The 144,179-nt window shown below is 39.9% G+C and overlaps 2 protein-coding genes and 1 long non-coding RNA gene across 3 annotated transcripts; 1 reads left to right on the top strand and 2 right to left on the bottom strand.

Annotated features, from left to right (window-relative positions):
• The first annotated feature begins 36,945 nt into the window (after positions 1–36,945).
• Positions 36,946–47,694, top strand: PDK4 (pyruvate dehydrogenase kinase 4). Its single transcript, XM_028119444.2, has 11 exons — positions 36,946–37,057; positions 37,986–38,127; positions 39,422–39,493; positions 40,409–40,593; positions 40,815–40,901; positions 41,354–41,431; positions 43,130–43,206; positions 44,993–45,091; positions 45,288–45,398; positions 45,703–45,816; positions 47,232–47,694. Exons 1-11 carry the CDS (start codon positions 36,946–36,948, stop codon positions 47,373–47,375), a joined length of 1,221 nt encoding a protein of 406 aa, XP_027975245.1. The 3' UTR covers positions 47,376–47,694.
• A 35,342-nt stretch (positions 47,695–83,036) lies between these two features.
• LOC148162506 (uncharacterized) lies at positions 83,037–87,372 on the bottom strand. The gene is made up of 2 exons (XR_015766714.1): positions 86,022–87,372; positions 83,037–83,331 (listed from the first exon to the last, which is right to left on the bottom strand). It is a non-coding gene; the product is annotated as an uncharacterized LOC148162506 (long non-coding RNA).
• Positions 87,373–88,346: 974 nt separating this feature from the next.
• ASB4 (ankyrin repeat and SOCS box containing 4) lies at positions 88,347–142,501 on the bottom strand. Its single transcript, XM_028117369.2, has 5 exons — positions 142,315–142,501; positions 132,910–133,209; positions 96,864–97,354; positions 90,065–90,178; positions 88,347–88,606 (listed from the first exon to the last, which is right to left on the bottom strand). The coding sequence occupies exons 1-5, from the start codon at positions 142,499–142,501 to the stop codon at positions 88,418–88,420; spliced, it is 1,281 nt and encodes a 426-aa protein (XP_027973170.1). The 3' UTR covers positions 88,347–88,417.
• Positions 142,502–144,179: the final 1,678 nt, after the last annotated feature.

Genomic DNA, 144,179 nt, shown 5'->3' with positions numbered 1-144,179 from the left:
AGAGAGGGGCTCACTATCAACAGGGAGAGACAACAGGAGTAAGAAGTGTAAGACCTGGAGGATGGAAGAAGGGGGTAAAGCACCTTGGGAATAAACAGTACTGAGCATAACACCTGCATTTCAGTAATTTGGTCTTCTGTTGGCACACACACACACACACACACTCACACTCTCCTAAAGCCTTTATTTCTCTTTCTTGGTTAAATGCACTGGCTAGAATCTCCAGTACAATGTTGACTAGTGGTAATGAGAGAAGACATCTTTGTCTGATTTTAGGGAGAAAGCCTTCAGTCTTATATAATATTAGCTGTGAGCTTTCTCTTGGTGTCCTTTTTCAGGTTGGGAAACTGCACTTCTATTCCTAATTTTTTACGTGTCTTTATCGTGAAAGGGTATTGGATTTTGTCAAATGGTTTTGTTGCATCTATTCAGATGATCATGTGAGATCATGTCCTTCATTTTATTAACATGACATATTACATTAATTGATTTTCAGTTGTAAAAACCAAACTTGCATTAATCTCACTTCATTAATGTGTATAATTCTTTTCACATGTTGTTGAATTTGATTTGCTAGTATTTTGTTGAGGACCTGCATCCACATTTATAGAAGATATTAGTCCACAGTTTTCCTTTCTTTTGACATCTTTGGGTTTGGTATCAACATAAAAATGGTCTCATAGAATGTTCCCTCCTTGTGGCACCTGGGTGGCTCAGTTGGTTAAGCCTCTGCCTTCAGCTCAGGGTTCTGGGATCAAGCCCTGCATTGAGCCCTGCATCAGGCTCCCTGCTCAGCAGGGAATCTGATTCTCCCTCTGACCCTCCCCTGCATGCTCTCTCATGCTCTCTCTCTCAAATAAGTATATAAAATCTTAAAAAAAAATTTTAAAGAATTGTTTCCTCCTCTTGTATTATTTGGAAAAGTTTATGAAGAATTGGTATTCATTCTTTAAATGTTTGGTGGCATTCACCAGTAAAACTGTCTAGGCCTGGACTTTGTGCATATTTTTTTATTACTAATTAAATTTATTTCTTGTTATAGGTCTATTTAGATTTTATATTTCTTATTGAGTAAGTTTTGGTAGTTTGTGCTTTCGTAAGAACTTCTTCATTTAATCCAAGTTACCTAATTTATTGTCATACAATTGTTCATGTTATTTCTTTTTAATTCTTTTTTATTTCTGTAAGGTTGATAGCCATGTCCCCACTTTCCTTCCTAATTTTAATAAGTCAAGTCCTCTTTTCTTCCTTGGTCAGTCTAGCCTAAGTTTTGCCAACTGTGTTGATTTTTCAAAGAAGCAGTTTTTATTTCATTGATTTTTCTCTATTTTTTTCCTATTCTTCATTTCATTAACTTCTGCTATAATCTTTGTTACAGCACCAAAATGAGAAGGAAAGCATAAGCTATCTTCTTCAAAATCCAATCTTATGAATGAAAATAAGCAGAGTCCTGAACTCATACTATAGGAAGCTAATTATTGCTTTAAACTATCCTTTGACTCTCAGGTTCAATCACCCACTGCAGAAGTTGGTTTATGTGTACAGATCTTCCTTAACTGTCTGTGGGATTACATCTCAATAAACCCATCATAAATTGAAAATATCGTAAGTTGAAACTGCATTTAATGTACCAAAACCACTGAACATCATAACTTAGCCTCATCTACCTTAACTCTGCTCAGAACACTTACATTAGTATACAGTTGGGCAAAATCATCTAACACAACGCCTATTAAAATAAAGTGTCAAATATCATGTAATTTATTGAATATTGTACTGAAAGTGAAAATCAGAATGGTTGCATAGGTACAGAATGTTCGTAAGTATATTGGTTGTTTAAATTGTATTGTATGGCTGACTGGGAGCTGCGGCTTACTGCTGCTACCTAGTATTACGAGACTATCCTATCACTAACATTATCCCAGGAAAATATCTAAATTCAAAATTTGAAATACAGTTTCTACTGAATATATATCGTTTTCATACCATCAGAAAGTAGAAAACTCGTAAGTCAAACCATTGTAAGTCAGGGACCATCTGGTATAGGAATCTAGAATCCAAAGTCTAGGAGGAAGATTAAAAAATGTCAGCCCCCCTCTCCAGCACTTCTCATCAAAATCCCACATAATGAAATCAAGTAGTCTTCTGCAGAGGCAGCTTCTACCCTTTCTCTCCCCCTAAAGTAAATTTGTAAATGCTTCACTACTCAGGCAAAGGTGAATCCCATATAACCAAAAGACTAAAGCAATTGTTCACAAACTTTTCACCATCAATGTGACTTTTCAAAATGTATTTCATCTGCACCCCCGTGTCAGTGGAGTCTTTAAAAGATTTTGTCTACCAAAAAATTACATATGTATTAAGCAATAAACAATTTGTTCTGCCCATATTACTACTATTTTTTTCAACCTTCATGGAGATTGCAAATGATTTATTAGCAGCAAAGTTTACAGTAGTATTATGAAATCACAGGCTATTAATAAACAAGAATAACTAAGAACCCAGTCCTTTAGAACACAGAACTTTTGGTTGCTCGATATTGGCCATCATTGTGGCAGGATTCGACCCATTTAAGTCAAACACTAAAACCACATAACTTTTGCTCTGAGAGTTGCATTTGGCTCAGTACTCTTGTCCTGGTTATTTCTTTGACGTCATCAATGGCCAAATTAAGCTGGCATTATAAGAACTTGGTCTTAGTAATCTGGTAAGCATACAATTTAGAACATTTGATCAGCTCCATGGTTCCCAAACGGTGTGCCAAGGCACCCCAGAATACTGCACCAAATTCACAAGAGCACTGGAAAGACATTTTAAATTTTCTAGGAAAACATAACAATTTCTCTTAGATACCACATAAACTATAAAATTATGTGGATATATATTTAATAAACAGAACTGTTAGAAATTTCTTTTGGCCTAGGAATACTATGAAAAAATTACCAAATCACTGTGATCTGGAGAAGATAATACAACCTCCGTATTATCTATTTTAGTTTTCCCCCATAGCCTTATTAAGGATAACTGCATGGTTTATTAGCCTTTTTGAAATGGAAATATTAAAAAGAGCTCCAAGAACCTTTCTGGCTTCATGAGCGCCAAGTTGGTAACTGATAGACTAAGATGTCTCTAAAATCACATCAACAGAACAAAAGTGTATATAATTGATAAGTGCATTCTTTATCATGATACCATTATAGCAATACAATGCTTCCTGCTCTTGATCAAGAACTTTCCCCCCCAAAATTTTCTAAATGTAGAGAATGAGCAAAGAGGACATATCTAGAGAGACACTTCATTCATTTAACAAAAATTGACTAAGCATATACTTAGGTGACATGTAAGTGATATCTGAATGAAGAGGGAGAGAATCACATAGGTAATTAGAGAAAGGGTTCCAGGCAGAGGGTTGCGGCAGGTGCAAAGGTGAGAGCATGTTTGGTATTCCAGATATGAGTTTGCATTGCAGGTTTGAGTCTTTTTGTTTGTTTGTTTTTGGCACACAGTAAAATGCTTTTATTTTTTTTTTAATTTTTATTGTTATGTTAATCACCATACAAAACAGCATTAGTTTTTGTTGTAGTGTTCCATGATTCATTGTTTGTGCATAACACCCAGTGCTCCACGCAGAACGTGCCCTCTTTAATACCCATCACCAGGCTAATGCATCCTCCCACCCCTCTCCCCTCTAGAACCCTCAGTTTGTTTCTCAGAGTCCATCGTCTCTCATGGTTTGTCTCCCCCTCCGATTTCCCCCCTTTCATTCTTCCCCTCCTGCTATCTTTTTCTTCTTTTTTTTTCTTAACATATTTTTAATTATTTGTTTCAGAGGTACAGATCTGTGATTCAATAGCCTTGCACAATTCACAGTGCTCACCATAGCCCATACTCTCCCCAATGTCTATAACCCAGCCACCCCATCCCTCCCATTCCCCCACTCCAGCAACCCTCAGTTTGTTTCCTGAGATTAAGAATTCCTCATATCGGTGAGGTCATATGTTACATGTCTTTCTCTGACTGACTTATTTCGCTCAGCATAACACCCTCCAGTTCCAACCACGTCATTGCAAATGGCAAGATCTCATTCCTTTGATGGCTGCAAAATATTCCATTGTATATATATACCACATCTTCTTTATCCATTCATCTGTTGATGGACATCTTGGCTCTTTCCATAGTTTGGCTGTTGTGGACATTGATGCTATAAACCTCGGAGTGCACATACCCCTTCGGATCCCTACATTTGTCTCTTTGGAGTAAATGCCCAGGAGCGCAATTGCTGGGTCATATGGTAGCTCTATTTTCAACTTTTTGAGGACCCTCCATACTGTTTTCCAGAGTGGTTGCACCAGCTCGCATTACCCCCCCAACAGTGTAGGAGGGTTCTCCTTTCTCCGCATGCTGGCCAACATCTATTATTTCCTGACTTGTTGATTTTAGCCATTCTATCTGGTGTGAGGTGGTATCTCATTGAGGTTTTGATTGGGATTTCCCTGATGCTGAGTGATGTTGAGCACTTCTTCATGTGTCTGTTGGCCATTTGGAAGTCTTCTTTGGAAAAATGTCTGTTCATGTCTTCTGCCCATTTCTTGATTGGATTATTTGTTCTTTGGGTGTTCAGTTTGATAAGTTCTTTATAGATTTTGGATACTAGCCCCTTATCTGATATGTCATTTGCAAATACCTTCTCCCATTCTGTCGGTTGTCTTTTGGTTTTGTGGACTGTTTCTTTTGCTGTGCAAAAACTTTTTATCTTGATGAAGTCCCAATAGTTCATTTTTGCCCTTGCTTCCCTTGCCTTTGGCGATGTTTCTAGGAAGAAGTTGCTGCAGCTGAGGTCGAAGAGGTTGCTGCCTGTGTTCTCCTTTAGGATTTTGATGGACTCCTGTCTCACATTTAGGTCTTTCGACCATTTGGAGTCTATTTTTGTGTGTGGTGTAAGGAAATGGCCCAGTTTCATTCTTCTGCATGTGGCTGTCCAATTTTCCCAACACAATTTGTTGAAGAGACTGTCTTTTTTCCATTGGACATTCTTTCCTGCTTTGTCAAAGATGAGTTGACCATAGAGTTGAGGGTCCATTTCTGGGCTCTCAATTCTGTCCCACTGATCTATGTGTCTGTTTTTGTGCCAGTACCATACTGTCTTGATGATGACAGCTTTGTAATAGAGGTTGAAGTCCGGGATTGTGATGCCACCAGCGTTGCTTTTCTTTTTCAACATTCCTCTGGCTATTTGGGGTCTTTTCTGGTTCCATACAAATTTTAGGATTATTTGTTCCATTTTTTTGAAAAAAGTGGATGGTATTTTGATGGGGATTGCATTGAATGTGTAGATTGCTCTAGGTAGCATTGACATCTTCACAATGTTTGTTCTTCCAGTCCATGAGCATGGAACGTTTTTCCATTTCTTTGTGTCTTCCTCAATTTCTTTCATGAGTATTTTATAGTTTTCTGAGTACAGATCCTTTGCCTCTTTGGTTAGATTTGTTCCTAGGTATCTTATGGTTTTGGGAGTAATTGTAAATGGGATTGATGCCTTAATTTCTCTTTCTTCTGTCTTGCTGTTGGTGTATAGGAATGCCACTGATTTCTGTGCATTGATTTTATATCCTGCCACTTTACTGAATTCCTGTATGAGTTCTAGCAGTTTTGGGGTGGAGTCTTTTGGGTTTTCCACATAATGTATCATATCATCTGCAGACAGGGAGAGTTGGACTTCTTCTTTGCCTATGTGGATGCCTTTAATTTCTTTTTGTTGTCTGATTGCTGTGGCTAGGACTTCTAATACTATGTTGAATAGCAGTGGTGAGAGTGGACATCCCTGCTGCGTTCCTGACCTTAGGGGGAAAGCTCTCAGTTTTTCCCCATTGAGAATGATATTCGCTGTAGGTTTTTCATAGATGGCTTTTATGATATTGAGGTATGTACCCTCTATCCCTATACTCTGAAGAGTTTTGATCAAGAAAGATGCTGTACTTTGTCAAATGCTTTTTCTGCGTCTCTTGAGAGGATCATATGATTCTTGTTCTTTCTTTTGTTAATGTGTTGTATCATGTTGATTGATTTGCAGATGTTGAACCAACCTTGCAGCCTAGGGATAAATCCCACTTTGTTTTGGTGAATAATCCTTTAATGTACTGTTGGATCCTATTGGCTAGTATTTTGGTGAGAATTTTTGCATCCATGTTCATCAAGGATATTGGTCTGTAATTCTCCTTTTTGATGGGGTCTTTGGTTTGGGAATCAAGGTAATGCTGACCTCATAAAATGAGATTGGAAGTTTTCCTTCCATTTCTATTTTTTGGAATAATTTCAGAAGAATAGGTATTAATTCTTCTTTAAATGTTTGGTAGAATTCCCCTGGGAAGCCATCTGGCCCTGGGCTTTTGTTTGTTGGGAGATTTTTGATGACTGCTTCCATTTCCTTAGTGGTTATAGGTCTGTTCAGGTTTTCTATTTCTTCCTGGTTCAGTTTTGGTAGTTGATACATCTCTAGGAATTCATCTATTTCTTCCAGATTATCTAATTTGCTTGCATATAGTTCTCATAATATGTTCTTAGAATTGTTTGTATTTCTTTGGTGTTGGTTGTGATCTCTCCTCTTTCACTCATGATTTTGTTGATGTGGGTCATTTCTCTTTTCTTTTGGACAAGTCTGGCCAGAGGTTTATCAATCTTGTTAATTCTTTCAAAGAAGCAGCTCCTAGTTTCGTTGATCTGTTCTACTGTTCTTTTGGTTTCTAGTTGATTGATTTCTGCTCTGAGCTTTATTATTTCTCTTCTCCTGCTGGGTTTAGGCTTTATTTGCTGTTTTTTCTCTAGCTCCTTTAGGTGTAGGGTTAGGTTGTGTATTTGAGACCTTTCTTGTTTCCTGAGAAAGGTTTGTATTGCTATATACTTTCCTCTTAGGACTGCCTTTGCTGCATCCCAAAGATTTTGAACAGTTGTGTTTTCATTTTCATTGGTTTCCATGAACTTTTTAAATTCTTCTTTAATTTCCTGGTTGACCCATTCATTCTTTAGTAGGATGCTCTTTAGCCTCCATGTATTTGAGTTCTTTCCAACTTTCCTCTTGTGATTGAGTTTTTGTTTCAAAGCACTGTGGTCTGAAAATATGCAGGGAATAATCCCAAACTTTTGGTACTGGTTGAGACCTGATTTGTGACCTAGGATGTGATCTATTCTGGAGAATGTTCTATGGGCACTAGAGAAGAATGTGTATTCTGTACTTTGGGATGGAATGTTCTGAATATGTCTGTGAAGTCCATTTGGTCCAGTGTGTCATTTAAAGTCTTTATTTCCTTGTTGCTCTTTTGCTTAGATAATCTGTCCATTTCAGTCAGGGGGGGTGTTAAAGTCCCCCACTATTAACCTTATTGTTGTCAATGTGTTTCTTTGCTTTTGTCATTAATTGCCTTATATAATTGGCTGCTCCCATGTTAGGGGCATAGATATTTACAATTGTTAGGTCTTCTTGTTGGATAGACCCTTTAAGTAGGATAGAGTGTCCTTCCTCATCTCTTATTACAGTCTTTGGTTTACAATCTAATTTTTCTGATAGAAGGATTGCCACCCCAGCTTTCTTTTGGTGTCCATTAGCATGGTAAATGGTTTTCCACCCCCTCACTTTCAATGTGGGGGTGTCTTTGGGTCTAAAATGAGTCTCTTGCAGACAGCATATAGATGGGTCTTGTTTTTTAATCCAATCTGATAGCCTGTGCCTTTTGATTAGGGCATTTAGCCCATTTACACTCAGGGTAACTATTGAAAGATATGAATGTAGTGCCATTTTATTGCCTGTAAGGTGACTATTACTCTATATTGTCTGTGTTCCTTTCTGGTCTATGCTGCTTTTAGGCTCTCTCTTTGCTTAGAAGACCCCTTTCAATATTTCTTGTAGGGCTGGTTTTGTGTTTGCAAATTCCTTTAGTTTTTGTTTGTCCTGGAAGTTTTTTATCTCTCCTATTTTCAATGACAGCCTAGCTGGATATAGTATTCTTGGCTGCATACTTTTCTCATTTAGTGCTCTGAATATCATGCCACTTCTTTCTGGCCTGCCAGGTCTCTGTGGATAGGTCTGTTGCCAATCTAATGTTTCTACCATTTTAGGTTACATATCTCTTCTCCTGAGCTGCTTTCAGGATTTTCTCTTTGTCTCTGAGCCTCGTATGTTTTACTATTAGATGTCGGGGTGTTGACCTATTTTTTTGATTTTGAGAGGGGTTCTCTGTGCCTCCTGGATTTTGATGCCTGTTTCTTTCCCCAAATTAGGGAAGTTCTCTGCTATAATTTGCTCCAATATACCTTCTGCCCCTCTCTCTCTTTTTCTTCTTCTGGGATCCCAATTATCCTAATGTTGTTTCATCTTATGGTATCGCTTATCTCTCGAATTCTGCCTTCGTGTTCCAGTAGTTGCTTATCTCTCTTTTTCTCAGCTTCTTTACTTTCCATCATTTGGTCTTCTATATCACTGATTCTCTCTTCTGCCTCATTTATCCTAGCAGTTAGCTCCCCCATTTTTTATTGTACCTCATTAATAGCCTTTTTGATTTTGACTTGGTTAGATTTTAGTTCTTTTACTTCTCCAGAAAGGGTTTCTCTAATAACTTCCATGCTTTTTTCAAGCCCAGCTAGTGTCTTTAAAATCATGATTCTGAACTCTAGGTCTAACATCGTACTAATGTCCGTATTGAGTAGGTCCCTGGCAGACAGTACTACCTCTTGTTCTTTTTGTTGAGGTTATTTTTTCCATCTTGTCATTTTGTCAAGAGGAGAATAGATGAATGAGAGAACAAAATGCTAACAAGGTAACAACGTCCCCAGAAACTATACTCTAAACAAATCAGAAAAGACCTGAAACCAGGGGAAAAGAAAGGGAAAGAAAGAATAAAGAAAAAAGAAAAAGAAAGAAAGAAAAAGATAAAAACAAACAAAAACAGGATAAAACAAACAAACAAGAAACAGAACAAAAAAAAACCAGAATATGATCAAATATGATCAGGCTGGGGCATAGATCAGTGCCACACACTAGATTTGGGGTATATTTTGCTCTGTTAGAAGAAAGTGTCTCCCAAAATTTTAAAGAAAGAAAAACTTATATATGTACAAAAATAAGTGTTGATACGATGAAGGGATGGAATATGACTGTAAAAATGAAAATTATAAAAAATTTTATAAAAGGAATTGATAAGATAAAAGTTGTTTGAAAAAAGAAAGAAGAGGATTTTTAAAAAAAGAAGAAAAAAAGGGAGAGAATGTGATCAGGCAGGAGACTAGAACAAAGCCATACACTAGAGATTTAGGGTATATTTTGATCTGTTAGAAGAAACTGTATCTCAAAATTTTTTTAAAATATTTTATTTATTTATTCATGAGAGTCAGAGAGAGAGGCAGAGGCAGAGGCAGAGGGAGAAGCAGGCTCCCCACCTAGCAGGGAGCCCGATGCGGGACTCGATCCCAGGACCCTGGGATCATGACCTGAGCCGAAGGCAGACGCTTAACCATCTGAGCCACCCAGGCGCCCCTGTATCTCAAAATTTTAAAGAGAGAACAACTTATATATATATATGCCAAAAATAAGGGTAACTACTATGAAGGGATAGAATATGACTCTAAAAATGAAAAATAAAAATGTTTTTTAAAAAAGGGATAAGATGTTGGTTGAGAAAGGGAAAAAGAAAAATTAAAAAAAAAAGACAGTTAAAAAAATTAACTTTGAAAGACTAAAGAATCATGGTAAAAAAGCCATGGATTCTATGTGCAGTATTCCCCTAGACCTGGAGTTCTGCCGTTCTCATTGATCAGTAAACTTGGTCTTGGCTGGCTGTTCTTCCTGATCTTCTGGGGGAGGGGTCTGTTGCCGTGGTTCCCAGATGTCTTTGCCGGAGGCAGAATTGCCTTGCCTTTGCCAGGTCCAGGCTAAGTAATCTGCTCAGGTTTGCTCTTGGGAGCTTTTGTTCCCTGCAAGCTCTCGGTACAGCTTTGGAGGAGGAGAGTGTGAAAATGGCAGCCTCCCAGTCTCTGCCTGGAGGAGCCGAGAACTCAGGGCCTGCTCCTCAGTGCGCCCCCAGAGAAAAGCAGTTAATCACTTCCATCTCCCCAGTCTCCAGCCGCACTCCGTGCTCACCCGGCCTGTGACCGAGCGTTTCTATCTCTGGCACCGGACCTCGTTTGAAGTCTCCAAACCCAGCAGATCCCTGCGGTGCGCTCCTGCACCGCTCCTCCCCGGGGAGGAAGGGGAGTCTCTCCGGATCTGCCGCTATTTGGGTCCCCGCTGGAGGAGCAGTGGCCTGACTATGCCGCGGATCACAGTTTATGGCAACCCCGAGCTGAGAGCCCACGCCTTGGCTCCGTCTCTGCAGCCGGCTTCCCCGCTCCGATACCTGGGAGCTCTGCTGCACTCAGGCACCCCCCGGTCTTTCTGTGACCCCGAGGGTCCTGAGACCACACTGTCCCGCGAGGGTTCCACCCCCCGCTTAGCCACTGGAGCAACGTCCCTCAGCGGAGCCGACTTCTAAAAGTTCCGATTTTGTGCTCCGCGGCTCTAGCACTTGCCAGAAGCGGCCGACGGAGGCCCCCTCCCCCGCCGTCTATCCTCCCGAATATTGCCCCGGATTCACTTCTCTGTACGTCCTACCTTCCAGAAAGTGGTCGCTTCTCTGTTCAGAGAGCTGTTGCTACTCTCTTCTTCAGTCTCCTGTTGAGTTCGTAGGTGTTGAGAATGGTTTGATCCCTATCCAGCTGAATTCCTGAGACCAGACGAAATCCAGGTCTCCTACTCCTCCGCCATCTTGCTCCCCCCAGGTTTGAGTCTTTAGAATTTGACTCTCAGACACTGGTTAGCTTACAATACTAACTTTGTGAACCTATAAAGCCAAGAGCCAAGTAAGTTCAGACATGCCTTAGTGACTTGAGCAAGAGGCAAACACCCTATTAGGCCTAGCAAAATGAGCTTCCCCTTCCTTCCTTCCTCCCTCCCTCCCTCCCTCCCTCCTTCCTTCCTTCCTTCCTTCCTTCCTTCCTTCCTTCCTTCCTTCCTTCCTATCTCCACCAAATGTTATTGAAAGTCCACTATTTTTGGTACTTATTGTACAGCAGTAAATAAAACACACACGGCCCCAGGCTGCTTGAAATTTACAGACTAGCAAACTAGGTTTTTTGTCAACAAAAAATCTGGAGTGTGATAAGTATCAAACATTTGTTCAGTGAACCTGGCCCAAATTAAAAGATAAATGTTTGATCAATGAATCAATGTTTGAATGAATGAACAAATGAGGAGATGGATTGACTGACCTTTAAGATTTTATAACTCTGAGATTCTTACCATAGCAGGATAATTAGAATTTTTTTTTCTGATTCCCATTTTCTATTCCTATATTGGTGTGAGTGAAAAATGTTGAGAAAGAATTAAGCTAAATCTGCCAGTCATAAAACTTCATAAGAAAATCAATTAAGTAGCTCAAAATCATTTCTGTACTTTCAGAAAAAAAAGAAGCAGCTGCCTGATGATATTTTTAATTGAATTCAGAAGCTATTACCTACAAGAACCTTTAATTTATTCTTACCCAGTCAATCGAAAACAATTTAAGCAAAGCAGAATCTGTTTTCTTCTAAGTTGCAACTGAGCTGAGAGCTGTCATGCCAAATTTCACCCAGTGTGAATTTCAGCAGCTGAATGATAAACACCAGTAAAAGAAGGCCTTTTCTAGAAAGCCAGCAGGCCTGCTTTAGCCAAGTTTATGCTACTAGGCAACAACCTAAGAAAACCAATATTCTGTTGCTAATTACCCATCTAAAAGGCTAGACAGGAAATTACAGAAAGAAGCAATCTTCTTAATAATTCCCCCATTACCCAATCCTGAATCATCTCTTACCCATGAAAGGATGAACATAGAAGTTTCAGAGAATCCCAATTCTCGTTAAAGTAAGGAAAGAGATTGCTTCCCTAAAGAAATGGGCTTAACAATTCTGTGTATAGGTATAGTAACATATAGTAATTTACAAATGTAGTGGATGAAAGTGACAGGGTAAGTTTCTGGGGACTGAAAGGGTAGGAGCCAGAAACCCCAAATTGATGTCAATTCTGTCAGCCACATTGCAACCTGGCCTCTACTGGTTCATCCATTCACTCATCATATGTGAACAAGACAGATAAGCTTACAGTGTAGTATAAAGGTTAGATAAGAAACAAACAAATAAACAAGATCATAAAGATAATTGTGCCTTGAAGAAAATTTCCAAGGTGATATGATAGAGAGTAACTTGAGAAGCCTCATTTAATAGGCTGGTTAAAACCCTTCAGAGTATTCTTCTGGCCTAAGGTTTCATATATGTTGTAAACGTTCTCTGTGTTCTTTTTAAACTGGGCCTAACCATGCTCCTATAACATTAGCTAATGACACTTACTCTCTTTTCCAGCCAAGTCATGATGAGTCTGTGGAAAGGAAGAGAAAGGAAGGGAATGGGGGAAATTTTTAACACAATGGTCGAAATAAGCCAACATAAGAATACCATAAGAAAATTCACTTCTTCCTTTATGACCTTGGCAAAGGCAAATTCCTTAGGAAGGCTAAAAAAGCAAGAATATTGAAGAAATAGTTGAAAAATTGGATTTCAAAAAAATTCAAAGCTTTTGCTCTTAGAAAAACATCTTTTAAGAAAGGAAAAGGTAGACTGCAGGCTGGGAGAAAATATCCAATATATATCCAAAATATTATTTGTGTGCACACCTAATATGTGTATATATACATATATGTGTGTATATACATACAAGTATTATATATACATTTAGGACATACGTGTGTATCATATTTCATGTATATCTAAAAAGGACACATATGGGGCATATAAAGAATTCTTAGATATCAATAAGAAGACAAAAAATCCAATTTTTAAATGAACAAAAGGTTTGAATAGGAACTTCACAAAGCAGGATATGCAAATGGTTAATAGTACATGAAAACATGGTCAACACCATTAGTCATCAGAGAAATACATATTAAAACCACAATGAAATACTCCTTTACACCTGCTAGAATGGCTAAGATGAAAGAGTAACCATGCCAAGAGTTGGTGAGGATGGGAAAAAACTGGAACACTCTTACACTGCTGGTGTTGCAAACTTGTATACAATGTTCATAAAAGCTTTATTCATAATAGCTACAGACAGAAACCTACTGCCCATCACAAGTGATTGGATAAACTAGTTGTGTTATATCCATAAAGTGGAATACTATTTAGCAATAAAATGAACCACTAATACATTCAACAACAACATGAATGAATGAATCTCAGAAACATGCTGAACAAAATATGCCAGGTACAAAAGTACATGATGTATGAAAACATTTATATGAGATTCTAGAAAAAAGGAAATATAATCTGCAGTGATAAAAAGCAGATCAGTGGTTATCTGGAGCTGGGGTTCAGAATGGATTGACATTTAGAGGGCATGAGGAAAATTTTGGAGTGATGGAAATGTTCTACAATATGGTGGTGACTATGATGGTGGTTAGAGAGATGTATGTATACATTTGTCAAAACTCAAAATATATACATATAAGAATCACATTTTATTATATGTAAATAATAATGTTGATCGTACACAATAAAGTTGATTTTTGAAAACTAGCTTCTTTCAAAAAGTGGTTTTAATGTTTGTTCATAATACTGGTATAAGTATCAATTCACAAAATTTGAGATTGGAAAGTCAGGCAGACATAGAGCCAATATAACAATCATAGCCCCAGATTATTCGCTGACCTGGTTTTACTAAATTTGCCATGCCAATCTTGAAAGAAATTCTGTGAAGAAAAAGTCTCTGGTCCAGTAGATTGTAGAGAGACTGACTGCTCTATCTGTAGATTCACATTATACCTTACCATAAATTTGGTTCTGAAAGTCCTATAAAGAGTATCCAGTAGAGGGGTGCCTGGGTGGCTCAGTTGTTAAGCGTCTGCCTTCAGCTCAGGTCATGATCTCAGGGTCCTGGGATCGAGCCCTGCATCAGGCTACCTGCTCATTGGAAGGCCTGCTTCTCCCTCTTCCACTCCCTACTGGTGTCCCCTCTCTCACTGTGTTTCTCTGTCAAATAAATAAAATCTTCAAAAAAAAAAAAAAATATCCAGTGGAACACAGTTTGGGAAACACTAAATTAGTTGGTCAATGTCAATCTGGAGGGAAGTGTCTTAGAGTTTTTAATCATCTATATATGTTTTAAATCTCAAAAAAGATGATTTAGTATGTAGCATTTTCCACATGTATTTGAGCATGGTACTCATCTTGTAAAATTGTGTTCCATATTGTTTTCTTACAAAAATAGTTTTTTAGGGTTCTTCCAAAGAGCTTGGTTCTTGACTCTATCCTTATAAACAACTTGGCCAAATGGCAAAAACTAGATTGTCAAATTTTTGGATGACACAAACCATTTTTTTTAATGATAGTCATTATTATAGAATTTGAATCTACTAAGATCTTGGACAGGCAAGATTGATGGGATTTTAAAAAACTATTGGGTTTGAATGTTAATGTTAATATGAGTGTATATGTTTTCTGGGGGACAGAGGAGAGCAGGCTTTGGAGTTTTAGTTGACGATAAACTCAACCAAAAGTATAATGTTGCAGCATCAAAAACCAATTCAAGCCTAGTCTACACAATTAAAAGGACAGTGTCAAGAACAATAAAAAGAGAACCATTATAGATTAAGTACCATTGTAGATCTAAAAGATGGAGAAAGATCTTGAGAATGATGCCAAATGAATACTGCCCAAAATCTGGGGAAAAGCATACACAGGCATAATGGTATTTGCCTCCAAATATGTGGGGAAATGTCATGGACTGTCACTCAAGCATCTTGACTGCCAGCTTCTAGACCTCTTTAAATCTCTAATTGTACCTAACCAGGACTGTTTTAACCAGAATAGAAATTTGTTCACAAAATCCACAGAACGTGGGAAGACCAGGTTCCTCCCAGGATGGAAAGAACTCTGGGACAGGGTGGTCAGAAGCCCACAGGGGTCAAGACAGGAGAAATCTTGTCCCTATACCCCTGCCTCTACCATTAACGATGAACCACCAGCACCCATCCCAATCTTGCTTTTGCAGCACTCACTCAGGACTCAACACCTGTTAAATGGCAAAAAAGCTGGACCAAAATCATGTGCCTGGCCCGGGCTGGATTTATTTTGAGTTCTTCCAAAACCAGAACTAGCAGTAATGAGATGGTTCTTGACCTGGGATCCTGTAAAGATGTCCTTGCTTGAAGAAGGAAGTTATACTAAATGAACTCTTATCAAAGAGTCTTTCTCAATGTGGGAAAGGCAACAATTACTCAGATTCATTCGGTGAGAACTTTAAAATCAATAATGGAATCAAATTTTTAAAAAAATTAAATTAAATTAATAATGGGCAAACAAGAATATTTTAAGAGGGGAATGTACCTTAGAAGATATCTACAACAACAATTAATCTTTATCAGTGTGGAAACTGGGACCTCCAGTAATCAAATGAGTTTTTTTCATAGACTCTCAGTGAATGAGTATTGTAAGGGCCAAGGGCAGGTTGCCCCAAGATGGGCCACTTTGGCATGAAGATTATTCTTAGTTAAAAGCAATCAAAACCCAGCAGACTCAGGAAAAACTCTTTACCTTTCCACAATTGCCTAAAAGAATTTCAGTAGAGGAACTGCTCCAGGAAGAGAGCTATCACCATAGGGAACTACATTATAACATGAACTAGGTATGGTAGACAGGGAAGAACCTAGCAAGGCCTGTTTGACCAAAGTCATCTATGTCCCATTGTTTCTGTGTGGCCCAGCACACCTTTGTTTACCAAACATTTACTTTTTTGTCTTCCTGTGAATTTCATTCCTTCCCTTTTGAAATCCCAGACCCCCACCCACAACCTTCTCCTCCCCAGCCCCATTCTCCTTAGTTCAGAGTAACATATATACCTTGTTTTTGCCTGATTGTCTTTGGAATTTTTATGTCTACGTGGATTCCCTGTTTGTACAAAATTAAATTTGATTTTCTCCTGTTAATCTGACTCATGTCAATTTGATTCTTAGTCCAGCTAGAAGGACCTTAAAGAGCAGAGGATATTCTTCCTCCCTGACAGTATCAAAAGAAATGCAGAACCCAAGATCTCCATGCCTTCAACCCATCCTTCTCTATTATAAAATACTGCTTCCTTTTTCAACTGAACAATTTCACTTACTGATATAAATATACTGAGATCCCCATATCTACATATTGTTGTCAACAGAATTAATGTGAACACAGGAATGAATGACCGTGTGGGGAAGGGGGAGAAAGTTAAGAGGACAGGTAGGGGCAAGATAAAATATCCACTTAAACTTAATGTGTTTTGTTTTTTTCTGATATGACCTCTAATTTACCAGCATGTCCTTGGTTTTGATGCTAACTTTTCTGGTAATTAAGGTTTGAGTGCTTAAGGAAAAACAATGCCTTTGACTAGGAAAGACCTTAGGAAAATATCGCTGTGAAGGCAAATTATTTTTCATCTGCTTAGTAAACTTTTTGACTGATGAAAAATCAATACTTGACCAATTCTTCTTTCAGGTGTTGTATGTCTGATAGCTCTCCTATGTCATCTGGAAACAACAGGTTAAATACTACTTTGATGAGAAAAATCACCTATGGCCGATCAGGTACTGCCTTGAATGGATTTGTGGCTGGTAAGTGACCGATAAGATGTTTGTTTGAAACATTTTGGAAGGATAAAGCCATTATTCGTTGCCACTTTTTCCAAGGTCCATGAAGAAATTAGCTTTAATTATTTCTTTAGTTGCCAGAACACAGCATATTCTCCTTTCTTGAGAAAGGGCAAACACTATTAGACACTTCTTTTGCCCAATTCTTTCATAAATCAAAATATAGAAATTCATGGATTAAACCATTAGACAGCATTCCCTGAAGGACAGAGTACATTATATTAATTCTTTCTCCTTATTGTAGAGGCAGAAAAAGAAATAAGGATTTCCTTAAGTGTTGTGTCAAAATATCGGGATAAAACATAGAAACTTCAGTCATTCAGATTCTTCATATATATATCTAATAATTCTCTGGCCTCCCACTTCCTTTCAAATTGACGTAGGGTGTAGATTTTCTAACTGCTCCCATCCTGAAACAATGTGTCCTTTAGCAGCCAAGGATGCAGCATAACCCAGAAGCACTCATTTAAAAGAAAATAAAAAAAGAAGAAAAAAGAAGAAAGGACATTAATGGACAGGGAAAAAGAGGCTACGCAAAAATTGAAGCCCCTCATCACTATTATAATTCTCTCTACACGATTGCTGGGTTAACTTTCTTTCTTTCTTTCTTTCTTTCTTTCTTTCTTTTTTTTAAGATTTTATTTATTTATTTGAGATAGAGAGCTCAAGCAAGCACGAGAGGAGGGAGGGGCAGAGGAGGAGGGAGAGGGACAAGCAGACTCTGCCCTGAGTGTGGAGCCCCATGTGGGGCTCAATCTCGTAACCCTGAGATCATGACATGAGCCAAAACCAAGAGTTGGACGCTTAACCAACAGAGCCACCCAGGTGCCCCTGGGTTCATTTTCTAATAGCAACTCCATAGTCCTCTCTTCTGGCTGCTCAGCATCTCCAGTGGAGACACCTCTTCAGCTCAGACTCTGAATCCTACCATTTGGCTGATTCTAGACATTGTCAGTGACAGCCTGTTTACTACCCCATAATACCGCAGGTCAGAAAGGCTATCACAGCTGTTTCTTAGCGAACTCAGTTTTCTTAGAGCAGAGCTCATGCTGGGCAAGTTTCCATCCAGACTCCTAAGCAACCAACTTCTTTCTCATTCGAATTTCACCATTAATTCACCTTGGAGTATTGGTCGTGACATCTCTCTTTACATCCCTGATGTTTCCAGAGGAAATGCTCATACTGAACTAACTCTGCGAACCATCTGGGAGGAAGCATTTGCATAACCCTTTCCAAAATAACAGCATGGCAGCCTTCCCAACTCACAGCCACAACATCCTGTGGAATCAGCAAAACTGTTGAAAAAGCCAACAGCCAATTTGAATTAGAACAATTCCATGAGGGCTCAGGGCAACAAGGCTTTTATTCCTAGAATCAAGAATAGTAGTATTCTTATATCATGATCCAAGACAGATCTGAAACAAGTTTGACACCACCCACCCCCAAATCTCACTTAATGCAGTATGCTTTTTTCCCCTCTATTCTATTGCATTTTCATGCTAGTTGTGACCCAGTAAGCTGATTTCATGATCCACTAATTGGTCATGACCTATAATCCAAAAAGCATTGCTGTAGAATGTGGAGAACCTCTCTTTTATCTGGGGTCATTTCAAATGGTCATGTTTTAAGGATTTTAAAGCAGTGCTGTACATTAGAGCTACCTGAGACACTAGAAAAATTAAGATGGCTCGGTCCCCTGGCTAGAGAGTCCGATTCAATTGGTAGCAAGCAAGCAGCAGGCATTGTGAAAGCTCTCTAAGTAATCCTAACATGTGGCCAGGATTGGGAACCATTGCTCTAGTGTAGGGCAACTAATAAGAAAACCTACAAGATCCTTTACTGCAATACACTTGTCCAAAGAATCTTACCTGGAGAAGTTATTCTGCATAATACAAATTTGTCACTACATAGGTTGTTTATCAGTTTGCTGCATTCGGTACAGGATGATCTTTAAAGCACTTTACAATCTCTGTTTTTCCACTTGAGCAGCAGAATCCCTAAAGTCCAGGAGGCCTGAGCACTTGGCCTCTTGCCTTGGACACAAGGTCAAGGCAGGCCCGAGTTATTATACATCCGCCTCTGGTCTGTGTGACCTTTCCCCTAGTAAGCTTGATTCCCATGAATAGAAACTAGATGCCTGAGAGCTGACACATGGAAAGTGCCTACGGTTCCACAGCAGTGACCCTTCACCTACTAAACTTCCCCTTGTTGACTCTACCGCCAGCCGCCAGCCCGAAGAGCCCGGGCTGTGGGTGTGGGACTGACCTTTTACTCACTTAGCCAGCGAGAGGCCCAGCATCTGCTAGCTTCTGCAGGATGGGCTGTATTTCTTCCTTCCAGCACAATGTTGATGAAAATGTGGGGAAGAATCACTTGATTTTTATTTCTAAACAGGAAGTGGGACTATGACTTAGGGCTGTAGCATACAAAAACAACCTTTCTTTCCAATATACAGTGCATTCTGAGGTGCCTATTTGTTGCCAGATGCAGTGGGGGCGCCCTACTGCGAAAGGGCTGAAAGAAAGAACACAGAAGGGGAGCCCCACACCTTTGTTCTCTGGACTCAGCTCCGACTAGTGAAACACAGCCAGGCCCCTTTCTTCAGTCAGGAACATAAATGTGTCCCCCAAACTCAGCATTGTCGATGTTCGCATTTAGTTTTCAAAAGACTGAAAGCAGAAAGGAATGTGTGTCTGTGATTACTGTGAAAGCTAAAGATTGTGTAGTTTTCTTTCTGGCAAAGTCTAACAGTTGCTCTACATATGAAGGACACCAGAAAAAAAAAAAAAATCAACATCCTTAAAGAAACAAGCTGTTGAGTTTCCAGCATTTTTTGTGGGTTTTTTTTTTTATTTCAATTCAATTAGCCAACATATAGTACATCATTAGTTTCAGATGTAGAGTTCAATAATTCATCAGTTTTGTATAACACCCAGTGCTCATGACATCACATGCCCTCCTTAATGCGCATCACCCAGATACCCCACCCCCCCCACCCACCACCCTTCTGCAACCCTCAGTTTGTTTCCCATAGTCTCTCATGGTTTGTCTCCCTCTCTGATTTCTTCCCATTCTGTTTTCCCTCCTTTCCCATACCATCCTCTGCCTGTTTCTTATATTCCACATAGGAGTGAAACCATATGATAATTGTCTTTCTCTGATTGACTTATTTCGCTCCGCATAATACCCTCCAGTTCTTTTTGGTTTGTTTTTGAACTCAGTTTTATACAGTTGCCTGGTTTGGGCCAGGAGGAACAGGCATTCTTGGTTATGAAGAGTCAGAAAGGCTAATGTAAAAAATCTTAAATTTCCCAAGCCACAGAAGAGGGTGGCAAAGATTCTCATTTAAACTGAGGTTTAGAAAACTCACGTTTCCTACTAGCTATGTGTCCTAGGTGACTTAATGACTCTCCTGCCTCGGTTTTTCCTCTGCAAGAGAAAGTGCTAGGTTAATGAAGGATTTTCATGCTTGCAGTTGTCAGTTTCACCCGGGTAGGTTTTCTAAGTGGAAAGGGGATGGTGGGGGCAGGGGTCCTGTTGCAGGCCAAAACGTGGAGACTGCTTGGACCTCAAGCCCTGGAATAACAAGGGGTTACATCTTCCAAATCCGATGCACTGATTCACTGATTTCTAGAGCGCTATGTTGAGAAGAATCCTGGGCTAAGCCAGACCTAACAGGAAAGGATGTTATGATCTATTGTTGGTGGTGTCAGCCACAGTTGGAGATGAAAGAACTTGCACAACATGTACTTACTTAAACTAGTATTTTCAAACAAAGGAAATTTTAGTGTGACATCCAGTTATCTATCCTTTTACTGTTAAGCATTGTTAAAAAGAAAGCCACAAGCCCAAAATGGTATCAGTTGGACTAAATTCCCAAACTGAGGCTTCATATCTGACCTAATTGAAGTTTCAACCTTCCCAGAAATGCACTCTTAACCAGCCAGTCAGGGATTTTACCTTCAGTTCCTATGAGTCTGCCACTTGTGCCCTCTTCATCCCCACCCACCTTTCGCAAAGTTGAGGAGGTGATCTGCGTGATAAGGCCCTTTGCCTTTCCCTCTAAGGGAAAGTGGCCTCCCCTGGCTTTGCTAGTAACTTTCTTGTCCCACCCTTTTTCTATAAAAACCTTCATCAGATGAATGGATAAAGAAGATGTGGTCCATATATACAATGGAATATTACTCAGCCATCTGAAAGGATGAATACCCAACTTTCGCATCAACATGGATGGGACTGGAGGAGATTATGCTAAGTGAAATAAGTCAAGCAGAGAAAGTCAATTATCATATGGTTTCACTTATTTGTGGAACCTAAGGAATAGCAAGGAGGACATTAGGAGAAGGAAGGGGAAAATGAAGGGGAGGGAAATCGGAGGGAGAGACGAACCATTAGAGACTATGGACTCCGAGAAACAAACTGAGGGTTCTAGAGGGGAGGGGGGAGGGGGGATGGGTTGGCCCGGTGATGGGTATTAAGGAGGGCACGTACTGCATGGGCACTGGGTATTATACGAAAACAATGAATCGTGGAACACTACATCAAAAACAAATGGTGTATTATATGGTGACTAACATAACATAATGAAAAAATTATAAAATAAAAGTTCCATTTTGTATGACTCTTCAGAGCTTCCCTCTACTCGCTAGATGGGATGCTGCCCAGTTCATGAATGGTTTAATAAAGCTAAATAGGTCTTCAAAATTTACTCAGCTAAATTTTGGGTTTTTTTTTTTTTTTTAGCAGTATATAGACATACAATGCATTGCATATACTAATAGGCCAGTACCCAAGAATTGATTGAATTAATGCAAAAAGGAATGTGTGTATAACTGACTAAATTTTCTCATTTTCAAGTGGATACTCAGTGGGATGTTGACATGGTTTTGATCATCCACCGCCCTGCACTGGGTTAAGCAAAGAAATCACAAAACGAAACGACCTCTAAAATTTTTCTTCCAGGTGAACTGTGCCTGATTTGGGTTCCTTTTATTATCTGGAACACCAGGAAAGCTTGTCTAAGGCAGCCAGTCAGTTCTACAGAAACCAGGGCTGGACTTAAGTTTTAACTTTTAGTGTTTTGGTTTTCCAAATAAGAGATTCCTGTTTGGACACCGTGTGGGGTGAGGGGCTAGGAGGGGGTGAGGGTTAGAAGGAGAAGAAATGTCTTATTTGGTGATAATCTCAGGAAATTTAGGCAAAGATCAGCAATCAGAGAAAATGAAGAAGCCACACACATGGAAGTAAAGTTTCAGCTGACAGTAGTTCAATGTCAGTCCACAGAAGGCAATAGGCCGGGACGATAAGGGAGAGAAAGAGCTGATTATGGGCTCCTCAGGCCTGGAATCTCCTGGCTTCTTGATATACCCAAGGGGGTTAGAATAGAAGGCAGGAGAGCACTGATTCAATTCCCTGTCCTGATTCGGCCTTCCAATTCTGTCAAAAGTCTATTCTGAATGGATATATGCCAAATTCGTTTGCCTATTCTCTTGCCTTATCTATTGGCATTTCAACTTTTGGGAAATAATCTTAATTTTTCCTATAATTTTTCCTATAATTAGAGAAGTAACACAAATTTCATTGCTTAACACTTGGAAAAGCACAAGAAAAGCAGGCAGTTGGTTCCGTGGTATGAAGAGGGGAGCCACGATTCCATGGGCAGGTATCAGAGGATAAATGGCAGTGGGAAGGAGCCAGCCATGGGGATCCTACAATGCCAGTGAGTGATAGCCTCCCATGCTGGGGACCAGGCATAGCCTCGCAGACCGGTAGCAATAGGGAAAGGACTATAGGGCAGCCCCCAGATGGAAACCCGGAGCAGCGGGGCCGCTCGTGCGAACTGGGGGTGGCTGGCAGTTTTAGAAGCACAAAGGGCAGAGACACACCCCGACCTGGAGGCGAGGACTGGGAGCGCTGCAGAGGGGCGCACAACCCAGGACGCTGCAGTTTATAGCAGCACAGACAGAAACGGAGATAGTGTGGCCTGGAGAGCTCACTGAATAACAGACTGCGATCTCTCTGCTCTGAGGCAGAGGGTTGGAAATGGCCTCTTCTGCTCTGACTCTCGGAAGAGAGGCAGAAAGCTGCCAGGGAAAGCCGCCAGAGAACAAAAGTCCCCCAAAACCGGTTTTCAGCCCATCCCCTGCCACAGGGAGCGGGGCAACTCTGCCCAAACAGGGTTGCCTGAGTAGCAGCGCGGCAGGCCCCTCCCCCAGAAGGCAGGCTCGGAAAACAAAAGGCCATCAACCCTAAGGTCCCTATAAAACAGGTGCATCTTGCTTGGCTTGTGGTCAGTAATTTGGACTCTATACATTCCCTCAACCACCCCTCAACAGAATGACTAGGAGGAGGAACCCCCAAAATAGGAAAGACTGAGACTATGACTTATGCCACAGATTTACAAATGGATTCAGATATAACCAAGATGTTGGAGATGGAATTCAGGGTAGCAATTGTGAAGACAATAGCTAGAATGGAGAAATCAATTAGTGGCAACATAGAGTCTCTAAGGGCAGAAATGAAAGCTGAATTGGCAGCACTTAAAAATGCTATCAATGAGATCCAATCTAATCTAGATAATCTAACAGCTAGGATAAATGAGGCAGAAGAATGAATTAGTGACCTAGAACACTAATTAATAGACAAAAAGGGAAAAGAGGAGGCCAAAGAGAAACAACTCAGAATCCATGAAAATAGAATCAGAGAAATAGTGACACCATGAAATGTTCCAATGTCAGAATTATTGGAATTCCTGAGGGAGCGGAGAGAGAGAGAGAGGACTAGAAGATATATTTGAGCAAATCATAGCTGAGAACTTCCCTAATCTGGGGAATGAAACAAACATTCTTGTCCTAGAGGCAGAGAGGACCCCTCCCAAAATCAAGGAAAACAGGCCAACACCCCGGCATGTAATAGTAAAACTCGCAAATCTTAGAACCAAGGAAACCATCTTAAGGGCAGTTAGGGGGAAGAGATTCCTTATGTACAGAGGGAGGAACATCAGAATAAGGTCAGATCTATCCACAGAGACCTGGCAAGTCAGAAAGGGCTGGCAAGACATATTCAGGGTATTAAATGAGAAGAATATGCAGCCAAGAATACTTTATCCAGCAAGGCTGTCATTTAGAATGGATGGAGAGATGCAGAGCTTCCAAGACCAGCTGAAACTGAAAGAATATGTGACCACTAGGCCAGCCCTGAAAGAAATATTAAGGGTGGGTTCTATAAAAGGAGAAATACCCCAAGAGTGATATAGAAAAGAAATTTACAGGGACAATCTATAAAAATGAGGTCTTCACAGGCAACATGATGACAATAAATTCATATCTTTCAATAATCACTCTCAACTTGAACGGCCTAAATGCTCCCATAAAACGGCACAGGGTTGCAGATTGGATAAAAAGACAGGACCCATCCATATGCTGTCTACAAGAGACTCATTTTGAACCTAAAGATACATCCAGACTGAAAGTGAGGGGATGGAGATGCATCTTCCATACCAACGGACCTCAAAAGAAAGCCGGAGTAGCAATTCTTATATCAGACAACTTAGATTTTAAACTGAAGACTGTAGTTAGAGACACAGAGGACACTTTATCATTCTTAAAGGGTCTATCCAACAAGAAGATCTAACAATTGTAAATATCTACACCCCCAACATGGGAACAGCCATCTACATAAGCCAACTGTTAACCAAAATAGAGAGTCATATTGATAACAATATGTTAATTGTAGGAGACCTCAATACTTCATTCTCAGCAATAGATCATCTAAGCAGAAAATCAACAAAGAAACAAGAGCTTTGAATGACACACTGGACCAGATGGACCTCATAGATATATACAGAACATTCCACCCTAAAACAACAGAATACTCAGTCTTCTCGAGCGCACATGGAACTTTCTCCAGAACCATATACTGGGTCACAGGGCTCAACTGATACGAAAAGATTGAGATTATTCCCTGCATATTCTCAGACCATAATGCTTTAAAACTGGAACTCAATCACAAGAAAAAATTTGGCAGAAATTCAAACACTTGGAAGCTAAAGACCACTCTACTCAAGAATGTTTGGGTCAACCAGGAAATCAAAGAAGAACTTAAACAATTCATGGAAACCAATGAGAACAAAAACACATCGGTCCAAAACCTATGGGATACTACTAAGGCAGTCCTAAGGGAGAAATACATAGTCATCCAAGCCTCACTCAAAAAAAATAGAAAAATCCTGAATTCACCAACTAACTCTACACCTTAAAGAACTAGAGAAAAAGCAACAAACAGTGCCTAAGCCACGCATTAGAAGAGAAATAATTAAGATTAGAGCAGAGATCAATGAGTTAGAAACCCAGAAACACAGTAGATCAAATCAATGAAACTAGAAGCTGGTTCTTTGAAAGAATTAATAAGATTGATAAACCACTGGCCCGACTTGTCCAAAAGAAAAGAGAAAGGACCCAAATTAATAAAATTATGAATGAAAGGGGAGAGATCATGACTAACATCAAGGAAATAGAAACAATTATTAGAAATTATTATCAACAACTATATGCCAATAAACTGAGCAATCTGGATGAAATGGATGCCTTCCTGGAAACCTATAAACTCCCAAGACTGAAACAGGAAGAAATTGACAACCTGAATAGGCCAATAACCAGTAACGAGATTGAAGCAGTGATCAAAAACCTCCCAAAAAACAAGAGTCCAGGGCCTGATGGATTCCCTGGGGAATTCTACCAAACGTTCAAAGAAGAAATAATACCTATTCTCCTGAAGCTGTTTCAAAAATAGAAAGAGAAGGAAAGCTTCCAGACTCATTCTATGAGGCCAACATTACCTTAATCCCCAAACCAGGCAAAGACCCCATCACAAAGGAGAATTTCAGACCGATATCCCTGATGAATATGGATTCCAAAATCCTCAACAAAATCCTAGCTAATAGGATCCAACAATACAAAAGGATCATCCACCACGACCAAGGGGGATTTATCCCCGGGATGCAAGGGTGGTTTAACATTCGCAAATCAATCAATGTGATAGAACACATTAATAAGAGGAGAGAGAAGAACCATATGGTCCTCTCAATTGATGCAGAAAAAGCATTTGACAAAATACAGCATCCTTTCCTGATTAAAACTCTTCAGAGTATAGGGATAGAAGGAATATTCCTCAAGTTCATAAAATCCATCTATGAAAAACCCATAGTGAATATCATCCTCAATGGGGAAAAGAGCCTTTCCCTTAAGATCAGGAGCACGCAAAGGATGCCCACTCTCACCACTATTGTTCAATATAGTACTAGAAGTCCTAGCAACAGCAATCAGACAACAAAAAGAAATAAAATGTATTCAAATTGGCAAAGAAGAAGTCAAACTCTCTCTTTTCGCAGATGACATGATATTTTATGTGGAAAACCCAAAAGACTCCACCCCCAAATTACTAGAACTCATACAGCAATTCAGTAATGTGGCAGGATACAAAATCAATGCACAGAAATCTGTTGCTTTCTTATACACTAACAATGCAACTGTAGAAAGAGAAATTAGAGAAATGATTCCATTTACAATAGCACCAAAAACCATAAGATAGACCTCGGAATAAACCTAATCAAAGAGGTAAAGAATCTATAGTCTAGGAACTACAGAACACTCATGAAAGAAATTGAAGAAGACACAAAAAGATGGAAAAACATTCCATGCTCATGGATCAGAAGAATAAACATTGTTAAAATGTCTATGCTGCCCAGAGAAATCTATACCTTCAATGCCATCCCGATCAAAATTCCAATGACATTTTTTAAAGTGCTGGAACAAACAATCCTAAAATTTGTATGGAATCAGAAAAGACCCCGAATTGCCAAAGAAATGTTGAAAAAGAAAAACAAAGCTGGGAGCATCACGTTGCCCGATTTCAAGCTACATTACAAAGCAGTGATCACCAAGAAACATGGTACTGGCACAAAAACAGACATATAGACCAATGGAACAGAATAGAGAGCCCAGATATGAACCCTCGACTCTATGATCAAATAATCTTCAACAAAGCAGGAAAAATATGCAATGGAAAAAAGACAGTCTTTTCAATAAATGACGCTGGGAGAATTGGACAGCTATATACAGAACAATGAAACTCAACCATTCTCTAACACCATACGCAAAGATAAACTCAAAATGGATGAAAGACCTCAATGTGAGACAGGAATCCATCAAAATCCTAGAGGAAAACATAGGCAGTAACCTCTTTGACAACAGCCACAGCAACTTCTTTCAAGATACATCTCCAAAGGCTAGTGAAACAAAAGCAAAAATAAACTTCTGGGACTTCACCAAGATAAAAAGCTTCTGCACAGCAAAAGAAACAGTCAACAAAACAAAGAGGCAACCCACAGAATGGGAGAAGATATTTACAAATGACAGTACAGATAAAGGGCTGGCATCCAAGACCTATAAAGAACTTCTCAAACTTAACACCCCAAAAATGAATAATCAAGTCAAAAAATGGGCAGAAGACATGAACAGACACTTCTCCAAAGAAGACATACAAATGGCTAACAGACACATAAAAAAATGTTCATCATCATTAGCCATCAGGGAAATTCAAATCAAAACCACATTGAGATACCACCTTACACCAGTTAGAATGGCAAAAATCAACAAGGCAAGAAACAACAAATGTTGGAGAGGTTGTGGAGAAAGGGGAAACCTTTTACACTGTTGGTGGGAATGAATAAACATTGTTAAAATGTCTATGCTACCCAGAGAGATCTATACCTTCAATGCCATCCCGATCAAAATTCCAATGACATTTTACAAAGTGCTGGAACAAACAATCCTAAAATTTGTATGGAATCAGAAAATACCCTGAATCGCCAAGGAAATGTTGAAAAAGAAAAACAAAGCTGGGGGCATCACGTTGCCCGATTTCAAGCTATATTACAAAGCAGTGATCACCAAGAAGCATGGTACTGGCACAAAAAACAGACATATAGAGACCAACGGAACAGAATAGAGAGCCCAGATATGAAGGAGATATGTGGAGAAAGGGGAAACCTTTTACACTGTTGGTGGGAATGCAAGTTGGTACAGCCACTTTGGAAAACAGTGTGGAGGTGCCTCAAAAAATTAAAAATAGAACTACCCTGTGACCCAGCAATTGCACTACTGGGTATTTAACCCAAAGACACAGATATAGTGAAAAGAAGGGCCATATGCACTCCAACGTTCACAGCAGCAATGTCCACAATAGCCAAACTGTGGAAGGAGCCGAGATGCCCTTCAACAGATGAATGGATAAAGAAGATGTGGTCCATATATACAATGGAATATTACTCAGCCATCAGAAGGGATGGATACCCAACTTTTGCATCAACATGGATGGGACTGGAGGAGATTATGCTAAGTGAAATAAGTCAAGCAGAGAAAGTCAATTATCAGATAATTTCATTTATTTGTAGAATATAAGGAACAGCATGGAGGACACTAGGAGAAGGAAGGGAAAAATGAAGGGGGGGAAATCGGAGGGAGAGATGACATGAGAGACTATGGACTCTGAGAAGAAAACTGAGGGTTTTAGAGGGGAGGGCCGTGGGGGGATGGGTTAGCCCGGTGATGGGTATTAAGGAGGGCATGCACTGCATGGAGCACTGGGTGTTATGTGAAAACAATGAATCGTGGATTACTACATCAAAAACTAATGATGTATTGTATGGTGACTAAGATAATAGGAAAAAAAAAAAAGAAGCAGAATGAAATGCTGCTCATGTACCCAAGAGCTGACAGGGCCAAAGAGAGAGAAGCAGACTTGAATAGGTCTTTTAGATGGGAATGAAGGATAAAAGAGCTGCAATTTGCATTAATCAACAATCTAGGAGCAGATTCAATGAGAAACACCTCAATGGATGCTAGCATAGCTAGATGACACCAAGCACTAGATGTCCACCTGCCTCGATACTTTGGGACTATATGAGCTACTGGGAACATAGACGCAACCTTGTTGGAAAGAATGGTAAAATCTCACATTAACCAAAAGGCCTCAGAATAGACATTGACCTGACTTATAGGAAAGCGAAAGAAAAGGAAAATGTCAACACTTGCATATTTGGCATTTATGGACTGAAATTCGTACACACTCTATATATTTAGAATGATTTAACTAGGGTTGGTTCACTCAGTGGGTGAAACAGAGAGAGCATTAAGAGTTTTCCTAAGAATATAATCATAGTGTTGGACCATGTAACCCACACTGGGAAAGAAGAAAAGAAAATGCATACAAAGTATGAAGAAAGGCAAAATGGGAGTCTCTGTGAGTTTGGCAGTTGAGTCAAATACTGTAGGAGCATGGGAGGTGGCATATAGGGAGGGACATATTTGTTTTCAATATTTTGGATGTCATGGTATCATTTGTGAAGCCGAATTCTAGGGTGTGGTCATGGGAATGGATAGATATCAGTGAATTGTAGATAGATATTGATAACTTGAGAGATTGATGAACTGAGGTATGAAAGTATTGGAGGATCATTCACAGTGATGTTGAAATCAACAAGAATGATGATAGGAATCATACCATGGTACATTCCTTGGCTACTAAGGAAGTAGCCAAGTAGTCCATATAAGGCAGTGATAAAAAGGTAGTTGGTGGTGTTGTCTGATGCCTTGTCTTCAAAGGCCCTGTGCTTTTAAAGGAGAATGGTGGAGTAGTAATATTTTGAATGCAGAGAAGTAATAAATAAGGTGTGGGAAGAGGGTGACACCCATCTTGTTTTCAGGCCATGAAGTATTTTGAGTTGAGAAGAAAAGCCATCTACACTTAAGAAGTCTTATGAGACATGGTGTCCTCAAGTTGTGATGAGAATATAAAAGGAATACTCAGAGAAGAAATTGGGGAGGTGGGAAGTTTGAGAACAAACGCCAAGTTCCAGAAGGCAAAACAGAAATGTGTGGAAGAATGGCCAAGAGAGTGAGAGGCCACGTCAGATCGGGGGAATACACAAATCAATCTGGAGAAGAAACTAGTCAAAGATGTATGGGGTGACAGGAGGGAACGTCAGGTCATACCTGAGTTAAATCAGCACTTGAGGCATGAGAGGACTGGCCCAGGTAGACTCTGAGGTCCAACAGTATAACACAGAGCCCAGAGAGCCATTTAGCTGAACTATGTGGAACCAGATGGCCCCTGTTCACTGCTGTACCTCGATGTGTCATAACAGCCTGGGAGGGAGGGATCCCACCAGGAGCAGGCTTAGGGAAGACCTGAGTGCATATTATCTCAGGGAAAACAGCCACAGGGAAAATAACATGTCTGTTCCTTGGTTAAGAGAGAGTAAGAGAAGCAGCAGAAGAACAAGAAGAGGATGACCGACCACGAGAATGAAAGAAGTAATGCAGCCGGGGACCCCGGGGGGTAAAGAAAACATGGCCAAGAAAAGGTCAATTAAACGATGGAAAACAACCTTTCCTAAAGCAGTGTATTTTATACATTGTTCATTGGTCAAGAACTCTTACTGGCTTTACTGTATAAAGCACTGAGTCATGCACCATGGAAAATGTAATATGGAGGTATAAAGAAGGAAGAGAGAGTTCCTTTTTACACACATTCAATAATACCATGATTGAGTGTTGGGTATGGTTTCCTCCCAGTCTCTTTACACGCATACACCCATATTCACGTAATATAGTTTTTCTTTATTTTTTTCTTTTTTTAAAAGATTTTATTTATTCATTTGAGACCCGAGAGATACAGAGAGAGAGCATGAGCAGGGGGAGAGGCAGAAGCAGGCTCCCTGCTGAGCCAAGAGCCTGAGGCGAGGCTCGATCCCAGGACACTGGGATCATGACCTGAGCTGAAGACAGAGGCTTAACCATCTGAGCCATCCAGGTGCCCCTCTTGATTTTTTTTCTTAAAGAGAAATTGGACCTTACTATATACATGTTGGCCTGTGGCATGTTTTACAATTAACAAAATATAGAGGACAATTTTCTAACACAAATGATGTCCGTCTAGGTCCTCTGGTGAGCAGAGGCTGAGAGAGGAATGCAAGAGGGTCTGGGATTTTGTTTTGGGGTTTTGTTTTGTTTTTTGGATTGGGGGAGAAACAAAAGCATACGTTCACCAAATCTGTGGCTGCATAATATGTACCTGGAGTCATATTAATCTGCTCTAGCAAAAACACTACGTGGAGCAATGCAGGGCCACCACTCCATTGGTTTTTAATAGTCTACAGTCATTCTCAAGGAATTACCCAGTTTCCACAGATGAATTCAGTGGAGATATGATGGAACCGATACTCTTGAAATACTTATAAGGACGGAACTAATCTCCATCATTCCTAGCAGGATACCATATTGGTTGGTATTTGCTACCTTAGTTGGAGGCATTTTCAGAGGTTTATACTTGGCCTTCCCCACTATGACAGCTCTGTAACTCCATAGGCCACGGACGTAATGTGGGATTTTTCCAAATGCCAACTGCCAAGTTTGTAAGTCCCAGTTATATATACATTCAAGGACCAGGGGAATGACCTCCATCTCTGTCCAGGGCAGGACTCCTCTACTGGAAAATGTTTGCTTTGGAGCTCTCAGCTGGATTGGCTGGGGGATGGTCTGTAAAAGGTCTGAGGAGAGGAAAGAAGCAATATTGGGTAGGGAAAGCATGGAGACTGTGTGGTATATGTAACATCTGTGGAAGGAAAGGGGGCGTAGGAAGCAGAATTGGCCAGGGACAGACTCACACCACAGTGCAAATGTAACAAAGCCGTAGCCAACCAGAAGAGGTCCTGGGAGCGAAGAATTCCCATTAACAGAGGCCCACATGGAGGAGAAATGGCCAGCCCTAGGTTCCTGTCCATCATTGAGGCTGGATGGGAAGAGCATGGCCTCAGTTCAAACCCTGCATGGATCGCAAAGATACTGCCGCTGGCCACTGTAAGCCAACTGCCCCCTTGCCACTAACAGCAGGTATCTTCGTGCATGGATATGTCATTTATTTTTATCTGTTCCCTCATGAGTACAAACGTTCTCACATTCTTTTTGTTCTTGCAGGTAATACTGCAATGAATCATCTCATACATGTATCTCTGCACTCTCTGTTGGTAAAACTCTAGGATACGTTTCTAGAAGTGGAATGACTAAAACATGTGGTAACTATCCTTACAATTTTTATAAATTCTGCCAATTGCCTTCCAAAAAAATGTGCCAATTATACACTCCCACAAATAGTATAGGAGAACGCTTATTTCCCCAGGATTTGCCAACACGAGGAGATGTTATTAGCTTTTTTTGTTATTTGCCATCTGACAGAACTTTGATATGTAGCATTGTCTTACTACTTTTTATTTTCCTACTCACTCATTAGTTTGAGCATATTTCCATATGTTCGTTACACATTTGTTTTTCTTCTTTAGTTAATTTTTCATTTCCTTTGCTCACCTTCCCTTATTGGTTTTCAACACAAATACCAGAGACAATTAAGAAATTTCTGGGTGGGAGCGGGAGAAAGAATGCTCAGCCTGAAGCAAAAATCTTATCTCCCACAAAAAGTCAAGATGTGTTAGCTTCAGGATTGACCTATTTTTTTTCCTGGTAACATTGAAGCTATAGGTGCCAAAAAAGAAAAATGAACTATTTTGTTTTGGTGTTGCTTTATTGAGGGGAAGAATTGTAGCCTTTATAAGTGTAAGGAGGCAAAGAATGAAACCAAGGGCTTCTTCAGAAGGAAGTATTGTGCACAGAAGAAAAAGTGAGCTAGAGCTGTAGGCTGGAAGGAGAGGGGAGCCTTGTGGAAAGAAACGGGCGTGAGTCTCACCCACCTATCTTCACGTCTTGGCAATGGCCGAACAGCCTTGAATTCTCACCTTCCCCTCCCCAGGAACCACCGCCGTGACTTCTTCCCCAGTGATTTCTCATTTAACTGTGTTCCCAAACAAACGCATCATTTGTGTTCCCCCCTTCAGTCAGCCTACCCTTTCCTCCTGACCCTTTGACTTCCCTGCTTCTACTAATGAAATCACCCCCTCCCAGTAATACAGGCTTAGAACATCACAGAACTTTTTATTTTCATTGTTCTCAGATTTGACAAGAGCTGGAAAGCCTACCAGTAAAGTGGTTCTATTCATTCTCTCTACCATTACCCTAACACTTTCTTTTTTGTGTGCCTTCGAACTTCTTTTCAATCTTTATAACTCAGATGACATGTCACTACCTCCAAGGAAGTCTTCCCTGACCCCCCGCCACACATACACCTTATAGATATCACATTATTTTTTCTTTAGATTATTTACATGTTTGTCTCCTGTCCTTGAAGACAGCGACTATGCTTTTTTCATCTTGATGGCCTCAGCACCAATCATAGTGTCTGGTACATAATGGGTGTTCAATGAATTTTTATTGCATTGAATTGTTTAACTGCTAACAAATTTGAGCTCCAACAGTTCCATGTTGCCTACCTCAGGAACCTCAAAGTCCTTGTATCAGCATTTAAGGTTTTTATGATATAACCCTAAGCTCCCATGTCCTTCTTCCTTGGGGTACTCCAGACGGCAGCCAGACCAATCTAGTCATTACTTCTCCACTATATCTCTAGTTCCCACATCCATGCTTTTGCTCACTCAGGCTTAGACATCCTTCCTCACTGTCTACCAATAATTTGCCCAAATCTTGCTCATGTTTTTCAAGTCATCCCCACAGCCAGTTAGGAGAGGACACATTTCCTGATTCCCAACATAGCCCTTCCTCCAAATACCCCTGAGCACCATTACTATCACCATCAACATGACACATTGATCGAACAAATCTCTTTTATAAACTGTTTTTAAATGCATTTAATTGTAATTTTTTTTTGCTCTGAGGATTAAATGAAAGTCCCATGAATAAAAAAAAAAACTTTTTAATTAGTCATTGTTTTCCACCACCCACTATTAGTCTGAGATATTTGAAAGAAGATGTTTCACTCCAACCAAAGCATTTAGTCCAGCTCCTGGCACCTAGTAGCCTCTAAAAATACCAATTATAAGAAATATCACAGACCAAATGGTGATTTAGGCCTTGCTTTCCCCAATCTCTTCACCAATATGCTGTCACCAATATTCCCTTCTCACTCCCCAAAAGAAGGCTGCTCAATTGCCTATAATTATCACTTTCTCAGAGAGACCTTTCTTGCCTACCAAATCTAAGGTAGCTCCAGGCCATTATCTATAATTCCCAAGAGAGAATACATCATGACTATTTTTTTCCCTGCTGAAACAGTCATTTCTTAACTAATCATTTGTCTCTTACATACTTTATAAATAATTTCTTCAAGTCTACTGTTAATTTTTTAATTTTTTAACTTTAAATATTCTACATATATACATACATATTCTATTATACACACACATACATATTCAGCAATACACACACATTCTCTCTCTTGCTTCCATCATGGCTTTTGAAGTTCTTGATATATATATATATATATATATATATATTTATTTATATTTATATTTTAATGCTCCCTCCCAATATGTCCCTAGAGGTGAAAAAATTGAAAAGGCAACTTTTTCAGGGTCTTGAAGGATTTTTGTCAAATTAGACATCTCCAGCCCTCTGGCGAAAGTGTCACTTGCATCCTTAAAGCTCTATCAGTGGTCTTATGTTATCAGATTCTGCTAAGCAAGCTGGATAGAATTAACTTGATGCTACGTAAGCATACTCTTGAAAAGTTCAGGTATCAGGTGCCTCAAGCAGGGGTGCTGTGTTCAGGACTGTGTACAAGGGGGAAACTTTGATACTTCCCCCTGCTCATCAGCACCAAATCATTTGATAGTCCTCTCATGGTTTACCTTTACTTGAATGAATGCACAAATTTCTCCATAACCATTGCCCCCAAATAATAATTCTCTTTGCTTTACTTCTGTAGAGACTGGATAACCTCCAAGATCAGTGGTCAGCCGGAGAATACAAGTGCCACTATCTTTCCAGGTCACTCTCTAATCATGGTGATACATAGTGACTTAGCCAGCTGTGTAAACAATTTTACCTGGCTATTCCAGCCCAGTTATCATAAATGTCACCAATTATAACAGTTTCCATCATAGAGAAATGACATAGAAGAATGCAATGCACTGTGAGGGTAATCCGGTAAATATTCTTGGATGGGATGGCATGGAGACAAGTTTGGTGACCTCAGTACACACTTAGCACTGAGCCATCTCTGTGAACATCATATGACTTCCCCTGATCTTTAGTCATCTGGCAACACGTAGGGGAGTAGTGCTGGGTAAGCCAGGAGAGCACTGGTGGGGCTTTCCAAAATTAGACCTGCCTGTAATACATCATTTTCCACGGCCTTTCCTCTGCAAATTAAAGAGTGTAATTCTTTATAATATGCATTTTTGCCTATTCCAGATCCCACAGACATGGAAAGAAAAGCAAATGCATTCTTTTACTTCTGTTCTTAAGATATAATCCACGGGGGAGATAGTGTGGTGTATTTTTACCTTAAATTTTTCTTGCTTCATCGGAGACAAGTTTATTTCATTGTTTGGCTTCTTGTACACATTTTTGTTTTGCTCTTCTTTTTTCTTTTCTTTTTTTTTCTTGCTTCATCAAGCTATGTAAATATGTAATAAAGGAATTGGAGTACAAAAATACAAATCCTAGGGGTACCTGGGTGGCTCAGTCAGTTGGTCATCTGACTCTTGATTTCAGCTCAGGTCATGATCTGGGGGTGGTGGGATCAAGGCCCATGTCCAGCTTTGTCCTGCCTGGAGCATGCCTAAGACTCTCTCTCTCTCTCCCTCTCCCTCCCTCTCTCTCTCCCTCTGCCCCTCACCCCCACTCGCGCACACAGTCTCCTTCTCTCTCTAAAAATAAAAATAAAAATATATATGTATATATATAATATATATATCATAGTGGTATCAAAACCTATCTCCAAGTGTAGATGCAATTTAGAGCTTCCCCCATGTTTGCACAATTGTTTAAGCTTAAGTAGTGATAAAGCAGGGTAGGAATCACGAGGATACACGGGACTTGGTCCCAACCCTAATCCTTTTCAGGGAAGGGGATTCAGAGAGATCAATACAATAATATAAATAGCTACGATATAATGTCCTAAGTGACAAAGGCCATGTTAGAAGAAGGATGGAGGAGAGGCCATCAGGAAAGACCTCTTGCAGCACATAGTTTGTGCTAGACATTTAAGAGTAGACAAAGATTTGAATTAAGGACATTCTATACAGGAGGTCAGAATGAATAAATTCTGATGGTAGAAGGCGGCGAGTTAAACTGACAAATTGATCCCTTTATAACTTTGTTTTTAATTAACAGGGTTAAACCTAATGAAGAGAATGTATTACTGGGAAAAAACAAATTGATGGCCTTTTATGGCCACAGGAAAAAGTAAATGTATTTTGGGAAGTTACTCAAGCCTAAGTCTTGCCAAAAGGAACTTTCAGCTCCTGAATTGTACTGTTCGCTCCTGGAGAAAAGACTAGAAGCACTCTTTAGGCTATTTATTTCTCTCACTGTCCAATGGCAGAGAAGCTCATACTTTTGAATGCAGCTGATTGGCTACTGTAAAAGCCCGCTCTGAGCAAGAACCAATGACATCTCGGAGCTCAGATTCTCGGAAATAGTTTCTGGTCAGGAATGCGTGACATTGAGACTGTCTCTCACTTGTAAACAAGGACGAGTCTGGGCGGGCCCCCAGCCCACGCGATCCGGGACTTGTTCCAAGTGGCTAATCTTGAGCCCATGTACCTCCAGATGTCCGCTTCACCTTCCTCCTTCCCCCTTCCCCCTTACTCCTCACAGCCCCGGGCAGTGGTGCCAGGTCTTTCCACCGACGGGACCGCGCGCCGGGGGGCGGGGCCCAGAGTTCTTTATCTGAGCTGATTGGCGCGGCCCCAGTTCTGGACGAGTCTCCAAGTCCCAGTGACTCCTCCCCTTTGGAGTTGGTGGGGAGCGTGCGGGGAAACAAATAAAGCGGCGGGAGGCGGCCGGTGGTGGCCAGACGGGAACTTGAGTCTCTAGCCACTCGCGGCTCCTCACACTTACTGCCGGCCTCCTCCACTCGGAAGCACCCCAGAATCTCAGCCCAGGCCGGGTGCCAGGCACGAGTCAGCCCACCTGCCCTCCTTGCCCAGACGCGCACCGCCCCCTCCTCGGTCCCAGGTTCTGCTTTCCTCAGCCTTCGTTCTTCAAGCCAGCCCCAGCGCTTGCCGGGCAGGGTGGGCATCAAGATGAAGGCGGCCCGCTTCATGATGCGCAGCGCCGGCCTGGTGCCCCGCGAGGTGGAGCATTTTTCACGCTACAGCCCGTCCCCGCTGTCCATAAAGCAACTCCTGGACTTTGGTGAGCTGGGAAGTAGGGCCGGGTGGGGGTGCTGGGGTTGGGGAGCTTCCTTAACTTCCAGCCTTTGTGCAGGGAGGGCAGAGCTCATTGCTTAAAATAACTGGAGTCTGCTCTTCTGCTGAAACTTGGAGCCTCGACGCCAGTGCACCTTGCCATTTCCTAGATCTGCCTTATTTCTGACAGTTTGTGCCTACAGGTCAAGGCCACTTGCTGACCCGCTGATACTGGATGGTTTGAGCTCATCTTACCGTCCAAAGCTTCCAGTCAAAATACTTAACTGCTTTCTGTCACTACTTAACAATGATTTAAAAAACTTTATCCCCTCCTTCACAGCATGATACTTTTGGGGGAGGATTCCTAATGTTACAAAGTAGCCTCAAATTAATTCAGATTTTATCCCTTAGCCACCTTCATCTCTGCATTGCTAACAGATTTGTCTCTTTACCATTATGGTTTTCCATATATTTGCATTACTGCCAAAACTGTTTACAAACTTTCTGCAGTGATCTTATAAGGGAAATTTCAAGGATTTAGTTGTGGTATTATTTATCACTAATGTGGAAACATCATCACTCCTACCCACCCTTTTATCCCTCCAATTTCATATCTAGAACTTTCTGAACAATGTTGTGAGGTTGACATTGTGATGTTGACTGAGCTATGGGATATTTTGACTTCATGGAAGTGAATCCTCTTCCAAAAAAAGAAAACAATTCTCATATTGGTCATTTAAAAAAAAAAAAGAAAGTAAAGAAAAAGACAATGAAGAAGGAGATACTTCTTCTTACTATAAATAGTAACCCAACTGAGGGTGAAACTATAATTTTATGATATGTGTGTGTGTCCAATATTGGATAGTTAATACTATTCAAATGTATCATTTAGAGCTACTTTTTCCCCAAAGCTAAATAAAAGTTATTTATTACAGGTTCAGAAAATGCGTGTGAAAGAACTTCTTTTGCATTTTTGAGACAAGAATTGCCTGTGAGGCTAGCCAATATCCTGAAGGAAATTGATATCCTCCCTGATCGATTAGTCAATACTTCTTCAGTGCAATTAGTTAAAAGCTGGTAAGTGGTGAATCATTCTGAAACAGTCTCTATTTTTAAGACTAGTATCTGAGTATGAATTCTTATAATACGTTAGCATCATAATTGGAAAACGGGTGGGCTGAACAGTAAATATTTTTGAAAGATGTAAAGATGTTTTTAGTAATTTAGGGTAAGTTATCATAAAGACATTTATAAAGCTACAGACATCTTGCCTTGAAAAAGTACATACTTTCACAATGTAATTGTATTTTAAATAATAAAAGACAGAATTTGACATTGCACACGGAATGCTATCCTAGAAATAGACAGAAGGACTACATTTAGAGGATCTAATCTTTGTTACTTAGAAACCAATTAACAGCAGGCTTTGGGTTCAAATCCTGCCTCTGCCTCTTCCTAGTTGTGGAATTCTTGGCAAGTATCTTAAATTCTCTATGCCTCAATTCCTCTCTCTGTTACTGAGGAAAATAAATTATATGCTTCAGAGGGTTATGTGAGTGAAATTACATGAGCTAATCCATTAAAAAAAGTACTTGAAACAGTATCTGGCACACAGCCAGCACTTAATAATTGTCAGTTATTATCATCTCATTTTACAGATAAGGATAATGAGGCTTGGAGAGGGTAGATCACCCAAAGGAACAGATTTTTAGAGAATAGGACCAGGGTATACACTGAGGCAGATATACACCGGAGCCTCACCCTAATCCACTGACGACACAGCTTTTTGTTTATTGATTTAAGAAATATATACATACTAAAAATACTGTAAATATATATTATATAATTACATATATTATAAATATACAATATATAAGTATTATAGTTATATAAATATATATTATAAATACATATTATAAATATATATATTATTAAACATTTACAATCTGAAACACATATTAAGCAATTATAATCTGAAACACATCATCCATAGTATTAACTGCTGCTTTCATGACTTCTACTCATCTATGAATGAATATAGTAGGAAAAAATAGGAAGCCTTCCTTAAAAAGTTATTTCTAAATGCTATAAAAAAAGAAAACATTTGCCAAATAAAACAAAAAACTGACTACTGATCTGGAATGATTAAAGAAATATAAATTTTAAGTTAGAAAGGTGAGGGTTAAAGTCGTAGCTTCACTGTTTTTTTGTTTTTTGGGGTTTTTTTAGATATAGTGTTTTCCAAGTGTCTTGAAGGAAAGTTTTAACTTTAAACATAATACTTTCTCTTTTGCAATCATTTTGAAATGATTTAGCCACTTGTATCTGACTATTTAACTTTAAAACTTAAAGCACACCTGTCACTTTATAGGTATATCCGGAGCCTGATGGATTTGGTAGAATTCCATGAGAAAAGCCCAGAGGACCAGAAAGCATTATCAGAGTAAGTTCTATGCATTAGAATATGTTTCTAATGGGAGGGGCACGTACCACATGGAGCACTGGGTGTTACATGAAAACAATGAATCGTGGATCACCACATCAAAAACTAATGATGTATTGTATAGTGATTAGCATAACCTAGTAAAATAAAATTTAAAAAAATAAGAATACGTTTCTAAAACCTTGACTGTTTCCAGACATACTCCGAAGATTTTTTTTAGACATAAATTAAAGGAGCTACAACTCTGAATAAAAAATAACCTCCCCCTTACAAATGACAAGTTTTGACTTGTTGGTTTTTTAAAAGTGATAAGGAATGATGGCATTGAAAATGAGGCTGAGTACGAACAAGTGCAGGGAACTATTTATTTTTAAGGAAATCTATTTTTTACTATAAATTTAGTCTGATGATTAGATTCACAGGTGGATTTACTATTACATAATATTAATATATGTCATTGTCACTGGCGATTGAACATTTTCTTTCAGAGTAACCGATAGTTTCTGCCTGTAAGACTAGGAAAGAAGAATATTTTTATAAATCCAAGAAGAAATCTTAAAGGTTTTTTTCCACAATGGCACTCTAGAATTCTCTTTAATATTAATTATTTTTTAATTATTATTTTTTAAAGAGAAGGCTTAATGAATTCCCAGAATGAATTCACCAGTTAGAAAGCTGATATTTTTACATTAACTAGAAGGAAAAAAAAAATCTGTTTGTGATACTATCTCCTCTATTGTAGTTGAAGAATCTGTAAGTAAGAACCTTAATAAAGCTTCATCCAAACATTTTATCATTTGATTTCTTTAGATGGTTACTTAAAATAAGCTTTAGCCTTCTTTGAAGTAATCTAAGGGATATAAGTGAATGAAACTTACTTGAACTTTCAGTAACTGTAAATGTGTTTTGGCTTAGTTTTGTAGATACTCTCATCAATGTTCGAAATAGACACCACAATGTAATTCCGGCCATGGCACAAGGAATCATAGAATATAAAGATGGCTGTACAGTTGACCCAGTCACCAATCAAAATCTTCAGTATTTCTTGGATCGATTTTACATGAACCGTATTTCTACCCGGATGCTGATGAACCAGCATAGTAAGTTAGCTCATCATGGTCATGATATACTGAGAAGGGTGTAGAATATAAGCCATACCCCACCCAGATGTTTCATTATTCAGGAGCTCAGTTAAAACTACAATTGAACATTTTCTTTCAGAGCAACTGATAGTTTCTGCCTGTAAGACTAGGAAAGAAGAATTTTAATCATGATTATCCAGATTTTTATAACAACATCTTTTTTTTTTATTTTTCAACAGTTCTTATATTTAGTGACTCACAGACAGGAAACCCAACTCACATTGGAAGCATTGATCCAAACTGTGATGTGGCAGCCGTGGTCCAAGGTAATTTCTAGATTTCTGCATTTCCCTTATTGAAAATATACACTATATGATTGACTTATCTATAGTTGAGGTGACTTTGTGAATAAATTTATATTCAGAATGTTCTATTTAAATTTTTTATAAATACTGTCATGAAGGTCCTTTGCTTTTGAGTCAGGGGTTTAATAAAATCATTAATAAAATTATAAAAATCCAAACAGTAATGGCTGATGTGCCATATTCTTATATATTGTGTTCAGTCTCTGAAGTGTGCATATTCCTATTGCCACAGCTATAACTTCAACACTATCTTAATTCTTCAATAAAATATTAAAGAGGTATTTTTTTCATATACATAAACCTGTACTTTAATGAATATTCTAGTTTAAGGGTAGTACACACACTGAAGATCACATGAAAATTTTACTTGGCATAAATTCATTTCATCATTGTGAAAAAACCTTCTATTTCAGATGCCTTTGAATGTTCAAAGATGCTTTGTGACCAGTATTATTTAACATCTCCAGAATTAAAGCTCACACAAGTGAATGGTAAGCTACAAATAAAACGTATTTTAATCTACAGGAAATTCGCTGTTCTCCCAGTATGATTACATCTTGTAAATACAAAGCAACTTCTGTGTTCTTTTTCTCCCTTCTGAACTTGCCTAGAATTTGTACACTTCTTTTTTGAAGGCAAAGTTCTCTTCATCTCAGTTGGAAAGTTCCAATTGAGCATATTCAGTCACTAATGATGATTCATAAAGAAGAATGGTTTGAGCAAGTAATTTAAGATTTAGAGTAGCAACCTAGTTCCAGTCTTAGATCAAAGAAAAATAGCTTATTGCAGAATATGGGGTCAGGGAAGCCAGAAGTAGGAGGAACCACTTGGTAGCAGGAATATCCTCGTGGCAAAGTTACTCATAAGACCTAGAAACAAAAACACTTTAAATTGTACTGTAAAGAAATAAGCCAGTCGTGGGACAAATACTGTGTGATGCCACTCATCTGAAGTATGTAAAATAGTTAAATTCAGAGAGGCAGAAAGTAGAATGGTGGTTGCCAGAGGCTGGGAGCTGGGGTACATGGGGAGTTGCTACTTAATGGATATAAAATTTCAGTTATGCAAGATGAATAAGTTCTAGAAATCTGCTGTACAACATCATGCCTACAGTTAATAATACTATATTGTACACTTAGATATTTAAGAAGGTAGATCTCATGTTAAATGTTCTTTTAAAAATGTTTTTAAACTACAAAATAAATATTTAATTGCACTGTAAGTAGGCACCACTGTTTTGGAAGCAGAGCATACTTCAGTGGCTTCAGCTCCAGGGTACCTGAAAAGAGAGGGTCTTCCCACTTTGAAGTGATATTATGATGAATGCAAGGCACTGTTTTTATCTTATCCCATAGTGCTTCTCAGAGCAGGACAGTTAAAATTAAGTTGCTCAAATTAAAGTACCCCAACTCATGGACTGGGGATATGTACATGTAATCAATTGCTAATTTAAAAATAGGAATACAAATAAAGATTGAAAAATATCTCTAAGCATTAACAGCATTGTTGCATAATATGTATAGATAAACTGCTTGAACTGTTTGATAAAATAAAGAGGGAATTGTGCCAGACCTTCTGTTTTCTGATTCAAACTTTGCCAAGGCCTGGGACACCAAAGAATAATACTTTTATTTTTCTTCTCAAACAGTATTATGAGGTTTTTGTTTCTCTGTTTTCTTTCGCCTCTCAGTGAAATGTAAGCATATTTAGCCTGTAAGATTTAATGTTTGGCTGATAAAAATCAAGAATAATCAAATGTGTTATTTTCCCATAAAATATGAAAATTATAGCTAACATTAATTTCGGTATTATACTATGGATACATGAATTTTTTTTCTTTCTTAAAATGTATGATTTTAACTCTGAAATAGCCCAGTACGAAACAAATAATCCACATAATCTAATTTATAGCACCCTTGTCACACATTTCATCTGACCTTATACATTTGTAGAGAAATGCAAAAATTAATCATAGAGCACAAGGCAGCAGCTGTAACAGTATTTTGAAAATAAGCCAGTTGTGTTTACTGTTTAAGAGGGAAGGTTCTGGGGTAGAATTTCAGAGTAAGGGAAGATGGGGAGTATTCTAATCTTGGGAATAAGGGGTCTCTATTAATCAAATAGATACGGAAGTTTGTTTTAATGAAATACTTGTTTACCAGTTCTAAATGAGTTTAATTTTTTTCTAGGAAAATCGCCAGGCCAACCAATTCACATTGTGTATGTACCTTCTCACCTTCATCATATGCTCTTTGAACTATTCAAGGTATGACACTTCAAAAATAATTGCAATTTTGTTTTGTTTTTAATTCACAGGTTACCTTTTTATTTCCTTTATCGCTTCCCACTAAGTGGGAGCCTCACTGTCTTCTCCCAAACATGCTTCAGGGCTCCTAAGAGAAAGAAGGTACAGTTAGTGTTGGAAAGGGCACATGCAGTTCATGAGAGCATCCACACATATTGGAGAATGCGCAGTATGATTTACGATGCCTTTGTGCTCCCTGTTCTTATTATTTTTTTCAAGTGTCCAACAAAGCACTAGTCATTCATGCATTTGTTAAGGAAGGTCAGGGGGGTGAATGCTGCAGTGAATGGGGCCTTGTTACACCCCAGCAGGATGGTCCAGCTCTGAATCCAGACGTTCAGGTCCAGAGCTACTGCAGGTGGCAGGCAGAGTTCCAACCTGAGTCTAGAATATACTCAGAAGGAGGTCAGTTCCCTCCATAACCAACTTTAATGTGCATGTGAGTCATCTGGGATTTTGTTAAAATTCTGATTCAGTGGGACTAGGGTGGGGTTTAGAATTCGTAATAAGCTGGCAGGTGCTCCTGCCGGTCCACACTCCACACTTTCCATAGCAAGACTATAGGACAGTGATTCTCGAACTTTAGTATGCATTGGAATCACCTGGAGGGCTTCTTAAAACACAGATTCTTAGGCTCTGGCCCAGAGATTTTGATTCTGTACGTCTGAGAATTTGCATTTCTAACAAGCTCACCAAGGATGTGAATGTTACTGGTCTGGGGTAGCCAGGTACCAAGTATCAAATCCTGCCCCGGGTTCTAAGACCGAACTAAAACTGTACTTACACCAAAAAAGATAGAAAAAAACACCTGAAGCTTTGTGATGCTTTCCAAGAGTCTCCTGGACTCCTGGAGGAGGAAACCTAAAAAAAGTGAAATTTGCCACTAATTCTGATTTAGCTTTTCTCAGAACTTACTGTTTCCTACCTTATTCTAATGTTAGTGCAATGAGGTATTGATTGTACTACAGACATCTGATCTATTTTCTTTTACTTCAGCTGATGATTAGAATTTAGTATCGTATAGAAACCAGAAAGCAGATAATGTACCACAAGAAGGTTAGAGAGGAAAATGGGTGACATAAACCAAAACTTTATCTGTATGAGATTCATCCAGTTGTCTGCAAACTTGTTTGAGTTTCTTCTCTGTAAAAGGACAAAAGATACTTTTTTCATTGATTTCATTTATTTTTAAATTGAATGGTCCAACTCCTAGAGTTTTTTGCCATCACTGGTAAAAGTTAAGATGATAATCAAATGCAAATTGAAATTTAATTTAGAATTATTTACTATCCTTTTAAATAGTAACAACCTTTCCCAGCAAGTTTTATAAAAGCCAATAAATTGGTTCAATGATTCCCTGTTCATTTGTTATGTAATAGTCTTTGGTGCTTGGATGTAAAATGTAATGGAAAGACAGAAAAGAGAGAGCCAGGAAATGGACTATAAAAACCAATTTCTACATTTAAATTAAGCTTACAAATAAGAACTTGACAGCTAGCAGAATTGTTTTTCCATCAGACATTACTCCCAGGAGCTATGTTACATGGTAAATGAATATTTTTCATTATACATCCTGCATGACACATTCATAAATGGCTATTTACAGAGCTATTTTACTACTAACTTAAAAAAAAAATAGGAACTTTGAATTACCCTCTGTGCTGCTTTTATTTTAAACATAAAAAACTGTTATTTATTGTTTCTCATTCTTCTGCCATTGAATTCTGTATGGTTTTGATTTCTTTAGAATGCGATGAGAGCAACAGTTGAACACCAGGAAAATTGGCCTTCCCTTACACCAATTGAAGTGACTGTTGTCTTGGGAAAAGAAGATCTTACAATTAAGGTAACCATTCTCTGTTGTTCTTTTGAGTCTCTCTTGAGAGAACTAAAAAAGTGTCAATAATCATAAAGTGCTCTGCTTTGAGCCGCAGATCAAAGTCATGTACACCGGGTGACTTTTAAATAAATGAAAAACATTTTTAGATAGACAAATGCGCCTTGTTTTTAATGCATAGCTTTGGTTTGTTTGTTTATTTAAGATTTCAGACAGAGGAGGTGGCGTTCCCCTGAGGATCATTGACCGCCTCTTTAGTTACACATACTCCACTGCACCAACGCCTGTGATGGATAATTCCCGGAATGCTCCTTTGGTAAGACCAATTAAATGGCTAAGTTCATCCCAGCCCCCTAGTTCTAAATGTAAAGCAAGGATTACAAGGAAGTATTTAGGCAAGTTAGTCAATTTAGTTAAATTGGGCATGGGGGATAGAAGAAAGCATGAGAAAGCAAGCTGAAGACGGTGAAACAATTCACAAGAGGTCTCGGATTGGAAGTAGAAAATACTTATCTGGGTTCTAGAACGTCAGTAGCAGGGAGGATAATAACTGCTTCCTATGTTTTATATTTCAATGAGCATGTCCATTGCTTTGCCAATAACTGATCTTTTCCCTCTAGGCTGGTTTTGGTTATGGCTTGCCAATTTCTCGTCTCTATGCCAAGTACTTTCAAGGAGATCTGAATCTCTACTCTATGTCAGGATATGGAACAGACGCCATCATCTACTTAAAGGTATCCTTTTAATTCAGTAGAAACAATCATATTTCTATTTTTTTTAAGATTTTATTTATTTGTGTATTTGAGAGAGAGAAAGAGAGAGTGAGTGCAAGCAGGGGAAGGGACAGAAAGAGAGGGAGAGAAAGAATCTGAAGTGGACTCCCCACTGAGTGTGGAGCCTGACTCGGGGCTCGATCTCATGAGCCTGAGATCATGACCTGAACTGAAATTGAGAGTCGGACACCCAACCGACTGAGCCACCCAGGCGCCCTGAAACAATATTTCTGAAAGCAATGTTGTTTTTATGGCCCTGAGTTCCATGGTCCACAGTGAATACCTCAAACTGAGTTAATGCAAATAACAACCATAAGTCATTGTATTTTCTGTTTGGTATATGTAGTTGTACTATATAATATTTAATATGGTAACTTACCAGTTAGAAGTGGGGCCAAGCTACCTGCTTCAAGTGAAGCAAAATTGTTTCTCAAGATGCACATTAGTTTCCAAGTGAGGAGATCCTCATGTGAATTTTTTAAACCAATGCCTTTTGGCATCTGTTAGAGTAGCTAGCTGTACCTTGGTTTTACTTAAACTCGTGGGAAATACATGCTAATGATGTGCCAGCCTAGAAAACAACAGATACCAAGATACTCAAGACCTTAAGCTGACCTTATTAGAAATCCAGGGAAGGAAAAGCTAAGTGCTCACAGGCTGTCAGTAGGATGTCTGGCATTTCCTGATTAAACTTTAAAAGTTCGTACATGTTTTTTCTATTTCTGATAAAGCCTCAATTTATTTGTTAAGGTCACTGTCCTGATTTGTTAATTGTTTTCCAGCTCTTTTGACTGAAAATGTATTTACAGATATTAGTCACTAAAACATTAAGCTTGTAGGCTCCCATTTTGTGCAAGGGAATTATTTGCCGAGAGGCCTTTGACTATCTGAAAATAGTTAATGTATTCATTTCTTAAATGAACAGAAGTTTTCCAAGTACTGGGAAAGATTAAGAGATGATAGATGTATAGTATCAGATTTTAATAAATTAATAGTATCAGATTAGGACTCTTTATCACAGAGGCAAAGGATTTTGTAAAGAAAGAATAGCTTTGCTATTCAGTTCTGTCACATCAGCAATATCTGAACAAGGGACAGGTGTAAATATTGAAGACAAATTCTGTTCCCCAAGTTATAATTGTATATGTGCTATTTTAGCCCCTAGAGGGTAGAAATAATATTTGTTTTTTACTTTTCTTTTATATACTGCCTAGCATACTATGGGCTATGGTGTGCTCTTATTAACTGACTCAATTAAAGGAACATATTTGAATGTTTGAATACTTACCTCTGGATTTATTTTGAATAATCACGTCATGTACAAATCATGCCATGAGTTTCTTTGAGTTGATTTTTCTTCTCCTCTCTTCGTGCAGGCTTTATCTTCAGAGTCTGTAGAAAAACTCCCAGTCTTTAACAAATCAGCCTTCAAACATTATCAGATGAGCATCGAAGCTGACGACTGGTGTATCCCAAGCAAGGAACCAAAGAACCTGGCAAAGAGGAAAGTGGCTCTATGAAGAGGGACAATCGGGACACTTTACGGGATCAAAGTGGGTCTACGCCGGGCTGCTTCCTGCATGGTTGCGTGTGAACTCTTGTTTCCTCAAAAACAAACAAAAGCAACAAAAACTCCTTGATCAGAACAGTGGTGCAAAGAGGAACGAAGCCCGTTTCTCTGACCCAGGAAAGTGTAATGTGGGCGTTATTCTTTAACTTAGCATAACATACGAGCTTATATCAAATCCATGGAAAGCCTCGGTTTGCCGTGTCTGTATCAACAAGGATGGGAATGCGAGCAAGATGAAGATATAAGCTAGCACTTGCAACAGACTGATATTTTAGGCCTGCGGTTGATGGCATAAGATATTGGTATTTATTGCATATCAAGTGTCAATATGCCAATATTTCCCTGCCATCAAAGGGGTGGGGCTTAGTTTGCGCTATGTCATTAGAAATGTATGTAAAGGTACATTTCCTATATTTCTGTGTGCTCTAGGGAGGAAAAGCTGGTGACTAAATAACATTTACTTTGTATGTTATTTGAATGAGGAGGAATGAGTCAAAACGTTTTATTCAAAGTTGCAGCCAAGGCATTGGGCCAGTGTAGAAACTCAGAACAAAGCCTCTTCTGATAAATACTGTATCTTCATTATGCTGCTTTCCTGTTCACACTTCATGTCATAAGTGAACACTTACTGCCAGGTGCCTGCCTAGTCTTGGGTGAGTTTTAAAATAGGCACTGAATTCAGGATGTTGGCGGTTGGAGGGGGAGAAGATAGCCAAAACTATCTCTCACCTTGCTTTGTTTATAAATGAGATGGTAGATTGGAAAAACCGATGTTAGGGAAAGAAATCATGCATTCAGAAGCTAAATCAGTAGGAGGGGCTGTTCTCTCCCCTGCAATGGTGGTAATCCAATGATGGCATCCCCTTTCTAGGCTTAAAAAGATACATTTTTGATATATGTGTAATTATATACACTCCTGCATTAACATTAAAAATGATTCCTAATTATCAAATGGCTCGAGAACATTAGAATTTAAAGACTTCTTGGGACATTTTTAACAAATAGCCTGGGAGTAAGAGGTTTTCATGCCAGGAGGCTTTCATTTGAATCATTGAGACTGAGGGCTGATAAATGAGAGTTGTAATGCATATGGAACTTTGGGGGACTTCAAGTATAATAGGCAGGTTGACAGGCCTGTCTAGACATAACTCTCATAGAAGGAAGGGAGGAAGGAAAGGAGGAAGGAAGGAAGCAGGGTAGGAGGGAAACAGAGGGCAGGCATCTTGCTTTTTCCCCTACAAATTATTTCAAGAAATGATCTATATTTTCATAGATAAATTACTGGCAAGAGGATGAATTGATGTCTTTCAAAACAGAATGGCTTCTTTAAATGGTTCTCTCACTTTTGCGAGATAATGGGCTTTTATGAGATAATAAACTCATCCATGTCAAATTGATGTGTCAACCAGGATAGAGAAAAAAGCTAGAATTTTCTGCGTTGTAAAAGAATCAGTACTGTTTGTATCTGTTGAATTTAACATTCGTGTTTAATTTTGTTGTGGCCTAGAATTGTGGTGCTTCTGGTCATGGCCATAGAGGCCTCAAATGATTTGTTGTGGATGTCAGACTCTATCATGAGAAGTCCTAGAGGGTGGCTTTTCTTGATGGTGGGACTCTGGCTCATGCATTTATAGATTACACAAAACTATTTGCAATAGGTTATTTGACTTTTTAGTTTTTACTGAACTTAAACATTTTGCATGTAAATACTTGTATTTACCAAAGATTTAAAGCAGTTGATTAAGTAATTAACCCCAACACTGTGAACTATCTTTAAAATACTAGAGAAGAAATGTTAATATCACAATAACATAAACTGCAAATTGAGTTCTATAAAATAGAAATAGTCTACACTGGTATTTGTGAAATCTATGGAAGAGCTTTAGGATTCTAGCAGATGGATACTGAATGTTCAGGCCCACTTAAGTTATTGATGTATAAGTTGTGTTTTTTTCTCTATGTACAGAGAGATGTAACCATTTTTATAATAAATATTTTTATTATAACAGTAAACATAGTCTTTTGAAATTCATTTCTCAAATAGATGGCAAAGTACTAAGAAAAATTTGAGATAAAGATTTTCTTCACTTTATATTCAAATTGGGTATAGCCTTTTAAAAGTATTGAAAGCAAATTAAAATTTTGATTTTTAGACAAAAGATAAGTACTTTATAGAAGTCCAGAAATTTCTGATTGTCCTTTGCTTTCTTGTGTATGCCCCAGTAGCACATAGTGTGTTTATCTACATGAATTGATTGAATATATTCAATAATCATTTTTGCGATGTATATATTCTGTACATTTTTTTGGTAAACTTAAAGTTTCACTTGGTGACTGTATTTACATAATAAATACAGTAGAGTACCAAAATAATTGCCTAGATTATTTAGTACCAAAATAATTACCTAGATAATTTAGCTTCCCAAACAACTTCTGGATTAAATATCTGAATAATAATAAAGTAGAGAAAAGATAGAAATTACTAAATTAATCTTCACACTGTCTTTCTTAACTAATTTAATCCTACTTTATGTTACTTTAGATAACATCCATTGCCTAATGCCCATATTGGCAAAGTTTTATAAATAAAAAAGAAAAAGAGGGAGGGGGGAGAGAGGAAAGAAAGAAAAACAAGATAGAGAGGAAGGAAAGAGAAGAAGGAAGGAAAGAGGGGCACCTGGGTGGCTCAGTCGTTAAGCGACTGCCTTCAGCTCAGATCATGATCCCAGGGTCCTGGGATCGAGCCCCACATGGGGCTCCCTGCTCAGTGGGAAGCCTGCTTCTCCCTCTGCCTGCCACTCCCCCTGCTTCTGCTCTCTCTCTCTCTGACAAATAAATCTTTAAAAAAAAAAAAAAAGAAGAAGGAAGGAAAAAGAAAAGAAATTTAGTGGAATGGGTTTGTCATAACTAAATTCTAAAATCTTGTGAGAATAAGCGTATTTGAATCAGAAATACAGTCAACCTAAGGCATTAGACCTACAGAACATAGAGTAAAGCCCTTTATCAATGACACTGTACTTGACTACCTCAGTTTCTTCTGTGAGAGAAGTACAGCACCTTGTGTCTGAAGAAAGCGCATGCACACATGCACATGCACGCAAACACGTACACATGCACACGGATTTAGTCGTACAGTGTCCTTGGATTAAGCTGCTTGGAAGGTAGAGAATTGGTGCACTACACAGGCTCAGAACCTTCATCCACATTTTCATAGAAACTGCAAGACTTTACGTCCCCCAATTCTCCATGTATGCACACACACACACACACACACACACACACACACACACACACCTTTTTAACTCAAGTCAAAGGATCCTGATTTTCAAGTTAAACAAGGTTGGCTAAATTTTCATCAAACCCATCTTTATACCATTTCTACCAAATTTCAAATTTGGCTAGAAATGGCAAAAGCATTTAATCTTAACTACAATGACATGTGCAGAGAGAGAGAGAGATCTCTGAGAGCTAGTAGCTTGGGCATTGACCTTGATAATTTCTTCATTCTCGGCTATACTTCCAAGTAGTGCACTTACCCTTAGCTGTGTACCAACATGGCAAAGGTACATGAACTCCGCAGATCACTTTGATCTGGCCTGGTGAAAGAATTGAGGGATTATCATAATTTCACAGGAGCTTAGGTAAGAAATCCCTAAGTCCCTTGCCATGAACACTTAAAGCAGTGGGGTTTTTATTTCCATCAATGTTTTGTCCATATATCTCTCTTTTTGATTTTTCACTTTTTATCTTAAATCACAGTTACTTAGGCAGTCCATAAGCATTCACTGGACAAATAGATGAATAAACACATAAACCAACTTCTGCCTATAGAACAGCCTCTCTGCATTTAAGGGGAGACTGGAACTTGGTATTAAATAAATGTACATCAAATTTTATACAATTTTATGCTTTAAATGGTATTCAAGAAGTTTTACAACATTGCAGAAACTCTGGAATTCTTCTCCAAGCAAGTTAAATTGCACCTGATCTTTGTTTAATGTCGCTCTCTGTTGGTGGTCTTCACCCATTGGAAATTATCACATATTTCAAAAGAAATGAAATAACAGGTAAAAGTTATTACTACTAAGGAAATTTCTTGAGCAAATGAGTTGGTGTTTCAGATCTATGAGTATTCTTTCTTCTTGTTCACCTTGGACTCAGATGAAAAAATATTACCATCCATATTTCATGGCCCCTTAACGGAAATGAGCAACTGTCTTTTAATGAGATTTTTCAGTTCCTACCCAAGTACAAATAAACATTAAAAGCCACTCAAAACCAACAGAAATGTCAGTAGCCTTGAAAACATGTTGAATCTACTAAATGATGTGAAAATGATGTGAGCTGTCTTAGTGATAAATTCAGCAAGAAAATGATAAAGTTTATCAATGCATTATGAGACATCATTTTCATGCTTACTGCTATTTAATGTAATGAAAGTAACTGGGGACTGGTTGTCAAATAATGCAATATAGCTAGGAATTATTTATTAGCATACTCTTTTCCATAAATGTAAAAGGATACTTTAATATCTAAGACAAATAACATATTGAAAAGCAAAGTCTTGAGTTGTTTTTTTTTTTAATCAATTCCATTAAAACTATGCCCTTTAATGTGTTTCTAGCCCAAAAATATACTTTGATAGCTGGTAGAATTTCCTTTAACTCAGTCTTTTTCTTTTAAACTCATTTTTAAGGATAACAACATCTGTTTGAAATTATAAATTTGTGATCTGGAAATAAAAAATTGAAAACAAAAATAAAAGCCTTATACCATGTTCTTAGGCAATTCTCTTTACCTATTTCTTTACAAATGAGTTGATAGCAATAAAAATAAAGTACCGTCCTTCCAATACAAAGTCATAGAGTGTGAACATGCAATATCAATGATAGTAACACATTTGCTCTAATATACCCTTTTGCCTGATTATGACCCGGGCTTAGATTGTTAGGTTGAGGTATGGTTTGTGACCCAAAACTGCTGAGCAAGACTGAAACCTCTTCAGGCAGGGATCAAATGAAGACCTTGACCTCTTCGGTAATGCTATCCAACCAAAAACTGGGTGGATGGTGGTGCCATGTGTTACCTAATGAGGTCTATTAACTCTTTTAGGTCGCTTTGCGAGGCTGCCCCTCCCTGAATACCGAGGAGAAGCCAGCTTGCTACACATTACCAATAAACACATAGACGGCTTACCGCGCATTTTGCCCAAAGCACACTCTCAATAATTGTTTGTCGAATATAAAAAGAGACTTAAGCCATTAAAGTAACAATCAGGCTTCAGATGTTCCCGAGGCAGCCTCTTTTCCCTTCTAAATATTATATTTCATCTTGTAAAAGCAGACCTCCAAATGATAATAAAAGCAAGCACTAAACATAGTTTTTAAAAAGCCTTTGAAAACAGTTTTCTGGCTTGCTGGAAAGTAGAGAATGTTTTCCTGACTTTTTTTTTTTTTTCTTGGAATGTTTGACAATAGTTTTTTGTAACTAAAAAATATATCCTTCCTTCTGTATAAAGTCGGATGTGATTCTTATTTTTACACCACCCAGATAGTTCCAGGCGGGATTTCACTTACCGTGCACTGATTTGGGGGCAATTATTTTAGCAACAAAACTTGCCACTGAACCGGAAGATATGATTTCTTAACCAAAGAATCTATAGGTTATAACCTTGACTAGATTTTTTAAACTATATTTTTCATTGGCCAAAAATGTTTTTTTTTTCATATTCACTACACTTTTTTCTTCTCTCTCTGAACCCTTTCTAAATTGAATATTATGTAGGCAAAAAAATAAATAAATAAATAAAAAATAAAAACCTGTAGAACTTATTAGGTGGCAGGTATTTTTCTAAGGATTTTACATTAATTAGTGCATTTTCTCCCTCACAACAATCCATTATATTATTAACTCCTATGCCTAAATGGACCCCTTTTACCTTCACAACATCGGTGATGTTATAATACTGCCCATTCTACAGATAAGAACCTGAGTCACAAAGAAGTCCAGTAAGTTGCCCCTGTCAAGGGATGGAGCTGGGATTTGATTCAAGGCAGTGTATACCCCAGAGCCTTTGCTCTGAGGAAACGGTCCTTCTGTGAGGAATGTACACAGGTGAACAACAAGTCAGAATGATGTCTAAGGCTGTATGAATGATAACCCAAAACTAATATATCAGGTAAAGGGACACTGCCACTGATCTCATCAGCACTGAGCCTACTGACCAGCTGCAAGCCTCTGGATTTCTTCAGACAGTATGTCCCAAAGCTCTTACCTACTTGCGAGCCATCACAAGCTTTGGTCTATTAGACCAGCTCTCACTGTCTACTGAATGACACTTAATCACTCTTCAGACATTGAGGCAATTCACTTACTTACTCAACAAGCAATCAACAAAGATTTCTTAAGCACCACATACTGCCAGGCACTAGGAATACCATAATGAATCTCAAGGATTTCTACACTGAAGGACATTATAGTCCATTTGTGAGCATAGAAGTTAAATTTGTAAATATTGATATGTTTTAATATCTTTATTTATTTATATTATTCTGAGAGTTAGAGACAAGATTTCTGGGGCAGAGAAAAACTATTTGTATTTACTTACAGTAAAAAAAAAAAAACAAAAACAAGACTGCACCAGTTCCCTAGCCCCAGTATTTCCCCCTTCCGAGGTTGATACAATGAAAGCCAGATATCACATTATATTTGCTGAAGTCTATTTTTAGGTGAAAAACCCCAAAAGAATCCGAGAGTTTCGTAGAAGAGGGACGGCTGTCCCCCACCTTCCCCCCACCCCTGCCCTCTCTTCATAAGGCTGTGAGAGAAAACTCTGCTCCCTAAAGTACACAAACTCCCCTTCAGGAAAGAATAGGAAGCATCCTGGGTTTTTACCCTTTGGAATGTAAATAAATGTTTCCAGGGAAGATAGAAGACAAGTTTCTCTGAAATGAACTCCACACAAGGGTCTCCTTCCAAGAGCACTCTCAGACCATCTTCATGCCTCAGGATCTTAGCAAGCCTTGAAATAAACAGATACTTCCAGGGAAGTGAGTCTTTTGCTGTCTTAAGTTTCAAGATTGGTCCTTTAACCCAAGCCCCAGAAAAATTTGCCCCGAAAACCCTAACTATGCAGAAACATAAAAATATTCACTTCTTGACAATTGTGAGGATAGTGACCAGCACAAATGAGACATTCAGAGGGCTGTGGAAGGGGGAAATGAGACCTAGTCCAAGTTTAGTGAGGGAGGGATGGCTCATGGACGACATCCCTGAAGAGTGACATTTGGTCTGAGGCATGGAGAGGAAGTTAGTCACACAGAAGGCAGAGCTGGTGATGAGGTGAGGGGGTGCAGCCAGTGGAATGATTAAGGCAGATAGCTGGAAGGTGGTTTCAGTGAAAGAAAAGCTGGCTATGTGCCTGAAATCTGGAGTAGAACTGAACTTGGTAATGAAATGGGAGATGTAAGTAGAGACCAGACCATAAAAGAGCTAGTCAGCCTTGCACCTTTCTTTTACAATCTGGCAGGTGCCCGGCTCACTCAGTTGGTAGAGCATGCAACTCTTGATCTTGAGGTTGAGCCCCACATTGGGGGTAGAGATTACATTAAAAAAATAGTGGCATGATTTCTGGTTTTGTTTTTATTTGTTTTTATTTTTTTTCAAGATTTTATTTAAATTCAAATTAGTTCACATATAGTGTAGTATTAGTTTCTGGGGTAGAATCTAGTGATTCATTGGTTGCATGTAACATCCAAGGCTCATTACATCAAGTGCCTTCTGTAATGCCCATCACCCAATTATCCCATCCCCTCACCCGCCTCCCTCCAGCAACCCTCAGTTTGTTCCCTATAGTTAAGAGGTTGTTTTAAAAATTGCTTGGAGCTACATTGTGTAGAATGGATTTGCTAGAAAACAGAAAAATTGGAGGGGGCGGGAGGCTGAATCTCTGTGGTATTCACTGGCCAAGACATCAGGCTCACAATTTTTTGCCAGTCATTCTCTTTGTCCCCCTTTTGATGTTCCAGTCTTAGGGAGATCATTTGCTTAATGGCTGGCAGGTGCAAACATGCATTTAAAGCTTTTAAGAGAATACAATGCACAAGGGAGATTATTATGATAACTATTCCCGACGTTTGCCATGCCCTTCAGAGCCACGATCCCCAAGACCCAAACCAATCAAAGAAAGACCCCACTGAAAGAGTCACCCATTTAAACCAAGCCCCGTGCTCAGTGAGCAAGCTGAGTTTCAGCCTCCTCAGAAGTGTTAATCTAGGTACAGCTGGTGATACTGGGCAGAGCACAGACAGACACCTTCTCACTCAGCTAAAAGAAAATCAAGGGCTAGCCTATTCTCAAGAACAATGTTTTACAGTTACAAAGAGTCTAAGGACTTTTGCTGGGCAGCTATGGCTTTGGCAGCAGATTCTGCAATATTTTCAAGAGTTAAGGAGAGGTTCCTGATTATAACCTCATTTCCATTTACTCCTAACCAGGGATATAGGGCCCTGCCAAAAGGAAGTGTAATCCGAAGCATGAATGCCTCCTGGTAATCCCCGTTTCAAACTGTGGCTTGGGACTGGATAAGTGACAGACATGAGGCCACTAAATTTTTAAGCATCTATAGACCACATAAGCAATTTTATTCTCATTACCTTTGCCTTATGTTCTCTCTCTCTCTCTCTCTTTTTTTTTTTTCCCACAGAGCCCGGACACAAAGTTCCCCAAGCTTGAGGCTGTTAACTAGAGTTCGGGAAACAAACCAAGGGGTCTCCAGCATCATGTCAGTCTGAAAAGTTACCCGCCCCCTTCCCAGTGGCCTGGAGGATACAGAAGAACGGCACTATCCTTCCAGGCCAATACCATAGCGAAGGAGAGGAAGATATATTCTCTGGGTACATTTAGCTTAGGGGAGAAGGCCTACAAACTCTTATCAGGCTCTGAATATCCTCTTCTGATTTGGACAAATTTCTGATCAGAAAGTTATCAAATCCTTGCAGATATCTTGTTGGTTTTCAGCTGGTGCAGTAAATACATGTAGCAGTATTAAACAACCCCATGGACCCAAGAAGCATCCACAGTGAGGGTACAAAAGATATCTTCACAAGATCTAGAGCCACTGCCGAAGAGAGTCTAAGGAACTCAAAACCTGCATGTCCCAAGCAGGCAGAACACTAAGCCGAGTTCTTAAGATATCAAATGAGACAAGTAAGAAAACAATAGCTGGGAGAGAATAGGATCGATAACCCATTGGTCCGGATATGGAAAGCGAGCGAAAACATAAAATTGTATTTCCATCTCTCAACGGGGCTCAGGAGTTAATCTTCTTACAAAAACTTTTGAGGATCATCCCTAGATTTAAGAAATTCTTTAAGGCCCCTAGTTTGGCCTTGGAGTAGGGAGTGAAAGTTATCCGAAGAGGATTGCCTGTAGCCTCAGGTGGTCTTATTTTAAGAGGTCACTGTTTAATAGTCTCTTCAGGCTGGAAAGGTCATTCCGAGAGGATGACTAGAATGAGCACTCAAATGAAGGAAGATGGGGGGCAGCATAGGAGTTCCCTCGGCTCGCTAACCCCCATCTTATCGTCTTCTTTTAGGTACCTTGTTATCTCTTTCTCACCAGTCTTTTGCAATGAATCTTTTAATGAAACTATTACAGAATTTTGAAAACTTTTGGAGGCTTCTGGATGTGAATTTAAAACAGTTATCCCATTCTGTTCTTATCTAACTAGAACATTCCTTACAATGGCCATAGTAATTCTATGTTGTGTTTAGTAAGATGTTGCCGTTTTTGTGAGCATCTATAGCTTCCAGGACAACAGTTCTTCTACATAAAATAAGTGGCGATGGATATGGTAGCTTCCAGTGATGGCCTTCCTCCACCAGGAGAAGGGGATTAGAGGGCATTTTGTCAGCTTCTTCTTTTTTTTTTTTTTTAAGATTTTATTTATTTCTTTGACAGAGAGAAACAGCGAGAGAGGGAACACAAGCAGGGGGAGTGGGAGAGGGAGAAGCAGGCTTCCCGCCGAGCAGGGAGCCCGATGCGGGGCTCGATCCCAGGACCTCGGAATCATGACCTGAGCCGAAGGCAGACCCTTAACCTCCCAGCCACCCAGGCGCCCCAAGGTAATACATTTTATGATGGGGAAATGTGAAATAACATTTGGGATAGGCAAGATGGGTACAGATTATCAAGGATCTTGAAAAGTGTAGACATGAGCTGACAAACAGGAAGAAGCCATTATCAATTTTGACCAAGGAGCTCAGTGATCAAAGCAGTATTTTGTAAAAAACTAGAACTACATTTGTGTATAGAATAGTCTGGAGGGGAGACAGGTGTTTTTACAACTCTGCCAAAGTGCCTTTGAAAGTCACAGTATTTTTAAGTCTTTGTAGAGCTAAATTGAAGAACTCCCAACAATATATTTTCTTTCTTCCTTCTCAAAGGAATGTTGAGGTGGCAAGCAAAATAGCTTCACCATGTCTTTGTACCTTCTTTTTAGAAGGAACATTAAAGAACTGCTATTCTCTTCTTACCTGAGGAGCTTGGTGTGCAGGGCTTTTAGCTGCTATCTAGGAATTTTATTGTGGGAAGTTTTCCTCTCAACATGCATACTAGTAACACTAGTTTTCCTTGGTGTATTAAAGATCCACTTCCAAAAGCAAAATAAAAAGAAAATAAAAAACAAAAAAATAAATTCATTTCTACTTTGGTGTTTTATATCTTCACATATAGAAAATGATGAGGAATTCCTCCCTAAGAATACAAATACTAGAAATTGAAAGCCAAAACCTTTAAGATCAGAGGGACTAGGGTTTTTAAGTGAAGCCTGGGGACTAACAAAACTCTTGCCCCCAAATGGACACAGATCTATCTTATCACATAGTTGTTATCTCTACTAAAGATAATGCAAAAACAAATTTTTTGAACTATGGTTTCAAGAGGGACCCAAAAAGAATTTTATACGCCTGTCTCTTAGCTTCTGGCAGCCTTGGAAATTGCTTGGCTGTAGATGGTGTTTTCCCCATGTCTTCACATTATCTTCCACCCTTCTGTGTTCACAGTTCCCCTTTTTATGCAGACACAGTCATATTGGTTTAGGACCCACCCTAATGACCTCTTCTTAATTTGATCATCTACAAAGACCTTATTTCCAAACAAGGTAACATTCACAGGTATTGGGGGTTAGGTCTTCAACATCGTTTTGAGGGGACACAACTCAACCTAAAACACCCACCATTATTGACCTTACCACCCACCATAATGCAGCTTTGGCATCGAGAGAGTGCCAGTGCTTCTGATATGGAGCAAATGAAAGGATGGGGGCAGTGTTAAGTGGACCAGGAACAAAGGACTTGCTGGCAACAAGTTCTAATTTTTTAAAAGATTGGGTGGATTAAAACTACTTGGTGGATATGTATGGACTGTCAAAGCCCACAAGTTTGAAAAGTCTATACCAAATTTTACCTAATGACTACCAGACCTAAAATACTACAAATGCTAATTCAATACTTCTCTTATGGGGCGCCTGGATGGCGCAGTCATTTAAGCATCCAACTCTTGGTTTCCGCTCAAGTCATGACTGATGACTCTCAGGGTCACGAAATCAAGCCCCGAGTGGGGCTCCGGGCTGCTGAGCATGGAGCCTGCTTAAGATTCTCTCTCTGCCCCTCCCCTGATTTCTCTCTCTCTCTGAAAAAAAAAACAAAAAACCACTTCTCTTATAATGTTTCTATTTTCCCCATAGGACCTAGATGTGGCTTTGTTTTTTAATCCTTTATTTAAAATACAATATGAGGAAATTGGTCTTAATTCAGCATAAAATTTTGTTTAGCTTGAAAAAGAAGACAGTTGTTTTAAAAAAAAAATCTTATTAAAACTTTAGTTTTTTTTTTTTTTCATCCCCCAAAGAGAAAGAAAAGCACTATATTCATCAAAAATATGCCACTGGAAAGATACCGTAATTAAACCTTATTTATAGGAAACAACCAACAGCCATGAAAACATCTGACTCTCTAGAAAGTTTTAGAAAACCTCATTTGAGGGGAAAGCTCCAGAACTTGGCCCATTTTCCTCTTTTTGCTAGAAAAGAAGGCACAGGATGTTTTGACTCTGACCTTGTAAATAGAGGAGTCAAAGTTCCTGCAAGACCAGGCTTGCAATTTTACATAGCTAGGGGCTTGAGAGGCCAGTATCAGAATCCAAGTCTTGTGCTGCCCTACTTCGTGCCACTAGTCATGTATTCCAAAACTCCTCAAACTTACTGAGCAGTTCCTTGACTATAGTAAGCATTCATATTTGTACCAGTTAGGAACGGTTTCAGCATTAGAACAACAAAGTAGACTAACAGTATCTTTAAAAAAAAAAAGATTTTATTTATTTATTTGACAGAGAGAGACACAGCGAGAGAGGGAACACAAGCAGGGGGAGTGGGAGAGGGAGAAGCAGGCTTCCCGCGGAGCAGGGAGCCCAATGCGGGGCTCGATCCCAGGGTATTGGGATCATAACCTGAGCTGAAGGCAGACGCTTAACCCACGGAGCCACCCAGGCACCCCAACTAACAGTATCTTAAAGAGATAGGATTTGGAGGGGGGGAGGGTTGTTTTGGTTTTGGTTTGGTTTGGTTTGGTTTTTGCTTTGTTTTGTTTTTCCATAACCCAAACCCTGAAAATAGAGCTCCCGGGATATGGGTCGTGATTCAATCAAGTCATTAGGAAGGAGGCTTTTTTCTACTCTACCATTCTCAGTCAGTTGACTTTTTGTCCTTATTTTGATCACTTCAAGATTGCTCTCGCTGCGGTGCCGGGCTCCCTGTGTGTGTTTAGGTTGAAAGAAGTAATCACAGGTGCCAGTGAGCTACCTTTTCCTGTTGTTTCTATTAGGGAGCAAAGACTTCCCCAGAAGCCTTCAGCTTATCCTTTTTCCATCAGATCTCAGGCACAGGGCCACCCTGAGTTATACATGAGGACAGGAAATGGAGTATATGGTGAAGGGCCATAAGATCATTATGATTTGTTTAGACTAGAGCTAAAAACATCATGACACTGAACCAAATCATGGTTCTATAAGCAAGGAAGAATGGGGAAATGGCCTTCAAGTCAAGTGTCTGCCTGGACAACCTGGAGGGGTCTGTCAGAAGGCTCTTGAAAATCCTTAAATGATAATCTTGTCATTGGAGGCTGAAAGCGCAACAGAAAGATGATTAAAACAATTAGCTAAAGGAGCAAATAAGAAAAAATAGGGATTCTTTATCACTTTGGAAAACTCAAGAAATACCATTGGATAAAATCAGAGTCACCTACGATAACAGCAAATAGTGACTAAACTAATAATAGTGTTAATATAAACACAAATTAAGTATTTGCTGATCCTTAATAGGCATTTGCCATCACACGTTTAAATGCTGAATGGAATCATTTCAACAACTGGCCATCTGAACAATTTTATAATATCTAGAATGGAGATTTTGAAAACTCTAATGTCCTTACAAATCATGTGGGAACATCATTAAAATGTAGATTCTGATTTAGTAGGTCTGGGTCAGGGCCTGAGACTGAATTTCTAATAATGTTCAGGTGATGCTAATACTTCTGGTCCATGGGTCATACTTTGAATGGCAAGGATCTAGAGAACAAATCATATTTTTTAAAATTACTTCAGCATGATCAATATGAAGTTTACTTTTGGTTGAGAGTTTTGCAAATAATTGTCTTTGCTTTTGGTAAGAAAAATAAAGACAAGGCCTTGAAATGTTCATAAAGATGATTTTTGAATAATTACCTATTTACAAACATCATTTTTGCTTTTTTCACATAGCTTCAGTCTCAGTGAAGAACCAAACACAAGTGGTTTCTCCTCTTCCTATTGTTGGAAAACACCCTTGTCTGTTATAATCTCAAATGCCTTCTAAGAATAGAGAATCTTTTCCATGGATTCAAAAACCCCCTTTGTTCTGTGAGCACTTTGATAGGTCTGGTTTTAAAGGTTTTAGCCAGAAGACCTTCAGATGTAGACCAATTACTTAATACTTCTGCATTTATTACCTTTAGCGCACCTTCCAGATAAAGTAGGAAATTAGGGAGAAGTTGTTCTTTATTCATCTGTGTGCAACTGCTTGAAAATGACCTTTTAGTCACCTGCTAGGTAGGGCCAGGGCTGGGGAGAAGAGGTCACAATAAGGCACAATAAGGGTTCAAGGTCTATGAGAAGGACATTAGGGGTTAAGCAGAACACACGGGCTGATAGAGCCAACTAGCATTTACCTCTCCAGAGTGTACTGGAAGACAGGAGGCTTTCCCTCATTTGCAACGGAATGCAAAAATCAAACACCATGTCTTTTCTTATTATGGGGCTGATAAGGTCCTTGACATGGTACCTATTTTATTAAGGATCTCTTCTTTTAATATTTTGGTGATACTTTTTCTCAAATGCATTTTGTACCTTCAAGGTTCTGTGTTTCTTCATGGGTAGCATCTATATGAACATGGGCTGAAAGCAACAGTTGGGTTTAGCAACTGTGGACACTGAATTGCTCAGCATCTAAGAGGTACACTTAATCTTTCTATTATGAATTGAATGTTTGTGTGTCCCTTCAGATTCATGTGTTGAAACCCTAACTGTTACTGCAATGCTATTTGGAGATGGGGCTGTTGGGAGGTAATCACATGAGGTCCTGGGGCTGGGGGGCAGTGAGGCTTGTGATGGGATTAATGACCTTGCAAGAACAGAAAGATCTCCTATCCTCCTTTCTCTTTCCTTGTGATCACAGAGGAAAGACCCCATGAGGACAGAGTGAGAAGGTGGCTGTCACCAAGCCAGGGAGAGCGTTCCTACCAGAAACCAAATTCCACCGGAAGTTGAATCTTGGACTATCCAGCCTCCAGAGCTATGAGAAAATAAATTTCTGTTGTTTTAGCCACCCAGAAAAGAGTCCCCGTCTCTCTCTCTCTGTCTCTTTCCATCTTTCCCTAAGGACATGGGAAACTTTAAAAAAATACTGTATGTCACTGGTCATTTTCTCAGAGAGGACCTACTCTAGCTGGTTTAAGCAAAAGGGATTTTTAAAGATCATTAAAAGGCTTACAAATTAATCAAGAGGGAAAGCTTGCCAGGTTGAGCAACGGGGAGAAGTTTCCAAAGCCAACACCACACAGTGGGGCCCCCTGGGACCTGCAGACACTTCCATGATAGGAATTGCCACCATAGCTGCTGGACTACGCACCCTGCTGCCGCTCCCCACTTCCTTCAGTTCTGAATTCAAGTTCCTCATGAGTGCATCTCTTTGGCAGAACCTGAATCATAACTAGAACACTAGCTGCACTGGAGTCTGAAAAGTGTTATTTTTAGCTTTCCAGTGTCTACAGGTGAGGAAAGAATTTGAAAAGATTATTAAATGGGTAAAAACATATAATAAGCACAACAAAATGGCACAAATTTCAGACTTACTCGAATCAACCTATGAGTCCTAGCTTTTGGCCCTTCTTGGAACGTCACCCAAATCACACAGTAAGTCATACATTTGTCTAGACTCCATTCCCTCTAAACATGCTTAGGTTTTCACCATCCATTTTCATCCCCATACCAGACCTACCTCTTAGCCAACTCAGATCAACGATGATTCATCCATCCCCACCCCAGAGTGCTATTTTCCCTGATTCCTGATAAAAGCAGGCCAGCAATGGTTCACTGGTTCACGCCATTCCAGTGGTCATAAAACTGAAGACATCTTATAACACTCTGGTTATCTCAGTCTCCCCTGCAAATCGTGGGACAAAAGGCCAGGTCTTGACATGGCCTCCACCCCTCTCATCATGGCAGAAACCACGGCAGCTCTGATGATTGAACCCCATCCCAGCAGCTGTCTGGAGAGAAGATGGGACAGTTAACACACGGGCAAACCAGAGATGAGAAACAGGAGACCAAAAGAAGTCAGTAGAGAAATTCTTTGCCCTTCTTTCTACCAAAGGACTTTCTGAGATGTTCTGCATAACTAAGCAATCATTTGGATTTCCTGTAACTCGGACTCAGTAACATGATTTTTTATTTGTTTCTATCCTTCCTTTCTTCCTTACTCTTGCTTCTCTGGGATTGTGCTCGAGAAAGCATGAGCTCATATAATGAATTTCAGACTCTCTTCTCAGGTACCCAGACCAAGATAATACATTTGCAAATAGTATTCCCTGCAGTGTAGAAGGACATTTCTTCTTTACCAACCCACATCCAACTTCTCCTCAAAATCTGGCTCAAAACATACCCCTTCACTAGTCCTTTCATTACTTCTCATCACACTTCATCCACTCTATTTTTTTCCTGAATGTTTTCTGTGACTATATTAACTTGTGCTTTTCTTCACTTCATTTTGCACATACTATGTATGATTTTCCTCCTTTCTTGAGCTGGTAAGAGAATGGACTGTCTCTTTTTTTAAGACATATTTTCTCAGTTACACTTAATATAAGAGAGCTACCACAGGAGGGTGTCCAGCATGGTGTGGTGGCAGAGATGAGGTGTCTGTCCACCCTCCTGCCCTTTCCTACCTCCATCAGCATTTCTGGCAAGCCCACTTCGCCTTCTTGAGGCAACCTCAGACTTTCCAGGGCCAATCTGCTGCACCTCCCTCCCTGGGTCCTACCCTACAATTGCAATTAACCTCCTCTTTGCAGGTTGTCCTTGTTCCATTGCCCAGCCTCAGAAAACAACAAACTTGGTAACTTGGTTACGTTCTTGATTACCAGGCTGATAAACAATTTATGCCAAGTTACTACTGACTAAAGGAAAAACACCTTGGGTGTGTTCATGTACTTAAGGATATCCTATAAACTGTTGCCTTAAACTAGTATGGACTTATTCTTTTTTTTTTTTTAAGATTTTATTTATTTATTTGACACAGAGAGAGAGAGAAATAGAGCAAGCACAAGCAGGGGGAGGTGCGGGCAGAGGGAGAGGGAGAAGCAGGCCCTGCGCTGAGCAAGGATACCACCCTCTTAGCTCAATCCTGGGACCCTGGGATCATGACCTGAGCCAAAGGCAGCCACTTCACCAACTGAACCACCCAGGCGCCCCCAGTATGGACTTATTCTTAAAATATCATTTAGACACTCTAGGGGCTTAATGGAGAAAAACTTTCTGAGCAAGATGATTTTAAATTGATTGCAGTGTCGATTTTCAACATTCTAGAACTCACGCTACCCATTGTTAAGTACCAAAGCACCAATATTTTTGTTGGTGTGATGTCATTATTTCAGTATTTAAAGAAATCTGTAATATGAATTATTAATGCTTTGCGAAGTACCTAGAGAGTTAAGTCCAGCGTTAAAAGGGAAGCTTTATCTTTCAAGGTGGTCTGGATAGTAGAAGCAAAAGACTGGAACACTGACCCAGATTTTCCCAGATCAAATTCACTCTAGTTTTCCTTCTTGAAAGAAGTTGGGGTTTTTTTCCTTTTTAGCGTGCTGGGGATATGTAAAAAAGAGCCTCTTAAAAGAGAATTATAAGGAACAAAGACTCAGTCTTACCCTCAAGATAACAGCACTTTGAATGGGGTCAAGCTGATGGCGAAAACAGTCACTGTTTATGGGTGGAAACTCCTTATCTGTCTGATTGATTTGTTTTGTTTGTTTGAACAGAAGCTAAGAACCAGATATCTTACAAATCGACTGCCTGGCCTTAGTAAGAAGAACTACAGCTCACTGTCAGTAAAAATATTGAAGTCTTTACTAAAAATAAAAATTTCTAAAGATCGTTTTTATATTATGACATAGATGTGAGGTTATTTGTCAATAAAAAATTCAGAGAAAGATTCTTGGATTTAGTTTATATCTATCTTTTCACTATTCCCCCAATTAGTAAACAACATGAAAGAGCTTTTCTAGAGGCTGGAAAAATTTGCCCCAACACTAGGCTCACTTTCGAAGATCACAACATCGATACACCTCCTTCTTAAGATCATATTTGCCAAAACACCGAATCATTCAATTCATTTTCAATTTTCAAGATTGATTTTCTTCATTTTATGCAATAGTTTATCCTGTATACTTATTTTTATTGCTCTTTTTTGCTGATAATATTCATTTAATATTTATGTTTTTGGAAATTTAGGTTTATTCAATGTTATGTGATATGTGTTTATACATTTTATATGCAAAATATACCAAATTTCACTGATATTTAAAATTCTTCTGAATTCTAAACACTTTTTAAATAAGTTATGGGCGTTCATACCAGGATATCAATAAATTATGAAATAAATATGCAAATACCGTTCTTTTTGCACCGGCTGTTTCTTAAGTAACTTGAATGCAAAATAATCAATATGCCAAAGTGGCACATTTTGGGGGTGGCCTGCCCTTGGCCCCACACCAGTATGTCATTCTGCTCCAAAGATGTCATCATGATTTTCTGTGGCTCTTCTTAATAATGCCCCATAAATGACCACCAGCTCTGGTTGGCTGAATGTGCAAGGGAATGTTCAGGGTGTTTTCTCCGATGCTCCTCTCCCCCGTGCCCCTCTGCTGACCACCTCCTTACCTCTTCTTCCCTGGGGGATGTCTTCTGACCCTGAAACCTTGGAAACGGGAATACAGCTATTTCTCGAACATCAACTGTGTGCCTAGCACTGTGCTACATGCTTTACATAATCATTTTAATTAATCTTCGCAATTATTCATTGTGGTCCTTGGGAAAACCCCCATTTTACAGCTGTGGAGATGGGCGCTAAGCAGGGTTGCCAGACACACGAAACAGCACATTGGCTGGAAGTCTTCTGGCTCCTCTGCCCCAGGCTCTTCATTCTTCATGACATCAGGACTCTTGGTCTCCTCCCTGCAGACTAAAGCCTGCAGACATTGCTTTCTCTATACACCTATGTGAGACACTTTCTTTTTAAGAACTTGAGGTATTTTGGGGGCGCCTGGGTGCCTCAGTCAGTTAAGCGTCTGCCTTCAGCTCAGGTCATGATCCCAGTGTCCTGGGATCGAGTCCTACATCGGGCTCCCTGCTCTGTGGGGAGTCTGCTTCTCCCTCTGTCTGCTGCTCCCCCTGCTTGTGCTCTCCCTCTCTCTCTCTGTCAAATAAATAAATAAAATCTTTAAAAAAAAAAAGAACTTGAGGTATTTTCTCAATAATTAAATAGTATTTTATCTTCAACTAAACTGGAAGTGAGAATAGATGATCTTTATGATCTCCTCAGTCCCTGGGGGGGAATCTACAAAGTGACAGAAGGCAAATGCCTCGAATAGTGAAAGGAACGTGGTGAGAAAGCTCAGGAAATATCCTGAGAAGCCCTTCACGATGAAAATGGGAACTTGAAACCATAATGAACACATGATACTTTTTTTCTAAACCAAGAATACCAGTTGAATATCTTATTTGCTCTTCAATGTCAAAACATATGTCGTCATGTTCCGGGTATTTATTCTCTTTAGGTGACTGGGAATAACAATATCTTCCATTTGTGGAGCACCGCCTGTTTGCTGAGCACTTGCGGTCTGTCAGCAGTTTGTTGAACGCTGTGAACTCAGCAGCTTCAAACGCCATCGGGTTTTATTTTTCTCCAATCAGGGCTTTACAACATGCTCCATCAACTCTCCCCTTCTCAACGATGGCAGCTTGGGCAGATGCCAGCGTCCTGACCTTTTCAGATTGTGAAAGATGTACTCCAGCACCACCCACTTCAGTTTTTCAACCAATGGAAACGTCCATCTCCTCCCACAGGTCCAGGGACCCACCTGAGGCAGGGATCGGAGCAAGGAGAGGGGGTCCTCCGGACGCTTTCCTCCACAGCTGCCATCTTCCGGGCCCCTTTCTATGTTGAAGCCAGGGAGACAGAATTTGCAAAAGGAGCAGAAACGCTTTTACTTACCCGCTGCGCTTGTGATCTCTCCCCTCCTCCAAAGGAACTGTCCAGTGTAGCACCTCCTGGGAGAGACCTGAGGATTCTTTGAAAGGCCCTTTGGAGGCCTTTCCTCTGCATGGCCGCCTCTCATAGGAAATCAGCCCCGGCAGACATTTTCCATCTCCCTCCGCTCCCACTCCCATGTAATCCACCCAGTAGATTTGCTGCTGGGGGGGTCTCTTGTCTCAGTGATCACGGTTTAGGATGGGGTTCACTCACAATAATTCAAGCCTTTCATGATGTCCACTTGACCTGTAGAAGACTTGTGCATCTTTTTCCTACCAGATAATGGCAGTGTGTGTCCAATCCCCTACTGCTCATTTTCTCTACCCCACATTCTCTCCCTAGATCTCCTTCCCACTGCCCGAGTAGGCACAAAGGGCAGCTTAGAAAATCCATCACATAAGTAGATATCCAACTGAAACATGAGATTCCAGGCTCAACTTCCTGCCAGCACCCCCCTCCAGTCTGTACAAATCATCCTCTTGGAATATCCCATTGGCTTATTTTGAGAAGAGCGCTCCCCCTCCCCACCAACGGTGTGGAAGGAAAAGACATGGAACTCCTTCTGAGGCTGAAGATAGACAATTCCATAGTTCCCTCAGAATTGGATCAGTGAGTAGAGAGTGAGGGGAGGGCGGCAGAATGAATTTGTTTCTTAATAAATCACAGTCATCTATTTGTCCTCAAATTATCATCCATCTGTTCTGAGATAATGAGGAAAATCCCACTCAGCATCTTGTCACATGTACAGTGTACATGAATTCCACACAACTCCACACCTAGGTATTGTTCTGTCTTAGGAAAGCAAAGCTCAAAGAATAATTAATGTTATATTATGAAAGCAGGGAAATTTCCATCACCTCACATCATGCTTGGCACATAATAGGGCTCAATAAATATTTATTGAATAAATACATCATGTGAATGAATAGCCCCAGGTCGTGCTTAAGAAATGGCTAAATGGCATTCAAACTCAGCTCTCTTTGCCCATCAAGACCTCCCTAAATCAAGTGCTATCCTCACACTAGCCCTGACTACAGCCACAGCCCACTATCCTAACAGCTCCTTGGGTCTGACTCAAACATTTCTTTCAGTGAAAGATCTCATTTCTCTCCCCATATTGGAATCTGGCCCCATGAGGGTTCCATCCACTTACATGTGAAACCAATTAGCAGGTCCCAAGCCCAGAGTGAGCTTATCCTGCCTGGGCCTGGCTTTCTATATTTTGCAGTTGCATATGGTTGGTGAGATCTCTCCATGGCAGTATCCTTCATGTTCACACAGATCATTCTCCCCTGAGCTTTTCTATTTTCAGTCACTTAATAAGCAATAGGATCTATATGACATTTATCATCTCTTAGTTACTGTAGGTTCTCGGCTTCAGGGCTATAAAGGCTGCTTTGTTACTTGTGGGGACTTTAAACTCAAAAAGTATTAGATGGGTGGATGGATGGATGGGTGGAGCAATTGGGTGAATGCCTACATTTCAGGTAGTTGACACCATGTGATGCCTCTTGGTTAATGTCAATTTCATAAACCAGAAAAGCAGGTGAATCTTAGAAACTTAACAGAACTAAGCAAATGGTTTTCAAAGAAGCCATACCCTATACAAATATAGGGAATATATGAAAAACTCACTTAAAAATAATCCAAAAATTGGCACTGGATTCTTATAGGTATTATTATAAAGGAAGAACAGTTTTTAAATATTTGGTTTTAGACCTGAGCCATGATGGAGATGCCAAGGATTTGGGAGATAAAAGTTTTCTCTTCACTTTGCCTGCACTGGCTGGATTTCAAGTAACCTTTGTGTTTCTTACCAGAGCTAGAGCAGAGGGCTACCTTGGGAGAACAGCACTCAGACTCTGCCTGTGCCTGTTTAAAATGGGCAGGGTTGGTGGTTATTGTCTTTGGGTGCTACCGCCAAGGTCCATGGCCTAAGCTGCTGACATACAAAACAAATGAAAGTAGAAGAAACATATTTGCATTTGGCTTTGGATAGCATAATTACAGTTGTCCAAAGGTGTACAGTGGACTCTAGTAATCACTTCACAACTACTCTATGGGCTGAGAAGTGCAGGGAAACAATCTGTAGGCTTGGCTCGGAAGGCTAAAGAAGCAAGGAGGGGCAGTAGCAACCCGGCACCACACAGTGTCTCCTTCTGCTGTGGAAGAGAAGCCTTGGTATCTGTTCTTGGCATTGATCTGACTCTCTCATAAGTTTCTGGCAACCTCCCAGAGAGAACAGCCTGTTCCTTGCTGAGTGTATAAAGGGCTTCAAAAACATGTTTGTGTGTGCAGCCTAGAAGGCAGGGCCTGGCTTAGTCACTCCGTGTCACCTACTGCCATAGCCTTTCTGGAGTCTCAGGAGGAAGTCTTTGGCACGGACCCACTGTGCACCTCTCCACAAGCTGGGCTGGCCCTGGGTCCGGCCTGGGCACATTGCTGGTGTTTCTGTGAAGCCCGTATAATCAGTGCCGAGATCAATTTTTAGGGAACCTGAATGTTCCTACAGACCATGGTCCAAAAAATATTCTGTTGCAAGGAGTAAATATAGATTGAGTTTCAGCTAACCTCCTACTATGGTCACAAAGGCCTCCTTTAGAAACTTGCACCTGTTTCCCAGGGTTGGGGCTTCTGGCTGGGCACGATTACTCATCTTGTGGGAGTGAAGATAACGCAGAATAACACCAGCTCTGGGTACTGCCAGCTTAAAGGAACTGACTCACTCTTTGCTCCTCATGCTACCCTGTTAGGAGAGTGAAATCGGAACAGAAGGAAGGATTAATCAGTCTGGCCTAAGGGACCCATGAGGGGGCAGCTGGGGTTTCTAGTAAACAGAAAAGGGATTATCAGAATGACTGTGACCTCCTGGGCCCCGTGAGCAGGCAAACTAGGTCGACTAGTCTTGGACTCTAAGAGCAAACAGCAGCCAAAAGACTGTGGAATATCTTAGGGACAAACTATTATAGATCATAAGATTTTATCACTACAGACCTATTCTTGTGGACAAGGTGGGGTCCATAAAAAGGGGGTTTGCTGTAGAACTTTCTGAAATTGAACTATTGAAATTTCTCCATCTTTGAATATATTTAGCACTTTCTCTAACCACTTCTAACACACCTCTCCTAGTATGGTCTGCAGTGTAGTTTGCTGAATGTACAGTGTTACTACACTCCCCCACCTCAAAGACCCCTCCCTGCCAGCCCTCACCCTGGAAACTCTCTCCTAAGTGTCTCAGCTTTCCTGGTCTTCTCCTTCCTGCTGTCCCATAGCCCCTCAAATTCGACATGTCCCAAATTAATCTTGTCATAAAGAACAGTCTAGTATAGTGATTTAAAAACTATGGGGCGCCTGGGTGGCTCAGTCGTTAAGTGTCTGCCTTCTTCACTGGTTTGATCCCAGGGTCCTGGGATCACGACCCGAGCCGGGCTCCCTGCTCAGTGGAGAGCCTGCTTCTCCCTCTCCCACTCCCTCCGCTTGTGTTCCCTCTCTCGCTGTCTCTCTGTCTCTGTCAAATAAATAAAATATTTTAAAAATAAAAATAAAAACAAAACGAAACACATAGGCATTAGTATGGGATGGATTGAGCTTTGAGTCCTGTCTATACCTCTTAATTAACTATGTTATCTCGGGCAACTGCATAACCTCTCTGTACTGTAGTTTAATTGTCTGGAAAATACAAATAATAGTACTTCCCTCATAAAGTTGTAGTGAGAGTTAAGCGAGCTAAAACACGTAAAATGATCAGCACCATTAAATTTTTCATATTAGATTTGCCATAAATGATAGTTCAAGGAATGAATGAAGGAACACATTTAATGGTGAATCCAATATTTAATTGGTCAGGCCACTAATAACAACAACCAAAAAAAAAGTTGAAATGTGAAATACAGAATTTGAGAAGCCCAGACATGAGCAGCAATTTTGATGATAATTAGGTGACTTTGGTCAAGTTACATAACTTTTCTGATCTTCATCTCCTTACATATAAAATGAGGATGGTGGTAATAGTTACCAGTTGTTGGCTGCTGACTGCCTCAGGCATTATGCTAAGCACTTTAATAAGCATTATAAATAGCTAGACAGAGATTTAATAATCATATCAGAATAATCACTGATGATAGATGATGTAATATTCTTTTATTTATTGATTCAATCGTTTTATATCAAGTGACTATTAAATGCTAGAAGTTGAGATTCAAAAGAGAACAAATTGCAAAATATTTGAACAGGCGGTCCACCAAAGAAGATACATGAATAGCCAATAAGCACAAAAAAGCTGTTTAACATCTTTAGCCCTCAGAGAAATGTGAATTAAAGCTACAAAGACATGAATACACAGCCATCAAAACAGCTAAAATTAAAAAGACTGACACTGCTAAATGTTGACAAAAATGTATAGAAACCAGAAATCTCATATATTGCTGATGGATGTGAAAAAATGTACATCACTTTGGAAAACTGTTGAGCACTTTCTCTTTTTTTTAAGTCTTTTTATTTTTTCCTTTTTAAAAAGATTTTATGTATTAATTTGAGAGAGAGTGTAAGCGAGAGAGAGAGAGAGCACAAGTGGGGTAAGGGGCAGGGGCAGAGGGAGAAGCAGACGCCTCACCTGGGGCTCAATCTCAGGACTCCAGGATCATGACCTGAGCCAAAGGCAGACACTTAACCAAGTGAGCCACCCAGGCACCCCTGGCAGTTTCTTACAAAGTTAAATACATGCCTACCGACTGATCTTTCAATTCTGCTCCTAGATATTTACTCAAGGGAAATGGAAAAGCATCCACAAAAAGACTTGAAAAAGAATGTTTATAGCAGGTTTGTCCACTGTATTACCCAGGTTTCTCCAGAGACACAGAACCAGTAAGACGTATATGTGTGTATAAAGAGAGAGAGAGATTTATTTTAAGGAATTGGCTTATGTCATTGTAGGCCCCAGCAAGCTGGAGACCCAGAGAAGAGATTGTGTTTTCATTGTGAGTTTGAAGGCAGTTTGGAGTCAGAAAAAGACTGAGGTCACCAGTCTTTTTCTGAGAAGGCCTTCAACTGATTGGATAAGGCCCACCCATATTATAAAGGATAATTTGCTCTTATAATATGGAGTATTATGAGTCTTAGTAAACTCAAAATTTGCTGATTTAAATGTTAACCACTGGGGGGAGTGGAGCAAGATGGTGGAGGAGTAAGAGACCTGGATTTCATCTGGTCTCAGGAATTCAGCTGGATAGGGATCAAACCATTCTGAACATCTCTGAACTCAACAGGAGATCGAAGAGAAGAATAGCAACAACTCTCTGAACAGAAAAGCGACCACTTTCTGGAAGGTAGGACATGCGGAGAAGTGAATCCGAAGCGATATTCAGGAGGATAGACAGCGGGGGAGGGGGCCTCCGTTGGCCACTTCTGGCAAGTGCTAGAGCCGCGGAGCACAAAATCGGAACTTTTAGAAGTCAGCTCCGCTGAGGGACGTCGCTCCAGTGGCTAAGCTGGGGGTGAAACCCTCGCGGGACAGTGTGGTCTCAGGACCCTCGGGGTCACAGAAAGACCAGGGGTGCCTGAGTGCGGCAGAGCTCCCAGGTATCAGAGCGGGGAAGCCGGCTGCAGAGACGAAGCCGAGGCGTGGGCTCTCAGCTCGGGGTTGCCATAAACTGTGATCGGTGACAGTCGGGCCACTGCTCCTCCAGCGGGGACCCAACAGGCGGCAGATCTGGGGAGACTCCCCTTGCTCCCCGGGGGGAGTGGCGCGGGAGCGCACCGCAGGGATCTGCTGGGTTTGGAGACTCCACACGGGGTCGGGTGCCAGAGATAGAAACACTCGGTCACAGGCCGGGTGAGCACGGAGTGCGGCCGGAGACCGGGGAGACGGGAGTGACTGACTGCTTTTCTCTGGGGGCGCACTGAGGAGCAGGGCCCCGAGTTCTCAGCTCCTCCAGGTAGAGATTGGGAGGCCACCATTTTCACTCTTGTCCCGCAAAGCTGTACCGAGAACTTGCAGGGAACAAAAGCACCTGAGAGCAAACCTGAGCAGATGGCTTAGCCCAGACCGACAAGGGTGGGGCAATTCCGCCTCTGGCAAAGACATTTGGGAACCATGGCAACTGGCCCCTCCCCCAGAAGATCAGCAAGAACAGCCAGCCAAGACCAAATTTACCAATCAATGAGAACGGGAGAACTCCAGCGCTAGGGGAATACTGCACGTAGACTTCATGGCTTTTTAACCATGATTCTTTAGTCTTTCAAAGTTAATTTTTTTAACTTTTTTTTTAATTTTTCTTTTTCCCTTTTCAACCAACATTTTGTCAATCCCTTTTAAAAAAATTTTTTTTATTTTTCATTTTTAGAGTCATATTCTATCCCTTCATAGTAGTTACCCTTATTTTTGGCATTTATATATAAGTTGTTCTCTCTTTAAAATTTTGAGATACAGTTTCTTCTAACAGATCAAAATACACCCTAAATCTCTAGTGTATGGCTTTGTTCTAGTCTCCTGCCTGATCAAAATCCCCCCTCCTTTTTTTTCTTTCTTTCTTCCCTTTTTTAATCCTCTTCTTTCTTTTTTCAAACATCTTATCAATTCCTTTTTTAAAATTTTTTAAATTTTCATCTTTACAGTCATATTCCATCCCTTCATCAGATCAACCCTTATTTTGTACATATATGTCTTTCTTTAAAATTTTAGGAGGCACTTTCTTCTAACAGACCAAAATACACACAAAATCTAGTGTGTGGCACTGATCTATGCCCCAGCCTGATCATATTTGATCATATTCTGTTTTTTTTTTTGTTTTGTTTTGTTCTGTTTTTGTTTGTTTTTATCTTTTTTCTTTTCTCTTTCTTTTTTCTTTCTTTCCCTTTCTTTTCCCCTGGTTTCAGGTCTTTTCTGATTTGATTAGAGTATATTTTCTGGGGACATTGTTAACCGGTTAGCATTTTGTTCTCTCAGTCATCTATTCTCCTCTGGACAAAATGACAAGATGAAAAAAATCACTTCAACAAAAAGAACAAGAGGTAGTACCGTCTGCCAGGGACCTACTCAATACGGACATTAGTGTGATGTTGGACCTAGAGTTCAGAATCATGACTTTAAAGATACTAGCTGAGCTTGAAAAAAGCATGGAAGTTATTAGAGAAATGCTTTCTGGAGAAATAAAAGAACTAAAATCTAACCAAGTCGAAATCAAAAAGGCTATTAATGAGGTGCGATCAAAAATGGGGGCACTAACTGCTAGGATAAATGAGGCAGAAGAGAGAATCAGCGATATAGAAGACCAAATGATGGAAAATAAAGAAGCTGAGAAAAAGAGAGAGAAACAACGACTGGATCACGAGGGCAGAATTCAAGAGATAAGTGATATGATAAGATGAAACAACATTAGAATAATTGGGATCCCAGAAGAAGAAGAAAGAGAGAGAGGGGCAGAAGGTATATTGGAGCAAATTATAGCAGAGAACTTCCCTAATGTGGGGAAGGAAACAGGCATCAAAATCCAGGAGGCACAGAGAATCTCTCTCAAAATCAATAAAAATAGGTCAACACCCCGATATCTAATAGTAAACCTTACGAGTCTCAGAGACAAAGAGAAAATCCTGAAAGCAGCTCAGGAGAAGAGATATGTAACCTATAATGGTAGAAACATTAGACTGGCAACAGACCTATCCACAGAGACCTGGCAGGCCAGAAAGGACTGGCATGATATCTTCAGAGCACTAAACGAGAAAAATATGCAGCCAAGAATACTATATCCAGCTAGACTGTCACTGAAAATAGAAGGAGAGATAAAAATCTTCCAGGACAAACAAAAACTAAAGGAATTTGCAAACACAAAACCAGCCCTCCAAGAAATATTGAAAGGGGTCCTCTAAGCAAAGAGAGAGCCTAAAAGCAGGATAGACCAGAAAGGAATACAGACAATATACAGTAACAGTCACTTTACAAACAATACAATGGCACTAAATTCATATCTTTCAATAGTTACCCTGAATGTAAATGGGCTAAATGCCCCAATCAAAAGACACAGGTTATCAGATTGGATTAAAAAACAAGACCCATCGATATGCTGTCTGTAAGAGACTCATTTTAGACCCAAAGACACCCCCACATTGAAAGTAAAGGGGTGGAAAACCATTTACCATACTAATGAACACCAAAAGAAAGCTGGGGTGGCAATCCTTCTATCAGAAAAATTAGATTGTAAACCAAAGACTGTAATAAAAGATGAGGAAGGACACTCTATCCTACTTAAAGGGTCTATCCAACAAGATCTAACAATTGTAAATATCTATGCCCCTAACATGGGAGCAGCCAATTATATAAGGCAATTAATAACAAAAACAAAGAAACACATTGACAACAATGCAATAATACTGGGGGACTTTAACACCCCCCTCACTGAAATGGACAGATCATCTAAGCAAAAGAGCAACAAGGAAATAAAGACTTTAAATGACACACTGGACCAAATGGACTTCACAGACATATTGAGAACATTCCACCCCAAAGCAACGGAATACACATTCTTCTCTAGTGCCCATGGAACATTCTCCAGAATTGATCACATCCTAGGTCACAAATCACGTCTCAACTGGTACCAAAAGATTGGGATTATTCCCTGCATATTTTCAGACCACAATGCTTTGAAACTAGAACTCAATCACAAGAGGAAAGTCAGAAAGAACTCAAATACATGGAGGCTAAAGAGCATCCTACTAAAGAATGAATGGGTCAACCAGGAAGTTAAAGAAGAATTAAAAATATTCATGGAAACCAATGAAAATGAAAACACAACTGTTCAAAATCTTTGGGATACAGCAAAGGCAGTCCTGAGAGGAAAGGCTATAGCAATACAAGCCTTTCTCAAGAAACAAGAAAGGTCTCAAATACACAACATAACCCTACACCTAAAGGAGCTAGAGAAAAAACAGCAAATAAAGCCTAAACCCAGCAGGAGAAGAGAAATGACAAAGATCAGAGCAGAAATCAATGAAATAGAAACCAAAAGAACAGTAGAACAGATCAACAAAATTAGGAGATGGTTCTTTGAAAGAATTAACAAGATTGTTAAACCCCTGGCCAGACTTGTCCAAAAGAAAAGAGAAATGACCCAAATCAACAAAATCATGAATGAAAGAGGAGAGATCACAACCAACACCAAAGAAATACAAACAATTATAAGAACATATTATGAGCAACTCTATGCCAGCAAATTAGATAACCTGGAAGAAATGGATGTATTCCTCGAGATGTATCAACTACCAAGATTGAACCAGGAAGAAATAGAAAAGCTGAACAGACCTATAACCACTAAGGAAATTGAAGCAGTCATCAAAAATCTCCCAACAAACAAAAGCCCAGGGCCAGATGGCTTCCCAGGGGAATTCTACCAAACATTTAAAGAAGAATTAATACCTATTCTTCTGAAACTGTTCCAAAAAATAGAAATGGAAGGAAAACTTCCAAACTCATTTTATGAGGCCACCATTACCTTGATCCCCAAACCAGACAAAGACCCCATCAAAAAGGAGAATTACAGACCAATATCCTTGATGAACATGGATGCAAAAATTCTCACCAAAATACTAGCCAATAGGATCCAACAGTACTTTAAAAGGATTATTCAACACGACCAAGTGGGATTTATCCCTGGGCTGCAAGTTTGGTTCAACATCTGCAAATCAATCAACGTGATACAGTACATTAACAAAAGAAAGAATAAGAATCATATGATCCTCTCAATAGATGCAGAGAAAGCATTTGACAAAGTACAGCATCTTTTCTTGATCAACACTCTAGAGGGTACCTACCTCAATATCATAAAAGCCATCTATGAAAAACCTACAGCCAATATCATTGTCAATGGGGAAAAACTGAGAGCTTTCCCCCTAAGGTCAGGAACGCGGCAGGGATGTCCACTGCTATTCAACATAGTATTAGAAATCCTAGCCACAGCAATCAGACAACAAAAAGAAATCAAAGGCATCCCAATCAGCAAGGAGGAAGTCAAACTCTCACTCTTTGCAGATGATATGATACTTTATGTGGAAAATCCTAAAGACTCCACCCCAAAACTGCTAGAACTCATACAGGAATTCAGTAAAGTGGCAGGATATAAAATCAATGCACAGAAATCAGTGGCATTCCTATACAACAACAACAAGATAGAAGAGAGAGAAATTAAGGAGTTGATGCCATTTACAATTGCACCCAAAACCATAAGATACCTAGGAATAAATCTAACCAAAGAGGTGTAGGATCTGTACTCAGAAAACTATAAAATACTCATGAAAGAAATTGAGGAAGACACAAAGAAATGGAAAAACGTTCCATGCTCATGGATTGGAAGAACAAACATTGTGAAGATGTCAATGCAACCTAGAGCAATCTACACATTCAATGCAATCCCCATCAAAATACCATCCACTTTTTTCAAAGAAATGGAACAAATAATCCTAAAATTTGTATGGAACCAGAAGAGACCCCGAATAGCCAGAGGAATGTTGAAAAAGAAAAGCAAAGCTGGCGGCATCACAATTCCGGACTTCCAGCTCTATTACAAAGCTGTCATCATCAAGACAGTATGGTACTGGCACAAAAACATACACATAGATCAATGGAACAGATTAGAGAGCCCAGAAATGGACCCTCAACTCTATGGTCAACTCATCTTCGACAAAGCAGGAAGGAATGTCCCATGGAAAAAAGACACTCTCTTCAACAAATGGTGTTGGGAAAATTGGACAGCCACATGCAGAAGAATGAAACTGGACCATTTCCTTACACCACACACAAAAATAGACTCCAAATGGTTGAAAGACCTAGATGTAAGACAGGAGTCCGTCAAAATCCTAAAAGAGAACACAGGCAGCAACCTCTTCGCCCTCAGCCACAGCAACTTCTTCCTAGAAACATCGCCAAAGGCAAGGGAAGCAAGGGCAAAAGTGAACTATTGGGACCTCGTCAAGATAAAAAGCTTTTGCACAGCAAAAGAAACACTGAACAAAACCAAAAGACAACTGACAAATGGGAGAAAATATTTGCAAATGACATATCAGATAAAGGGCTAGTATCCAAAATCTATAAAGAACTTATCAAACTGAACACCCAAAGAACAAATAATCCAATCAAGAAATGGGCAGAAGACATGAGCAGACATTTTTCCATTTTTCCAAAGAAGACATCCAAATGGCCAACAGACACATGAAAAAGTGCTCAACATCACTCGGCATCAGGGAAATCCAAATCAAAACCTCAATGAGATACCACCTCACACCAGTGAGAATGGATAAAATTAACAACAGATGTTGGCAGGGATGTGGAGAAAGGGGAACCCTCCTACACTGTTGGTGGGAATGCAAGCTGGTGCAACCACTCTGGAAAACAGTATGGATGTTCCTCAAACAGTTGAAAATAGAGCTACCATATGATCCAGCAATTGTACTACTGGGTATTTACCCCAAAGATACAAATGTAGGGATCCGAAGGGGTACATGCACCCCAATGTTTATAGCAGCAATGTCCACAATAGCCAAATTGTGGAAAGAGCCAAGATGTCCATTGACAGATGAATGGATAAAGAAGATGTGGTATATATACACAATGGAATATTATGCAGCCATCGAAAGGAATGAGATTTTGCCATTTGCAATGATGTGGATGGAACTGGAGGGTATTATGCTGAGTGAAATAAGTCAATCAGAGAAAGACATGTATCATATGACCTCACCGATATGAGGAATTCTTAATCTCAGGAAACAAACTGAGGGTTGCTGGAGTGGTAGGGGTGGAAGGGAGGGGGTGGTTGGGTGATAGACATTGGGGAGGGTATGTGCTATGGGTGAGCACTGTGAATTGTGCACGACTGTTGAATCACAGATCTGTACCTCTGAAATAAATAATGCAATGTATGTTAAGAAAAAAAAAAGATAGCAGGAGGGGAAGAATGAAGGGGGGTAAATCGGAGCGGGAGATGAACCATGAGAGATGATGGACTCTGAAAACAAACTGAGGGTTCTAGAGGGGAGGGGGGTAGAGGGATGTGTTAGGCTGGTGATGGGTATTAAAGAGGGCACGTTCTGTGTGGAGCACTGGGTGTTATGCACAAAGAATGAATCATGGAACACTACATTAAAAACTAATGATGTAATGTATGGTGATTAACATAACAATAAAAAAGTAAAAAAAAATGTTAACCACTGCTAAGAAAAATATCTTCACAGCACTATCAAGATTGGTATTTGACCAAATATCTGGGCACCATAGCCTACCCAAGTTGAAACATAAAAGGAATCATCACAGATATCATTACCCCAAACTGGAAACAACCTAAAGGTCTATCAGCAGAAGAATGGATAAATAGCTTGTATATATTCATACAATGGAACACTACTAAGAAATAAAGAGATAGAAATTACTGATACATGTAAAAACATGGATGAATCTCAAAATACCATGTTAAGAGAAAGAAGTTAGACACAAAAAGGTATATGCTGTATAATACCATTTCTATGAAGTTCAAGAAATAAATCTAACCTCTGGTGACAGAAATAGTATAGTGTTGCCTATGGGAGGTGAGGGTTTACTGGAAAGAGGCAGAAAGAAACCTTCTGGGGTAATAGATATGTTCTTTATCTTCATTAAAGTGCTGATTACACAGGCATATATGTTTGTATAACTTCATCCAATTAAGTATTTAAAAGTTATGTATTTTGCTGTGTGTAAATTTTACCTTAATTTAAAAAAAAAACTGAAGAGATAACAGTTCCTTCCAACCTAGTTGGGGAGACAGATATGCAGACAGGCATTTTTAACATGATATGATGAGCTTATTAAGGCTTTTAAAAGAGTAAGTTGGAGGTGGGCGCTAACATTTCTTGAAGCACCCCAAATGTTCTAATGTGTAGCCCAGAGTGAGAACCATTGCCTTATCAGTGCCCCATGTGCTGGGACTTTGTCTGCCATTATTCACCTTTATTTTTTTTATATTTTATTTTATTTTTTATTATTTTTTAAAGATCTTATTTATTTATTTGACAGAGAGAGAGAGCACAAGTAGGCAGAGTGGCAGGCAGAAGGAGAGGGAGAAACAGGCTCCCCGCTGAGCAGGGAGCCCAATGAAGCCTCCATCCCAGGACCCTGGGATCATGACCTGAGCCGAAGGCAGACACTTAACTGACTGAGCCACCTAGGTGCCCCATTATTCACTTTTAAATACTCAGCACTCGCTCCACAAATATTTTTTGAATGAATTCTATGTTTCTTTCCACAAAAAGAAAGAAAGAAAGGAAGAAAGGAAGAAAGGAAGAAAGGAAGAAAGGAAGAAAAGAAAGAAAGAAAGAAAGAAAGAAAGAAAGAAAGAAAGAAAGAAAGAAAGAAAGAAAGAAAAAAGAAAGAAAGAAAAAAGAAAGAAAGAAAGAAAGAAAGAAAGAAAGAAAGAAAGAAAGAAAGAAAGAAAGAAAGAAAGAAAAAAGAAAGAAAGAAAGAAAGGAAGAAAAGGAAAAAGAAAGGAAGAAAGAAAAAGAAAAAAAAGACCCTTCGCCAGTCATCATCACCTGCCTTCCAATTCTGCCAGCTTTTTATTTACCTAACACTTGACCATGAGTCTGTGAACACTTTGAGACTAGAACCCAGAGATGACCAATAGATTTCATCTTGCCTATTAACTCCAAGCACATACTGGCCCTCTAGATACTATGTTGACAGGGATTCTGAGACTGAGTCTGGCCTCAAAAAGAGAGAATACCTTGATTTGTTAGTATTGCCTGCCAAAAGTGTGAGGTGACATGCCACACTTTTGTCATCCCAACAAGCTCAGATTGAGCACCAGGTAATACCCAAATAAGAAAGGTAGGCAAAAAAAGAAAGGAGAAAGAAAGAGAGAAAGAAAGAAAGAAAGAGAAAGAGAGAAAGAAAGAAAGAGGGAGGGAGGGAGGAGGGAGGAAGAAAAGAAGGCTATACACATAGAGGGAGCACAAGCTAAATGAGTCAGTCAGCCCAAGGCCAAAAAAAATATTTAAGGAATATTGAAAACCAACTCAAATATCAACTCATTGCAAGAGGGTCTGTCTGTGTGATTTCTTTGGATCTGTCCAGGATCTAGACATGTACAGATCTCCTTCAGTGGGCTGCAACACATACCGATGGCATATCATTAACTAGGTAGCTGCATGCATTCCACTCACAGCCGCTTGCTAGGTATGTGTGGTCGATACTTTTCTGGCATGTGTGGGGTCTACAAGTCACAGGGCTGACTCCGCTTGTTAGTCTGTGTGGCCAGCTATTCTGCTGGGTTATCTCAGGAAGGAATTCTTTCTTGCTTTCCAAAAGGAAGTGCCTCTGGGACATTTCTGGTGGCATCGTTTGACTATCCCACATCCGAGATGCTAGGTACCTGGGGGGGGGGGTGGGCGATGACCAGGCCCTTCCCTGGAGGGGCCAGGAGAGGCAGACCAAAGCCACAGGCCTCATCTGGGAAGCTTTTCTCTTTGTTGCTTCTTTGGTCGTTGTTCCTTCTACCTTGTTCCTGATCTCTCACCTGTAATCTGTGGCTAAAAAGGAAACCAACTCTTGCATCACTATGGCTGTCAGACAGAGAACATAGACTCAAAAAATTAAAGAGGATAAAGAAGCACAAAAGTTCCCAGTTTCTGCATGGCTGAAATATCCTCTTTGCAGAAGACACCCAGCTGTCGAGGGTGTCCCAGGAACACACCAGCATGGCCTCTGCATGGCTCATGCTGAAATCCTGGCCAAGCAAACAGATGCTAAAAAACACAGTCAAGAAAGAAGACAAGAGACAAGAAAGGGAGAAGAGAGGAAGGGAGAGTCAGGGGGAGAAAGAGAGAAGAAAGGAGGACAGAAAAAAGGGGCATTAAACGAATGGAATTGCTAATGAAGTTGTCTCTCTCAGTGCGACACAAAGAGACACTAAATGCTATGTTTTTTCTTCCAGATTTGCAACCAGAGGACAGAGACCTGTGGTTCTAAGATCTCTTCTTGAGTCCCAGACTTTTTTCCAATGAAGATCAAAGCAGATTTGTCTGGAACTGTAACCGGACGATTAATGAAAGTTGCCACAGAATAAATACCCTTTTGCCTTCCTTGAGCTTTCCTGTTTAATATTCTCCAGGGGCTGTATTTTAGAAGGGGGAGCCAGCTGCCAGTTAGTAGCCCACAGCTCTGATTCATGGCAGGGAGAAAATTCTACACTGCCCCCTTCAGGCCAAGCTACGAAGAGCAGAAAACCAACATCCAGTGGGCTTGGAACAGCGTGCCACAAGAAAAGCTCGTAGCACAGGAAAATCGTCATCGTTAAATAAAATGCAATAAAAACCACAAGTCACTTCCCGAACCTATGCACATGAATGTCTTGGAAACTGTATGTCCTCCAGCATAACCTACATAATTCCCTCCCCTCTGCACACACATAGCGGACCCATGTAGCATCTGAGCATTTACTGGAGTCCAACTACATAGAGGACCTTGCTTTAGATGCTTTACATGCATCATTTCATTTAGTTCCCCAAAAAGCATTGTAAATCGGGAAGTTAATCTTTTCTATCCAAATAAAGAAATTGACACTTGGATTAAGAAACCGGCTCAAATTCACGCATATTTAGTGGCACCATCCAGACTGAAATCCCAAACTACTGAATTCCAAAATCCATATTTTGCCCCCTGAGCGGCACTGCATTGCTTACAAATGGGAGCAAACACTGCAGTTTCTTTGTAGGTATCTTTATTGTAGAACTACCCAAAGGTTACTTAGAAACCATTTGCGGCCGTCTAAGCTCTCCCTGGTGGATCATCCTAAGAGGTCTGTCATTGTTGCACAGACTTCAGCAGTGTTGGGAGGTCTGGGGTCCCTGAAGGACCATAATCAAGTAGTGCTTCTGTGAACAATTTATCACTTGAACACTGCCATGACGAGAATTATATGCAGTCTTAGAACTTCAAATTTTGCCTCTATTCCTTCACTCTCTTATGTCTTGGAAGCAAGAGTTCCTTTTTTTCCCCCTGTAAATAAATAAAAAAAAAACATTCTTTAGCTTTCGTTATTAAAAAAAAAAAATGCAAGGCTTGGGGGGCCTGGATGGCTCAGTCGGTTAAGCGTCTGCCTTCGGCTCAGGTCGTGATCCCAGGGTCCTGGGATCCTGTCCTGGGATCCTGCTGAGCAGGGAGTCTGCTTCTCCCTCTCCCACTGCCCCTCCTCACCACTCGTGCTCTCTCTCTCAAATAAATAAATAAAATACTTTAAAAAAATACAAAGCTATACAGTCATTTCTTTGCTTGAGTAAATCATTCCATATGATTGGAGTGGTTTACACAAGAAGAAGAGGGTTAATTAATGTCATGTTTAGACTTTCCTTTTTTCATGTCTAAATCTTCAGAATTGTAAGGGGGACAGGGAAGAGGAGTTGAGGGGAATGGTAAAGGCAATTACCTGTTTTAAGCACCATGAAGGTTCTCTGAACATTATAAAATACCATATAAATGTTACACAGTTGTATCATAATTATTACTACCATAGAAGTTATAAGGTTGGAAGAAGAACAATTATGATATTAATACTCCATTGGTTCCCCAGGGTGCCTCCCCATGGTTCAGGATACTTCATAATTTGATCCTCCCAGCACTGCCAACCACATCTTTTACTCTCTACAACAAACGTTCACCTTCTGCTTCCATCAAGGTTGTCTAATTGGTGAACTATCATAGTCATTGCATCCTTGATAAACCCATTTGCAAAAGGGAAAATTTTCCTAAAGTAATTAATTCGCTTGTTTGCTAATCATCCAAATCCATGTGATTTCAACCTTCATCTCCTACCTCGAAAAGCCCAAGAAAGTCAGGGACCTGGTTTGTCTTGTTTCCCTCATTGATTCCAGCCCCGAGCAAAGTGTCTAGTGCATAGTAGGAGATCCATAAGCATTTGCCAATGTGAGCAAAAATCTACCATGTATCCCCTTTTGGCTGTAGCTTCACTCTAAGAATACATCACCCTACTGGTAGAAACCTCTCCCTAAATGATAATAATTATGAAAGTAACAAGGACAATGATCCTGAGAAAATGCTTACTGTTCTATGTGATTTAATGTGAAAGCAATTTAATCCTCTGATGGGGTTTTAGGACATGCTGCCCCAAAGTACGGTATCTTGGCATGTTGAATACTTGAAGATGAAGGAGTTTGAGAAAACAGCAGAAGCAAGAAGGTAACTCTGATTTTCCCACATCTTCTCCCCTGAAACAGGTCGTAAAACCCTCCTGTGGGAGGTGCCCTCCCTGTACCTGGAGGAAAGGAGCATCTTTATCTCTTAAGACAAAGGAACCCTGGAGAAGAATACTAATGAACAGGACTTACTAAGTTTCCCCTCATACTCCTTAAGGATCCATCATATTTTCTACGCAACTGCCCACTCTTAATCAAACTTAACATAAAAATACTCAGTTCTGTTTTTTCAGATCCTTATTCCCTTATGAAGGTTCCGTATCATGTAGAACCTTGTATGCCTTTCTTTTATGATCTTTGTCAGTTTAATTTTCAGACCCAACCTGAGATCCTAAGAGAGTCAAGGAAAACTTTTTCCTCCTCTATGCCTCAAGACAATCACGTAGAATTTTTATGATATAGATACCATTATTATTCCCATTTTATAAATAAGGAAACTGAGTCAGGGACCAAGTGCATCATTTTCCCTAGATAATGGATCAGATAAGGTTGGAAGTCAGAAACTGAACACAGGTAGACGGGTACCAGAGCCCAAACTCTTAACATCTAACTGTAATGCATCTGTTTATACTCTTAGGAGAGTGACAATGAATTTCTTCCAGACACCAGCCATGGTGTCTGTGTTTCAAAGAATATGAGTGAATAATTTGGACTGCTTTTCTTAAAGTTTTGAAAGTGTGCCAATTTAAAACTTCTTGAGTTCCTCACAAACAATCCAATGAGTAACAAAAACATAAGGCTCAGCTGTTCTTTCCAACATTGATTACCCACTACAAATGGTTATCTGTACAATCAGTTTCCAACAGCTGTGTTTTTTATTAGAAGCCACTGAGTTCAGGATGGAAGGACAAAGTGGCAATGTAACAGTAAGTGATTAAGAAATAGAACACAAGTGCATCTAGATCCTAAGATGGGGAGAAAGCTGGATAGGTGGTCTTCCCTCCTGTTAAAGATCTTTCCTCACATGTAACACAAAAGAGAAGAGGTTTGTTTTCTCAGGCCACTAAATGACTATTTACAGAAAGTTACAAAAGCAGCATGAAGACATCATTTCCTCTGCTGCTCTTGCCCGGGGTCGTGTGAATAGGGAGAAGGAAGGGCATGAAAGGACCAGGAGGGCAGAGATGGAGACAGGCAGGAGACAATGATGACGGTGGTAGCATTTCTTTATTATTATTAAAACACTCTTTTTTCCAGGGCACCTGGGTGGCTCAGTTGGTTGAGCATCTGACTCTTGATTTCAGCTCAGGTCATGATCTCAGGGTGGTGAGTTCAAGCCCCACAGTTGGACTCCACGGTTAGCAGGGAGTCTGCCTCTCTCCCTCTCCCTCCCCTGCTCACATGTGCCTGCTTGCTCTCTCTAAAACAAATTAATATATCTTAAAAAAAAAAAAAAACACTCTTGTTCCTACAGTAACGGCCTGCCTTTAATTTGTGTTTACTCTTTACTTTCTTTTGAAAATATTATTCATTTACCGGCACATTTCTTCATTCTCTTTTTCTTTCTCAATGTTGAAGACAGCAATGAAACATGTAGGGGTCTTCAGAGATCTCTAGCTGTAGCCAGTTGGAAAAAAGTCTTATCGGTAGATAAACATCTCCCAAAGACGAAAGGAAACAAGAGCTTTATTTAAGTCCTTTAAATAAAAGTTCAAAGATAAAGAGAAATGACTTTAAATGTATGAGTAAACAATTCAAAACAAATAGGCATGTATTATGTACTAATAAAATGTCTAAGCACAAGCAAGCAGATTGAGAAACATTTCCTAATGCAAGGAACACCCTCTCCCTTTGTCTTCAGCGTTTTATTGACAAAGACAGTGCATCACAAATTTTTCGGCCAGAATATTCCTAAAGGTGAGGGCAACATGCGCCCTTGCCCAGCATTCTAGGATGTGTTCCAACACCACTTGCCGCAAACAATTTTTTGAAGGATCAACGTTTTTATATGAATAGTTTATACAAATTCAGCATCCTATTCCACAATTTAGATCTTGTTTTAGTACAAATTAGTTCACTCAAAATATCTGAGTAAGACTGAGGAAAATCAGAAACATTATTGTTTCTAGCCATGCTTTTTCCTACAGGGCACAGGACGTATAAGAATCCCAGTTTAGAAGCACAGTCGAGGTGGTGGGCTGGTGGAATATTTGACATCATCTCTACTCAAAACTCAAGGAACTAAGGTTAAATAAGATGAAGAACCATGGGGCACCTGGGTGGCTCAGTCATTAAGCGTCTGCCTTCGGCTCAGGTCATGATCTCAGGGTCCTGGGATCGAGCCCTGCATCAGGGCTCTCTGCTCAGCAGGGAGCCTGCTTCTCCCTCTCCCTCTGTGCTCTCTCTCACACTCTCTCTCAAAAGAAAAAGGGAAAAAAAAGATGAAGAACCACACAAATAAAAGAAACCTGCTCACAACTGACAAATGGATTGGTTTGTACTTAATTACTTCTGCTCTAACTTCTAAAAAAGCGACGCTAAGAGGCAATGAGCTTACCTAAAAGTGATTAGCAAGAACAAAAAGGCGAAGCGAAGTTGGCCTCATAAACCCTGAGGTCCAGAGGTTAATCATCTAGATTTCACTTTCTGCAAGCCACTAACTAACAAGCCTGATTGACACACTTACCTTTCCAAGTTTCTTCAACTTTAACCATTTTCAAAAAGTCTTTCTATTTGCTCTTTCAGTAGCCAGCCATCACTCGCAAAGTGCTCCTTATCTTCCAGCTAAAATGCTCTGAAATGTCAGTCTATTACACAATGAGACCAAGTCATCAACTGAAGGGCTTCCCTTCACACACTTCCCTGTACACATCTTACTCAACTTTCTTGTCACATACATGGGAGCCATTGAGTGTGCAATATTTTTCCCAATATTTTTACTAAACAGGAAATCATAGTAAAATCAAAGGGTTTCCAGATGTTCAGAGAAACTGAAAGTGAATACATTTACACTAACAGCCGTGGGGCCTCCCTCTATGTCATGCAACTCCCTTCACTCTTTCATATTCATGCTTAAAAGGAAAATCACACTTGAGGTCGGAAACATGACTTCGAAACAGAAGCACTGAAAATGAGTCTGCATCCTGTATTGTTACCCCTGACATCTGACATTGCAGTTTCCTGCTTGTATGTCCGGATCCTCTGCTAAACGGTGAGATTCTGGAGGGCAGGAGTCCTCGCTGTAGACTCCTCGTTGCATCTCCAGGCTATGGCTCAATGAGCGTGTGTTGAAATGTCCACTTGTTTGGCTACTAAGTAGACTGGTCTTTGTTTTTCATTGCTCCTTTAACTCAAAGATCTCCTTGTTTTGATGAGGCTCGTATGCTCTCTTCACCAAAAATAAGTTAAAGAGCTTAGAGTGGGGACAGAGGTTTGCAAAACTAGTGACCATAATCTCTGCTAAGTGGTAACGGTGGTGGGAGGGGAGTTTGGGGGAAGCCACTGAGATTAAGAGGCCAATCACAAAGCCTATGATTTCGCCAACTGAACAGTAACGTAAACCTAAACCTATTACTGAGAAGGGAGAGAATGAGATTGGTTGTAAGAAAAACTGGGTCCCACTTCGAATGAGATGATATATGAAAAGTTCTACAAAAATATATCAGGCACCAAGGAAAAACACTATACACATTAGTCATTACTGCTGTCAGTACCTTCTGGATACATTCTTGTCTTTGAGAATTCCTTAACTTTAATTCTTGTTTATTTCCCCTCACTGGGATACCCTAGGATTAACGACATAGAGTTTGTCAAGTGTTATGAAATCCCTGAAGTGTTATAATCAACGCAAGTACCATTTTATTTATGCAAACTGTGTCTACCCGGTGAGTCCACTTAAATATCTAGGATTGGGAACTTCTGTCTCATAAGGCTTAATAAATGATTCCCTCTGGCTCCAAAAGCAAGTACTTTTTCAATGACAATGGGAGGGAAAGCAAAGGAATTGCTCGGTGACATCTGTTGTGCAACGTTCTTCGAATGGCACATCTCGATAAATGCATGAGAGTCCTTGGAGAGTTACTGCACACAGTGAAGAGAGAGTGGTAAAAATCCCAGTATCTCTGTAAAGGAAGACATGACAGGTTAGAGGGAGAAAAGCCCTGGGGTTTCTATCAGTAGAAATCAACAACGACGCACTTAGTCCCTACTTTTTACACAATGGCAGCTTTCTAGGGTCTCTGACAGTGAGATAAAATTAAACATGAAAATTGAGATGGGGGCTGAGGCAGTGATATGTGAGGAGGAAAGGGAGACAAGGGGGTATACCGAGCTGCAATTCAGAGCCCAGGAAATGAGATAAAATATACTCCTGCAAACTGCCTGGACCAGCGTATATCAAAACGGCAATTTGAAATTAATCTAAATGCTACTGTATACCCTTTATGTGCCTTATGTGGCCCATACATTCAGATATTTTTTCTATTAATGATGCTAACGCAGATTATAAATAACTTTTTAAGGGTAAGAGAGTTCAAAAGTAGCAGAGCGCGGTTGAACCTAAGCCATCAGGCTCTGAGCCCGATGAGCTTTGCACTCTGTGCCTGGCTCCTCTCCACATGCTGGAGACAGCCTGTGACGGCTAAAACCAAGAAGAGGGGAGGCTCGGTGGGAGGACTGGTTTACCAAGGCAGCAAAGTCCACTTGCAGAGCGAAAACTCAGCTTTGTCAATGGCTTTCTGCATGACTCATTAAGGATTTTTAATATACCTAAAGTCTTCAAGATAACTAAAAGTGAACGAAATAGGGGCACCTGGGTGGCACAGTCGGTTAAGTGTCTGACTCTTGGTTTCGGCTCAGGTCATGATCTCAGGGTCGTGAGACTGGGTCCCACGTGGGGCTCAGCACTCAGTGTGGCATCTGCTTGAGAGTCCCTCTCCCTCTGCCCCTCCCTCCAATCCTCCTCCTCTCTCTCCGTCTCTCTAAAATAAATAAATATATCTTTTCAAAAAAGCAAATGAAATAATCTACATGAAAAACTAATCTTCTGGTAAAAATATTACATAAGCAATCTCAAACATTACTATTATTATTATTATTAAATTATCTAAATTATTGAGGAGAAAGTAAAACTGTCACCTATATACAAATGTTCAACTTGTCCTTAAATGGAGAAATCCTGAAGACATTCATAAATGCTACATACATGATGTATCTATTTATTCTCATATCTGCATTCTTTTTAAAGATTTTATTTATTTGAGAGAGAAAGAGGAAGAGAGAGAGTGGTGGAGCACACAGAGGGAGAGGGAGAAGCAGGCTCCCTGCTGAGCAGGGGGCCCGATGCAGGGCTCGATCCCAGGACCCAGGATTATGACCTGAGCCGAAGGCAGACACTTAACCGACTGGGCCACCCAGGTGCCCCTCTTCTATCCACGTCTTATAACCATTTGTCTTACTGCATTTGAGTATCTCTTAAAAGCATTCTCAAGACCAGTTTTTTAATTAAAATTTTCTGTACTTCTATTGCAGTCTTGAACTATTTTACAGTGAAAACCACAGAAAGTGAATGGATTCTTTACCTCCAGGTCATCGTCGGGGATAGCTCTTTTCCACTTTACGTTCCACCTGATGTGTTCATAGGCATTGACTACAACTTCGATTGCTTTGGGACAAGAATGGCAAGCCTGTATCACCTGTAGAGGAAGCATACAGCTTTAATTGTTCAACGCACATCTATGATTCATTCATACGCACGGAGACATCGAGAACTTACGGACTCCTTGGGCTCCTTGGAGCCCCGAAATGCTTTTGTGAAGCTTCGTGCCTTTGAGTTTTCAAACACACTGCTAGTCCCAACGTAGATGGGAGGATTAATAAAATCACACTAACTTCCTTCAACATTCAGGAGCAAGTGAGAAAGAGGAGCTAACAAAGAAGGTGGGAGTCTGATGAAAGGCACATCCTGCCCTTACAACCCTCACCCCTCCCCACCGGAACACCTCCAGCTTCTTTCTGCCAGACTGACCCATCTTCCGGAAGTCCTTTGAGTGTGGTCTGCTTTCATTTCAAAGGGACCCAGCTGGTTTGGCAACTGGTCCACAGGGAACCTGCAGCAAAAGTACTCTTGACTCCGAATTTACCTGCCTTTCTTTCCTTTGCCAACAGACAAGCAACCCCAGCCACAGACTTTCACCTTTACGTTTTCTCATCATGAGTTACACATCGGTTCCATTTTTCCCTTGGAACTCGAGAAAGCCCTTCACTGGATATGAGATGAGGAGAAAGCCCCCCATCGCTGCCATTGGAAGGGAGGCATGCCTTTGCACTGAAACAACTTTCTCTGGAGAGTTCTTCCTGACTTCCCAGTCCTTGCCAACCTCAGCCTATTGTTGTTGGGAAAAGGGTCACAATGCCGGTCTTCCCCACCTCCTTTACAAGTTCGTCACAAGTGATCCAGCACCGTATTTTTCAATGTAGGCTGTTAAGAACCTATTGTCTTGAGGCCCCGGGCAAAACTGAGACAGAAAGATTATCATTTTAATGCCCAGTTCAGTGTGTGTGTGTGTGTGTGTGTGTGTGTGTGTGTGTGTGTGTGTGTGTGCGCATGCGCGCGTCTGTGCGTGTGCATGTGGTGTCACCCGAATGGAAGGCCCATGTCAGGAAAGAGCTGATGTGAAGAGCATGTTAGGATGGAGTCAGCTGACGGTCCACCTGCAAGGCCAGTCTGAAGAGCTTGGGACTGGCTTAACAGGCAAGAGGATGCTATTACATTTTCTTAACAAGAGAGGGTTATATTCAATCAATTCATTCCATTAGAAGGCCTTTATTGAGCACTGTGTTTAGCCCTATGACAGTAATTCTGAGAAGTTTATGACCTGTTTTTTGTCTTCAAGGAGTTTACAACCTAGTTGAAGAGAAAAGACATACACATTTCAAAGAGCGAGCAGTGTAAGTCAGTACATAATAAGAGACTGGCTTAAAGATCATCAAGTGTCCCTTGAGCGTCATGAACAAAAGCACAAAGGAGGAAACAAGGATATCAAGGGCAGAGAGCAGTGAGGAGGCCGAATGGGGGTGCACCAAACGGCTTCTCATCTAGCTCCAGTGTCAGTCGTGAGATGAAGGGTAACCGAAGCTCTGAGAAAGAGCAAGCAGGGGCTTAATGACTAATCAGCTATGGGGAGTAAAGAATGCAACTTTCAAGCCTGAGAACAAGGACATAGTGGGGTGCCACTGACGGAAATGAGGAAATGGGAAGGGCATACTAATTTGGGGATGGTCAGATCATGGGCAGAAGGATATGTCATAGGCAGTGTCTTAATGTCAGTCAAAAAAGGGCGTGCTAACACTCTGCTGAGAAGACCAAGATGGAGGTGGAGACTTGTGCGCCATTAAAGAATGTGCTGGCTAATGCCACACAGCTCAATAAGACTCTAAATGGGAATAAATGGAAATGGTAGAGGACCATGGTCTAAAGCTTGGGGAATCCTAACAGGCAGGAGAGAGGGAGAAGGAAAAAAGTTATAGCTACCATCTTTTGAGTACCTATTATGTGCCAGGGACTATGTTAAATCTTGGCATATTTGCCTTGCTCAGTCTTCAAACAACCCTATGAGGTTAGTCTTATAGTTATACCCATTTTACAGATTTAAAATCCAAGATGGAGAAAATTTATACCTAAGGTTATTTAGCTAGTAAAAGACAGAGCTGGGATTCAAATTCAGGTCTGTATGACTCCAAAAGTCAAAAGGAAATCAGGCCTATCAGAGTGAAAGACATCAAGTGAGGTGAGCATTGGAAGCCGGGTTGTCACCAGAGCTGTGAAGATTAGGGAGAAAAAGACAGATTAGAAACCACCAGATCTGATTAGAAGGCCAGCTTACGGGGAGTTGGGTGGATTCAAACAGGGAGGGATCGGACTATGCGAGAGAGAGGACGGATGCACAGTTGTACCTAAGGCTGACCCATCCTCATCTTTAAGACCTTGGCGTCATAGCATACAGAGTTTTAGAGACCCAATAAATAACTCTGAGGCTGAGTTTTGTTGAAATTTTGAAAGAATTCTCTTTCGAATGTAAAGCCATTGCTGGTAATATAAACATAGCCACCATCGGGAACGCCACATCCTTCTCTAAAGACCTCCAGATAAATCCTTTCTGAAAGGATGATCTGTGGTGAGAAGTACATGGGTAATCAGTTGATGATCCAAAATAGAGATTTACATTTACGAGTCAGTAGTAGGGAGATGATAGCTGAAATTAATCCAAGGCTGGAATCAAAAGTGTGCTTATAATGGAGTTATAAACCCAAAAAGTATGTGGAGAAACCAGAGAGCGTGTAATGAGGCTCTGCACATGGTTTAAGGGTCACTCAGAACACTGGCCTCTGCTCTACACTAATTCCCCGGTCACACTCACTCTTCACGGAAGCCACACTCGTTATATTTAAAGACAAGATGCTCACTTACCCAACACAGGTAATTTGTCCCCAGATATTCCCTACTTTCCCCTTCCTCCCAACACCTTGATCACAGAAGAAATGTAGATAAAATTTACTCTCCTCTTGCAACACATTACCGACTTCCCGACTAGGGTTCCCAGATTTAAATAATAATAATAATAATAATAATAATAATTATAATATTGACTGCCAGATTTTGAGTTTCAGATAAACAACATAGAATTTTTAGTGTAACCATGTCCCAAATATTGTTTTTTAAGATTTTATTTATTTATTTGACAGAGAGAGTGAGAGAGCACAAGCAGGGGCAGCAGTAGAAGGAGAGGGAGAAGCAGACTCCTCGAGGAGCAGAGAGCCTGATGCGGGGCTCCATCCCAGGACCCTGGGATCATGACCTGAGCCAAAGGCAGATGCTTAACGACTGAGCCACCCAGGCGTGCCCCATGTCCCAAATATTGCATGGGACATATTTATATGAAAAAGTACTTATTATATATCTAGACTTCAGATTTAACTGAGCATCCTGTATTTTATTCGGCAACATTATTCTCAGCCCCCATTCAGAAACAGTTCAAACTAAGTCACGTGTACAGGAACATCATCCATTCATATTTCAGGAGCCTCCTTCACACATCTGGTGCCTCAATTTGCACCTGGCATACTCCCACATATCACAGGGAGGTAACTTGTTACCTTTCATTCGGCCAAAAAAAAAAAAAGAAAATTAAGTAGTTCTTAACCTGCAGTCTTTCGATGCACAAAGTCCAAAGCTCCCACTGCTGTCATTAGGTTTTGCTGACACTGAACACTATGTTTTCGGCTCACAGAAGATGGTTCTCGTAGCACGAAAAGTCTTCGTTAGGAGCCTGAACAGCCTCCCAGCTCTCTTCACTGGCATGTCAGGCTTCTTCCAGAACTAAGACAGTTGGACACACTGTCTTCAGGCCTCAATAATTATTCTACTGGGCAACAACAACAAAAGAGGTCCTTAAGAGACATCAAACGCCGTATCATCACTCTACCCTGACTACCAGGAACCTTGACCATCAAAAGAGAAAGGACTGTTGTGGACTCAGGGGGAGAAGCTTCTGCTTCTTCTTTGTCCACCTGGGAATAGACCTTCACTTTCTGTGAGTCTCTGGTGTCTCTATTCTCTCGTCAGGGAAGAACAGTCGGACAAAAATTTCTTTCTACAGTGGTGGCACCTGGAGAGACCTCTAGACACTTGCTCTCATCATCTGGCCCCTGGAAGCATAAATTAAAAAAGAGATTCAAGATAAATCTCCCTGCCACCCTTCCAAAACAATGCCACCTCTGTGAGCCACTTTGGCCAAAAAATTCTTTTTATATTGATATATCTGTGTGCAGAAAAGTACTTAATGATCAGAGAGACTGTTTGTATTCTGGGCTTCATTTGCAGCATTGTTCAACAGCAGAAATCATCCTTACCTCCCCCGAACCCTTACATACCTTTCCCTCCCCTAGAAAAATGTCTTTCTTGCCCTACAAGAAAACCCAATCTTGGCTCCCTGGGGTGTCACTTCCTTCTGAATTATGCCAAGAGAAAAAAAAATCAAATGTCCTTTTGTACCCTGGAAAGCAATTGCAGACCCTATAATTCTTTTTTTTTCCCTTATGTAATTTATACATTGGCTTTCAGTGAAATACACCCTCTACAAATTTGCTTTGTATTTGGAAGACAGCATCTTCAGCTCTGACCTTGTTCCTTGTAAATAAGGAAACTGAATTCCCCATCCACAAGAGAACAAATCACTTTATCTTCTGGATAAATGAGTCAGTCATTTACTTGTCATAAAGATTACTTTCTCTTTGGAAAGTCGGGCTGTGGAGTAGTTGTGCTAAATCACTTTGAAGCATCTGCATAGTAAATGGAATAGTTTTTCTTTAGTTTTCCTTTGGAAGGGGGCCAGTTCCCTCACACTGTTGGGTAGCAACAAAAATGTTTATAATACCAGCCATCAACCAGTAGCCAATCCCGTCCTAAATCTCTTTAGCATATGGCCAAACTGGAGGAGCTCAGAGGAGCAAAACACAATGGAATAAGAACATGCTAACTCTGGATAATGTCCTTGGAGCACACAATCAGACACTGATGTTACAGGCTTGCGGAGCCACCAAAGTACAGCTGGGAGGACGGACTCCTGCAATGGATGAGGTGTACATTTTGAGAGAAGGAAGATGAAAGGAAACAATTTTGTTGAGTGCCACTACTGGGCTGGGTGATGGACATATCTTACCCACTTATTCCTGAAACATTTTGGAAAAGCTGATATTTTTACCTTCATTTTTTTTAGATGAGGAAATTGAGATCTGAGAAATCAGGGACTTGTTCAGAAATCATAATGCACATAAATAGCAGCTAAGCCTCTGCTCCTAAGCCTCCTCACTGTCACCTCTCAAAGGACTGCTTTTGGGAAAAAGGACCTGGGGACCTTCTTCACATTTGCAAGACTTCTCACTGGAGAGCAGAAACTCCCTGTGAAAGCCCATTTTCCTCAATCTGGCTCTCAAAGGGGAAAAATGAGGAAAGGGTATTCTGGCTACTTTCGCAGAGACCTGTTTCTGCGCAGTGAGTTTCAGGTAAAACACGACATTTCGGCTCTGGGCAGTCTCCCACATTGTCTCTCCTGGTTGGAGAGGCCCTTGTGGCTAACCCAGGCCCAGGGCACTGATTCCACTGATCAACAAATATGTAATAATAGCAAGAATGAAAGCCACCATTTCTCTAATGGTTGCCACGCACCAGGCACAGTGCCACCACTTCTCAAATGTTATCTTGCTTCATTCTTAAAGCAAACTTATGAGAAAACGATTATTACTCACGGATAAAATGAGGTAGGTACATTTCACTGGAACCTCCATGCCCTTCCTCCCTCTCCACCCTTTTCCCTGGAAAGAAGGTGGCCTTAGAAAATAAATACACACGAAATTATGCTTTGTGGAGTGAGCCACAGTAGAAAGAGATCAATTGTCTGTCTTCTAGAAGTTGCACTATGAAGATGGCCCGACTAATGTGATGTAGGTGGAGCAAGAAGATGAACAGAGACCAAGGGAGAGGTACTTGCAGATGTGGGATGGAGCTGGGGCAGGCACTCTGCAAGGACAGACAGCGACTCAAGAGGAACAGTAAAGAAAGGTTTGCACCATAACTCTGGGCTCTGAGTATATCTGTGTGCTACTAGTAAGATTAATTTCCTTCTAACGTAGGATCACATCTGCTTATTATTGCAAAAGCATAAAGGCAGAGTGTACCCATTTCACAGTGGAAGACTCTGAGGCTTGGGAGACTTAAGTAATGTATTCAAAGTAAAATTCTTAGGGAAGTGGCAAGACCCAAGTTTGTTTGATCCCGAAGTCCAGGCTTCTTTATTCCTGGCATGAATAGTTTGGCTAAGTCTAGACTGAACGAGTTATAAATGACAGTGCAGAGATAAAAATTTAAAGCAAGAACAATTCCATACGTAATTTAAAATACATTCTGTACGTAATTTAAAATACATTCTGCTCAAAAGATGGCAAGTATTTTCCTGTCTGACGCCACTGGTCTCTGCAGGAGACTTAAAGTAGCTTTCTGATCTTTCTTAACTCAGTCGGGCAGAAGCTGCTAGCTGTTCACTGGTGCTCACATGAGGCATGGAGAATTATCTGCCACTCTTGTTCTCATTCTTAGCTCTCAGCCCCAGATTTCAAACCACCCTGGACAAGGACTGAGTCGCCAGGGTCGTGTATGTCAATGTGAGGTCAGTTGGAGAATCAAAGGGAGTTAGCCGGAGACTCAAGCCTCAAATAAGCTTGAGTTACCACCAGAGTGGAGAGACCCAGTCATCCTTGGAGCCTCTGGAGTCAGCCCCTGCTGACTACCGGGGTCTGCACTGGGCATTTTGCACATAGCCTCACCTTGTGGAATTGTGGAGGGTATATCCGGGCAGCCCCATGGTTCAACAGGAGCTGGTAGCAGATCTCAGGCTGGGCCGCCGGGCGCACAGAGGTGACCTTCAGCACGTACTGGATGGCAGCACAGCCATTGATATCCATGAGATTGGCTTCGGCCCCTGCCTCCAGCATCATGTGCATGAGCACGTGGTCACAGTTCCAGGCTGCCTTGTGCAGCGGGGATTTGAAGTCGTCATCCCTGGCGTTGACCTCGGCCTTGTAGTCCAGCAGCATGCGGCAGATCAGGTGGTGCTCCCTGCTGTACTCCTGCTCTTTAAAGCGGAGGGCCCAGTAGGTGGCGATAGCCAACGGGGTCTCCATGTGGGCGTTCACACTGTCCACTATGGCCCCATGCTCCACGTAGAAGGCCACCAGCTCTGAGAGGCCGAAGTGGGCAGCCGTGTGCAAGGGCGTCTCCTCATCCTGATTGTTGGTTTTCATGTTCACGTTGGCCCCTAGAAAGGGCGATTGAGGAAGACAATTACGTCAACATATTTTGCCATTATTCCTGAGGGTCAAGACTTTTCCCGCTGCTTCCCTTTCAACCTCTGACTGCCTTACATAAGCCATTCTTTCCAGGGTCCTTTGTTGGTCCCCAGGGAAGCCAGGCATTTGAAACAACAGGGCTGCCTCCTGGACAACCAGCAAATGTACTGGGGTTGGGTAAGGGTGGGGGGAGAACCGAGGATTTCCGCGGGAAAGCCAGAGCACTCCATTGAGTTTCAGTTCCCCAGGTGAATTGGAAAATACAAAGCGATTCCTGTAACTTACTAGCTTTTATCGATAAAATAGCAAATATCATTGAAAATAAAGGTTATACTGCAACCTTTGGAGCTCACACAGGTGGCTTTAAATATCATCAGTTTCTTTGACTGTTTCACAAAATCATGTTTTTCTTCTCTTTCAAAGCTGGGAAACCTGAAAGTTTGGTCCAAGCAAACTTTAGTATTATGGAAATTGCCCAGCTCTGACTGCCAACAGCTAATACTAGAACCACCCAAGTCTAAGGCTCCTTTGGAGTACAACTGGGGAAGAACTAAGGACACAAACACTGTGACCACCAAGCTAGCCTAAAGGTCATATTTTGCTTGGAAAGGGGTAGAAGCCTAGAAATACTGAAAGAAAGTGACTTAGAGACATATTTGATTTATGGCTGATAATGGTTGTTAGAAATACAAATTTGTACTGTTTGGAAAGCTCCGCAGAAATTACTTAACCAGACTCACTTATCTAACACACCAGGAAACTGAAGTGAATTTTATTTTTCTGATAGAGCATGTTAAGTACTAGAACGGTCAACTTAAGAAGCTGAAATTTTCCTTCTCTGCCTAATTTAATGGGGTGAACGCATTGACCCCCAGGGGGCCTACTCTATAATCAGTTCTACTGGAAATTTTTATAACTACTTCAAGTTTAAATCTGGAAAGATTTTTTTACTATAATGATTATTATTTCAGCAACCAATATTTCTTAAGCACTTACCATTTGTAACATTCTGAGCTAAATGCTTTTCATATGTTGCCTCATTGAATCTTCCTAGCAACCCTTTGCAATAGGTGCAATTTTTATCCTAATTTTACAGATGAAGAAATTTGTACTTGGAGAAGCTAATAACGACATCAAGCAATGATGCGATGGAACGAAGGTCTGAGAGCAGACAGCCTAGCTTCAAAATCTCTTACCACTGTACTATCCTACCTCATGATTTTTCTAGAAGAAATCTTTCCTGTACTTTGCTCTCTTTGGGTAGTTGAAAACTTGAAAGGACTAGAGAAATCACCTTGCATTTTGTGAATTTTTAAAAAAATTTGTTTTCCATATATTGCCCCTTTATGCCTTTGTTTATGGCATCCTGCGATCAGGCAGAACCTACTTAGGAAGGGCAATACTCCCACACATGTGCTCAGCATCCTATACAAAATCAACCCCCCAGTGAGGTTTCTGAGAGCACTTGGCGCTATAAACTCGGAGGCTGTCTGTTCTCTCAACTTGCAGAGAGCAGACTTGTAACCAAAGATGGTCTCCCACAGAGCCGTCCGTGTGCATCAGTGTTCCACCCTGGAGAAGTTCTGTGTCAGACCTCTTTCCAGGTCAGCCCTGCTTGGCTCTGGAGGGAAATGGAATGAGTAAGAATGGCTTCCAGGAGGCCAGATGCAGGGTCACTTCAGACACTGGAGAATTTCCAGTAAGGAAAGGAATCAAAGAGTCAGGATGAAAATTTTACAGGCCAACTTGGAATAAGCCACATCCTTTATTGTTTAATGTACTTGGACTTTTACTATTGATCCTTGACCTGTTGGTACAACTAGATGTGCCGCAGAGATTTCTTTTCTGAATAGGAGATCTTTATTTTTTATATTTGAATTGGGCCTTTGAGCATAACTTTTCCAGAGAATATATAAAGTGGGACGATTTGAGTACTTTTTTATTTTAGATTTTGTGATTTATTCAAGAAATTAGAGACCTCAACTATAAATTCTTGGAAACTTCTAACAAATCTTCTTTTTTTAAAAAAAGGTTTTATTTATTTATTTGAGAGAAAGTGAGCGAGCGAGAGAGAGAAAGCAAGCACAAGTGTGGGGAGGGGCAAAAGGAGAGGGAGAAGCAAGACGCCAGACTCCCCGCTGAGCAGGGAGCGGACTCGGGACTTGATCCCAGGACGCTGAGGTCATGATCTGAGCCGAAGGCAGACACTTAACCGACTGGGCCACCAGGCTCCCCTTAATACGTGTTCTTGGTGTGAAAATACAATGTGTTAGCTTCCTAGCACTGCCGTAACAGAGTACCACAAACTAGGTTGCTTAAGACAACAGGAATGTGTTCACAGTTCTGGAGACTGGAAGTCTGAAATTAGGGTGTCAGCAGGGTTGGCTTCCTCTAAGGGCTTTCAGGGAGAATCTGTCTCATGGCTCTCTCCCGGCTTCTGGTGATGGCTGACAATCCTTGGGGTTCCTTGGCTTATAGATGTATCACTCCAGTGTCTGCCTCCTTCTTCGATCATATCCCAGGTCAAGAAATCAAACACCTCCAACAGCCAGAGAAGGCCTCCACTTTCCTGCTCTCCTTCCCCAGCGCAACTCCTCCAACCTGCCCGAGGTATTATTCTCCTGACTATTATGCATTTCTTATAGTTTTACCACCTCTGTATGTATCCTTAAGCAAGAGATTTTGTTTCATTTATTTTTGAACTTTATATAAGTGAAATAATAAACACATATTCTTCTATGACTTGCTTCTTTCATTCAACATTATGTTTGTGAAAATAATCTATGTTGTGATGCTGAAGTTGTCATTTGTTCATTTGATTGTGTTCTGTCTCACTGCACAAGTAATCCACAATCTATCCATCCTACTGGTGATGGACATTTCTAGTTTCAGGCTAGTCCAAACATTGCTGTGCTGAGCATTCTTGTACATTCCTGTACCCTGGTGCTCACGTGCAGGCGTTTCTGGGTTCTATGTCTATGAATGGAATGACTGGATCATTGGGTATGCATCCCTTCACCTTTACTAGAGAGTGTCAAACAGGTCCAGTTTACACTTCCATAAGCCATGCGTGAGGGTTCTTGTTGGGCCACATGCTCATCTATGGCTGGTATTTTTGCTCTATTTAATTTTAGCCAATCTGGTGGGTGTGTAGTGATAGGTCACTGTATTTGAATGTTTGTTTCCCTAAGTAACAGTTAGCTTAGACAAATTTTGACATTGTTATTGACCAACATTGCCTTTTGTTTACTACCATAAACATTTCCATGGTGTTACAGAATTACTTTAAATGTCATTTGAAAGGAATTACATGATATCCACAAGTTAGTTTACCCAACTATTGGATATGAGGATTTTTTGGAATGTTTTGATCTTATAATTAATGCTAAAATTAATAAATTTGTATGAAAATTTTAAGATTATTTCCTCGGCATAAGTTCCTCCTACATAGAGTCATTAAGCTGAAATGTGTGAACTGTTTTAAGGACTTTTATGAATAATTGTCACAAGTTATATAACTCCTTGATGTGTAGCAGTGATATTTCACTCACCAGTATGTTGTTATACTTTAAAAAAATTTTTTTTGCTAGTTTGGAAGTTAGAAATGGTCTTTTTTAAAAAATCTAAATTCATTTGATTACTAGAGTTTGAACACTTTCTCTGTAATTATTAACTAGTGTATTTCTTCTTTAGTTAATTGTCTAAAGTTTTGTCTTATACATTCCAGACTTTCCGCTTTGTTTTCATTTATATGAACCATTCATTAAAATAAGATGTAAGCCTATGTTATAATTGCTATAAAATTTTTAACCACTTTGATTTTTCTTAAATACAATGACGTTAACTTTCGATAGTCAAATTTTTCCCATTTTTAAAAAATATTAGAGTGTCTTCATCTCAGAGTTTGCATAGCTATCCAGAATAATTATAATTTAGTTTTTTATACATTTTAAAAAATGTTTAACATTTGATTCATCTGAAACTTATTTTGGTGTAGACATCAATTTAGGAAGAACTGACATTCTTACAATATAGAGTCTCTCCGTGCAGAAATACGGTCTATTTCTCCAACAGTTTTCTTTACACTCTGTAAACTATCCCTCCCAAAAATTTACAGCAATTTTCATTGTAGGGGATGAATTATTTCATTCAGGGATAAATTATTTCTTGGGTAAAGTCACTTTTAATGAGAGAGGGCCCTTCATGAACCCTTTAATGTATGCAAGATGGTCCCCAGAAGTAGTCTGGAATGCTAGTAAAGGAGACAAGATACAAATTTTAATTTGTACTGATGATAAAGAACAAGGACTTTTCAGATTCTGCCTGTGGGCAAAGAAGACAGAGATTTGGGTACACTAAGAATGGGATGAAGAGGAGACACAGGATGAGAATTTGAACAGAAAGAGTGAGAACTGGCCACAAGAAATGACTAGGCCAGGCCGGAGGGAAAAGATAATGTTGAAGCCAGGATTACTGAGGGACACGATGCCAGTCAGTATTAAATGTTTTCTCTTCTCCCATACTGTGGGATAGTAGCCTTTCATTACTCCCAACAGAGAGAATCAATTTCATCAGTCTTAGTTATGAGACTTCACGTTTTCTTTTCTTTTTTTTTCCCAAATAAAATTCAGTGGCCTCACGTGCCCATTTGTTAGATTGGCTGATCATCGGTCATCATGCTGGCGCCATCTGCTGGGCCTTGCTACTCCCTACAGGCTAAGGGTTGGTCCTCAGAAGCATCCTCTCCAGACCATCCACGTTCCCCACATCTTCTGGCACCTTGAGAGCTACTTAAGAGTGGGAGCAGAGAGCAAGTCTCTGTCACTACAGAAACTGTCATTTCTCTATATTTCCAGACTCGGGGAATCCACATCCCCTACCATATCCCTAAACCAGGCCCTGCCTCCTTCTTGTCCTAAAGGACGGGATTACCTGAAGAGCCTGTGTGTAAGTGGGGAGATCAGTGGTGAGGCAGAGGATGAAGCCACCCCAGTGCTTCTCAACCCTTTAAGACAGCCTTCCCTATTCTGCAAGGAAATTCATAGATAATAGCATCTACTTTCACATCTAGCCTTTTAAAAATAAATAGGGACACCTGGGTGGCACAGTCGGTTGAGGGTCCCACTCTTGGTTTCAGCTCAAGTCGTGATCTCGGGGTCATGAGATCGAGCCCCCCGACCAGTTCTGCACTTGGTGCAGAGTCTGCTTGGGAGTCTCTCTCCCTCCGCCCCTGCCCTCTCCCCATGCATTCTCTCTCTCTCTAAAATAAATAAATAAGTCTTAAAAATAACTAGATACAATACCTAGCTAACCTATGTAGGCAAAACGAAAGTAATTTCTAATAATTACCACTACCTAGTTATGATTGTTACAAATAATGTAAATATTACAACGATGTAGTACAAAATTCAATATGTTAATAACTATCCTAGATGCCATAATGAAATAGTGATTTGCTTGAACCCATATGTAGAAGCCTAACAGCTACGTACTTGAACTGACCAGGGTGTTTTGCATTATAATTCAGCTACCACAAAGGTCATTATCATAATGAAGGAATGGAGGAATGAGGGAAAGTGAGGGGAAAATGAGGGAGAACATTGGTAAAGTTCTGAATAAAACCAAGTCCAGTCTTGCCTTGATTTATACTGTAACTGCATTCTTGAAAATGTTCAGATCTATTTACAATTCAAAAGTATTTTTTTATGTGCTTATATGCAAAATGGAGTTAGGTTAGAATTCTACTGTGTTACTACATCTAAATATCTAGTATTATATCAGCACCAAATCTAAGCTGTTTTACAAATTATACAAAATTCAAACATACAGAAAATATTACAACAGACATCTATATACCACTACCCACATCTGACAGATAATTTTTTGCCGTGTTTGCTTTAATTTTATATTTTCCAAGATAAATTTTTACAGAAAAAAAATCCAGGGGTGCCTGGGTGGCTCAGTCATTAAGTGCCTGCCTTTGGCTCAGGTCATGATCCCAGGGTCCTGGGATTGAGCCCCGCATCGGGCTCCCTGCTCAGCGGGAAGCCTGCTTCTCCCTCTCCCGCTCCCCCTGCTTGTGTTCCCTCTCTCGTTGGGTCTCTCTCCGTCAAATAAATAAATAAAATCTTTAAAAAAAATCCAGCTCATTTCTCTTTTCCTTTTCTTTCTCCACCACGACAACCACTATCCTAAAATTGTTTTTTGTCATCCTTTTATAATTTTTTGTTCTTTTATCACTCATATATGTATCCAGAAACAGCATATATACTATTATTTTGTGTTCATAAAAACTATATGAGTGGCATCTCTCTTTTCAACCTGTTTTTATTAGTCGCATTATGTTTTTGAGTGGAAAGCTGATTTTTTTTTTCATTTCAGCTGCTGAATAGCTTTGCATTATATAATTAAACTACAGCTTAACTATTCCTCTACTAAAGACAGTTGTTAAGCTTTTTCATAATAACTATATCTTTTCAATTGTGCAGGAGTTTCTTGAGAGAGAGAAATAAAATTACTGGGTACTAGTATATGAGCATTTTTAACTATATTAAATTATATTTATCAGTGGTTATGCCAGTTTATATGTCCATCAGTAGAGTTTAAAGGTTCAATAACACTTCCAACACTTGATTGCCATCAAACTGTTTAATGTTTACTGATTATATGGTGTAAAATGGTATTTTTTATTCCATTTGCATGCCCCTGGTTACCCGCAAGTCGAGTGTCTTCTCGACAACAAGATTCCCACTTGTATTAATTGTTTCTTCATAGCTTCTGCCCATTTTTCAGTGGGTTGTTTGTGTTTTTCTCATTTATTTTTCAGGATATAAACAAGATCATTATGGAGATAATGATAAAGACTTGATCAAAGGCAAAGGGCTTCAATAAATGGGACACTTCACTATGTGGATAAGAAGATTCAGTATTGTAAGGATGGCAATGTTGCCTGGGCTAATCTATAAATTTGATGCCATTCAAACATTTTTTTTCACAGAATGTGCAGAGTAAAGAGCATACCAATTTTGGAAAAGAGAAGTAAAAAGAATGAGAAGGAAAGAAGAGGTCGTGAAGAAGGGGTGCTCACCCTACCAGATATCCAAGCAAATTGTAATTAAAACAATGTAGGATTGATGCAAAGAAAGACAACTAGACCAGTGAAACAGAATGTAGAGCCTAGAAACAAACCTATTTGCAGAAAGCATCTGTAATGATAGACGGGGTATACCAAACAGTGGAGAAATAATAGACTATTTAATAAAAGTATTGGGACCAAAGACAGTGTTGTAAAAGCACAAATTAGATCTTTTGTGTGGTGTGTGCATGTGTGTTAAATTCCAATTTAATAAAAGGCAAATGTAATCAACTAAATAATCAACTTCTTAAATAAAAGCATAGGAGTTGGGATGGGCGGGGAATGGGCAGTCCTTCCCGTTGGGTCACTATGTTTACCGAATGCCCTCTCAGCATATTAACTTTTTTTTAAAGATTTTATTTATTTATTTGACAGAGAGACAGCAAAGTAGGCAGAGCTGCAGGCAGAGGGAGAGGGAGAAGCAGGCTCTCCACTGAACAGGGAGCCCAATGCGGGGCTCGATCCCAGGACCCTGGGATCATGACCTGAGCCGAAGGCAGACGCTTAACTGACTGAGCCACCCAGGCGCCCCTCAGTGTATTAGCTTTTGATGGAGACAATTTCATCCAACACTTCTACTAGATCTTAGATCCACGCCTCCTGTTAGATCTAAAACAATAAGGTGCTATCTTCTTGAATTCTCCACTTCTTTGACTTTCCCTATTCCTTGACTCAGGAATACACCTTATTATTTTATATAATGCCCCAGCAAAATGGCACTGGGAAGTAGTTTGTCCCAGTCCTATATTTGAATTGATCCTCTTCCTTATTTACAGTCTAACCCCTCTCCACTTCCTCTAGGTTAGAAGAGCAAACGTGAGGAATCTATGTTTTCTGGATTCTCCAGGGATTTTGACTTTCCCTTAGGCCACCAAAACCTTTGGTCCCAACTAGCTCAACGTGGAACACTTTGCCCATTCTTTGAAATGCTCTCTTCGATAACAGGGGTCAAGTGTTCATCTCAAGACTCATTCACTCATTCTGTAAAGAATTATACTGTGTCTATTCTGTGTCAGGTACACAGAGACACCAGCGTACACCATGGTCAAGATCCTTACAATCAGGTCATTTCCATACGAGATGAGAGTTAGAAAATAAACACACAAGGAAATGTGCGACAGGACCATTTTAGGGAGTTGCAAATACAATGGAGGAAATAACACCAGTTGTAATGATCCGGACCACGAGGGCTGGCTACTGAGGAACTGACCTCTGACCTGTGAGTAGCTGTGAAATATCAGGGAGAAAAGCTTTCCAGGCAGAGGGAACAGCAAGTACAAAGACCCAAACGGGTGAACAAGCTTGAACATTCAAGGAACAGGAAGAAAGTGAGAGAAAGAAAGAACATAAAAGTGAAGTTACAAGCACGATGTTGGACCTTCTAGGCCATGTGAGAAGTCTGGGTTTTATCCTTTCATCTCAGTTGTTCTAGTTTACTGTGGCCCTTTATCAAGTTTGTAGTAAAAAGTTAAAATATTTCTTGGTTTCTTAGCATTGGCGGCATATTTGATGGCCTTTTGAAATATTTTAATCCAGTTATCATTGTAACAGAAAAAAACCTACACCTAAGCAAAAAAGGAAATACTCTTTTTATTATTTTAATTTCATTTTTTTTTCATTTTGGGAGAAGGGCGATGCTTTCATCTTTCCTTGAAGACTTGCCTACATTTCTTTTGTACTTACATATCCTGATGTATCTTCTTCTGCTTTTGTTTCTAAGCTTTCTCATTTAACATTAAATATACTTTATAAGGTATACATTACTGGATTTTTTAAATCATAGAGTATGCCTTTTAATAAGTAATTAAATCAACTTTTGTCACTGAGCAGCTATATGTCTTTAAACAGTACTGCCCATATGAGCAGCAGGTGCTGGGAACCAAAATAAGGGAATACACATGATTTTCATACTACCCTTCTTTTTGAATAAATTTATGCCATAGCTCCCTCTGAGGCTAACTTATTTTATTAAATAAGTTTCTATTATTTTGTATTCAACAATAAGATACATGTTTAAAAAATCAGAAGTATAGAACTTGACTGACAATTTCCTAGAATAGATGCATTTACAAAGATACTTCTCTTAACTATGTTTGTTTTTACATCTTTTGGCAGTTATTTCCATAACTCCAGCTAATTTACTGATTTATCTATTTATTATCAAATTTAGGTAGTATTCTTTACTTTCTGATATAAAAGGTAAGTTTTAGTGTATTTATACTAATCCTTCCTCCTTTCAATGTTTGGTCTTTTCATCATGTTTTAATTCTTCTGTTGGAATATTGAAACTTTATCGCACCGAGGTCTCTATCTATGAATTTGTTACGTCATCTCTACCACCTCCTTTAGGAAATGACATTATGTCCAAGCTATTTCCCTCCTATACTTACACACCTCATTTCTGACAGTTACAATTTACATTGTCAAAGCTGTAAGGTTATTATATTCAGCTCTGCAATCTTCGATGTTTTGTCCATGGGTACTTATAAAAGTTTTTCAACTAACAAACAGTATTTAAACGATGATGTCTTAAAAGCTGAGGTCATTTTGGCCTCTAACTAGAAATGCAGAAGCATGAGCCATATTGCAATGCAGCAAGATTCCACCTCAGTTAGAGCATGCTGGGGTTTTACAGCGGTGAGCTGGCCCATATGTTCAAGGAAATCAGCATGATGACATAGGTGGCCAGTGTGTGTCCCTGTAGGACAGCACGGAAAATAAGGTACTCATTGTTTGTCTTAGCTACCATTTGCCTCCCCCTTCCTCAAGTGTATTAATCTAATCTGGGGTTGTTAATCTTGTGTTTATTTAAAAAAAAATAAAAGGGATCCTTCTAATGCAATTTTGACTACTGCATTGGGTTTTTGTAATCACCAAACTATAGTTATTTTAATTTCTTTCTCTGTGCTGTTTGGAGTCCTTTAAACATTTGCCAGATTCAGAAGGTGGCCAAGCTAGATTCCTAGAAGAACGTTCCTGCTCCTTTTATTCTCCTCCCTTAACCCCCCCACCCTCACCCCCACACCAGGTCTGCAGGGGTTTGGAACCTATCATTAGTCAAATGGATAAGAGGGGATAGAAGTGCTAGTTGAGGAACGAGAGTATGCATCCCTTCCCCAGTTGGCTGCTTTCAGTCTGCAGTGGACTCGAGCAAGGGGAAAGGAGAGTTTAAGTCAAGTTTGAATTATCAGCCCTGGATGTCCAACTTTTGAACTGAGAGTGACTTTTGACACTTAAAGTGACTACTTTTTCTTACCTAAGAGTTACAAGAGAAGACATGGACCCACCTGAGTTTTCTTCCCAGAGTAGAGGAGAAACTAGACCCTCTAAATAATTTAAAGAGACACTGGAAAACAAAAATGAAATTCTTTTATGAATAACATCTCATGTATTTTGCTCGGTCTAGTTAGTAGTCACATATCTAATGAATTTTTCATTCAGGGTACCTTTTGGTATATTTTCTGAGAACTCAAATACATGAGACTATTTTTCTGTTGTCATCATACATTAAAAATAAAATCGAAAGAGTGTCGAATTCTTGGGTAATTTTCTCCACAATATTCCATAAGTTCGTTCTACTCTTTTTTAATATTGTTTACCATTATGGAGAAATGACATACCACCAAGTTTTTTTTTCCTTTAAAAGCAATCTTTCTTTTATTCACTCCTTTGTACACATTTGCTATCTTTTATTGTTGACATTGAATATTTTATTTAAGATATATCTAGACTTAATTCTTTTTCATGAGTTTTGCCAGGAACCAAACTTACCCATTTCATCTCTGTGTGAATAAGTGTTTTTTAGACAAGAATTTCTTTCTTCTACCCTGGTTTTAAATATTGGTCATGTTCAAAAAGGAGACATTTCTTTATTATTGAAAGCTATAAAACCTTTTTTTGTTGTTGTTTAAAAACTTCATCACCCCCTAATTATCAAGTTGATAAGAAACTCCCTCTCCCAATTTTTTAAACCCCACTCCTCAGATGCACGAGTGAAAACATAATACATTATTCATGGCTTTCTTTTTAACATCACCTTAAAAAATTATGCTTTTCTTAGAAAAAGTCCTAAGACAGCATGAAAAGCAGTTAGTCTCTGGTTATAGCGGCCTGCAGTATGTATGAGGACATAGAGAAACATGGAGAAAATATTATCATTGGTTATCATTGTAAGGGTTTGTGAAGGAATTGGGTTTAATTTATTGACCTCGGGTAGAAATTTACACTCATCTCCTTGTTTTGTCTGAGATGTCTCCATCCTCCTCAACTTGAAGTTCACCTGCCTCAGTTTCACCATGCTCAGGCTTGAGCAGGCTTCTGTGCAGGTAAAAGACAATACATTTGCTGCGTGTTCCTTTATGAAAATATTCATCATGTCTGCTATTTTTCGAGCACTCACTAAGAGTTTTACTTATATTGTCTCGCTTGTTATTAACAGCAAGCATTCTTTAGAAACATCTATTATTCAAAGGTTAGATTTCTTTTTTCATATTCAGGGCTTTTCATTTTCTGCGTGTTCTGGGATTGTTTCTTAAGTCTGCTTCTTTGTCAAGGATGCAATTTTGTGCAGTGTCAAGTTTGTTATTAACTGTCACCAAAGCGTATTTTCAGTTGGCTGCTTTGTTCTAGTTTCAATTTTGCCCTTTCAATCTACAATCTATGGCAAATATATTTTCCTGTATCTTTCATAGTCTTGTCTTAAATGAAATCTTAAATGAAAGACCGTTTCCTGTAAAGCCCTTTGTCTCTAATACTCACATTCTCCAGGGTCTGGAGTCGAGAACTACCTTTTTCTGGATCAGCAATGGTCTTTTGAGCCATTACTCGCTCCCCCTTGTGTACAACCCTTCATCTGTTAAGGTTTATATCACCCAACGAGGTGACTTTTTATCCCTTCTTATCGGAGATCTCACAAATTCCCAGGCACTCTCCCATTTGCAATGAAGACATAGGTATCTGTCTCAGTCTTTTTTTCTCTCTGTCCTGATATCATCCCGCAATACCTTTGCAGGTGCCCCTTCCAACACATTCACACTCACAATTCCTAAATCTCCTGGGGTGGATTGGATTACCATTACCGAATATCTTATGGGGCCTTCTTATGGCAGCGTCCCTGTTGAGGGTTTATGCAGCTCTGCCCTCTCGAAGTCAGTTCAAATTACTGAGTCTAGTTGCTCAGTTGCATCTGTATCCTTCCCCTGGCTAGGTTCTCCAACTTTTCCTGGATTGCCCATGTATTTTAAATTTTCTGTAGGCTAGGAATTCATCAGGATAGACAAATTATGTTGTTGTAATTATGCCACTCACATCTCAGTGGCTTGATGCAATAAAAGCATATTTCTCAGTCTAAACAGTGCTTTGTAGTTCCAGAACTGATGTCCTCTATTTGCCCTCTATTTGAAGCCCCCTCAATCTTGTGGCTTCACCATCTTTGCCTGAGGTTTCCTCCACTGTCACAATACCATGAGGAGAAATAGACTTTCAAAGTCCTACGTGGGCTTTTTACTACCCGGAGGTGACTCATCTCTTCTGCTTATATGTCATTGGGCAGAAGGTGCATAGGATGCTGCTGAAACTCAAAGGGACTAGACTAGGAAGTGTGGTCTTCTGGGAGCCAGGAGGGGAAGAGAACTGGATGCTGAGGAGCACTGGTTGTTGCTACCACAGCTGAATTGAGTTTCTGTGGGTTGCAGTAAATTAAACAAAACTGCTGACCAATGCAATACTCAGCTTTACCTTCTCCCTTTCATTTTAGGCAAGAGGGGTCTCCCCTCAGTGCAAGACAAATCTTTGCATCTTCGCAACCAATCCTAAGTGCGGCAGTGGACTCTTGCTCCACAAATAATATCTTTTTACTATATATCCAACACCTCCCTTTCCATCAGCCTTTTCCAATCATCTTATAAACATACTTAAGCTTTTCCCAGCCCTTTTCTCCCTTGTAACTACCCGCTGATTTCTTTTCATCTCTTTGTAGCCAAACTTCTTGAAAGTGAATGCTCTGCTTTCTGTACTATTTCCTCACCACCCATGATCCCCTCAACCCATCACAACCCACCTTCTGTTCCCACCGCTCCACTGGAGCTGTTCTGACAAAGTCACCAACGGCTTCCAGTGGATCATTCCCATCTTACCGTTTTCAGTCTTCATCATACTACACTTCTCTGCTATACCCAGAAGTGTTGACAACTCGCTCCTCAGAATTCTGTTTTTTTTCAGCTTCCTTAGAATGCTTTCTTCTCCCTCTCTGGATATTCCTTCATGATTTTTTATATGATTCCTCTTCTCTTCTTCTCAATCCCTAACCTGTGTTATTTCACACTGGGCATCATCATTTTCTCCCTGCACTTCTTACTGTGCATGGCTTCCTTGAGCAGTCATAACTACTCTTTTCATTTGATCTATGAACAGATAACTCTCAAAATTATATGAGTAATCATATAGGTATCCATTTTTCTCAAAGCTATGTGGGACATTCACAAAAATTGATTCTTTACTAACTCGGTCAAAAACTCGTCTTCACAAATGTCAGAGAACAGGCATCACTACAGACCATTTTGTTGACCATAACACAATTAGAAGTTAGTAAGAAAAAAGATGAGTTTAATCTAAAATAGATTTGCAGATTAAAGGCACATTTATAAATAACCTATGGGTCAAAGAAGAAATCATATCAATTAAAATATCATTGAAATAAATTAATGATATCATATTACAATAAATTAATTATATAGTGTCATTAAAACAAGTTCACTAGCATTATTGTTAATAAACTATGTATCTCCCCAAACATGAGAGAAATAACCCAATTCAAAATGGGCAAAGTGTCGTTACAAAGAAGATACATCAATGGTCAATAATCACATAAAAAGATGCTCTGTGTCATTAGCCATCAGGGAAGTGCAAATCAAAACCACACTTGGATACTACCTTATACCCACTAGGATGACTGTAATCAGAAAGACAGATAATAGCAAGTGTTAGCAAGGATATGGAGAAAGAAGAATCCTCCTACACTGACGGTGGGAATGTAAAATGGTGCAGCCACTTTAGAAAATAGTATGGCACTTCCTCAAAAAGTTGAACACAGAGCTCCCGTATGACCCAACAATTCCACTCTTGGGTATCTACCCAATAGAGATGAAAACATATGTCTACACAAACATTTGCCCTGGAATGTTCATAGCAACATTATTCATAATAACCCCCAAATGAAAACAATCCAAACATCCATCAACTGATAAATGGATAAGCAAAATGTGTTATATCAGTACAAATATTAGTCATCAACAAAAAGGAATGAAGTACTAATGCAGTGTTTCATTTCACCATTTCAAAAAACACGGAAAACATTATGCTACATGAAATGAGCCAGATACAGAAGACCACATATCGCAGGATTCCTTTTATAGGAAAAGTCCCCAGTAGGCAAGTACATAGAGGCAGAAAGTGGATTAGTGGTTGTGTAGGGCTAAAAGGGTGGGGAGCAGGGGTTGGAGGAAATGGAAAATGATTGCTAAGGGGCACAGGTTTCATGTTGGGTGATGAAATGTTCTAAAATTATGGCAGTGGTTGCCTAACTCAGTGAAAATACCAAAAGCCATTGAATAACAGACTTTAGATGGGTGCACTGTACATAAGTGAATTCTCCTGCAATAAAGAAGTATCTGAGCAGTTGTGAGCTGACCCCTGAGTTTCAGGCTTATATGTGGACAACTGCATTCTGAACAAATCTATTTGGAGGCCCATTGTGCACTAAAATTTAAGAGATCCCAAACTAAACTCTTTTCCTTCTTAATCCTCTCACTCATGTAAGCTACATTTCAACAAAGAGTGTTGCGATGGCCCCAACAGATCAACCTGAAAGTTGGAAATTCACCCCCCATCCCTCCTTCTTCCTCATCCCCCAGTCCCTTCGCATCAATCATCACATGTTGGCACCATTGCTTCCTATCCTATTACCACTGCCTTTTGTTTGTACATTTGCCTTTCCCTCCATAATGTTGAGAGTAATGTATTTAAAATAACACAACTGACCACCTCTCTTAAAATCCTGCAAGATTTCCATTTTCTATATGATATGGTTTAAACTTTTTATCCTAAGAGATAAAACCATCCAAAACCCAGCTTCTGCTTCTCCAGACTTCTATGCTGCTATCTTCTGTCTCATACTTTTATTACTGAGCATCCTGTAGTTCTTTGCAAACACCTGCATGCCTTTGCTTTGTCGTTGCCTTGGCCTGCAACGACCTTAATTTCTTCTTGACTCACCCTTCAAGTTCCAGCACCATGTCTTTCTGAAAAGATTTTCCTTACTCCCAGGCTGTGCTCCTTGTCCCTCCACTATAAAAATTGCATTATCTCACTCTAATGAATAACAGCTGTGGGTGTCTTTTTTCTTCACTTTAAGATCCTCGAGAACAGATGCTATATCTATTTGTCTTCGTGCCCTAGTGCATGGTACATTCATTCATTCAACAAATGTTTGTTAAGCTCCTACTATGAACCCGCTACTGTCTGAGTCTCTGGGAATAACCTAGTAAATAAGACAAGGTCCCTACTTCATGGAATCCATATGTTACAGAAGAAGACAGACAAAATAATTTAACTCATATATGAAGTTACAGGTAGTGATGTGTGATGAAGAAAAATAAAGTTGGGTGAAGTCACAGAGGATCACGAGGGAAGAAGATGAAGTATTTCATGTAAAGGCTGTGAGGACGTGACGTGGGTGCATCATGGAAGGAACCCATCTGAAGAGCATGGGGAAAGGCTTTCCTGGAGAAGGAGGCAACAAAGGTACGGGTTCTGAGGTAGGCAGGAACAAGCTGGATGTGTTCGGAAAATGGAGAGAATGCAAGTATCAAAAGAGCTGAGTAAAAGAGAGAGTGGTAGAAAATGTCACTGGTGAAGCCAGCAGAGACCAGGCAATGTCAGGCTCAGCAGGTTACAGGAAAGACCTTAGACCATATGCTAAATTTGAGGGGAACGAATGTGAGGGAGGGAAGTGGTCTGATTTACCTTTTGTAAAGATCACTCAGACTGGCTGTGTGGAGGGTGGACAGTAAAAAAAGGAAAACATGAAAGCAGGGGCATTATTGAAAGTCTGCTATCATAGTTCAAGAAGAAATAACGTGGCTTGGGTAGGGTGGCCCCAGTGTAGACGGTTTGAAGTGGTCGAACTACAGATATATTTTGATGGCACCAACAGGTCTTGTGAGGTGTGAGGTATGAGGGAAAGGGAGGAAACAGAAGTGCCTTCTAGGCTTTGGGCTTGAGCCATGGGAAGAGCAGAATTGTCATTTGTTAAGAAGGAGACAGGAGCAGGAAACACAGTTTCAGTCTGGACATGGTAGGTTTGAGATGTTCATTCAACATCTAGTGGAGATGGGCTACAGGTAGTTGGACAGATGAGCTGGAGCTCGGAGTAGAGGTCCAGGCTGGGAGACACAAACCCGGGAGTGAACCCCATTCGATGGTATCTGAGCCATGGGACTAGATCAGATCACCAAGGTGGGAAACGTATGTCTTCCACTGAGCCCTGGGGCCCAGCAATGTTTAAAAATGGAACAGACACAAATCCAGGAAACAAGACTGAAGTAAGCCAGTGAGGAAAGAGAAAAACGACTTGGCTTTATAAATGCTGTTTAAACCAAGCTGTTTTTCACATGGTCTCTTCTCATAAGTTTCTTCTCTAACCGCTACCTGTATTTTTTTAAAACATATTGAAAACAGGAAGCAAATATCACAAACTATTTCCTTCTGTCTACTGAAGCGAATCTTTTTCATATCAAAGCTTATCTGCCAACTCCTCAGAATATTGCTTCTCATCCCTGGGAATGCAGACTTTTCCTCATAGAGCCCATGTTTATTTATTCTTATGTTTATTTTTAATTTACTCAACCTTAAGGAAAAAGATATCTTTCTAGACGCGAACAATCCAGATGCAGGCATTGAGCTCGGTCACCTTATACTTATTTTATTTTTTATCTTTTTAATTCAGAAAAAAAAAAAACCCACATTGATGAAAATTTAGCAAAGCAACCATAGATAAGACTGAATAACTCAGTCTTCGGGAAATGTACTATTATCACACTATTTTGCACTAATATTGTTGGGCTCATGAAGTCAAACCATATCTTATGATTGGGAATGGTGTTTTTGCTGAGGGAAATGAATGCTACTATTGTCATTCAACTGAAAAAGAGGTAAATCTTCGGGAAGTTTGTTGGGCTGTTGTGTTTTCTAAAGGCCAGGAATTTGGAGGGAGGGAATAATGATTTCTTCCTCCACCCAGGGACAAAACTCTGTTTGTTCTGGACTCAGATCGAGCGAGCGGAGGCCTAGGCCAGCCTCAGGGGTGGAGGGGCATGGCCCTGGCTGCTTGGAGGGGGGCCTGGAATGAGACAGGAAGATGATAAGGAATGAAGGGAGTGGTACCCTGACTCCTGAGGCAGAATTCTTGGCGGGGGGGCAGTGGGAGGCAGCTAGTGGGGCATTAATTAAGTTAGCAGAAACCAACTACACAAGGACAAATTTGCCAAGCAACAGTGGGCTTTCCCTTTCAAGTGGCAGCAGTAGTGATGAGGTCCATCTCAGGGGCCAGCGTGAACACAGGTAAGTCACTGCTGGGGACTCATATCAGCAAAGGGGGTTAGGGTGAAAGACTACCTGCTAATACAATTTGTAGGAAATTAAAATTAATCTACCCAGGGGTACTATGTGTGATAGGGTCTATGTCCAAGCTGGAGAAACCAGACGTTTGACGACATAAGGCTTGAAGACAGACCCTGAGGTTGAGGGAAGTGGGACACGACTCCCCCGCCGCCCCCACCTCCCCCGCCTCCCCCGCTCCCTTTGCATTTCTGCCTTTATGTCAGTCCCTTATTTGCTAACGTTTCATACAGGCCATGTCCCCTTCAAACTTTGGACGGAATTAAGCCGAGAGCTTCAAAATTTGTGTCTATTTCTCACAGAAAGGCAGTTCTAGAATTACCCTCTCTTGAGTTGTCAGGGTAACGATCCTTCCCTGTGGGCCAGCATATTTTTCTTAGACTCCCAGTTGGACTTCTTTTTTACCAGCTTCATACTTGAGAGCTCTGTAAGACAGGTAGTGACTAATCATCTGAGAATACAAGATCTTCTCTAATTCCTGACATGTAGCGTGCTGTGAGTCGTATTCTCAATGGAATTAGACTGATAAGGGGAAGGAGAATTTGTGCACCCTAAAACTAGACACCGAATGTGTGAGTCAATTTCTTTCTTTAACTCCAGGGGCGGGGGCGGAGGGGGGCCATCCGTCTTGTTTTATTTAAGAAGGTATATCATGTGGTATTTCATTAAAAATGTACATCCCAATCCATTCCCTTTGATGATGTAATTAATAGAGCTCATTCTTTGGCTTATAGTTTGTTCATATATTTTGTTTACATAGTTGTTGCTGAAGGATTTTTTTGGGCAAATTTTAATGTATTCTTACAGATATTGAACAGTGAGTAGGGAGAGGTTTATTAGCCCAGGTCCATGTTAGCCCAGAAGAACACTGCTGTGGCAAAGAAGTCACCATGTTGGTGAGATCAGAGTTCAAGTACCAACCAGGAAGCCCAGGCTGAGGAGAGAAAGGAAATGGTTCAAGGAAGGGCCAAGAGACATGGATAGGAGAGGTGCAAGGAGCTGGAGCCAGGGTAACATTGAAGAGCAGGTAAGGTGTAACTGAGGGAATGAAGCTTGAAAAGATAGGAAGTGAAAATAATGGAGCAGTAACAAAGGCCAGGATGTGGTCATATGAGCGGATGGCTCACCTGGAGTGAGAGGCAGGGTGTGGGCGCTGAGGTGGCCCCCGAACTGTACAGGTGAGTTTGGGCCTGGAATCCAGTCATTGAAATTCATCCCCAGTGATGGAACGAGGGAAATGGACCAAAACCAAGAGACAGGTGACCAGGTCCTCAGTAGGAAATGACTCGTGTCACAGTAGATGACAATGCTTATAATGGACAGAAGGTGAGTGTGTTCATTTCTCACTGCTGCCATAACAAATCACCACAGATTTAGTGGCCTAAAACTACACAGGTGTATTATCTTATGGTTCCATAGGTCAGAAGTTCAACATAGGTCTCTGACAACCTGGTTGGGCCACAGTGCCCAGATATTTGGTCAAAAATTATTCTAGATGTTTCTGTGAATGAGTGGACTTTGAGTAAGCGGATAATGTGTGCACCTCATCCAATTAATCAAAGGCCTGAATAAAACAAAGACTGACTTCCCTTGCACCAGGAAGGAATTCTGCTAGTAGACTGTACTTCTTCCTTGGTCTCCAACTTGCCAGCCCACCCACAGTTTTTGGACTCATACTTCTACAATCTCATGAACCAGTTTGTTAAAAACTAATCAGTCAATCTCTTCCCCCTGCCCGCTGTGGATTCAGTTTCTTTGGAAAACTCTAACACAGTGGGCTAAGATCAGGTATCAGTGAGACTGTATTCCTTCTGGAGTCCCTAGGAGAATCTGTTTCCTTGCATTTCTCAACTTCTAGAGGCCACTACGTTGCTTGGCTCATGTGCTCCTTCCTTCATCTTCAAAGTCAGCAATGGAGGGTGTAGTCTCTTTCAGAGATCAGAACCTTCCTTCAAGAGTCACATTTCCTCTGACCACAGCCAAAAAAAGGCTCTCCAATTTTAAGGAGATGGACCAATTTGGATAATCCAAGATCATCTTCTCATCTCAAGGTCCTTAATTCAATCACATCTGCAAAAACCTTTTTGCCATATAAGGTAGCATATGCATAGATTTCAGGGATTAGGATGTAGACATCTTTGGAGGGTCATTATTCTGCCCACTACCGTGAGACAGAGTGTGCCCTCGGATTAGACACTGGAAGGAAGACCGATGTACTCAGGGCTGAGTTCAGTTCTTGCTTCCAGTCAAAAGCCCCAGTTTCACTCTTCTATGCCAGTTTTCCCCAAAGTCTCCTGCATGGCATATTAGTACCATAAGATGCACTAAAAATAAAGACTGTGTGGTTAAATAAATTTGTAGATCTGTGTACCTTTGTGTATGTACAAGTCCATTACCATATGAAAGATTCTAAAAAGTCCTACAGTGAGGATCCCTTCGAATTTAACATGTGTTTTCCCAAATCTATTTGACCAAGGAACTGTCTTTTTGTAATACCTATTAACAGTGCCAGAATCGATGTTTAATATAATGGACTTTGGGAAATGCATTTCTAGATAATACAAAAGTAAGGGGTGGGAAAAGAGTCACACATGAAAATCCACAAACCTTGTTTGAGTTCCCTAGAACCAACTTGGATTATGATCAGCATCCCCATTTAGTAAATGAAGGCTTCGATCCTAAGAAGTTACTCACGTAGAAAGCGAATGGAGGGGCTATCAGGATTTGAACCCAGGAAATCTGACTCCAGTACTTGTGTTCATAAGCACTATACTTGAATGCATCTTTTCATATCCAGCCGTATTTGAGCCCCTTGGATAGAATACCACCACCCTGGTTTTATCAGCTCTGATGGGGAAGGATCCAGCGTTATAGAACGTAACGACCTAAGGGACTGTGCACAAGGCACAGTTCTAGAAGGAGCTGAGACAGTGGCAGGTTACTGATTGACACGTCCAGTCTACAGTGGAGACAGATGCACAGAATTAGGCGACAGTGCAGTCCCAGGACACTTCCGTTCCTGACAAGGATTCCAAGTAGTAAAGGGGAGGCAGCACCACCTAGTGGAGAAAGCAAGTACTCTGCATTGAGGTCATTCTGTCTTCAAAATCTGGCGTTCCCATTAACCAATTTATCTAAAGCTCAGCGTTTCGAATCTACATACGGGATAATAGTAGGAACCGCATAGAATAGCTGTGAGGATTATGGCAATAAAAATGCCACATCTGATTGTTGTTGTTGTTGTTGTTAGTTATTAACTCCAGGCCGACTTTTCCCTCGAGGCTCTTACTCAATCTTTTCGTCTTGCTCCCACCCAGGTTAATTCAACTTTGCTTGCCAGAAGTGACCTTGTTTCCTGCCTTTCCCACTCCGTTCTGTGGCCCTCTTAATTGAAGGACGCTTCCGAAGGCTGCTGGGACGTCCAAGGTTGCAAGTGAATGGAAGCAAAAGATCCTCTAGGGGCTTCCCCCAGAAGTCTTGGGCCCTCGGAGATGCTCAGAGGGGGGCTGCCCAATACCTCTTCTGACTACCAGAGGGCTGTTTTATCTCAGAAAAGAAAGGGGTCCACTCTGTTCCGATTAACTTTCTAATTAGTCGAAACTTCCTCGGGAAGCTGGCCTATGCTTGATTCTTAGCTTCCAGTTCTAATGCTTTTATTACCATTTTTTGTATTGGTGTGTTTTCTTGGTTAGCTTAATAGAAAACTGAGCTGGGAGCCTCAGATTCTTGTCTGATTTAACCATTTTACCTCCAAATCTGGGCCCTTAGGTCTCATTCTAAAATTGTTTAGATTATCTTCCATTAGTTATTACTTTGGGAGATTACAAAGAAAACACTTGCGTTTCTGTTTATAAATCTGCTATCTTTTACTAAATGGTATTTAAAATGTTTGGGGGATAATCTGATCCAGGCTCCTCTGAGTAAGAAATAAATTAGAGACGTGCTGGTAAATCAGGAAAAAAATAAAGTAGTACAGGCCCATGAAAACTTCATCCTTCAATTTCTGGTTTCAGATGCTTCTAGTTATAAAACAAAGATAACACGCCCAGACGGACAACTCACAAGGCAAGTCACATATGGCCTTTGAAAGGAGAATTTAAAGTAGAGAGAACCAGTCGGAAAAACCTCTAATACTGACAGGGGACAGAAGGCTGGAATTAACACTTTCCCTCTGAAGACGCACTTGGGAGTCATCTGGGGAGGCAGTAAGCACCGTGAATTTAAGAAAACAGATCCGGCATAGTCATAGAGGTGAAACTAAACAATTAGTATTTGGAGAAAAAAATTGCTAACAACTAAGTTCAGTGACAGGGATATTTAACTCGCACCAAGTTGTTTCTATTTATTTTAAACCTTGCTGTATCATGTTGTTAGAGGCAGAAATTAGAAATTGATCAGTGTTGCTTTTAATTAAAGAGTTTAATTTTAAGGAAAATGAATTAATGGATTTTTAATATATCTTTCTCAATCACTTATCTACACCTTAGTTGGAGCAAATCCAGAAAAACCAAACAAAGTCATTAGACCTAGAATAAAAAAAGCGATTTCTGTGTGGAGGGTCTGCTTTGCAACCCCAAGCTTTCCGTGGACCGGGAAACAGGAAGTGGGGATAAACAATTACTCTGGGGGGGGGGGCTCATTTTAGAAGAAGCTTTGACAGTGCTTCACATCTTTTAATTAAACACACTTCTAATATAACCAGCTGTCTTCTCATATTTTGTTTTCAAGAAAAACCTTTAAAAACATCTAATGGTAGCAAATTTTTTTAAGCTGATGGAATTCTAATACAGCATTTAAACTTATCTTTCATATAGGCAATGTCACCTTAGGACAAACTTTTCTCCTAATTTTTTTAAGTAGCCAAACGTCCCACAAAGATAAGCTGTATATGGTTTTCAGCAAGGCATAGTGGGGGCCTCATGGACCCAAACCAGACAGAATCGGGCCTCCTCGAATCCTACCAGTTGTGTGAACGGGGCCTTAGTTAACCTCTCGGAGTTTCTGATTCCTCATCTACAAGATGAAGGGAATAATATTCACCTCATATGGTTGTTGCAAGGATTAAGTGAGACATTTTATTTAAAAGTACCTGACATCCCACATCGTAGATGCTTAATATATGTTATTTTCCTTTCCATTTTCCCCTTCATATGCATATATACCGGCGACATCAATTTCCTTTATATGTAAAGCTGATGCTGTTAACTTTATTAGGCTAGATTTTCCATTAAGCATTTATCCTTATTCATTAGCTAGGAGGACTGACGCACAAAGATATTAAATTATTTACTCAAGTTTAATGAATGAAATTGAAAACCTTTTTCCCCTGCTTACCATGAATGTGCCCTTTTCAGTATGCAGAGCTTTGTTGCATTTATTCAGAAGCTATTGCTAAGTGCTTCGTTTGGAACACAGGATTAATGAGCCCGGAGACATGGCGTTGGTCACCATGGCAACCCAACTAGCTTTGCCCTGTTCGAGCTCAAAGAAAGGATGCAGGATGCTTAACTCTGGCCCACAGCATATAGCTGGGTGTTCTTTTTCATATGTCTGGCTCCCCATTGCTGCTTCCAATTACTCTCTAATTCTCTTGAAAAAATAAATAAAAATGAAAAGAACATCCCCGCTTCTTTAGGGCTCTGCTTTTTTTTTTTTTTTTTTTAATCTATACCACCTGCCCTCCTTCCTGAATACATTTATCTCCCCATCAGTTTCTGAAGATTTTGGCTGACTGACTCACATTATCCCTCACCACACAAATTCTGGGTGACTTTAACAAAAGCATGGATGACCGACCACCCAATGCCCCGGTCTTTCAATGTCCCGATCTCATTCTCCCTGGTGGCTTTCTCCTCTTCACTGACCCAGTGACTCCCACCCACAGTCATACCTGGGCTGAGTAATTAGTTTCAACTGATCAGTCTCCGGAAATCACAAATTCCCACATTCAGTTTTCTGACTATAGCTGCTTATCTTTCTATCTTGGTGTTGTTCGAACCCCTCTCTGTGTTCTCTTTGTCCAGCAGATGTTCCTTATTCACCTCCTCTCCCTACCCAGCTTACTTCCATATTCCATCATTTCAATAACCCTTTTGCCAAAACCACCTCCAACTCTTCCAAGTACCCACCTGGTGCTATGAATGAACCCAATTAGCTTCTGTCTCGGTGCCCACACCCAAGTGCAGAGAGCTATCTAGCAAAAATCATACTCCCAGTGATGTGCCAACTGTACCAGCCGGGTACCGCCATCGAGTCAAACAGAACACTCAGCTGGGTCCTCGAGACTGGTCAGCCATCCAGTGATTCTCTTTCTCTGCCTGATTTATGCCCCCACTGTCCATAATGATTGTTTCAGACCTTTTCCACCTCCTCGATTCTTTAACTCTTTCCTCTCTCTCTCCCTTCTCAGATCTGCTGACCTCCTCTTTTACATAGAAAATGCCTTTCAGATGGAAACTTCACAAACCTTTCCACACCTATCAATTCCTATCTTCTCTCCTTCTTTGCCTCCAGCTACACTGTAACAGGCGCCCTCCCCTCTAGAGTCAATCCCTCTACCTGGTTCTAGATTTCATTTCCCAAACTTCTCAGACTCCTCACAGCCTAAATTATCCCCCCTCCGTCCTCTGATCTCAAAGTCTGCCCCCCACCCATTTTTTAAATGCTCAGGTCTCCATCATCTAAAAGAAGACAATTCTCAACCCCATTTCCCTCATGTTCTGCCCTGCTGCCTCCTCTCCACAAACACTCTTCCTCAGTGGATTTGTTCACACTCGCAACCTGTTTTAGTTATCAATCCCCTCTACTTTGATTTCTGCATCCGTGACTCAACGGCTACTATAATATCCAAGTCCTTCCATGTCATTAAATTAATGTAAACTTTTTAATTCTCATCTTGCTAGATTCCTCAATAGTATTTGACACTTCTGGCTTCTCCCTTCTTCATACTGTCTTCATGTAGGAAGAGAAGCAAGGAGTGCAATGGACCATAAACCAAGAGTCATCTTGCCAGTAATGGTGACAGAATTGCTCTGGTTCAATCCCACCGTCCTCCCTAGTGCTGGTACTTGCATTCAATAGAACATTCACGAATACTCCACAATCAGCAACCAATATGGACTACACACTGCCCTATGCTGAGCAAAACTCTGCTCTCATGAGACATAGATTAGTGAGGGAAACAGATACTAGTCAAAGGATTAAACAAAATGCAAGTGCCACAAAGGAAAACTACATGTCATGAGAATACAGAGTGACATAGGGACCTAACTTCATTAAAGTGTATTCAGGAAGAATGATCTTTGGAAATGATGTCTGAACTAAGGCCTTAGGTGCTAGAAGTTAGCTCGGTCAAGAGGAGAAGACAGAGCATTCCAGACAGCATGTATACTCCTTATTCATTCCCAGCCCTTTTCCTCAATTCAGCACTTAGAAAATAGGCAACTGGGTCTTAACCCAGGAAGAAATCAGGTAGAGGTATTTATTTATTTATTTATTTTGAGAACCTGGCCAACCTAAAAAAAAAGATCCAAAGATACTATGTCAGAGATTTCTCAAATAAAAGATCCAGCCAGATACGACATAGCAAAGCTAATAGTTAAACTAAACTTACCCATATACTGAGATTCCAAAACAGCTTTTAGTCATTCGATCTTAACTATCAGCAGACATCTAAAGATTATAAAAATTTAAGGAAAGCCTTTAATATGGTAGACAGAGACAATTAAAAAAAACAACAACAAGAGAAAAATAATCTGGAGTAAATTTCCCAGAAAGGAAAGCATAAAGATAAAGAAATAAAAAAACAGGAGAGGTAGGGCGCCTGGGTGGCTCAGTTGATTAAGCGTCTGACTCTTGATCTCAGCTCAGGTCTTGATCTCAGGGTCGTGAGTTCAAGCCCTGTGTCGGGCTCCACAATGGGCGTGGAGTCTACTTAATAAAAAAAAAAAAAAGAACACACACAAAAAAACAGGAGAGACAAGATAAGACAATTAGATAAAAAGTGCAGGAAGTATAATATTTAAAGAATAGCAATTCAAGGGACAGAGAATGCAGAAAATAGAAGAAAAGAAATCAGAACTTAGAGACTTGCACCTTTGGGGGTTGAAAGGACCCAGGACAATGGATGAAAATACACCCACCAAAGCAGATCATCATGGAATTTCCAAATGCCAAAGACAAAAAGACAGGAGATAAAAGGTCATATATAAAAGATGAAGAAATAAAATGGCTCCTGATCTTTCAGAAGTGGTACTAGAAACTAGAGGGAAATGGAGAAATGTCTTCATTATTCTACAAGAAAATGATTACCCATCTAGAATTCTATGCCATATCAGGGTAGGATAAATGCATTCTGGGGGATGTGTAGTCTCTTGTCCCCTTTCTCAGAAATCTAGTAGAGGAGGTGCTCCACCCAAACAGATAACAAACCAAGATATAGGGAGACTCAGGATCCAGGACACAGGAAATTCAACATGGGTGAGAGGCAAAGGGAGTCTCCAGGATGATGGGGAATGGAGATCCCAGGAGGACAGCAGTTGGACCATCTAGGCCTGAAGGCTCCAGAAGGGATTTTTTTTTTTTTGTAAGAAAAACTGAAATATTTTCAAAAAAGATTAAAACCATTTGCAAAAAGTTTGGGGTTAAATAGTGATGATCCATAGGAAACTAAGCAAAAAAAAAAAAAAAAAATGAGACAACTCCAGGAAAAACAAAATGTACAAAGGAGAAGTTATCCCAGTTTACCACAAGCCTTGTGGTTATAATGTCATGATATTGTGAGGATGGAAGATGGGAAAGGTACTTGTATGGGGGAAGGGGGGTGTAGAAAAAAGAGCAAGAGCCTCATCTTCCATTATGATAAATAAATATATTATCAGAAATTGCTTATATTGCTAGTTATTCTTTTCAATTTTATGCCAAAATAAATGGTATTTATTTAGCAATATGGAGATAAATACGAAACTAATGAGCTAAAAGAAGTGAAAGTGGCTGCCACTTAGGTGGGCATATCAAGAACTACATTTTTCATAATAAACCTTGCCTGTGGTATCTTCTTAATGTCTTCTCATCCATTTTTGTATTTTTCCACGCTTTTGTGGAATAGATTTTCTAGGTACCTTAAATTTCTCCTGATGTATATAAATGTATCTTTTCTTACATAATAATTTCCTGCCGCTTGTTTCTGGTATTTAGAGATACGATTGAGTTTTGGCTATTGATCGCAAATGCAGTACCTCTGCTGAACTCAATTACAAATTCTAACCATTTGACCTTATATTTTCTTGTTGTTTATTTTTTTTATGTAGACAAACATATTGTGCAAAATAACAACAGTTTTGCTTCCTGCTTTGCCATCTTCATACATACTATTTATTTTTGCTTTCTCTTCATGCTGGCAAGGACCTCGAGGACAGAGTTGAAATCGTAGCTAAGACAGCAGACTTGTCTCACTCTTGATTTTAAAGGGGATGCTTCTAAAATCAACACTAAATAAACAATCAACTTTAGAAAACACTGCTTAAGGCAGTGTCACTCACAGTGTGCTGTGATCTTATGTGGGCCACTCTTTAACGGGCTGGGAGTACCCGCTACCTGACTGGGTATGCGACATGGCCTGCAAATAAATTTCAAGTTCACTAATTCAGAGCATAATCACTGGAGACAATGTTTCTAGAAAAAAAAAAAATAGCAACCAGAAGATGAGGCTTTTGAGTCATTCTCTGCCATCTGAGAAAAGAGAGTCTCTGGGCAGATGGAAGTCAAGAATTTCACCACCTGTTATTTGCTGTTACTGTTACGTTCTATGTATGGCAAGGGATCTTGCCCTCTCTTTTAGAGTGACAAATCAATTTTTATAGTGATACGCAGTTTCTTTTAAAATTTAATTTAATAAGTAATGTCAATTGGAAGAAAAGATTGAATTCATATTGCACAGGTGGTACCAACCGTAAGGCAGATGGGGCAAAAATCCTCAAAGTTGTTTGCAAACGACAAGGATGGTCAGATTTGTGCTATGACAACATATAACGTAAGAGCTGGAACGACATGAAGCGTGACCGAGTGGGGACAGGGATTGCCTATCGAGCCAGCATCTCTTGGCTAAAGGGAAGTCCCATGACATCTCGCCTTGCTAGGTTCTCATCACTGAACGGGGCTTTCCTAACATGTGGGTAACTTGTGTTGTCCTCACACCAAATAGCAGGGGACCGTCGTTGAGAAAGCAGGGTCTCCTTTACATTGACCTCATACTACATTCTGGGAAGAAACATTTGAATTTTTATGGCTTTCGTGCAGTAACACATTTTTCCTCCAACTGTTAGGATTTGCTTCATGCAGAGTAAAACAAGCAGCTTTCATTTTCCTCTTATGAAAGGGAATAGGTAGAAATAATATACTGCTATTCAGCCAGCTAAACCTGACCTGACTCTCTTTATTCGTAGGGAAATGCAGGATTCACGGAGAGGACATTTTCACTGAGGTAAATAAGCCCTCTCAACTGATGAGCACTATTATACTAATACCAAAGGAAACAAAGGCCAGAAGATGGGGGGCATTAAGTAGAAAGGCAAACAGAAAAATAGCAGACAAAATCCTGCATAGGGACAAAGCAGGCTCTGCAACATTGAAAAAATAGGGGAAAATCCTTTAAGCGAAAATTGCATGCAATTTTTTGGCCTCAATTAGCCTTTTCCACAAAGAGCACTTTTTTCTACAAAGAGTCCATTAAGTAGCAAATGAAATTACATCGGTTTTCAGTTGCCATGGCATTGGTTTTCCCTCTAATGGATTTCTCCGGTCCCCGAGTTTAATGTTAGACTGACTCACTTTCCTTGTCTGTGTGCTGACTCAATTCCCTCTGTCCAGCCACAAAGTGATGTATGTGACTTCTCCTCAAAGTGCCTACAACATAATCCAAGAGAGAGAAAATCCATTCCTCAACTATCCCCCCAGAGATGGAGAGGATGAACCTGACCAGCAACCACATTTCATTCATTAACCATGAACATAACAGTGTCCATTTATTAGATAAACGGAGTTCCCATCCGTGCACTCAGGGCTCCTGGAGCCATGCCCAGATCAGTCAGGGACCGTTTATGGAGTACCTTCTATGTGCCAAGCACTGTCCAGAGGCTGAAGACATAAAAATGCAAAAGAAAGAATGCAAGATGCTCACGGTCTTCTAGAGTTTCTAGGCTGCGAGACCTACTTCAAGGCCCTACTTTTTCCTTCTATTTCTCCAACCATAAAATGGGTGAAATTTTCCTCATTTATCTGATTCACAAAGTGTTTTGCTTTTGATATATTTTCTGGGCACCACACTTTAAAAAACAAAACAAAACAAAAAAATGTGTGATTCTAGGAGTAAGGATCTAAAATAACAAATTTACTTTTTTGAAGTTGCTTATTAGCTATAGCTAAACATTAGCTACAATATCAGGTTTGACTCTGATAATTTGGATATTCTTTCCTGATATGCATAATCATATATACTTTTTAGAAAAATAAGCTTATACTCTCTTATAAACTTCTTTTTAAAAATTGTTCCATGTCAATGAGCATTTTTTACAACATAATCTTTAATTTCTATATGGTATGAAGGTAACACAGCTTAAAATTTTTCTTTTCTTTTTTTTTTTTAAGATTTTATTTATTTATTTGAGGGAGAGAAGAAGAGGGAGAAGCAGGAAGCCCTTCGCAGGGCTTGATCCCAGGACCCTGGGATCATGACCTGAGCTGAAGGCAGACTGAGCCATCCAGGTGCCCCTCTATTTAATTTTTTTATTGTAAAATTCACATAACATAAAATGCACCATTTTTACCATTTTAAAGTGTACAGTCCAGTGGCATTTAATATGTTCACAATATCGTGCAACTATCACCACTATTAACTGCTAGAATATTTTCATCCCTCCAGAAGGAAACCCATGCCCATTAAGCTGTTATTCCCCATTACCATTTTCCTCCAGCCCCTGATAACTCTAATCTGCTTTGTGCATTTCCCTCTTCTGGCTATTTCATAGAAATATGAATCACATAATATGTGGCCTTTTGTGCCGGGCTTCTTTCACTTGGCATAATATTTTCTAGGTGCATCTATATTGTAGCATGTATCAAGACTTCATTATTTTTTATGACTGAATAATACTCTATACAATGGGTAAACCTTTCTTAAAATCTGTTTTTTTTTTTTTTAAATCTCATTGATTGCTGGTCTTATCTTTATTATTTCCGTCTTCCTGCTTTCTTCAGACTTTTCAGTGTTTGAGATGCATGCCCAGATAACTGCAGTAAAGTGGTATAGTTCTGCTGATTTTGCCTTATACACTTTGAGATTCTGTGTTTAGGTGCACATGAATTTAGGATCACCAAAGCTAGACATACACATTTGGGGCTCCTACAGTTCCTAACTAGATGACTCTGCATGCGATGTGGATAATAATGAGTTAAGGGGCACCTGGGTGGCTCATTCGTTAAGCGTCTGCCTTCGGCTCAGGTCATGATCCCAGGGTCCTGGGATCGAGCTCCGTGTAAGGCTATCTGCTCAGCGGGGGCTCTGCTTCTCCCTCTGCCTCTGCTCCTCCACCCACTTGTGCCCTCTCTCTCTCTGTCTCAAATAAATAAATAAATAAATAAATAAAATCCTCAAAAAGTTTTTTTCTATTGGACATGCAAATATTCTTCAGTTTTCAGTAATATAAGTGATTCCAAGCAAAAAATAAATTAGGCAATTTTTTGTGACTCTAAATATATATAAAAATGAAAAATGCCAATGTATATTTTGAAAGTATTCTTTAACCAGTCAAAGCTTCTGATACAAAAATTATAAAAAACACAGTATGACTGCACTATATTGAAGACTCTTACAGAATGGGGAGAAAGTCTTTTCATTCCCAGTGTTCTGCAGACTGTACAACCAAGCCCAATTCTGTTACATGATAAATGTCTTCTTTCTTTCTCATCAGTTATCTCTTAAAAGTTTTTTTTTTAAAGATTTTATTTATTTATTTGACAGAGCGAGAAAGCACAAGCAGGGGGAGCAGCAGAGGGAGAGGGAGAAACAGGCCCCCCGCCCAGCAGGGAGCCCCATGCGGGGCTCGATCCCAGGACCCTGGGATCATGACCTGAGCTGAAGGCAGACGCTTTAACGACTGAGCCACCCAGGCGCCCTTCATCAGCTATCTCTTGGACTCAATGTATAACCTTGAGGTAAGAACCCAAAGTTTGATTTGGAGACCCTACATAAATGAGGGCCCATATGAGCCAAAAGGTGCAGAATGAGTCCTAAGTCCTAGAGGCGGAACTTCTGAGCTACAAAAGTTTTCGAGCTTTTGCCATTGCCCTTCAGACCCATTCACGTCCCATTAAGAGTGTGTGAACGCATGTCTTTGTGTTTGGCAACATCTGTATTGTCATCGTTTGTATCTTTGTTAATGTAATAAATAACAACAAAAGCACCTTCATTTTAATGAACATTTTACTGATTATCAGGGCAGGTGATCATTATGTTATCTTTATTTGCTGTTTATATACGTTTTGGGGGGAGAGGGTCTGAAATACCTATATCTGTTTTTGGTCTTTTGTTCTATTTTTCTCTCTTAGTTTTTAATCTCCTTACTTTATTCTAAAGATTTCCCTCTATGTGAAGGCTATAAAGAGGACCTTTGTCCATCTAGTCTCAATATTTTTTTCCAGTTTTATGACAGCCTTTTTATTTTAGGACCTGTTTGCAACTCGAACACTGAAAATTTTTGCTTTCTCGAATTCATCTTTCTTTTCTTTGTGGCTTTGGCCTTTGATGCCACGGATCTAAGAGTAAGTTTATCTTTAATGGACTTGCATTCTTCCTCCTTGATTATTATTAGCCTAGTTCATTAGTGGCAGCCTACAGGGAGCCTTCCTTGGCCTCTCCCTACCTCTTTACTCCTTCTCATCTTCAGGTAGTCTCCCTCTGTCAATAGGGACAAAGGGGATAGACAGTAAGCACGTCCTCTGGGGGATGAGATGGTGACGCCTCTGGTGACGCCTCTGAGGAGTGAAAGGCTTGGCAGCTCGCTCTCAGTCTGTGGTTGATGAAGTCCCAATGAAAAGGTAGCAATATTAAAAGTCAATAGTTAAACAAATATATCGTGTCTTAACTTTCTAACAATTTTAAAAATAAAAAAACTTAGAAGTTTAAATTAATGAATTAAAATATGAATTAAAATTAAAACGACATCTAAAAACCCTAAATGTGTAAGTCAGTGTGAGCAGTGGTGATGGCCACGTGCTGTAGGTGGCTCGGTCCCAACTGACACCTACCCCTCCCCCATGTGTCTCTGCACTAGACCCTCCCCTCCCCCGGGCGGGCAAGAAGGAGGGGAAATTGGATGGGGTTTTTTTTTTTCCCCCTTGGATTCCCACAGGTTGAGAAGACCCTGGCATCTTTAAGCTTGTTCTCCTAATCTTTCACCCATGACCTTTCCATCCCTTCCCACTCTCATTAAAATCTCCACCCGTTCTGCTCTTGTTTTTGGCTGATGACTTACTTTGCCTTATCCATTCTTGAGGGGCAAAAGCTATCAGAGATGATCTCCATCTCACCACTGCCACATCTATAAGCACTCTGGCGTTTTAAAGCCATCCTTTACTTTGGTCCATCAGTTAAAAATGAGGATGTATCCAACAGTCTCTGGATTCCACCCCCTCTCAGCTGCTAAGATTTGAACATTTTAGTTACCCTGTCTCGTGCATTTTCAAATGTTGGCTTTCTATAAATCATCCTCTTCAGCACACAAACATTTCCTTTTATCTCCAACTACAGAACACTCTGCTGTGCGTGCCCCCAGCCCCCTTCAGCAATCACGCTACTCATGCTTGCACGTGCGGCCAGACTTTTTTGAACAGTTGTCTCTATGTGGCATCCCTAGCTTTTATCCTCCCATTCACACATTATACCATTCAAATCTGGCTTTTACGCCCACCATTTCACCCAAACTGCTTTTGTCAGTGATAATTCTGTCACTTAATCTAAGGAACATATAATTAAATCTCTCAGTAGCCATCGATACAGCTGACCGCCTCCTCCTTCTTGAACCTGCCTCTTTCTTATTCTCTATGATGCCAAAAATGCTTTTGGGCTTTCTCTCACTTCACTTACCAATCCATTTCACTCTCCTTGGCCCCCCTCCATCCTGCTAACATCCTAAATGTAAGAATGTATCAGGTCTTGGTCCTATATTCTCTTTTCTCTCTCCACACTCTTTATCCAAGTGATTTCATTGATTCCCTTGGCTTCAAATACAATCTATAAGCCAACGATTCCTAAACTTACAGCTTTAGTCCAGAGCTCTCTTCTGCAATCCACACGTTTATGTCAAGTGCAACTTGGACTCATTCACTTTGAGGTCTCAGAGCGATCTGAAACTTCTCATATTTAAAACTGATCTGGGGAAACTCACTCTGATTTTGAGACTTAATATAAAGCTCCAGCAATGAAGCGAATAGAACATTAGCAAAAAAAAAAAAAAAAAGATAGATAGATCAGTGGATCCATACATATCTGGCCACTTGATTTTTGACAAAGATACCAAGGCAACTCAGTGGAGAAAAAACAGTCTTTTCAATAAATGATGTTGAAACTATTGGATATATAAGATAATGTATCCATGTATAAAAAAGCTGAACTTCAACCTGTGCTTTATACCATATACAAAAATTAACTCAAAATGAGTCAAAGACCTAAAAGTAAGACCTGAAATTATAAAACCTCTAGGAGGAACCATAGGAGAAAATCTTTGTTCCTGGGATTAGTCAAAGACTTCCTAGGTAGGACACATAAAGCATAAGCCATAAGAGGTAAAAATTGATAAATGAATTTATTAAAATTAAATACTTCTGCTCTTCTAAAGACAGGAAGAATGGAAAGTCAAAGAATGAATAAAAATATTTGCAAACCGCATTTCTGATAAAGGGCTAGTATCCAGAATATATAAAGAACTCTCACAAATCAATAATAAGAAAACAAACAACCCATTTTTAAAAAGGAGCAAGAGATAGGAACAGATATTTCACCAAAGTAAATACACATCTGGCAAATAAATACATACCCATACATCCTTGGTCATTAGGGGAATTTTGATTAAAATCATAATAACATACTATTATAAACCTATTCATATTGCTAAAATAAATTTTTCTTTTAATATGACATTACCAAGTTCTGGCAAGGATGGAGAGCAACTGAACTCATGCAATCCTGGTTGGAATGCAAAATGTACAACTAGGTTGAAAAACAGTTTTGCAGTTTCTTATAAATTTATCATACAACCCATCATCCCACTCCCGGGTATTTACCCAAGAGAAATGGGAACACTTCCACACAAGAATCCGTATGCAAATCTTTATGTCAGCTTTTTTTCAAACTTGCCAAAAAACTAGAAACAATCCAAATGTCCCCCTACTGGGGAGCAGATTAATTGTGTTACATCTATATATGGAATACTACTCAGCAATCAAAGGTCTGATATACTGGTGAGTGCAACCACATGGATGAATCTCAAATGCATTATGCTAAATAGGAAAAAACAGACCCAAAAACCTACATATTGTATAATTTAATTTGTATGACATTCTGAAAAAGACAAAATTATAGAGACAGAAGACAGACCAGTGTTTTTGCTGGAGGTGGGGGCAAAGCGAAGCGATTAACTATAAAGGGCACCAGGGAACTTTTTTAAGTGACTGTGGTGATGGTTTCATGACTATGTGTTTCTCAAAAATACTGAATTTTACCGTGTGTGAGTTATACCTCCGTAAACTAACTTTTAAAAGACTAATTTTTAAAGATTTATTTATTTATTTGAGAGAGAGGGAGTGAGCGTGCCTGTGTGGGGGGAGGGGCAGAAGGAGTGGGAGACTAGCAGACTCCCCCTTGAGCAGGAACCTGACCCAGGGCTGATCCCAGGACTTTGAGATCATGACCTGCGCTGAAATCTAGTCAGATGCTTAACCAACTGAGCCACCCAAACGCCCCTAAAAAACTAATTTAGTGATCCTGCCCACATACATGCTTCTTTCTCAACTCTCCCCATCTTAAAAAATAGCATCCTGGGGTGCCTGGATGGCTCAGTCAGTTAGCAACTTTGCACATGCTATTCTCTATACCTGGACTCCTCTTCTCCTTGGCTCCTTTTTTAATGGCTAGCTCCCTCTCATTCATAAAGTTTCAGCCTCACATGTCATATCTTTAGAGTAGTCTATACATGTTATAATAGTTGACCCCTGACATTTTCTTTCATAACACCCTGTTTGGCTCCTTTCCCAGTTTATTATTATATGTTTATGATTTTATTTTGCTAGTAGTTATCTCCCCTACTAGAATATAGCTTCTTGAGGGCAGAAACTATTTTTTTCAGTTACTTAGCACATTAACTGACACATCATAAGAGCTAAATAAATATTTGTTAAATAAATGTGTAAACTAATAAGCCTCCTCCAATGAAAAAAAAAAAACAGTGATTCCAATGTGATCATCACTGAATTTACCTGGACCAACACACACATTTATATAGTTATATAGTGTTATATATACGTGTGTGTGTGTGTGTGTGTGTGTGTGTTTGAGACTTATAAATTGGGTCCCTACTACATTACCTGAAGAAAGTAATGATCACCAAGTTTCACAACCATGAGTGTGCAAATAGATGACAATGTCAGCCACCCAGAAAGGCTTACCTCTCCAAACCAATTGCTTGGCACAGAGAATGGAGCTGGGAGTTGTACAGAAGTGTAAAGCTGTGTGTCCACTTAAGGAGTAGCAATTGAGCTTTGCTCCATGGTCACAGAGGATCTTAACACAATCCAAGTTGGCCATTTCACAAGCCACATGAAGAGGGGTTTTCCCGTTGGGTCTACAGTTGATTGTAGCATTGTGGTCCAGTAGCACCAGAAGACATTCCACGTGACCAAATAAGACAGAGAGATGCAAGCCTGTTGCCCAGGAAGACTTTAATTTATAACTAGGCAACCAATAACCTGAACAAGAAAAAGAAAGAAAGTTTAAGTTCTTGGCCTAGGATTTTTCTGTTTTGTGAGAATTTTTACAAAGACTTTTACTTTGGTCACATTTATAAAACTGGAGGGGGCAGTGATTCAGAAGTTGTAAACTAGTAACCGATGGGTCTGCAAATGTCTAGTTTAGAAGCATACTTGGATATACTTGAGGGGGACAGGCACTCTTGAGTTTCTCTGTTTCTAGTATTTTCCATTACCTGCTTTCTTTATTTACTTTATCCTCCTAGCCTTTCAAGGCATTTGGGTTTGAGACCCTCATTTATGGGATCGCATTTTATTTTACATGGTGAGTTACATGAGACTCTTATTGTTTCAACTCCCAATTATTGTCTTGAATGATTCTGAAGCTGTTAGTTGCAAGATTATATCTTTTATTCCATCACAGTTCTTTTGCCCTATAGTTGGTGCTGTTGTTGTCAATCGGAGGTATGAATGTATTTGATGTCTTTAAAAATATTTGTCTTGCCAAGATTTTATTTGCCTGCCTATTGGTTTTTACAATATCTCTTACTGATAAGAAAAACTTAAGGCAACTCACAAATTTTACACAAGATTTTTTTTAATACAAGATTTTTTTAATGATCTAAGGGCAAAGGAAAAAAATAATGTAGGTTAAAAAAAAGTGGTCAAGGGTTAAGATCGGTACACAAAATACAAACTGTGTCCTATACACTAGAACCACATTGCAAATTTGCCTTTGAACTTCCTAGCAGCCAAAATAAATAGGAAAACATGATGTATTGCACAATTAACTATGCCCACAAGCTATATACAAATTAATTGCTCAGGAGAAGCATAGCTGTTCCTAGAACTGAGATCTTAGATAAATTTTTCCCATTAGTTGTTGGAAATGTTCTCTTCTCCCCTTGTCCCTCTCTCCCTCACATGTCTCACAAGCCATAACAACAGAACTTCATAAACCTTCTTTCAGTGTCAATACCTAGAGCCATAGCATTAAGCTTACTATGAGTGGGTAATGGAAAATATGTTCAGAAAGATAAAATACTGATGGCCAGATGAAGATGTAGAGATAACTCAACAGCTTAGAAGAGACTCTAGGGCTGAAACAACAAAACATATTTTAACGTGGATAAATCAGAAGGTTGTTTTTAAGTTATAAAATTCCAGTATACAAGGTAAGTGGAATATGGTTTAATGGTAATTTATTTGAGAAAAGACCTAGGGATTTGAGTTGACAGAATTCTCAAAAGGAGCCAACAGGGGGATGGAGCTGCCAAAAAAGCTTAATCCAATCTTAAGCCACGTTAATAAACGTGCAGGGCCCAAAACAAAAGGGGTAAAAGTTGTATTCGTCACTGATTAGATGAGGTCAGAATAAATCTAGAATATTGGGAATACTTCTGGGCAACAGTGCTGAGCATCTGGAGGGTGCTCGGAGGATGAGGCCTACATTACAAGCGGGCCTGGCGATCAGGTATTAAAATTCTCTCATTTAAGTGAGAAACATCACACATGTGCTACTCCTGGGTATTTATCCTACAAGTATCATCACTCACGTATGAAATGCTCTTTAAGGGCCACTGTATTGCCCAACTTCCAAGAATACCATCTGCATTGAACTCTGTGAAAAGTATAAAGTTCTCAGGAATTATGATAACCTGGCCTGTGGACAAGAACATGCACCACACTATAGCATTGTTCTTAATGGGTAACGATTGGAAACAATCTCAATCTTCATCAACAGGAGACTGTTTAAAAAAAATGATGGGGCATCCATGCAATCGAATACTATACAGCCATTATAAAGAGGGCAGTTCTATGTGCACTGATATGGGAAAATCTCAAGATATATTATTGAGCAAGAGAAGCAGGGGCTGACCAATGTGCATAATATGCTATCATATGTGAAAATATTTATCGACACCTCAAACAAGAAACTGGTTACAGCAGTGGCCTCTAAGAACTAGGGGCTGGGAGACAAGGACATAGATTTACTCAACCTTGGATGCCTCCTTTGAGCTTTTAAATTCAATACCTTGTGCATGTATAACTATTTGTAAAAATAAGTGAAATTAAAATAAACTATTGTCCCCCTGTTCAGAGGGAGAAAGATAATTTAGTTTCAAGGCCATATTATAGGGTCGTGAACAATGCTGACTAATCCTGAGGGAATGAATGAACCCAACCTCAAGTTTGTTTTTCTGTAGCCCACAGTCCACCCTAGACACACACATACACACACACACCCTTTTTTCATTCCATTCAGAATTCTAAGGCCATTTGACTTTCCGTCCCTCTCAGCTCTCCCCTTATCCACATCGCCTCTTTAAAAAGAAATCCAAAGTTAATTCACACTAAAGTCTAATGAATTGAGGATTTTTTAAAGTGTGACCCTCTTAGGATTATCCGAATTTATGTAGGAATCTGTATTCAACTAATAGAACTAAGGGCTAAGATACTAATCTGAGACTCCAGACACTGTAAAGAGAAGGTGTTTGTTGATAGGAACTTTTCTCTTGCAGAGACAAATAGTATCACAGACACTCTGGGCTGCAGAATTATCAACCTTGTGCCTGTAATGTGTGTGAATAAACAGATAGGCACACACACTGCATGTGTGTATACCCATTTATACGTTTCTATTTAGCTACGTACACTGAATCTCCGTTCTGAGCAGAGTTTTCAAGCTCTGTGGTGTGCAACCTGCTTTTGATAATGAATGAATCACATTAACACCAATACTTAATCAGTCATTTTAACGCTCAGATTTCCTCAACAAGCAATTTGCAAAGCCAGTCTCTTCTAACTGTCTTGGAAAGAGGCTGGTTCCAGATCTGGAAACTGGAGTATGTTTTGCATGCTGATTAGCAGCAAAGATTTGGCAGCTCTGTGCACCAACTGATTGGAAACTCGTGCCTGCTTCTGCAATGGGAAGAAAAATGATCTCAGAAAGGAAGCAGTAGAGAGCTGATTAAGAAAACACCATTTTGATGTAAAATCAAAGAAAACACAGAATGTTAGCGCTGGGGGGAAGATTATCCAGTCCAAGCCTTTCATTTTCCAGATGAGAAAACTGCCACTTTTTCAGGCTGCTAGAGCCATAAGTCGCCCGCCTCAGTCCAAGCTAATGGACTCAGGATATCTGCAGTGCAGGGTTTCCATCTGTCTTTGTCTTTGTGGAAGCAGAATAGGTTTTAGCGCCAAGCCTGCTTCACAAATCACGAGGAAGGAAAGCAGATCCTGCATTCATCTATAATATGCCACATCTCTGATAGGGAAATGCATTTGCTTGTGGATGTTTTCTCTTCCTCCTAAATTCCCGGTAGCACCTAGAGAATCTAGCCTGCCCGGTTTATTGCATGCATCAGTTGTCCTTAGTCTCAGTCCCTTGCCTCTGCCTGTTCTTTGGTCATAATCATTAACCAGTAAATCAGCCTCGGAGACAGCCAGGTCCTGGGATTCAGCCCACCCCCACCCAGGTGAACTTGTGCCTACGGCTCACCTCTCCTAGATGGAAATGTGTGTAGGGGGTTGGCAATAAGACACCTTTGCTGGTGCCCCTAGAAGCTGAATAGAGAAATAGGAAGGGGACAGATTGTCAGATACAGATCACAGCCCACCGAAGTGTATCCTGAAGCGGCATTGCAGAACTTTTTGGTGGTGGTGTGTATGTGCATCTGTGGTGGGGGGGGGAGGATTCTGGATCATTCAATGCCAGGCATAGCAGGGAAGACTTCTGGAGCGAATGAAGCAGCCCATAGCAAGGAGGCTATGTACCGTCACCCCTTGTGCCCTCACACCTTAAAATGAGGCTGCAGCCACAGGTCGATTTGTACCAAGTGCGGGAAGGAGCAAGAGTGTCTTTTCCACCTCACCTACCCACTCTGGGGACCGAAACTGAGGTAAAGCCACCCTCAGAAACCACAGTGAGGCAGCACCAATTAACATGCTTGTGTTGATACCAAAACACCAAGGCATCAGAATTTGTCCTGTAACATATAACCTCCAACAGTCACAGCTTAACCGAACTACAGTTAACTCATCAGGCATCTTCATTTTGTACACTCTTCCTTCTTTCCAGGGCAGAATTATCCCAGGGCTTCAGGACTAGAATGTGATTGATTCTGAGCATTTGTTTTTCAAAGAGCCTCTCTCTGCTCACCTTGGCAGGTGCCAAGCTGCCTTCTGTGTGCTCAGATGGGCACAAAGGCCAGCGGGGGTAATCTGGGAACAAAGCCCCTGAGAGGGTAGTAAAGAAGGCTCTGCCTCCCTAAAACTGTTAGCCACTCACTCTGTCCCCCCACCCAGGTCTGCAGTGCGTGGGCAGCGATGCTCGAAGAGCCCTGCTTGAGCGAGGGGTTTAACTGAGAAGAGACTATGGATCCTCCCCTAGGCAAAAAGCCCACAGAGACTCTCAAATACAGGCCATGTCCACATAGATTTATAGTATCTGCAGTTACTTTTCACCTTCCCCAAACCATGACACATCATCTGTTTATATCATTTCCCCTTCGTATATCATAGATTATCGGCAGGCAGGGGATTTGGAGAGGGTTTTGACAAAGTCTCCGCTTTACAAATAAGGATAAGATTAAGTAGCATAAAGTGCTCATGCCTGTCTCACCGGTACGGACAGATCAACTCAAACTCTGGTCTCCCGAAATCTTTAAACGGCCGTGGGTGATCTGCTGACTGCCCACATCACACTCCCAAACCAACAGCACTTGTGGGCAAAAGTTCTAGGAGGATTTTAGAAATTTTACCCCTACAAAGATATTCCGCATAATTTTGTGTGTGTGTGTGTGTGTGTGTGTGTGTGTGTGTGTGTGTGTAATTAATTAAATCTGAAACCAAAGAGATAGGCCTGAATAGCTGAGTAGAAAGCCCTCTGCCCAGGAAATACGGTAAAGAGAGAAGAGTTAGTGTTTGGGCTATCTTTTGGAAGAAGGGATTGATTCTGCTTCATGTTGGTGGGGATGTACACATCCCTGGTAAACTTTCAGCTAAGCCTGGGCTCTGCAACAGTTATCAGCTATAATGTTGTCTGAGTCCAAAGAACCCCACACATGAGAAGCCTCTGTTATTACAGCCAAAGGTTACACATGCTGCTCGTGGCTGGATTAGCAGACATTTGCTCTGCCTGTGTCCACGTATTTACACAGTCCTGAAGGATTATAGACTAAAGCACAATTCTTGGCTATCTTTTAATAGCTAATATTTTCAGGATAAATCTCAGAGCTCCCCCAGGAGAGGGAAAAAAAAGTCAGCCTGAAATGCAACATTTAAAAGAAAAAAGTTTGAACATCCAGGAAGGGAAAAGAACCCTTCGGATGGTGATAGGAAAGTAGGAGAGCGAATTTCTGGCACAGAGGAAAATGAGGTGATAAAGAGATTATTCATTAAGAGAGTGGAAATAAGAGCTTTCAAGATATTTGGAAGGCAGTTGTTACTAGTAAAGTAGACAGAGTACCTGCCAGAAAGTTTTCCAGCGAAATCACTCATTGGTTATTTTAATTAAAAATATGACTACCAACCAAAGAACCTGCGGCTGTGGGCCATAAACGAAGTACTTAAAGTGCATTACACTGATTAATAAAAGGACTCTGATTAACCTTGCTGACGAGGGAATTTCATACCCAAGAGAGAAGTATGATATTCTGCCTGTATCATTAACGCGCCAAGACTCATACATCTGAAAGAGAATCGAAATATGTAGTTGGAAAAGCCTTTGGAAACAGCTGTACAGATGTTCACGTTTCCAATATAGGAATCACTAGTGAGAACCCATATGAATAGCTTTGGGTTTTCTTACAGATCCTGCGTTCACTCTGGATACTGCACACTTGGCTCATGGGAAACTTTCTATCATGAATATCCCTTGACTTCACAACTACTTACTGCGTGTGGCAGTTAAAAAAGTTGTTTGTGTATCTAACTTTTCTTCACGCCATCCCCATTTTAAAGCCGTCGTCTGGTAGATGGAATTTTGCTTGCTTGTTTTTTGCTTTAGAGACACATGTCTCTGCTGTCCTCCAGGGGTTACCCCAAATGCCAGCCAGCATGTTTGTAATGTTTGCTTTCCAAAGTGTGAGAGAGGTTTTTTTTTTCTTCATTTAATAAAACATGATTTTATCTGAAGATTTGTTGATGAGGTTTAACATAACTTTAAAAAATAAAACAAGAGCTCTCTAACTTTAAGAATCATTCTTAGGTGCTGGGGCTAGGTGAGACCCACAATTTGAACCTGAGCTCTGGAATTCTGCTCTCTGTCGCATGGGCAAGAGAAGCTACTCAGTGGGATGAGGAAGCAGAAGTGAATTTCCAGATGCTTTGTTCTGCCTTCCTCACAGAATCCACATTATACATTTGCTTACGTGAGTGTGCCAACTAGATGGTGGATTTGGGGGAGCAGTGTTTAGGCCCCAAGTTGATTTCCTCGCCAACAGAGTTCTGAATTGTCTTTCCAAAAATTATGAACTGACTTGTATACCAACTTAGACATACCATAGTTAGGGGAAAAAAAATGTGGTCACTTTTGAAAAATGCTGTATGTCCTGAAAGAAGTAAAAATGGTTTGGGATTAATTGTCCCCCTGTTGATCTTCTGCAGGACAATGAAATGTTGAATATAGATTACATTATTAATTATACAAGCAAATTTAAAGGTCACAGGGTATCTTTTATAGGTTTTAAACATTGTCGTGCTTAATAAGCCACAAGGTAACTAAAACCTGAAGATTCTCACACTTCAAAAGTAAACAGATAACGTTTCTGTTTCCACATCTGGATGCTGGTTATATAGGTTTGTTTATGTTATGAAAATCATGCTGTACACTTATGATCTGTACACTTTTCTGCGTGGAGCCTTTCAAAGGTGCTTTTAAAAATCAAAAACTGCTGCTTAACAATCCAACAGCATTCAACGTCCTAAAAGTCTGCTATGATTTAATAAAGTCTCACAAAGTTTAATCCAACTGCATACCCTTCAAGGCCACACAGAAAAGGGTGTCATGCCTCAGAATTATTCAGAAAGGAACTAACCCTAATTAACTAATTAACCAGTGTAGCTTGCTCAGCCCTACCCGAACAGGGTAGGGAATTCCTTTGTGACTTAAGAAATTGATATAACCACTTAGGTCAACTTTGCTTGGCTAGCAACTAGGATTCTATTTATCACTTCCATTCCTGACTGAAATATTAAAGGGATTGATAATTAGGCTGGAAGACATGTGAAAACGTAGGACAAAAAACTTGAAGAAACTTTGAAGAAAAATGAGGCTTTAATCTGGGTTTAAGATTAAAGAGATGGACTCTTATACCCACATTAAACAGAGAGCACGTGTATTTCTTTCTGTGCATACAAGCATGTGCTCACGCACACATACACACAATTCCTGTATAGACTCTGAAGATATGACCATAAATCCTTTTATTTCTGTGCATATGTTCACCTGGCATGTATAAGAAATGGAACTTTACTTTTCCTTTCCCAGAGGGTATAATTTGCTGTTTCCCTAATGGAAAGCCACATCCCACAGTCCTAACACTATGAAAACACCCATTACTGTGAATGAATTTTTAGCTCTATGAGGACCATAGGAATCGGCTCATATTGACAGAAAGGATTAAAACTGCATTTTCTTCTGATTCAGGGGTGATGACCCCACTGGAAGCAGGAGAAACTGCACCCTTCTTCCCCGGAGCCTGCCCTAAAACTTCCTTTTTCTCACAACCTTAAAACCTCAGGTGATCCATGCAATTTGGCGTGTTTAGGAGATGGGAAAAGGTAGTCTTCACAACTCAGTGTTAAATAAATTACACTGACTTGGACCTAAGTTATTTTCATGGGCATACATGTTAAGCTTAAAAGATACCTTAAAAATGTATTTAGCGTTCAGTCTTTCACGAACAAATCCAGAAGGTTAAAGTAATCTGATTATATGGTATACGCTCCTTCCTTATAACAGAGCCCCATCAACTACTTTTTAAAAAACAAACCTCTTCATTCTCTTCCAGTCAAGGTAGCAATGCCGATTTATGATAAAGCCCTCCAGGAAAAATCATAAACACAGTCCAGTAAATTAATGTGAAAATATATACCATTAACATTAGTTTCTGAAAATTCATGGTGCTGATGATTTATATGTGAACGGAAAGTACTTTCAACATGAAGAAAGAATTGCTATCTCTCTCCAAATAATGTACACCAGACCTTATCATCTATTTTGTTTAAACAGAAATGATGTTGGACATGGTGTTTGTTTGTAGTCTGCTCACCAGATGGCCTCGCTACTCAAGTTCCCCATTAACTAGCTGATTTGGGAAATCAGAATCTGCGTACTTCTAATTTATTTCTGATTTCTTAAGTGTGGGTTCCAGAAAAATCCCTTGATAAAAAAAAAATTCAGTTCTCATTCTTGTTACCCTCGTTCTTCAAAAGGCAGACATTCTGTACTCAGGATATCTACAATTTTGATCTATTATTGTAGTCAAGGAAAAAAAGTTAACTTTTTAGTTTTTCTGGTTTCAGCTTTTTGCCTGAACTAAAAACTCATTAACATGATAAGGACCAGCAAGGTGCATCAAGGCAGAGCCTTACCCATTCATTAACCCTCCAAATGGGGGCAAAAATTCCCTTTTCCAACCAGATAGATACAGAGATGAAATATCTTTAAGTGGCTGTGTGAGCATAGAGTTAGCACTCTGTCCCCAAGGCAGTCACACAGTCTGGATTAGATCTTAGCAGTCTGTTTAGCCATAATCTAGAGATGTTTTCTTTATTCTGTGTCATTTTAGGCAGAAGAAAAGTTAGAAATAAAAGCAAAGTACACTAATAAATATGATTGTCCAGGATTTCAAATTCCAGACACAAGGATAGAGAAAGAAAAGAAAAGACAGAAAGAAAGAAATGCAAATATACGCCACCCATGATGCTATCTAGTTAAAAAGAGAAAAGATTAAATTAGAAATATTTTTAAAATACATACTTAAACTTAAAAGCCAGTAAGAGCTACTGGCTTAGAGTGGGTGACCGACACTGTGCATTACAAAAAAAAAAAAAAATCCATTTTCTATCAATTTTATAATCACACCTATAATTTTTTACCTTGTTTATAAGATGCCAAAACCATATTCTCATCTTCAACTTCAAAAACTGTGTCCACATCTATTAGCCTTTGGATTAAAATGGCCTTCAGTTTTCCGAAGTCATTTGACTTTAGAGCCTCAAGGAAATTTCTCTTAACTAACTTGGCCGCTGCAGATTTAGTGATAGGGGTGGCGGCGCCTTCCATCCTTCCTCTCTGGAAGCTTTGTTGTGATTTATCAGGAGAGCGGCACCAAGCAAACAGGCACATGCTGGAGAGCCCACAAACTGTCGGCTAATTTTATCCCAAAGTTATGCTGATCCGTTCTATTTATATAGGGATCATTTCAAACTTCAAAATATCCTTCTTGGCTGTCACTGCCTTTTCAGGTCTTTTAAACTGGTTCTATACTCACTGATTCATTGAATAATATATCGTGTCAATAACAAGGAAAACCCTTGCAACACATTTCGGAGAGCGAAATGTCAGTATTATTTCTTAAATGATCAAAGCAATAGTGTAAGATTTAAAGGCTCTTAATGCTTTTTTTTTTCTCCCTCAGTAAAAACATCTGGTGCCCAACTGGAGAACCAGCGTCCTGCTCGGATTAACCAATAGCCAAAAATGAAAATTTGTTACAGTTGCTGATACATGTGCCTCTGGAAACCTATAATAATTTTGTAACATAAACCCACAGAATCAAGCAGAGTTGTACACACTGGAAAACAAACAGAAGGTTTTCAAGTGACCTAGACTTGAAAAATTTCAATGTGGTGAAAGAAAGCAAGGTAGGGTAAGGTGGCAGGACTGTTTCAGATAAAAAGAGACTAAAGAGACAAAACAGCCAAGTGCAATGAGTGAATGAACTTTATCTAACCCTGTGTTTAAAAAACAGAAAAGATTATTGTGGAAATATGAATACAGACTAGATATTACTTCATAATACGGAAGTACTGTTAATGTTTCAAGGCATGGTAGAGGGATTATGGTTATGTAGAAACATATCCTTATTCTTAAGTGACGCATTAAGGGGTGAATTGTCATGATGTCTAAAACTTATTTTCAAATAGTTCAGAATTCAAAACTGAATGTGTATGAATATACACACAAGTGGGTGCATGGGTATGTGTGTACGTGTGTCGGGGGGTAAATAGAGTCAGAGAAAGAAAGCAAATGTGGCAAAAAAGTTGGAAGTTGGCAAATCTAATGAAGGAGCTCTGCATGTCCATTATATTATTCTTTCAACTTTTCTATAAGTTTGAAAATGTTCCAAATAAAAAGTTAGAGAGAGAAATAATCAAATTTTAAATTTATAAATCATTAAAAATTAGAAAAAATGATGACAGTATTAATTTGAATGCAGTGAAATCACACCTTATATAGTGTTGCTAAGAGTCAAACTGGTGCAAATTTTTCTGCAGAATAATTAGCAACACGAATTTTTAAAAAAATCTTAAAATGATAATAGTATTGGATTCTTGGAATTTACTTAAGGATATAAACATGGATGCATATCATAGTACAATTTTTTAACTTATTCCATTGATGTGCAACCTAAATACAAGAAAGTGGAAAGTGACAAGTCATAAGTATACAGCTCCTAGGATGTTTACAAAGTGAACATCCCCATGGAACCAACCCCAGATCAAGCCACAGCAGTCCAAGTGCGCTTGAAACAATTTTTATGTCTCCTTCCCATCGAAACACTCAACCTGACCCCCAATGACAACCATTATCTTGAATTCTAACACTGTAGATTCAGTTTGCTTGTATTTTAATATTTAAATTTTTTGTTAATTTTCTTAATTTTTAAATCTTCAAGCTTACATAGTATAAAATACTTGACCCGAAAAGAAGAATGGATAAGTGAATGAAAATGTATGTT

The sequence above is a fragment of the Eumetopias jubatus genome, unplaced genomic scaffold, assembly GCF_037043125.1.
Source record: "Eumetopias jubatus isolate StellerSeaLion01/CBP00866 unplaced genomic scaffold, mEumJub1_p1.0 scaffold_14, whole genome shotgun sequence".
Classification (NCBI taxonomy): Eukaryota; Metazoa; Chordata; class Mammalia; order Carnivora; family Otariidae; genus Eumetopias; species Eumetopias jubatus.
This window is presented reverse-complemented; position numbering and strand designations above follow the sequence as displayed.

Excerpts from the sequence above, each read along its gene's own strand:
- PDK4 (XM_028119444.2), top strand. The coding sequence starts at position 36,946 with ATGAAGGCGGCCCGCTTCATGATGCGCAGCGCCGGCCTGGTGCCCCGC. Across the intron at positions 43,207-44,992 it reads TGCTCTTTGAACTATTCAAG|AATGCGATGAGAGCAACAGT; the intron begins GTATGACACTTC and ends TGATTTCTTTAG. Across the intron at positions 45,399-45,702 it reads ATTCCCGGAATGCTCCTTTG|GCTGGTTTTGGTTATGGCTT; the intron begins GTAAGACCAATT and ends TTTTCCCTCTAG.
- ASB4 (XM_028117369.2), bottom strand. The coding sequence starts at position 142,501 with ATGGAAGGCGCCGCCACCCCTATCACTAAATCTGCAGCGGCCAAGTTA. Across the intron at positions 97,355-132,909 it reads CAAGCAATTGGTTTGGAGAG|GGGCCAACGTGAACATGAAA; the intron begins GTAAGCCTTTCT and ends CGCCCTTTCTAG. Across the intron at positions 90,179-96,863 it reads ACCCTCCACAATTCCACAAG|GTGATACAGGCTTGCCATTC; the intron begins GTGAGGCTATGT and ends CTTCCTCTACAG.